We start from the raw sequence: 144,179 nt of genomic DNA on the forward strand, positions 1-144,179 counted from the left end.
TCCCAGTGTTTCACAGGCTTGTATAAATGTTGTGCAGCAAACTTAAAATGAGCTTCAACATGCTTTTTCTTCAGCAATCAAGTCTTGCTTGGTAAGCGTGCATACAGGCCATGGTGGTTCAGTGCATTGCTTATTGTTTTTTTTTTTAACAATTGTACCTGCTAATTCCAGGTCTTTCTAAAGCTCTCCTGAAGTGGTCCTTGGTACACTTCTGATAATTCTTTTCACTCCTCTGTCTTGCCATGATCACCTGGTCTTGGCCGGTTTATGGTGAAATGATGTTCTTTCTTTTCCTGGATTATGGCCCCAACAGGGCTCGCTGGAGCATTCAGAAGTTTAAAAAATCCTTCTGTAACCATGCAATCAATATGTTTTGCAACAATAAGGTTACAAAGGTTTTGAGAGAGCTCTTCATTTATACCCATCATGAGATTTTTCTTGTGTAATACCTTGGTAATGAGACACCTTTTTATAGGCCATCAGCTGAGACTGAACCAGCTGATATTAATTTGCACTGACAAGGGGCAGGATTGCTTTCTAATTACTGACAGATTTCAGCTGCCTTTTTGCACTTCCCTTTCTTTTTGTGTTCAATACTTTTTCCGTGTGTCATTCCATTTTATTACACATAACTTAATTTCTGAATGTATTTGTGTTGGTTTCTTTGCATGCATGGATTGCATGTGTTGTTATAGACATGTGGTGAACATGTCATATCAATAGCACCTTTAGAAACATATTTACCTAGAAAAATGGTGACATGTTCAATACTTATTTTACAAGCAGTATGTTTTTCTAAGATCTACTCTGACTAACTCTCTGTGATTAGAAATTATGTCTGAAAAGTCATTTAGGCCGACTGTACACAGTGATAATTTCTTTCTTGCAACCACAAGTTCCAGGAAAGAAATGTGCATGATTCCCCTAGCAATACAAACTGTGCTGACAAGGCAATCCCTATTGCCAAGTGATTGTCTGCTCTCAGAGGGGGAAACCGTCCCCAACAAAACAGTGAATATTGATAGTGGCTATAACAGCAATGATTTGAACCTTGTATGGCCGGCCTTAGGATTATTTGCTAGAGGAGCTGAGAATCTTTACTCTATGAATTGCATGAATATTCACTTAAATTATTCAATCATTTGAAAAGCAAATTCATGTTTATTATTTTATTGGCACTGGATATTCAGAATGGGCATGAATTTGTTTTATATTTGTTGGAATATTTGAAGTGAATATTGACATACATTTTTAAGTAAAAATTATCTAACTACTTTAGCAAATCACCCTAATTAATTCAGTTCAAACCTAATTTAATCTACAAATTAGTCAGTGAGTGGGTTTGCAGCAGCTTCTCTAACTTCCATTTCCTCAGCAGGCCATTGTAAAGGTAGGTGCACACAGATCGAAATATAGACCGTTCTGCAGGCAGTGAATAAATGTTGATGTGTGTGTAACCCTTCCTGTTCAACAGAAGTCAATTGGCAGATAGACTTTTGTTGAACGGCCAAGCTGTAAAACTTAAGGTGATCAGTGGCAATCATCTGCAGCTGCTGATCAGTGTATTCTCATAGTGCAGAGGCCCACAATGTTGCAGTGAAGTGGATTCCTCCATTCACCTCACTTATGTGGTAGGGTGAATCCATTCATTCTTTTTTCATTTAACCCACAAGGTGAAAAAAAAAAAACTAACAGTGTATACTCAGCTTCAGACATAACTGGATGTTTTCAGATCAGTCCCCCAGTTTTTTCTTGCTGTAGCGCTGTAAAATATCAAGGTAGCTGAAAACTGATTGACCCGGTGCATTAAGGTAGAATAATAGGCATAACTTTTTTCCATTTTGGATAGAGTAGGGGAGGATTTTAACCCCTGTCAGTTTTTTTTTTCGTCATTTATGTCCCATCTGGAAGATTTACCTTCATTTCCTGTCCCATAGCCAAAACACGAAGTTAGAGGAAATCCCTGCTAATTAAGAGAACTCACCAGAACTGGTGTCTCCATTGGAAAATGTCTCCTGTATTACTTTTCTGAGGACAACCCAAAATTTGTGGTTTATTTTACTTTCAATGATAATGGTAAATAAGGCAAATAGTGAGCATGAATTTCTCTAACAGGTGCATAGACTGCACTAAAAACTGTGTTCTAATGCACATTCTCTCTATCCAAAACTCAAAAAAACTGTTTTGCTTTTAGTTATACTTTAAATAAGAAATACATTTTTATGATTTAATGATAATTGGATCAGAAGTACTCATCATATTTAAAAATGGGGGGAACTAATGCGCAAACCAACCTAACCAGATAATAGAGAACTAAATAAATAAAATAGAATAAAATAACTAATAAATCTGCTAAGCAGCAGCCACAACTAATAGTGTTCACACACTGATAATGATTAAAAGTAAGGGGGTGTAGTGGCGCTTGCTGGTATTAAATTTTTTAAAATATAAATAGTACTGCTAAAAAAAAATTCAAAACAATAATGAGAACTATTAAGGACAATTCCTATTAGGCTAATCCACCAATTGCTGAGTATCAAAATATGTACCACTCCAAATAAAACCCACACAGCATCAATCAATTAATGTGGAGGGTGATGAGAGTGAAATAATAATAGAAGGTTACCTGTTAGGCCGCGTACAGACTGGCAAACATGTACGATGAAAACGGTCCGCCGGACCGTTTTCAGCGTACATGTCTGGCCGGGGATTTGTGTATGATGGCTGTACACACCATCATAAAGAAATCCGCGCGTACTCGATACGCAGCGACGAGGCCGCGCCGCGACGATGACGCGGCGACATGCGCGGCCCTGCCAGTTTAATGCTTCCACGCATGCGTCGAAGTCATTCGATGCATGCGAGGGATGGCGGCCGCTCGGACATGTACGGTAGGTCTGTACAGATGACCGAACATGTTCGATGGACAGGATTCCAGCGGGCATGTTTTAAAACATGTTCAGAAATATTTGCCCGCTGGAAAAAGGCCCGGCGGGCAAATGTACGCTGGAATCCTGTCCGCTCGGGCCTACACACGACCAAACATGTCTGCTGAAACTGGTCCGCGGACCAGTTTCAGCACACATGTTCGGTCGTGTGTACGGGGCCTTAAGGTAAAACAACGTTCCACCAAGAGCACAGCACTGATGAAATGATCAATGAACAGTATCTATATATAGTCATACACAGACATGACCATTGCAGCAAAAATATTCATAAGATAAATAATGTAAGTTGTGAATAAACAATAAATAATGTAAAGTGCTGCATCAATTAAAGTGCAATGTGCAAAATGATATTGTATATAAAGTCCAGTGAAAGCAGTCTTTGCAAGAAAATTCCAAAAAATGTTCAACAATCATGCATGAGTGCTACAAATCCAATCCAAAAATATTATTAAGCAGTGAAAAAATGTGTCTCATAAAATCCACCAAAGGATCAAACACAATGAAGTGACATAAATAATAAAAAAATGTGCCAAAGTGTCCAGTGCACAATCGTGCAAAATATAGCAAATCCAAAACTTCAGAAGAAACTGAAAAATAAAGTTTCAATCACTGATTTCCAGAGTGTATGAGTGATCAACCAATAGTCCACAATTGGTGCTTCAGTGTATGATGATAAGCACACGTGCTAGTAAATAAAAAACGCCAAAGGTCCCACAGTGCAGATATAGAGTGATTGTTTTTACAAGCCCCTTACCTTGAAGAGGCTTAGTATAAGCCTGTAGTTGTGCTTATTAGATTGGGAGTATGTCTCCCACAGGCAGTTTGCTGATCCAATCCTGCACTTGAACACTCACAGATCCCAGCGACACTCAGATAAAACACAGGGAAGCCTCCATAGCATAAAATCATTGACAATTTATTTTTTATAAAAAACGCAGATTCCACTCACAAACATAAGATGTGTCATCAGCATGTAACGTATCATACAGAGAATGTCTCCGCTCTGCAGCCGCGAGCGGATGACGTCACCACCAGCTCTCCTCAGTCCTCACGCGTATCGTGACACCACACGTCACTTAATCGTAGGATCAAGTTACATGCTGATAACACATCTTATGTTTGTGAGTGGAATCTGCGTTTTTTATAAAAATAAATTGTCAATGATTTTATGCTGTGGAGGCTTCCCTGTGTTTTATCTGAGTGCCATCGCTGGGATCTGTGAGCGTTCAAGTGCAGGATTGGATCAGCAGACTGCCTGTGGGAGACATACTCCCAATCTAATCAGCACAACTACCGGCTTATACTAAGCCTCTTCAAGGTAAGGGGCTTGTAAAAACAATCACTCTATATCTGCACTGTGGACTAATTGTGGACTATTGGTTGATCACTCATACACTCTGGAAATCAGTGATTGAAACTTTATTTTTCAGTTTCTTCTGAAGTTTTGGATTTGCTATATTTTGCACGATTGTGCACTGGACACTTTGGCACATTTTTTTTATTATTTATGTCACTTCATTGTGTTTGATCCTTTGGTGGTTTTTATGAGACATTTTTTCACTGCTTAATATTTTTTTTTGGATTGGATTTGTAGCACTCATGCATGATTGTTGAACATTTTTTGGAATTTTCTTGCAAAGACTGCTTTCACTGGACTTTATATACAATATCATTTTGCACATTGCACTTTAATTGATGCAGCACTTTACATTATTTATTGTTTATTCACAACTTACTTTATTTATCTTATGAATATTTTTGCTGCAATGGTCATGTCTGTGTATGACTATATATAGATACTGTTCATTGATCATTTCATCAGTATTGTGCTCTTGGTGGAACATTGTTTTACCTTAACAGGTAACCTTCTATTATTATTTCACTCTCATCACCCTCCACATTAATTGATTGATGCTGTGTGGGTTTTATTTGGAGTGGTACATATTTTGATACTCAGCAATTGGTGGATTCGCCTAATAGGAATTGTCCTTAATTGTTCTCATTATTGTTTTGAACATTTTTTTAGCAGTACTATTTATATTTAAACATTTTTAATACCAGAAAGTGCCACTACACCCCCTTACTTTTACTCATCATATTTAGCCATTACTATAAAAACAATCCACTATGTTTACTATAATGATAAACTATAGTGCAACCTAAAAATCTGTGAAGTTGTATTTCTATATTTCTCAGTCTGTTTGTAATATTAAAGTCAGTTTAAACATATTTTTTTTCATATAGGTAAATTACTAAGCTCTGTTGTAAACCTAACACCTATTGTTGAATAAATCACAGCTAAACCGATTGTAATTAACACAAGATGAGTCATGTAGACCTACAAGGTCAAAATGTTCTGGATTTGAGAGATATTGAATCTTAATCTCACTAAAGTCAATTGTAAAACTCTGCAGAATATTTTTAGCAGTCTGGAGGGAAGAAGGTTCAGGAGGGGGTGCAAACTTGTACCCCCATATCCTGTTCAGCCAGGATGCATGTGTGTATGAGGGTTTGGTATATATTTTGGGATGATCAACACATAATTTTTTTGTGTTGAAGGATCTGGAATGGATTTTGACTATAGTGTTCACTTTTAATTATTATTCTAAAAATCAGAAAAGTTGTATAGCTATACATCTCAGTCTGTTGGTAATAATAACATCTCTTTTTATTTTTCATATAGGTAAATTACTAGGCTCAGCTGTAAATCAAAGATCTATTGTTGAAAGAAAATCACAACTAAACTGATTGACATTAACACAAGATGAGTCAAAAGGGAGAAAATGTGTATCCGTGCTTTGAGTGCCAGAAGATATTTACTTCAAATTACAATCTCAATGTTCATCTGAGGATTCACACTGGAGAGAGGCCATATAAATGTTCAGAATGTGACAAGTCGTTCTTAAAAAGTGATCATCTTGCTAAACACCTGAGAATTCACACAGGAGAGAAACCGTTTAATTGTTCAGAATGTGGCAAGTGCTTCTCACATCGTTCTTATCTTACTCAACACAAGAAGATTCACACAGGAGAGAAACCATTTAAATGTTCAGAATGTGGCAAGTGCTTCTCACATAGTTCTGCTCTTACTAAACACCAGAAGATTCACACAGGTGAGAAACCGTTTAAATGTTCAGAATGTGGCAAGTGCTTCTCAGAAAATATTCATCTCACTGGACACCAGAGGATTCACACAGGAGAGAAACCGTTTAAATGTTCAGAATGTGGCAAGTGCTTCTCACAAAATATTCATCTCACTGGACACCAGAGGATTCACACAGGAGAGAAACTGTTTAAATGTTCAGAATGTGGCAAGTGCTTCTCACAACGTTCTTATCTTACTCAACACAAGAACATTCACACAGGAGAGAAACCATTTAAATGTTCAGAATGTGGCAAGTGCTTCTCGCAAAATAGTAATCTCACTGTACATCAGAGGATTCACACAGGAGAGAAACTGTTTAAATGTTCAGAATGTGGCAAGTGCTTCTCACAACGTTCTTTTCTTACTCAACACAAGAACATTCACACAGGAGAGAAACCATTTAAATGTTCAGAATGTGGCAAGTGCTTCTCGCAAAATAGTCATCTCACTGAACACCAGAAGATTCACACAGGAGAGAAACTGTTTAAATGTTCAGAATGTGGCAAGTGCTTCTCAAATCATTCTGATCTTACTAAACACCAGAGGATTCACACAGGAGAGAAACCATTTAAATGTTCAGAATGTGGCAAGTGCTTCTCAGAAAATGGTAATCTTACTCAACACCAGAAGACTCACACAGGAGAGAAACCATTTAAATGTTCAGAGTGTGGCAAGTGCTTCTCACAAAATAGTCATCTCACTGAACACCAGAAGATTCACACACGAGAGAAACCATTTAAATGTTTGGAATGTTACAAGTGCTTCTCACAAAGTTCAAGTCTTACCATACATCAGAGAATTCACACAGGTGAAAAAACATTTAAATGTTCAGAATGTGACATGTGCTTCTTTTTGAAACAAAACCTTGTTACACACCAGAGAATTCACACAGGAGAAAAAAACATTTAAATGCTCGGAATGTGGCAAGTGCTTCTAATGAGGTTCTATTCTTAATAAACATAAAAGCATTCACACACGACAGAAATCATTTAAATGGTCAGATTTGTAGAACGTGTTTCTTGCATAGTTCTAATGTTACTATATACCAGAGAAGCCAAATTAGTGATTGTGATATACACTATAATACCAAAAGTATTGGGATGCCTGACTATAAACACACATGAACTTTAATGGCATCCCAGTCTTAGTCTGTAGGGTTCAATATTAAATTGGCCCACCCTTTGCAGCTATAACAGCTTCAACTCTTCTGGGAAGGCTTTCCACAAGGCTTAGGAGTGTGTCTATGGGAATGTTTGACTATTCCTCCAGAAACGCATTTGTGAGGTCAGGCACTGATGTTGGAGAGAAGGCCTGGCTCACAGTCTCCGCTACAATTCATCCCAAAAGTGTTCTATCGGGTTGAGGTCAGGACTCTATGCATGCCAGTCAAGTTCCTCCACCCCAAACTCGCTCATCCAAGTCTTTATGGACCTTGCTTTGTGCAATGGTGTGCAGTCATGTTGGAACAGGAAGGGGCCATCCCTAAACTGTTTCCACAAAGTTGAGAGCATGAAATTGTCCAAAATGTCTTGGTATGCTGATGACTTGAGAGTTCTCTTCACTGGAAGTACGGTCAACCCCTGAAAAACAACCCCACACCATAATCCCCCTCCACCAAATGATTTGGAAAAGTACACAAAGCAAGGTCCCTAAAGACATGGGTGAGCGAGTTTAAGGTGGAGGAACTTTACTGGGCTGCACAGAGTCCTGGCCTCAACCCAACAGTTCTCGTCCACATATGTGCCTGAGCTCCCAAATGTGCTTATAGAAGAATGGTCAAACATTCCCATAAACACACTCCTAAACCTTGTGGACAGCCTTTTCAGAAGAGTTGAAATGGTTATAGTTGCAAAGGGTGGGCCAACTCAATATTGAACCCTATGGACTAAACCTGGGTTGCCATTAAAGTTCATGTGCTTGTAAAGGTAGGTGTCCCAATACTTTTGGTAATCTAGTGTATTTTAAATTAAAATAACCTTTGATCCAGCTTTAATATTTTACACAGAAAATAAGCCATATCCAAATCTGTAACAAGTGTGTTTTAAAAATGAACTACCTGCAATCACATCAAAAGGATTATGGGGGAGAGAGAGAGATATAGTGCAAATTAGAGAGATAAGAAACAAGTACCGATCAATACAGGACTCATGTTAGTTAAAGATATAACTGACGCCTAAGGCCGCGTACACACGGGCAAACATGTACGATGAAACCGGTCCGCCGGACCGTTTTCACCGTACATGTCTGCCCGGGGATTTCTGTACGATGGCTGTACTAACCAACATACAGAAATCCACGTGTAAACAATATGCGGGGTGTGGCCGCGCCGTCGCCGCGACGATGACGCGGCGACGTGGGCGGCCCTGCCAGTTCAATGCTTCCACGCATGCGTCAAAGTCATGTACGCATGCGCTCGGACATGTACGGTAGGTCTGTACTGACGACCGAACATGTCCGAGCGGACAGGATTCCAGTGGGCTGTTTTAAAACAAGTCTGCAAATATTTGCCCACTGGAAAAAGGCCCGGCGGGCAAATGTATGCTGGAATCCTGTCCGCTCGGGCCTACACACGACCGAACATGTCTGCTGAAACTGGTCCGCGGACCAGTTTCAGCAGACATGTTTGGTCGTGTGTACGGGGCCTTTATGTTGCATAATTTTTTTTAACCACTTGACCTCCAGATACTGCACTGCATTAACTTACCTGACAGTTGTGCGGTCATGCAACACTGTACCAAAATAAAATGTATGTAATTTTGTTTCCCACAAATAGAGCTTTCTTTTGGTGATATTTAATCACCACTGCATTTTCTATTTTTTGCACTATAAACAAAAAACAGACTGACTGTTAAAAAAAATATATATTTTTACTTTCTGGTATAAAACATATCCAAAAAACATAAAATCAAATCAAATATTTCATAAGTTTTGGCCAGTATGTACCTGCGCCAGCATATAACACGCACCCCAAGCTTAGAAGGGAAGTTTAAGGAAAAAAATGTTTACGACGGAAGTTTAAGGAAAAAAAAACGTACAATTTAAATGCCCATCAATGCAGCCTTATCAGTGTCCATCTGCTGTCTTGCCCAGCATCCATCTGTAGCCTTGTCCAGCATCCATCTGCAGCCTTGCACAGAGTCCATCTGCAGCCTTTTAAGTGTCCATTTGCAGCTTTATAAGTGTCCATCTGTCCCCAAAATTGCAGCATTATGTATTTTTAAATTTAGCGCTGCCGAGATACACAGAGCCGAATTTCCTGTGTATTCGGCTCCTCTCGGCTCCTCCCGCAGTCCTGCCCAGTCCCGCCCCTTGGCCCGGCCCCTATGACGGACACAACAGCAGTTCAATGGCGGGACATAAAGGCTAGGAGGCGGGACAGGGCATGACTGCGAGCGGATCTGAGCCTAGCCGAGTCTATGTATCCACAAAACAAGATACGACGGAATGAGGGATCGATCCGATAGGCGTACGTCTTAGTACGCCGTCGGATCGTAGGTGTATATTTACGCTGGCCGCTAGGTGGCGTTTCCGCCAAATTCCGCGTCGAGTATGCAAATTATCTACATACGGCGATCCACGAATGTACGTCTGGGCGGCGCATTTTTTTACATTTGTACGTTTGCGCTCGGCTTTTTCCGGCGTATAGTTAAAGCTGCTCTATGGTGGCGTACTCAATGTTAAGTATGGCCGTCGTTCCCACGTCGAAATTTGAATTTTTTACGTTGTTTGCGTATATAGGGATTTGCGTAGAATGACGTCACTGTCATAAGCATTGGCTTGTTCCGGTTTAATTTCAAACATGCACACTAGGATACCCCCACGGACGGCGAATGCGCCGTTAAAAAAACGTTGTTTACGTCGGGTCACGACATATTTACATAAAACACGCCCCCATCACATCGTTTTGAATTGCGCGCCCTTACGCCGCCAAAGATACACTACGCCGCCTTAACTTACGGCGCGCATTCTTTGAGGATTCGAAAAAAAAAAGTTACGGTGGCGTAGTGTATCTTAGATACACTACGCCAGGCAGAAATATGCGCCGATGTACGTGGATCTGCCCCATAATAGTTAACTGATTCCTTTTAAAAATGATTAAAAATAGATAAAAAATCTATCATATAATGTACCTGCAGTTTCTAGTTTCGTTTTTGCATGTTGTTTCCTGCTTCTGTGATGTACAGAGCCACAGAGCCAATACAGGGCAGTGATGGTTTGGAAAACGAAAATGATTGGTGCTGTGGGGTTTTAGACACACAATAATCACACCTCCTTGATTAGTGACCACAGAGAGAAAGCTCCCAGGACTGTGGTTATCAGGAAACAGACAACCAGGAAGTGTGGAGATCAGAGAAAAATTATAGCAACTTGAGAGCAAAAACAAACAATGAGGACATAAAAACAGCACTGCATTAAGGTAAAGGAAGCTATTAAGATAAAAAAAATCCTTTACATACCCTTTAATAAAGCTTTAAAGGGTGACTAAATTACAAATATATAAAAAAGATGTTTAAATTGTGTAGATGTACTCAAATGTGTCTGAAAAATAAATTGTGTATCTGTACAAGTCATTCATGCCTTGGTTTCATTCATTTAAATGAAAATAAGAATTTTAGTATTGGATTAGCATAAAAGTACTGAATTTTGATCCATGTAATTCATCTTGGACTGAAGATTTTAACTCTTCCCCACTATATTGCTTAGGTGCAGTTCTTGAACTGTATTTGGCGCTTAACAAATAATTAAATCAAATCAAATCAATATTCCAAACTAAAGGGGAAATGTTGGTAGGAGATACAGTAAATTGTTAATCAAGTCACAACAGTGATATTTAGTTACAAGTGGAGCCCTTATGTTATATTTCTTGGATGCTATGGCAATGTTAAAGCCTCCCTAACCTTTGTGGGTTCCGCCATTTTGTTGTTGTATTTTCCATAATACAAAATAAACAAAAACAACAGTACGGGGAGTAGAATCCCTACGTAATAAAAAAAAGACAGAAGTGCAGACTCTAAGCAATATACAGATAATCCCCAAATAAGGTCCAAGAAGAAGTATGGGATGGGTAAATCTTCAAAATGAAATATATATACGTTTATGAGGCGATCACCCCATTTTTTTATATAACGTCAATTTGTTCCTAGGTTTTAAATATCTGTTTTTATTGCATACATTATAATAATATATGTATATGGGTCATCCATAATAACACATTAGACAGGTAGACACTCCTTTATTAGTGCCACACAAAGGCTGTGCTTTGCTGATCCTTTTAGGTTTATAGACGTTTATCTGACAGGGTCTGTGAGATTATAACAGTGTGCTGTCTCTAATGATGTAAAACACAAACTGGGTACTTGCACTCTTACTTGAACCTTTGTACAAAAACTTTTGTTGGAAGACTGGCTGAAGTCCACTGTAGGCTTACGTCACAGAGCTGGTCGAGGCTCGTGGAAGAATGAGACAATCGAGTCTGGATCCGCCCACATGCATGGACCTGCACCCGGCTCAGCCCTCCACAGTCTAGCACTCCAGTGAGCGCAGGGAGGCAGAACAAAGAGCTGGAGACTGACAGTCAGCGATCGATGGTGTTCAATCACTCAGCTCTCAGTGTTAAAGGTGTCGGTGTTTGATCGCTCGGCTCTCAGTGTTAAAGGTGTAGGTGTTTGAGATGATTACAAAATGAGCAAACAGTGTGACCAGGCAGTGGGAAAAGCATATATAATTATAGATGTGCACGCTGAAATATTTTGTTTCAGGATTTAGGTTTAGTTCGAAAAATGAATTAATTTAGTTACTTCTGAAATTAGTTTTTATTTGTTTTGTTTCGTTAAAAAATGCATTTGTCTGAAAATCCTAATTAATTAAACGAGTTGTAAAGAATTTTTTTCAGCTTAATGCAATCTATGCATTAAGGTGAAAAAACATCTGGTGCTGCCGCCCCCCCGAGCCCCCGTTATACTTACCTGACCCCTCGAAAAGTCCCGCGTGGTCCCGAGATCCTCTTCGCCGCACAGCCTGGCCGCTGATCTGCTAGAGCTGGCGCTGCTGTCAATCACATCCAGTGACGCGGGACGCCAAGGGGGTGATACAGTGAGTGGCTATGGCCGCTGGGTGTATCACGGGAGCGTGCCCCAGGAGCGTGCCCCGCAATTACTCACCACTATACGAGCTCTCGCATGACTGTGGTCAGTACTTGAGGGGAGGACCAGAGACAGCCGCCGAGGGACCCCAGAAGACCTGGATCGGGGCCACTCTGTGCAAAACAAACTGCACAGTGGAGGTAAGTATAACATGTTTGTTATTTTAAATGACAAAAATGTTTTCCTTTACTAACGCTTTAAGGCAAAATCTGTAAATTGAAGGCTTATGGTGTCTGTTGGATGTTCTAAGAAGATTTGACAAAGCAGCTAAACTGTACGACTTTGTGATCATACATTTCCAGTCGAATAGCCACAAGCTATAGTAGATTTCTAATATTGTTTGACCAGTAATAATTATAACTATTAATTATTATTACTAGTCAAACAACATTAGAATTCTTCTATAGCTTATGGGCGGAGCATTTGACCACAAATGTCAGCTCGCGTGATCGTATGTTTTAGCTGCTTTATCGAATCTTCATGCCTCTATAATATCAAATCTTTTCTCTCTATGTCGAATAATCTTGGACTAATAGAGTTAGGTTAGGCACATTCAAACGCAGGTTCGATAGACACAGATTGCTATTGTCACCGTCATGTTGAACCTTCTATCTATCTATATTGAACTGTTGTCGCAATGCTATGAAAATATCATAGATACGAAAATAAAGCATTTTTTTATTTCGGATCTTTCGGATTTTGGATTCTGCACGTTCGTTATTGTTTGTTAACGAACACGAAAATCCCAGAAATTTGGACGAAAATGCATTCAAACGAAAACAAATGAACACGTCTATAAAATTCTAGGATGCATCACTGGAGGAATCACCAGTAGGAGAAAGGAGGTCCTGATTCCACTTTTTAGATTTTTGCTAAGACCTAATTTAGAATACAGTAATACCTCAGATTGCGAGTAACGTGGCATACGAGCGTCTTGCAATACAAGCTATATTTTTTTTTAATCCTGACATGATTTGTGGGCGTTGTCTTGCAAGACGAGTAGGATTTAGGCCACTCGTGTATGCTATAACCTTATGTGGCCAGAGGTTCAAGGGGGATGGTGGCTCCTAGCACTTTGTGGAGAACTCGAAAATGTTTGGAGACTCTCCCAGTTTCCGAGTGTCTCTGAGTGTCTCCGAGCATCACCAGCACCCCTGCACCTTTGGCCACATACAGTACTGCATACACCAGCAGTGGCTGTGGAACTAATCACAGGTTTTACTCTACTGTGTCCAGTACCGGAGACCTCACTTACAAAAAGATTGATAAGACAGAATGAGTCCAGAGTTGGGTAACAAAAATGGAGAAAGGTCTGGGGGATAAAACAGATCAAGAGAGACTTCAAGAACTTAAGTTGTACAGTCTGGAGAAAAGAAGGGAAAGGGGAGACATGATTGAAACCTTTAAATAGATCAAGGGTGTGACTAAATTCAGGAGGGCATTTTTTTCAATAATAAACCAAAATCAAGAACATGGGGACATGACCTAAAACTTACTGGAGGAAAGTTCAAAACTAATTCTAGAAATAACTATTTTACTGAAAGGGTAGTTGATGCTTGGAATAAACTTCCAGCAGATGTTGTGAGACAGCTAACAATAAATGGCTTCAAACATGCTTGGGACAAACATAGATCTTTACTTTATTAATGAAAATCAAAAATCAAAACCAAAAACAAAACAGAAAAACGAAATCCTAAATAATAAGAAATGGGAAGGACTACTCAGTCTTCTTTCTGTCGTCACTTTTTTATGTTTCTATGTTCATTTTTTTTGCTTTATAGCAATCAAATGTGAAGGTGGCTTTGAATTCATTGGCCTGGTCGATGATTGAAGAAAATTCAGCAGCAGTATATTCTTTATGGCATGGAAATGGTACTTGTTAACTCAAAATGTACTTGTTTAACCATCTTGTTACGATGATTTAGTTTAATGGTGTAAACCATTTTAATTTATGTAAGGTAATGTGCAAGAATCTTAGAAAGACCCTATTATAGTGATGCATTTTGTCTTCCCTCTCACATGGTGAAATGTAATCAGCCATTTTGGTCTTCTCGAACAAAGAGACAGACCTCAGATCAGAGGCAGAAGGTTCTTGAAGTTGATGACAATTAAACTAAAGTTAAAAAAATGTAATGTTTCAGTTGTTTTATGTATTTGTGTACAGTATCTCACAAAAGTGAGTACACCCATCACATTTTTGTAAATATTTTATTATATCTTTTCATGTGACAAAATAAATTACATAATGCTACAATGTAAAGTAGTGAGTGTACAGCTTGTATAAAAGTTTACATTTGCTGTCCCCTCAAAATAACTCAACACACAGCCATTAATGTCTAAACCACTGGCAACAAAAGTGAGTACACCCTAAGTCAAAATGTCCATATTGGACACACAGTGTCAATATTTTGTGTGGCCACCATTATTTTGCAGCACTGCCTTAACCCTCTTGGGCATGGAGTTCACCAGAGCTTCACAGGTTGTCACTGGAGGCCTCTTCTACTCCTCCATGATGACATCATGGAGCTGGTGGATGTTAGAGACCTTGCACTCCTCCACCTTCTTTTTGAGGATGTTCCACAAATGCTCAAAAGGGTTTAGATCTGGAGACATGCTTTGCCAGTCTATCACTTTCACCCTCAGCTTCTTTAGCAAGGCAGTGGTTGTCTTGGAGGTGTATTTGGGGTCGTTATCATGTTGGAATACTACCCTGCAGCCCAGTCTCCAAAGGCAGGGGATTATGCTTTGCTTCATTATGTCACAGTATGTGTTGGCATTCATGATTCCCTCAATGAACTGTAGCTCCCCAGTGCCGACACTCCCACCACCATGCTTGACTGTAGGCAAGAAACACTTGTCTTTGTACTAGGGATGGGCTATCTGTTTAAGTTGAACATGAGTTCGACTCGAACATTGGCTGTTCGCGGCAAATTCAAAAAGTCGCAGAACACCATTTAAAAGTCTATAGGAGAAATCTAAAGTGCTCATTTTAAAAGTTAATATGCAAGTTATTGTCATAAAAAGTGTTTGGGGACCTGGGTCCTGCCCCAGGGGATTTGTATCAGTGCAAAAAAAGTCATTTTAAACTACTCATGGCTGTAATGAATTGTCGGGTCCCGGCAATACAGATAAAAGTCATTGAAAGTCACTGAAAAAAAAATGCGTGGGGGTCCCCCAAAATTCCATTACCAGGCCCTTCAGGTCTGGTATGGATATTAAGGGGAGCTCCACGCCAAAATAAAAAAAAATGGCGTGGAGGTTCCCCCCAAAAATCCATACCAGACCCTTATCTGAGCATGCAACCTGGCAGGCCGCAGGAAAAGAGGGGGGATGAGAGAGTGCCCCCCCTCCTGAACTGTGCCATTCTACATGCCCTCAACATGGGGAGGATGTCCCCATGTTGATGGGGACAAGGGCTGGAGTCACTGGAGAACATCCATCGCTGGAGATCGACAATTGGATTACATCGCTGGAGATGGAGGATGGATTTATTGGATTACATCGCTGGAATCTCTTTTTTATTTCTTATTATTTTATTTTTAATAAAGGACCCAAGCTGTGATCTGTGGTTTTTAACATTTTGACACTTTTTTTGTGAAATGGTAGGAGTACAATGTACCCCTGACCAATTCACATGGGGGGGCGGGATCTGGATGCCCCTTTGTTAAAGAAGGGCTTCCAGATTCCGATAAGCCCCCTGCCCGCAGACCCCCACAACCACGGGCAAGGGTTGTGGGGATGAGACCCTTGTCCCCATCAACATGGGGACATCCTCCCCATGTTGAGGGCATGTGGCCTGGTAAGGTTCAGGGGGGCGCCCTCTCACTCCCCTCTTTTCCTGCGGCTTGCCAGGATGCTTGCTCAGATAAGGGTCTGGTGTGGAATTTTGGGGGGAACCCCATGCCATTTATTTTTATTTTGGTGCAGAGTTCCCCTGAAAATCAATACCAGACCTGAAGGGCCTGGTAATGGAATTTTGGGGGACCCCCACACATTTTTTTTCAATTACTTTTATCTGTATTGCCGGAACCCGACAATTTATTACAGCCGCGAGTAGTTTTAAATGACTTTTTTTCCTTTAGAAATCTATTTTGTGCAGAGACTGTTCTAAACACGGGAAACACACGCCACTTTACAGGCATACTATAGACACCCCCCAAGTACGAAATTTAAAGGAATACTTCACTTTTATTGTTTCACTAAGAATTATTAAAATCACTGCTCCTGAAAAAAACGACCATTTTTATAACTTTTTTTGCATTGATACCCGGGTCCCCAAACACTTTTTATGACAAAAACTTGCATAATAACCTTTAAAATTAACACTTTTGATTTTTTATGTTTGTGTTCCTTAGGCCTTGTACACACGGGCAAACATGTACGATGACCGGACCGTTTTCAGCGTACATGTCTGCCCGGAGATTTCTGTATGATGGCTGTACACACCATCATACAGAAATCCGCGCGTACTCGATACGCGGCGACGAGGCCGCGCAGTCGCCGCAATGATGACGCGGCGACATGCGCGGCCCTGCCAGTTCAATGCTTCCACGCATGCGTCGAAGTCATTAGACGCATGCGAGGGATGGCGGCCGCTCAGACATGTACGGTAGGTCTGTACAGACGACCGAACATGTCCGACGGACAGGATTCCAGCGGGCTGTTTCTAAACATGTTTAGAAATATTTGCCCGCTCAAAAAAGGCCCGGCGGGCAAATGTACGCTGGAATCCTGTCCGCTCGGCTGTACAGACGACCAAACATGTCTGCTGAAACTGGTCCGCGGACCTGTTTCAGCAGACATGTTCGGTCGTCTGTACGGGGCCTTAGACTGTAATGGTGTTCGCGTGTTCAAACACATTTTTTGCCTGTTCGCATGTTCTTTATGCAAACCAAACAGGGGGGGCTTTCGGCTCATCCTCACTCTTTACCTGGTTGCCTCCACACACACTTGACATGATCTGAACCAAATACTTTTATCTTGGTCTCATCAGACCACAGAACATGGTTCCAGTAATCCATGTCCTTAGTATACTTGTCTTAAGCAAACTGTTTGTGGGCTTTCTTGTGCATCATCTTTAGAAGAGGCTTCCTTCTGGGATGACAGCCATGCACACCAATTTGATGCAGTGTGCGGCATATGGTCTAAACACTGACAGGCTGACCCCCTCACCCCTTCATCCTCTGCAGAAATGCTGCCAGCACTCATATGTCTATTTCCCAAAGACAACCTCTGGATATGATGCTGAGTATGTGCACTCAACTTCTTTGGTCAACCATGGAGAAGCCTGTTCTGAGTAGAACTTGTTCTGTTAAACCGCTGTATAGTCTTGGCCTTCGTGCTGCAGCTCAGTTTCAGGGTGTTGGCAACCTTTTTATAGCCTAGGCCAGTGATGGCGAACCTTGGCACCCCAGATGTTTTGGAACTACATTTCCCATGATGCTCCACTACACTGCAGAGTGCATGAGCATCATGGGAAATGTAGTTCCAAAACATCTGGGGTGCCAAGGTTCGCCATCACTGCCCTAGGCCATCTTTATGTAGAGAAACAATTATTTTTTCAAATCCTCAGAGAGTTTTTTGCCACGAGGTGTCATGTTGAACTTCCAGTGACCAGTTTGAGAGAGTGAGAGCGATAACACCAAATTTAACACACCTGCTCCCCATTCACACCCAAGACCCTGTAACACTAATGAGTCACATGACACCGGGAAGGCAAAATGGCTATTTGGGCCCAATTTTGACATTTTCACTTAGGGGTGTACTCACTTTTGTTACCAGCGGTTTAGACATTAACCACTTAAGGACCGCCTAACGCCGATATACATTGGCAGAATGGCACCGCTGGGCACAATCACGTACCTGTACGAGATTGTATAAAGCCCAGCGGTGGGTCGCGACCCGGTCCGAAGCTCCATGACCACGGCCGCGGGACTTGCGGACCCCGATTTCCGCTGGAGTCCCACGATCGGTCCCCGGAGCTGAAGAACGGGGAGAGCTGTATGTAAACACAGCTTCCCCGTTCTTCACTGTGGTGCTGTCATCGATAATTAAGGGACACACAATCAATGACGTCAGACCTACAGCCACATCCCCCTACAGTTGTAAACACACATGAGGTCACACTTAACCCCTTCAGTTTGTGGTTAACTCCCAAACTGCAAATGTCATTTTCACAGTAAACAATGCATTTTAAATGCATTTTTTGCTGTGAAAATGACAATGGTTCCAAAAATGTGTCAAAATTGTCCGAAGTGTCCGCCATAATGTCGCAGTCACAAAAAAAAAATCGCTGATCGCTGCCATTAGTAGTAAAATTTATTTTTTTATAAAAATGCAATAAAACTATCCCCTATTTTGTAAACACTTTGGGTCAGATTCACGTACCTTGGCGCATATTTCCGCCGGGCGCAGCATATCTAAGATACACTACGCCACCGTAACTTTTTTTTTTCGAAACCTCAAAGAATTTGCGCCGTAAGTTACGGCGGCGTAGTGTATCTTTGGCGGCGTAAGGGCGCGGAATTCAAATGGATGTGATGGGGGCATGTTTTATGTAAATACGTCGTGACCCACTAGGCTTGAGGTCTTGCTGAGCCATCCCCTGTTGGCATAGGGACTTAGGTGACCCTATCCACTATCATCCTGCCCCGGAGCATGAGCTGGACCGCCGAATTAATGTTAATTTGTTGTGGTAGTCGCTAATTCTCTAACATGTCTTGGTTCTGTACTGCTACCTTGTGACCCCTGCGCGGGTCCTTGCTGTGTTTTAAGCCAGATGTTGGTTGTGCTATTGTACGTTTTGTATGTATGTCTTGTGTTGCAATTAAAATAAAAAAGATTTAAAAAATAAAATAAAAAATACGTTGTGACCCGACGTAAACAACGTTTTTTTGAACGGCGCATGCGCCGTCCGTGGGAGTATACCAGTGCGCATGCTCTTAATTAAACCGGAACAAGCCAATGCTTACAACGGTGAGGTCATTCTACGCAAATCCCTATTCGCGAACGACTTACGTAAAAAATTCAAAAGGCGACGCGGGAACGACGGCCATACTTAACATTGAGTACGCCTCATAATAGCAGGGGTAACTATACGCCGGAAAAAGCCAAACGCAAACGACGTAAAAAAAATGCACCGGCCGGACGTACGTTCGTGGATCGCCGTAACAAGCTAATTTGCATACTCAACGCGGAATTCGACGGAAACGCCACCTATCGGCTGCCGAAAAAATGCACCTAAGATCCGACGGCGTACTAAGACGTACGCCTGTCGGATCGATCTGAGATGCAGTCGTATCTTGTTTTGTAGATACAAAACAAAGATACAACGCGCAAAATTTGAAATTACACAGCGTATCAAGAGATACGCCGGCGTAATTCTTTTGTGGATCTGCCCCTATAAATTTTGCGCAAACCAATCGATAAACGCTTATTGCAATTTTTTTACCAAAAATAGGTAGAAGAATACGTATCGGCCTAAACTGAGGAAAACATTTTTTTTATATGTTTTTGGGATATTTATATATATTAGATATTTATTATAGCAAAAAGTAAAAAATATTGCATTTTTTTCAAAATTGTCGCTCTATTTTTGTTTATAGCGCAAAAAATAAAAACCGCAGAGGTGATCAAGTACCACCAAAGAAAGCTCTATTTGTGGGAAAAAAAGGACGCCAATTTTATTTGGGAGCCACGTCGCACGACCGCGCAATTGTCAGTTAAAGTGACGCAGTGCCGAATCGCAAAAAGGGGCCTGGTCTTTTGCCTGCATTTTGGTCTGAGTCTTAAGTGGTTAACCACTTGCTTACTGGCCACATAAACCCCCTTCGTTCCCAGGCGAAATTTTAGCTTCCGGCACTGCGTCGCTTTAACTGACAATTGCGTGGTCGTGCGACGTGGCTCCCGAACAAAATTGGCGTCCTTTTTTTCCCCACAAATAGAGCTTTCTGTTGGTGGTATTTGATCACCTCTGCATTTTTTATTTTTTGCGCTATAAACAAAAAAAGAGCGACAATTTAAAAAAAATATATATTTTTTTTACTTGTTGCTATAATAAATATCCCAATTTTTTTTAAAAAAAAATATTTTTTTTCTCAGTTAAGGCCGATACGTATTTTTCGACGTATTTTTGTAAAAAAAAAAAAAAAATTGCAATAAGCGACTGGTTTGCGCAAAAGTTATAGTGCCTACGAAATGGGGGATAGTTTTATGTTTTTTTTTTTTACTAGTAATGGCGACGATTTGCGATTTTTTTGTCAGGGCTGCGATATTGCGACGGACGTATCGGACACTTTTGACACAATTTTGGGACCATTCACATTTTAACAGCGATCAGTGCTATAAAAATGCACTAATTACTGTATAAATGTGACTGGCAGTGAAGGGGTTAACACTAGGGGGTGAGGAAGGGGTTAAATGTATTCCCTCATAGTGTTCTTACTGTGTGGGGGGAGGGGGGTGACTGGGGGAGGTGACCGATGCTGTGTCCCTATATAAAGAGACACAGATCGGTCTCCTCTCTCCCTCACAGCACGTGGAGCTCTGTGTTTACACACAGAGCTCCACGTCCTGCTGTGTTACCAGCTGTGTTCCCGACGATCGCGAGTGTCTGGCGGACATCGCGGCCGCCAGGCACTCGCATCGGCTCCCGAGCGATGCGCCGGGCACGTTGTTTCCCCCGCTGCGCGCCCCCAGCGGCGCGCACAGGGAACAACAACAGCAGGACGTCTGTGGACGTCCTCCCGGCACTTGAGAGCCATGCTATGGACATCTTTTGACCATAGCGTGGATCTCAAGTGGTTAATGTCTGTGTGTTAAGTTATTTTGAGGGGATAACAAATTTACACTGTTATACAAGCTGTAAACTCACTACTTCAAATTGTAGCAAAGTGTCATTTATTTAGTGTTGTCACATGAAAAGATATAATAAAATATTTACAAAAATGTGAGGGGTGTACTCACTTTTGTGAGATACTGTATTTGTGTATTTAGGTTTTTATTTACATAGTTATTTTTTTCATTGTTGGAACTCACCAGGTGTGTGTTTACCTAAGGCCAAGCCAGCCAACTGGGAATTTGCTGCTGTGGAGGCCTAGGGCATTAGGAAATATTCTGAGAACTTTTCCCATCAATATCACAATTGTTGTTACAACTGTTCTTGAATCAAATATGTGTAATTTGGAGAGAGTTTCAGAGTTATTGGAACACAAACAGCCATGCTAGTGATGAATAAAATAGGTGTGCAAATTTTATCATAAATGCCATCATAGTGTGGTATCCACTATGTCCAACATCTAGGAATCTAGGATGGAAACGGACCTGGGGGTCCTAGTAGTTGATAGGCTCAGCAATGGCATGCATGGTACAAAGCTACTGCTAACAAAGCAAACAGAATATTGTCATGCATTAAAAAGGGGAATAACTCCAGAGATAAAACGATAATTCTCCCGCTCTGCAAGTATTTGGTCTGGCCGCACCTGGAGTATGTTGTCCAGTTCTGGGCACCAGTCCTCTGGAAGGATGTACTGGAAATGGAGCGAGTACATAGAAGGGCAACAAAGCTAATAAAGGGTCTGGAGGATATTAGTTATGAGGAAAGGTTGCGAGCACTGAACTTATTCATCTGGAGAAGAGATGCTTGAGAGGGGATATGATTTCAATTCACAAATACCGTAGTGGTGACCCCACAATAGGGATAAAACATTTTGCAGAAGGGAGTTTGACAAGACACGTGGCCACTCATTAAAATTAGAAGAAAAGAGGTTTAACCTAAAACTACGTAGAGGGTTCTATACTGTAAGAGCGGCAAGGATGTGGAAATCCCTTCCACAGGAGGTGGCCAGGAGAAGAGGGCGCTTCTGACATATCTCTAGCTATACTACTCTATTCCAGGTATCTATACATTGTTTGATGGTGTAATTAATTTACTTGTTCACTTGTCTTGTTTACAGACTTTTTTTTTTTTCAAGCTAAATTTGCACTAATTCTGTACATTGACCACTTAAGACCTGGACTTTTTGCGATTTGGCACTGCATCGCTTTAACTGACACTAGCGCGGTCGTGCTCCCAAACAATATTGGCGTCCTTTTTTTCCCACAAATAGAGCTTTCTTTTGTTGGTATTTGATCACCTCTGCGTTTTTTTTGCGCTATAAACAAAAATAGAGCGCCAATTTTGAAAAAAAATTCAAAATGTTTTACTTTTTGCTATAATAAATATCCCCAAAAAATATATAACAAAACATATTTTTTCCTCAGTTTAGGCCGATACGTATTCTTCTACTTATTTTTGGTAAAAAAAAATTGCAATAAGCGTCTATTGATTGGTTTGAGCAAAATATATAGCGTTTACAAAATAGGGGATAGTTTTATGTAATTTTTATTAATATTTTTTTTTTTTTACTAGTAATGGCAGCGATCGGCGATTTTTTTTCCGTGACTGTGACATTATGGCAGACACATCGGAAACTTTTGACACATTTTTGGGACCATTGAAATTTTCCCAGTGAAAAGTGCTATAAAAATGCAATGATTACTGTGAAAATGACAATGGCACCGAAGGGGTTAACCACTAGGGGCGCTAAGGGATTAAGAGTGTCCTAAGGGAGTGATTCTTACTGTAGGGGGGCGTGGCTGTAGGTGTGAAGTCACTGATTGTCGTTCCCTTTAACAGGGTACAGACGATCAGTGTCACTGCCACAGAGAAGAACAAGGAAGGTGTGTTTGCACTCACCTCTCCCCGTTCTTCAGCTCCTGTGACCTGATCGCGGGACACAGGCGGCTATTGGGTCCGCGGTCCACGGCTGGACACTTAAAGGGCAACGTATATGTACGTGCCTGTGCCCAGCCATGCCATTCTGCTGACATATATCGGCGTTAGGCGGTCCTTAAGTGGTTAACGTTGTTCACCATTTGCTTTTGAATTTGGTTATTGTTTTGATATTTAATGTTCAAAATGTAACTCTGTAGAATTTAATTTTTAATAGGGGAGGTAGGATGAAAGTCTGTGTGACTTTTTATTGCTCTGTGACCCTGCTGGGGAGTTTTATTCTCATTTACTGTCCTGGTGAATAGGTGTCATTAGATTTATTTTTCCAGTTTTTTAGATTATTATAATATACAGTATTCTGTTCAGCAAATATGAAAATATTTGTTTCATTTTGTTTTTTCGTTTTTACTTTCCCTTGATCTTTTAATGCATATATTATAGAAAGAGATAAACAGATGGGAATGTGTGCAATATTCCAAATCAAAAGTATACAATCTAGGGGGACAACACTGCACATTTATAGATATGATACAGTGAGTGGGGTTTTTTCACCCTTGCAAAGTTTGCAAGTGGCAGAATCCAAAGTAGGAAAGGAAAACAAATGAGTATCTTTACTCTATAGATTGCATGAATATTCTATTTGATTTGAGAAATATTGAATCTTAATCTCACTAAAGTTAATTGTAAAAATTCCAGGGACTTTTTTCAGACCTCTGGAAGTAACTGTGTTCAGGAGGGGGCAACAGGATGCAAACTTGTACCCTCTTTCCTTGTCAGGTGGGATGCATGTGTATATGAGAGTTTGGTATAAATCTTGGCATAACCAACACTTAATTTTTTTGTGTTGAAGGGTCTGGAATGGGTTTTGGAGGGACGCAACAACATTTTTCTCTATTTTTTTCTTAAATGGAGTCCCCTATTGCAATCCATAACAAACCTTAACTAACAATTAGGATTCTGGTATTAATTTTCTGGGGGCAATTTGTTTTAGCTTTTTGTCATTCTTGCTGTAGTATATACTAAAAAAAACTAAAATAAAAAAGTTTGCTGTAATTTACCTGCCAACTTTCTTTTTGTTTTAAAACAAGCATGGAGACCCCTCAAAAGTGGCCTAAATATATACCATATATAGCAGACCCTTAAGGGTCTTTCACAAAGAAAATCAAGCTGGAAAGGAAATGTAATTTATTGGCAATTAAAATGGCATTTTTCTTTTGTAAATGTCAGTTTTATTGCAGTACTTTTTTTTATCAATTCGTTTTTATTGAAAAGTTTTCAAAACAAGTTATGGTACATAACCAAAGATCAGAAATAATGAACAAGAGAATACAAGAAGATATAGAGATACAACGGGCCATTTTCACGATGACATTCCATATGGGGTCTACAGGCGCGTAAGTCCACAGACAAATCAAAGAAAATAAGGAATATAATTAGACCCTTAACATAGGACCGTAAGTAAAACATTAGCCATTCATGGAAATAAACTAAAATGAAAGGAGAGAAAGGAAAGAGGGGGAGGGGAAGGGGAGAAAGGGTAAAGGTAAGGGAAGGTCTGCCTGACCTCAGTACAGTAATCATTTTAGAAACAAATCTTAGCAGTCATTTCAAAATTTCGCCTATACATCATTTGGAAAATGTGTGGTCCATACCTGCCAGATAGCATCAAACCTCTGCCTGTTACCTCTCTTATTAGCTATTAGGGACTCATAAACATAGTGCGACCGTGTGATTATTAGAGCCTCTGATGCATTGGGGGCCCTATCTGCCTTCCAGTGTCTCGCAATGAGAGTTCTAGCCGCCAACAGAATGTGAGAGATCACCACTCTAAGATCTGGTGGGAACCTCTCAATGCCTATATGCAGCACCGCAAGGGCAGGGTTCGGGCGAGTCAAAAATCCAGTAATCCTGGAAATGTCCGTGAATATAGAGTTCCAGAAGCTCCTCAGGTGTTTGCACGTCCAGAACATGTGGAGAAGGTTACCTGACTCCCCACAGTTCCTCCAGCACAATGGTGATCCAAGATGTACAAACTTGGAGAGCCTGTAGGGAGTGAGATACCACCTGAGGGCAATTTTTTGGGCCAGTTCCCAGTGGTTTACACAGCTAGAGGCTTTGTAGATTGAGCGGAACGCTTGCCTCCACTGTTGTTCTGAAATAATCACTCCCAAATCCTCCTCGCACTTCCTAAACGGCCGGGATTTCTTAAAATGCATTTTGTGTTGGAAAAAGTTGTAGAAAAATGCGATACCCTTGGGTGGCGCTGGGCCAGAAGTGTAGAAGTCCCAAGCCTCCCTGTGGAAGCATATTTGATGAGAAGTTAGGGATTTTAAAAAATGAGCAATCCTAAGATACGCATAGTGATCCCTATGGGGTAATGCAAATTGACTTTGAAGTGAGGTGAACGGGCGAAGGACATTATTGTGGTAAAGGTCCTCTATAGTCAGGATGCCTTTGTCCCGCCAGCCCGACATCGAAAGGTTCGGGATAGCCAGAGAAAGGATCTCTATAGGAACAGAGAGCTCTACGTACCCAGAGGGCAGGGGAGGCGCATCACGCAGCTTCCTCCAGGCCGCAAGAGAGGCCCGAAGTGTGAGCGGCAAAGTACGCAGCGGCAGCGGTTTCCACGCGTCGAGTAGGAGAAGGAGCTTGAGACTTTTAGTCGGGCTAAGGGACGTCTCAATGTCGGTCCAGATAGAGTCAGAGTTGCCCGGGGAGGTCAGCCATGGTCTGAGTTGTGTCAGAATCGACGCCCGAAAATAATCTTGAATGTCCACGAGCCCCATCCCTCCCGCCGTCCTATGTCTGACTAGCAAGGTTCTGGCACAAGGGGGTCTTTATGATTTCCAAATAAATTTGGACAAGATGCCATTAAGAGCTTTAAGGTGCACATTAGGAATGGGGATGGGAAGCGTTCTAAAGATATAAAGCATCTGAGGAAGGATCATCATTTTAAATGTGGCTAAACGTCCAGTCCATGATAGCTCTGTATTAGCGAATCTGTTTGTGTCTTTGGTCAGTTTGTCGATCAGGGGTAAGTAGTTGGCATCCACAAGTTTGGTTGGGTCTGCCATTATTTTAATTCCTAGATAGGAGATAGAGGATTTTCTCCAAGTGTAGGGGAAGGATTTTTGGAGATGAGCTTTTGTAGAAGGTGGAATGCCCAGGTCAAGAATGATTGACTTTGAGAAGTTCACCTTGTAGTATGAGATGTCACTGAAAGCTGCTAATGCATCATGGGCATGCGACAGTGAGGTTGAGGGAGAGGTGAGAAAGATGATTATGTCGTCGGCAAAGAGGTTAATAGTGTGGGATCTGCCCTGGACAGGGAAACCTTTGATATCCAGATGGGATCTAATCCTCTCCGCTAGGGGTTCTATCAAGAGATTCAAAATTGAGGGGGAGAGGGGGCACCCCTGCCTTGTGCCATTAGAAATGGTAAAGGCGTCCGACAACAGGTTTGATGTGTACACCTGAGCACAAGGGGAGGAGTACAGGGCAAGTATGGCTGAAAGGATGGGTCCTGCAAAGCCAAACCTCTGTAAAGTATATCTCATGTACCCCCAATGTATCCTGTCGAACGCCTTCTCCGCGTCCAAGGACAACAGCAGAGAAGGCGTCTGACAGGACCCAGCACACTGCACCACCCCAAGCACCCTCCTAGTTGCGTCCGACGCCTGTCTCCCCGGAGTAAAACCAGATTTATCAGAGCTGATAAGGGTCGGGAGGACAGGCAGAAGTCTATGGGCCAGGATCTTTGCATACAGCTTAACGTCAGTGTTGAGCAAAGATATGGGCCTGAAGTTGGCTGGGGTGGTGGGATCCTTGCCTGGTTTAGGAATTGTAACCACATAAGCCTTAAGCATCTCAGAGGGGAACGAGGCAGAGGACACAGCGTTGGTAAACACAGCTTGTAGGGTGGGTGTTAGACTGTCCTGAAGGGCTTTATAGTAATCACCCGGCAAACCGTCCGGCCCTGGGGATTTACCCAGCGGGAGCGAATTAATGGCGCTTCTTATCTCAGATTCTCCTATGGGCGCGTTCAGGGATGTGAGTTGGTCCTCCGATAGGGAGGGAAGATTAATCTTAGCAAAAAAGGCCTGGATGGCATCTTCTGAGGGTTGGGGCGTTTTGGGGTCTGTTTTGAGGTTGTATAAGGAGGAGTAGTACTCCGCAAAGGAATTCGCTATTTCCTTGGGATTCACAATTTTAGAGTTATTGGACGAGTGGAGAAGGAATGGGATTTTAGATTTAACCCTAGCGGCTTTAAGTCTCTGGGCCAGGAATTTACCAGCTCGGTTACCCGAGGAGTAATGGGTCAATTTCAGGGTTCACAGATGTTTGTCATACTGGTGGATTAACAGAAGTCTGAGATCAGAGCGGCTCTGTGAGAGTTTTTGTGCAAGTTGATCTGTAGCTTTGAGCTTATTTTGGGCTTCTAAGAGTTGAATGTCCCTAAGGAGCCTGTCCACTTTCTGTGTCCTCAGCCGTTTCTCCCTCGCACATATCTGCAAAATGATTCCTCTAACAAAAGCCTTATGGGCACACCATAGCATCGCAGGGTCCGAGACTGAACCTGCGTTCTCAGCAAAAAAGTGAGACAAACTCTTGGATAACATAGACACATGGGACGATGACTGGAAAATACGGGAGTTAGCCGCCACACATATGCAGGGCTTGGGGTGTGCCCCTCCACCACCATAATCGACACAGGTGCATGGTCCGACCAAGAGATGTCGTGGATGGTGGAGGAGGACACCGCCTGCAGGAGCATTTTGTCTACCAGAATCAGGTCAATCCTGGAGTAGGAGTTGTGTCTGGCAGAATGGAAAGTGTAATCACGCTCATCAGCGTGCTGACACCTCCAAACATCAAAAATGTCTTCAGCGTGAAACAGACTCTGAAGCTGGGGTGGGGGTCGTCTTGCTCCAGACGAAGCTCCAAAGCGTGGTCTGCTGTCAAATTGTGGTCCTGTCAGGGCACTGCCCTTTACGGTCACATTCCCCAGTTGGCTCTGGGTGGAATTGAACCTAGGACCTATCCATTATAAGTCCAGCTCTTTGCATCTGAGCCACTGCTCAAGTGTTAGTTTGCTTGCTGTCCGTTGGAACCTGGTCCTGAACCTGTACTTCTGTGGACCAATCAGTGGCCAGGGCGGCCTATTTAAGCCAGCCCCTTCCTCCTTGCAAATTGCTGGTTCGTTGTCAGTGTTTGGAGTATTTGCTACTGGAAACCTTATCTGTGGATATCCTGTTTTACCTGACCTTTGGCTTGCTCTCTGGATTGCTGCTCTCCTCAACCCTGTGACCCCGGCTTGAACTTTGGACTATCTGACTTCTCAACCCCTTGACCTCGGCTTGTTCTCTGGATTATTCTTCAGCCTTGTCCCTGTTTGAGCACCTTCTGTTTGGACTATTTCCTGTGTGCTTCTGAACAGCCTCCAGTGAGCTTTGGCTATCCAGTTCCCGGTCCACCTTGGATTCCCTCCTGCCACTGGACCCGGTGCCTCTTGGTGCGTCCTTCCTTCTGTCTCAAACACCAGTGGGTGGATCGCATTGAGTCGCAAAGGTGAGCCGCCCTTGGCATCTCGGCCTCGGTAAGTAACGTTCCTGACAATACGAACCAGCCAAAATGTCCGAGACCGACAGGGTGCGCTCACCTTTTGAAACCCTGTGCCAACAGGTGTCTGTTTTGTCTAGTGCCGTTCAAAACCTCCAAGAAGGTAAGCCCTTACATAATGGACTGACCGATAACATGGAGTCCGCAGACTTGTTCAAAATGCTCACTTCCTTGGCTCTGCAAGTCTCCAGCCTGAACCATACCATTCTGGAACTTAAACAAGAAGTTCAAATATTTAAAGGGACAGCACGCCCAGCCCCGGAACCAGCATGTTATGAACCATTTGTCGTCATGCCAGAAAAAATTGATGGTAGCCGTGCATCCTTCTTGTGCTTTAAAACCGACTGTGAGCTATTGTTCAACCTTAAACCTAGGACCTATGCTACGGACTATATTAAGGTTAGAGCCTCCGTCAACTTGCTAACAGGGCAGGTCAAATCGTGGGCTCACCTGCTGCTGCGGGAAAAAAGTCCAGTCTTGGACAGCTGGGAGACGTTCATGTCTGCTCTGGACTCATATATTCCTGCTTCCAAGAGGACCAGCACTCCCAGGTCTGCTCTTACTCTACGGGGCCTACGGGTACCCAGGGACAGGAAGCCCCAGTACAGTTATGACATCCAGCCAGCCCAGTGTGTGCCAAATTTTGAAACTCTGTATGTGCCCAGCCATGAAGCTCCCACACCACCAAGCCTTGACGCTCCTGTGGATGCACACACGCCTACCTTGGAGGATGAGGAACCCATGCAAATCGGGGCCATCCGGTCCAGCCTATCTAAGACAGAAAGAGAGCGGAGGAGAGGCTTTGGACTCTGTTTTTATTGTGGTGCTAGCGGGCACTTAATATCTCTCTGCCCAACTCGCCCACCTCGGCCAAAGGTTCTTCAGGTGGGTACTATTGGGAGTTTTTTCTATGCCTCAGAACCTGTACCTACCTTTCCAGTGTCCCCAGTTCCAGTGTCTTCGGTTCCTGTGTCCCCAGTTCCAGTGTCTTCGGTTCCTGTGTCCCCAGTTCCAGTGTCTTCGGTTCCTGTGTCCCCAGTTCCAGTGTCTTCGGTTCCTGTGTCCCCAGTTCCAGTGTCTTCGGTTCCTGTGTCCCCAGTTCCAGTGTCTTCGGTTCCTGTGTCCCCAGTTCCAGTGTCTTCGGTTCCTGTGTCCCCAGTTCCAGTGTCTTCGGTTCCTGTGTCCCCAGTTCCAGTTCTTATGTCTTCAGTTTCTGTGTCCCCAGTTCCAGTTCTTATGTCTTCAGTTTCTGTGTCCCCAGTTCCAGTTCCTGTGTCTTCAGTTCCTGTTTCCCCAGTTCCAGTTCCTGTGTCTTCAGTTCCTGTGTCCCCAGTTCCAGTTCCTGTGTCTTCAGTTCCTGTGTCCCCAGTTGAAGTTCCAGATCATATTCCCCCAAGTGAAGTTCTCCCTCCAGACTGTACATATGCCTTGAATGGTACTATGGTCCGTAAACAGGATCTGGCGACTTTTGAACAGGCCTTACAAGCAAGGAGGGCGCCCCCTACCAGAACTTCAGGATCAAAAAAGTCCAAAAACAAAAAGTAAAGATCCACATGCTCCCCGTTTGATCCATCAGGAGCATCCAGAACTAGTGGATAGTTTGGGCGTCCGGAGTCCGCCCCTAGGGGGGGGGGCACTGTCAGGGCACTGCCCTTTACGGTCACATTCCCCAGTTGGCTCTGGGTGGAATTGAACCTAGGACCTATCCATTATAAGTCCAGCTCTTTGCATCTGAGCCACTGCTCAAGTGTTAGTTTGCTTGCTGTCCGTTGGAACCTGGTCCTGAACCTGTACTTCTGTGGACCAATCAGTGGCCAGGGCGGCCTATTTAAGCCAGCCCCTTCCTCCTTGCAAATTGCTGGTTCGTTGTCAGTGTTTGGAGTATTTGCTACTGGAAACCTTATCTGTGGATATCCTGTTTTACCTGACCTTTGGCTTGCTCTCTGGATTGCTGCTCTCCTCAACCCTGTGACCCCGGCTTGAACTTTGGACTATCTGACTTCTCAACCCCTTGACCTCGGCTTGTTCTCTGGATTATTCTTCAGCCTTGTCCCTGTTTGAGCACCTTCTGTTTGGACTATTTCCTGTGTGCTTCTGAACAGCCTCCAGTGAGCTTCGGCTATCCAGTTCCCGGTCCACCTTGGATTCCCTCCTGCCACTGGACCCGGTGCCTCTTGGTGCGTCCTTCCTTCTGTCTCAAACACCAGTGGGTGGATCGCATTGAGTCGCAAAGGTGAGCCGCCCTTGGCATCTCGGCCTCGGTAAGTAACGTTCCTGACAGGTCCCCACATACCACCAGAGATCCCCGTTTGAGGGTGGCTATCTTACCATAAAGTCTCTTCAGAAAACGGATTTGGTGGGAGTTCGGAGCATACAAGTTGACCAGAGTGAAGGGTTTGTTGTTGAGTTCCAAAAGCAAAATAAGATACCTCCCTTCAGGGTCAGCGTGGGTTTCTAACAACGTAAGGGCAACCGTGTCCCTAAAAGCACCGAGAACCCCGTTTAGTGGGGGCCAAAGCCACGAGGATATGTGGAAAGTTCCTGTGTTGAAAGCGAGGAGGCTCAGAAGCCTGAAAGTGCGTCTCCTGTATGCAGAGAACGTCGGCCTGGAGTTTAAGCGCTTCCCTCCAGACCGAGGCTCGCTTGGCCGGGTGGTTAAGGCCGTTGACATTGAAGGACACTATTTTAAGCGCCATGGTCACAATGTGGGTGCGGGTGATAACAGTATCTTATTTTCATAAACATCAGAAGTTCCGGGCTTTTGGCACTGCAGACAGGCAGGGGGAAGATGGACGATCCAGTCCGGAGCGGTGCAGGGAGAGCAGCATCAACGCAGAGCAGACCATTCCAGAAGGAGGGAGGGAGGGCAGGGAACAAAAAAGGTCAAAAAAAGAAAGAAAAAAGTAGACAATGCAATAAAAATGAGACTTGTCCCTGCAAGAACCAGAGGGTAGAGTTTCTACCCATAACTGAGGGGGTAAACATAACGTGCGTACACGTACGCCAGGTCAGGGTGGGAACCTTGAGATTCAGAAAGAGCCATTCTTATAGGCATATCATGAGCTGTTTTTGTTTTTGCCACTTTTCTTCTTCACCACTGTTTGCCATTCAGATTGAGCCCCTATTTTCTCCAGAGATGAGGCACTTGGTTGCGATTGTTCCGGGAGGATGTCCATAGCTCTGAGCAGTGCAAGGCCCTCATCAATACTCGTCACCACAGAGTTTTTTCCGTCATGAGTAATAGTGAGTTTAACTGGGAAGCCCCAGCGGTAGGGGACATTGTGGTTCCCTAATGCTTTGGTTACTGGGATCAGAGATTTACACTTTTGCATCGTAAATTGAGACAAGTCCGCATAGAGTTGGATGCGCTCAAATTGCTCAGGGAGTTGCTGCGTTTTGCGGAAAGTCATCATGAGCTGGTCCTTCACATGATAAAAATGCACACGCATTAAAACATCCCGGGGGATATTATCAGGAAGGTGGGTCGGCTTGGGTAGTCTGTGTATGCGATCTATTTGCAGTTCGGACTCCGGAACAGAGGGGAGGATTTGATGGATTAAGTCTCGAGCGTAGTGGTGAAGTTGCGCTGGGAGGACTGACTCAGGGACCCCCCTAATTTTCACGTTGTTCCTCCTCGATCTGTCCTCGAGGTCAGCCACCTTTGCCCTAAGCCAGGCCAGTTCCTCTGAGTGGTCAGCATGAGCATCAATCAGGGTATTATGAGAGCTGGCAAATTCACCCATTTTTTCCTCTACATGCGTGACCCGCTCCCCCATTTCCCCCATCTCAGCCTTGAAGTTACGCATGCATTGCATCATATCAGCGTGCATGGAGCTACGCAGGGAGACTAACTTGTCCTTTAAAGTGGTATCTGAAACTGCCTTACCTGAGGTGGAAAGGCAGTGAACGGGTCAATCAGCTCCCTCGTGTCCTCCATGCAGTCCTGTCCAGGGCCCAGTGTCCTGGCGTCTCCAAAGCGGGGCTTTGATTTGGCAGGGCTTCTGGAGAGAGGAGTAGATGCTGGGAGTGGATGCTGCCGGAGAACGCTGTGGCAAGCCTGCTTGATCTCCTGGGCTGGACGCGGTCGAATGTGAGCCGCGCGAGGAGGCCGGGGAGACGGTCTCCGGAGCAGCGCCATCTTGGTGTAGGCCACGGCCCTTCGGAGGATAAAATTCCTCCAATTTCCGCGGCTCCCTCGACTCCTTTCGTTTGCGGGTCATACCGCTGCCGTCCGGGGTCTGATATGCGGAGGATCCGGGTTGATGCGAGCGGTGGATGCGCCTCTAGCGTCAGCGGTTCCCTTGCCTGGAGCGGAGCTGTTGGATTACACGTCCATGCAGCTTCGCGCGGTAGCCACGCCCCCCAGTTTTTTTGCAGTACTTTGTATATACTGTATAGATGCTTCACTTCAGGAACTACCCAGGTTTTTCTTAAATGGAATTTGGAATTTAGATTTTTTTAAAATTAGAAAATTGCTGCTCCCTGCAAAACTGTATTTAAAAATAAATAAATAACATCCATACATATTGTCCTGGAGGTTCACAGCCCACATGATATTTGTTCTATTAGCCTATAAAATTGTCAGAAATGATTTTAAAGATGTGGCTCCCACTGACTTCAGGGAGGTTCAGCTTAACATTCAAAAATGTGTGAGCCGTTCAACAAACCTCTTACAAACCAAGCCTATGTACAGTATGTTCAGCTCAGTACCATTCATTTAGAGATCATAATTATTGTATTACAGATATGCTGTGGTGAGAGGAATTCAGGAGAGGCAGAAACAGTAGCACTACCTAGCGGGAAGATTGTGCTCTTAATTTTGTAAACAAATAATCCATCACAGATAAAGGGACCTGGCTGCATGTATGCAGATACTAGTTTGTTCTTTGCAATTTCTGGTTACTGATCTGTCTTAGATGCCCAGTAGTCCTTAGGGTCTTTCTTCACATCTGAGATGTGGTGTCTGAATTGGAACCCAAATACTTGCTGACCATCCTGCATGAGCCATGCCTATGAGTGCTAGCTTGGGCCAAGTTGGCCCAATATTGTCTGAAGAAAGTTTGCAATGTCTCTGTTGATTGTTCCTGCTGGTGATGGGGCTACTGTTGCCGCTGACTTGTCCACAGTGGCTATTAGAGCTGCAATGGATAGCAGAGGCATTCCTGTTTCCACCAGGAAAGGTAATGTGCAAGAATCTTAGAAAAACCTTCACATAGTGATGTATTTTAAAGCATTTTCACATTGTGAAATGTAATCGTCCATTTTGGTCTTGTAGCATTAGCCCGAGATGGAGGCAGAAGTCCCTTGGAGGGGTAATCTCGAACAAAGTGACAGACCTCAGACCAGAGGCAGAAGGTTCTTAACCACTTCCTTACTGGGCACTTAAACCCCCCTCCTGCCCAGATACACTTTGAATGACAATTGCGTGGTCATACAACGCTGTACCCAAATCACATTTTTCAAAAAAAACTAGGGCTTTCTTTTGGTAATATTTAATCACAGCTGGGGTTTTTATAATTTGCTAAATAAACAAAAAAATATGAAAATTTTGAAAAAAACAAATCATGTTTCATAGTTTGTTATACAACTTTGCAAACAGGTAGTTTTTCTCCTTCATTGATATGCTCTGATGAGGCGGCACTGGTGGGTATTGATAGGCTGCACTGGCGGGCACTGATAGGCACAGATAAGGCGGCACTGATGGACACAGATAAGGAGGCACTGATGGCCACTGATGGGTAGCACTGATGGGTGGCAATGATGGGGGCACTGATGGGGGGCGCTTATGGGGCACTGATGGCACTGATGGGCACTGATAGGTGGCACTGATGGGCACTGGTAGGTGACACTGATGGGCACTGGTAGATGACACTGATGAGCACTGGTAGTGGACACTGATGGGCAAAGCTGTTAGGTGACACTGGTGACACTGATAGATGGCACTGTGGGCTCTGATATGTGGAACTGTGGGCACTGATGGGTGGCACTGTGGGCACTGATGGGTGGCACTGTGGGCGGAATGTGGGTACTGAGGGCACTGATAGGTGGGCACTGGTAGGCAGCACAGTTATGCACTGGCAGGTGGTACAGATGAGCAGGCGGCTGCTCTCCTTCATCGGGACCAATGTCCCTCTGACAGCCGCCGGTGATCGGCTATTTTTTTTTCTTGCGCCATCAGCGCTCTGTTTACATGACCTCACCAGCTGTCATTGGCTGTGAATTTAATTTGCTGTTGTGGAGGCCCAGGGCATTAGGGAATATCTTGAGAAATGTTAACAATAGCACAATTTTTGTTGCAACTGTTTTTGAATCAAATATGTGTAATTTGGAGAGTTTCAGATTTTCAGATTTATATGAACACAAACAGCAATGCTACTAATTTGCAAGTTTTCTCAGAAAGGTCATCTTAGTGTGGTATTACTAAAGTCCAACAATTTTTTTTGAGCTTGTGGTTGTTTTTAAAGTATATAGAGACCAATAAATATGTAATTTGTGGAGTCTGCTCCAGTTCAATGAAAATTATTTTGTATTACATATTGGCCCATCCTACTTGTGTGGTAATAATCAGTACGTTTTATGGTTAGAACTATTTACCAAAATAATTCCATCTTGTGACCTTTCACACATGACTGACTATTCACTGCTACTGCTAAGTACATGTCTCCTTGTGAACCTCTGGCTTCAATTCTTCATGTCAATATTCTAGAAAAGGTATACAGATTAGTAATTTTGACTTTCCTGATAGGGTATTTATGCTAAGTAAGTAATTTCAAATATATTGAAGCCAGAGGGTCAGGTCAGTAAAGTGGCCAGGCAAATGGATTTGAAAAAGGTTTGCAATAGTAAGCTCTGTGTTGTTATCAACACAGTTTTTTTTCATACTACATCTATTATTTCTCCAAATATCACATATCTCAAAATATCACATATGGTATAGGATGGGTTCTACATGTGAATGTTTTTTTAAGAAGCCATTCAAATTGTATGTAACAGTATTCAGATGAAACAATGTGCTATCTTTGGAAAACTCCCCAGAGTATCAGTTAGGCAATTCCATTGATAATTAAATCATTGTTTTATTTGTTGTTGGTACCTATTGATCCAATTATCATACTGTTTATTTTAAGGATCCTTCCTGATATATCCCCTCCCAGTATTAAATTGCTAATGACTAGTATGATCAATCAAAACAAAGAATAGTTACACTGTTCAGTATGAATGTATGAAACATGCCTTTTGTTAAGCAAATTAAAACTTTTAGCAAATCTAACATCACCTCGTGTTGGTGAGTGGTGGTAAATTGGATTTAACAGGGAGGCAGAGCTCAGTCAGTTACTAGAATCACAAACAGGTCAGGAGAAGGAGGATCTGCTGAGCTATCTCTATCTATGCTACTTCATTCCAGGTATGTATACATTGTATGATCGTGCAATTCAGTTTTTTGTTCAAATATTTTCTTACCTTGACAGATGTGTGTCAGCTTGAATGTATTAAATTCTCTTTTTATTTCCCTTTTAAGCAAACTCTTCACTAATTGTGTACAATACATTTACTGGGCCAGATTCTCAAAAGAATTACGCCGGTGTATCTACAGATACATCGGCGTAATTCGAAAATCCCGCCGGCGTATCATTGTTTTGTATTCTTAAAACAAGATACGCCAGAATTAGGCTAGGATCCGACTGGTGTAAGTTACTTACACCGTCGGATCCTAAATGCAATACTACGCTGGCGGCCAGGTGGCTTTTACGTAGATTTCAGTGTTGCATATGCAAATGAGCCGAATACGCCGATTCCCAAATGTTTTTGCGCCGCTTCGCCATAGTTTACGTCGTTTCCGTAAGCGTAAGGTTACCCCTGAGGGGTAACCTTACGTCGGTCCGCCGTATGGCATGTTAAGTATGGCTGTCGGGACATCATCGGGTTTTTCCGTAGTTTACGTAACTCGTCGCGAATAGGGCTGTGCGTTAATTACGTTCACGTTGAAACCAATATATTTGCGGTGTACTACGGAGCATGCGCACTGGGCTATGTTTAAGGCCGGCGCATGCGCAGTTCGTTTGGCATGGGGGCACGCTTAATTTAAATACAAGCCGCCCCCTTTGAATTATGCGGGGATACGCCGGGCCATTTACACCACCCTGCCGCAAATTACGGAGCAAGTGCTTTGAGAATACGGCACTTGCTCCACTAAGTTGCGGCTACGCTACGCCGGAATCTACGTGAATCTGGCCCACTGTGTTCACCTTTTTTGAATGTGCCTATTGTTTTGTTATTTAAAGTTCAAAATGTATCTCTGGAGAATTACATTTTCAAAAGGGGTGAAGTGTGAACGTTTCTGTGAATTCGTATTGCTCTATGTGGCCTTGTTGAGTAGTTATATTCTCATTTTCTGGCCTGGTGCATAGTTGTCATTATTTTTTTTTCTATTGTTTTAATAATATGATTATTATATATTCTGTGCAGCAACATTTTTTTTTGCTTTTTCTTTTTTGTTTACAAAAGTTTACTGAATGTAAAAAGAACAATTGCATACAGAGAATGACAAGGGCATCCATAGTAAGTCGACGGAATAGTACAAAACTCATCATATATCATAATGTGGTATAACAGCATAAAACTAACTGTAGCGGAGCATGGGGACATGTAAAGCGAAATAAGGCACACAATGACATAAGGGGAGAGGGTGAGAGGGAGTAGAAAGAGAGATGTGCTGTGGTAGACTAGCGTTGTTATTACGCAAGGTTCCAGTATGACCATTTAAGGTCAAATATATGGAGAGTATCGTTTAAGGTATGATAGACTCTCTCTGACAGATTAATCATCTCCATTCTGTCTAATACCTGAGACCAAAGAACAGTACTGGATCTCCAGTTGAGTGCTATCATCCATTGAATGGAGCTACATAGGGAGTGGAATAATCTGGCGCAGGGGATAGGAATATCTGGGATCTTAGCATATAGAAGACATCTCTCTCAAATCTATCTGACGCTGCACTCCATATCTGGTCCAGGACTGGGCAGCTCCAAAATGTGTGTAATAATGTTCTCTGCTCTAGGCAACCCCTAAAGCAATTAGGGGATATTGAGGGATAAAAGGAATGGATTTTGGAAGGGGTGAGGTACCATCTGGAGAAGAGCTTCACTGGGGTCTCTCTAAATGAGATCGCTCTATTACTTTTGCGGAGATTCTCAGGCCGCGAACACACGATCAGTCCATCCGATGAGAACGGTCCGATGGACTGTTTTCATCGGTTAACCGATGAAGCTGTCTGATGGTCTGATGTGCCTACACACCATCGGTTAAAAAAATTATCGTGTCAGAACGCGGTGACGTGAAACACACAACGTGCTGAAAAAACTAAGTTCAATGCTTCCAAGCATGTGTCGACTTGATTCTGAGCATGCGCGGCTTTTTGACCGATGATTTTGCATACTAACGACCGGTTTTGACCTATCGGTTAGGCGTCCATCGGTTCAATTTTAAAGCAAGTTCTCATTTTTTGACCGAAGGATAACTGACCGATGGGGCCTACACACGATCGGTTTGGACCGATGAAACGGTCCTTCATTCCGTTTTCATCGGTTTTGACCGATTGTGTGTACGCGGCCTCAGACATATAATTCCATGTATCAGTGGAGATAGAGCAGTCAAGATCAACTTCCCATTGAAGCATCGGGCCCGATTTTTCTTGTAGGGTAAAGTTATTGAGGTAATGATACAAATGGGAGATCATTCCCTTATCTCTAGATGATGTTAAGCAGATCCTTTCAAATACTGTGTTGGTAGAATGAGTGGATAGTGAGAAGTACTTTGCGTAATAGGCTTTAATTAACAAGTAGTGCTCGTATTCAGATGATGGGAGGGAGGTTAAATTCTTTCTGCAATACAGCAAAAGTCATGAATATCCACTTGGATTGTAGAGAGTTTAGCGTGGTGAGGTTGTTGTTTATTAAGAGAAAATGGGTCTGTTATTATAAGCTATGTTAAATCTAGGATCGTCCAAGAAGGATGTGAGTGGTGAGATGGTCGATGACAGCACAAAGGTGTCCTTAACTTTGAGCCAAAGTTGAAAAAGATGGGCCACTATAGTATTATGTTTAAGAAGATTGCGGTATAGGATATAGTTAGACCATGGAATACCCTGAAGGTAGAATGGAAGAACGGATGTGGACTCAAATTTCTTCCATGGTATATCATGGGAAGAGGAGAACCATTGGGATAGTTGGGTGAGTCTAGCAGCGAGAAAATAGTGCCACAGGTTTGGGAGACCCAGCCCACCCTTGGATTGTGGTCTATGTAAGAGAGCATAACTACACCTGGGTTTTCTATCTGCCCAAATAAATTTGTTGAGGATTCTTTGGAGATGGTCTAATTTGGATTTTGAGATATTGTTAGGGAGAGTACGGAAGTAGTAGAGAAGTTTGGGGATGATGTTCATTTTAATGGCACAGATTCTACCAAGAAAATATATGTGGTAGGAGGACCAAGTGTTAAGGAGGGAGCTGATGTGTGTAATGAGGGGACGGTAGTTGGCCTTATATAAAAATGTATGTGAGGAAGTAATGTTGACGCCTAAATATCTAAAGGATTGCGGACACCAAACAAATGGGAAGTTATTTTGTAGTAGATTTTGCATATTCTGGGGAAGGTTAATTGGTAGGGCCGAACACTTATTCATGTTGATTTTAAGACCAGAGATATTGTGGAATGTGTCAAGTTCTTTGAGGAGAACAGGTATATAGGTGAGAGGTTCTGTAAGGAAAATTAGGGCATCATCTGCATACATACTGATTTTAAAATCAAACCGATCCTTGGCATATCCCTTAATGTCTACGTTGTTTCTGATGGCATGAGCCAGGGGGTCAATGGCTAGTGCAAATAGGAGTGGGGATAATGGACATCGGTGTGTATTAGGGGGAGATAACCTTTGCCAGTCTGTCCGCAAGGATTCTACCAAAGATTTTTAAATCAGTATTTAAGACAGAAATAGGTTGAAAATTTGGGGGAAGGGGATGATCCTTATTGGACTTGGGAGAGGTTAGCTAAAAGCATCTCTTCAGGAAAGTGGTTGACTTCTAGTATGTGGTTGAATAATTTCAAGAGATTGGGGGCCAAGAGGAGGTACATTTTTTATAGTAAGAGGATGTGTAACCATCAGGGCCTGGGGCCGTGGATGTTTTAAGGGATTTAATGATTTGGGATATTTCCTCAACTGTGCAGGGAGAGTTGAGGGAGTCGATATGTTGTTGGTCCAGAAAAGGGAGTTGAAGACCATCTAACCAGGATTTAGAGGAGGTGTTTGGCTGGTCTTGGGGGCAAGATAACAGATCTCTATAGAAGGTTGTGAATAACTTCAATACTTCTTGTGGGTGAGTAATTAGGTTGCCATTTTTATCCCTGAGTTTGTAGACATGCGTGGGTTTGTTATCTTGATTAAGCTTTTTTGGCAAACATAGTCGAGGGGGAGTTGCTGTGCAAGAGGAACTTAGCCCTAGAGAATATAAGAGATCTCTCTGTATTGGAAGATAGGATAAGGTCCAGGGCCTGACGTTTAGATTGGATCTGTTGGGTAATGTCCTGGGATGGGGTGTGTTGCAACCTGTTATAAAGATGATTTAAATCATTGAGACATTTGATTTCGGCCAATCTCTCCCCATTTTTCATTGCTGCTAGCTTAATAAGGTGACCACGTAGGACTGCCTTGTGGGCAACCCAGAGAGAAGTGGGGGGGGGGGGTGTCATTATTTGTGTTCTCCAAAAAGTAATTTTCTATATGCGTGGAGATAGAGTGGTTGTTTGCGGGGTCAGTTAAAAGGGAATCATTGAGGCGCCAGTTGAATGGTGAAGGGGAGAGGCCAATGTAAGATGTGTCGAAAGAAATAATATAATGGTCAGACCATGGGCATGGGTGAATGTGAGAGGAGAGAAGTTAGCCAGAAGGATTGGGGTACAGAAAATGTAGTCCAGTCTGGCATAGCAATCATGCGGATGGGAGTAGTGGGTATAAGCCTTAATACCAGTATTGTGGGCTCTCCAGGAATCTATCAATAGAAATTTGTTAATAGAGCGTTTGATGGATTTAGAGAATACCACCACATGGGGGGAATTATAACGGTCCAGGGTCTCAAAGAATTAAGCAAAAAATGTAGATTGGGAATTATTTGGGGCGTATACAGAGGCGATAGTAATCGCACGATTATTTATGGTACCTTTAAGGATGATAAAACGACTTTCAGAATCCTTATATATGTTATGAACATCAAATATTATGGAGTTGCGGAAAAAAATCACAACTCCTTTGGTTTTATTGGTGAAAGACGTGTTATAGAATTGGTTATAGGATCTGTTGAAGTAATTCGGGTGATTAGAAGAAGCAAAATGGGTATCTTGGAGCAGGATAATGTCCGCTCCAAGCCTTTTGTAGTGGAATGCTGTTTTGCGTTTGTGTGGCAAGTTGAAACCCTGGACGTTATGAGAAATCATTTTAAGACCCATTAGAAAATGTTTTTTTTTGCTTTTTGCTCTTACATTGCATTCATTATGGAGTGCTGTCCAATATTCCAAATCAGATGCACACAATTTGGGGGGGGGGGGTGCAACATTGCTCATTTATAGATATAATAAGGTCATTAGGGAATATCCTGAGAAAGTTTCCCACCAATATCACAATTTTTGTTTTAACCGTTATTGAATCAAGTATGCACAATTTGGAGAACATAATTTGGCAAAGTTATCTAAAGACATACAGCAATGCTAATAATGAATAAAACAGATGTTCAAGCTTTATCAGAGATTGCATCTTAGTGTGGTGTGAGGAAAGTCCAACATGTTCCTCAACTTGTGGTTGTTTATATAAAGTATATAGATATCAATAAATATGCAATTTGTGACTGGTCAGTCTGCTCCAGTTCAATGAAAGATATTTAGTATTGCATACAGTATTGGACTATCTCACAGAGATTTTCCTACTTGTGTGGTAACTATCCGTATGTTTTATGGTCAGAACTATTTACTAAAAGATATCTATCTTGTGAGAGACGTAAAGGCTGCCTTTACTGAATTATCATAAAATAGTGTAAAAAAGGCCTATAATACACTGCTTAGCGCCACTTGGATGAATACCTATACACAACCTAGAGTAAAAGAAAAAATATCTAAATCTTAGGTTAACTGCTACATGAATAGCAGACAACCTAAACAAAAGCAGCTGTTTAGAAAGAAAAGCATATATAAACAAGTACTCTAACACTTATTGAAAAGGTAAGTCCATTCAACAAAAATAAAGCACAACAGCGCTACTCTATGGTGTTATCCCTCCCACCAAGCAGTCCAGAAATCAAAAATCAATGCTGAGAAGCAGATGAGAAATGTCCCAGAAGGAGTGTTGAAAAAGAAAGAAAAATAGCAGCGTGCACCATCCACCAAAAATCTTCTTAATTCACCAGTTGTGATCACTCGCCCCGTCGGGGTTCAAACTCACTGCAATGAAATATAAAATACGCCTTTCAGTGAACAACACTTCATTAACCATGGATCTCAGCGGACAGCTTCTATCATGGAACCAGATGCTTTAAGGACACTCAGGTAAAACAAGCAAGAACAAAAAAAGCCACCACAGCGTAATTCAGCTTTTAATATGTAAAACCCTCAAGTCCCAGTACATCAGGCTCCCCTTATATATTCAACATACATTCATTCAAACAGTAATAGGCATTCGACGCCCTCCGTAGAAGCCATTCACTGGCAAAACTAGTCAGGGTGCTTGCTACACCATACATTTGAAGGATCCCCGCACTCCACCGAAGCAGGACGAGGCAGCTGTAACTCTGCCTGGTATCCTGTCAGCGGTGCGAGGAGGAGACACTGATGCCGATCGCATGAGGATCTGGTGATATTTTCAAATGCCTATTACTGTTTGAATGAATGTACATTGAATATATAAGGGGAGCCTGATGTACTGGGACTTGAGGGTTTTACATATTGAAAGCTGAATTACGCTATGGTGGCTTTTTCTGTTTTTGCTTGTTTTACCTGAGTGTCCTTAAAGCATCTGGTTCCATGATAGAAGCTGTCCGCTGAGATCCATGGTTAATGAAGTGTTATTCACTGAAAGGCGTATTTTATATTTCATTGCGGTGAGTTTGAACCCCGACGGGGCGAGTGATCACAACTGGTGAATTAAGAAGATTTTTGGTGGATGGTGCACGCTGCTATTTTTCTTTCTTTTTCAACACTCCTTCTGGGACATTTCTCATCTGCTTCTCAGCATTGATTTTTGGACTGCTTGGTGGGAGGGATAACACCACCTATAGAGTAGCGCTGTTGTGCTTTATTTTTGTTGAATGAACTTACCTTTTCAATAAGTGTTAGAGTACTTGTTTATATTTACTGAATTATCACTGCTACAATTGCCCATCCTCTTGTGATCCTCTGGCTTCAATACTTCATGTCACTAACCTAGAATAAGTATACAGATTAGGAATTCTGACTTTCATGATAGGGTTTTTATACTAGGTAAGTGATTTAAAAAATATTGAAGTCAGAGGGTCAGCAAAATGGCCAGGAAAATCGTTTTTCTGAAGGTTTGCAATATTAGGCTCTGTGTTGTTTTCAACAATGTTTTTTTTCCATATTTTAGCATACTAAATTTAATTATTTCTCCAAATATCACATAGGGAAACTCAATTGGGTACATGATGGGTCCTACATGTAATTGGTAATTTAAGAAGCCATTCAAATTGTATGTTACAGTATTCAGATAAAACAATGAGCTATCTTTAGTTTCTTTACAGTCAGTTAGGCAAGTCCACTGATAATGAAATCATTGTTTTATTTGTTGTTGGTATCTATTGGTCCAATTATCATACTGCTTAATTTAAGGATTTGAGCGCATCGAGGCCTTCTGGTAATGACTGCGCTCCCAATAAGCATTTTAATAAATAAATAAATAAGGATCTTTCCTGATATATCCCCTCCCAGTATTAAAATGTTAATGACTAGGGTGATCAATGAAAACAAAGGATAGTTACACTGTTCAGTATGAATGTATGAAACATTTATGAATGTATGAAACATGCCTTTTGCTACATAAATTAAAACTATTTGAAAGTCTAACATGACCTTATGTTTGTGAGTGGTGGTAAATTGGATTTAACAGGGAGGTAGAGCTCAGTCAGCTACTAGAATTACGAATAGGTCAGTAGAAGAAAGAGCTGCTGAGATATATCTATCTGTGCTACTTCATTTCATACTACATTGTATGATGGTGCAATTGAGTTATTTGTTTAAATTCTCTTCAGAATTTCATTTTTAAAAAGAGTGAAGGGCGAAAGTCTCTGTGAATTATTATTGCTCTCTGTGGTCCTGCTGAAGAGTTGTATTCTCATTTATTGACCTGGCGAATAGGTGTCGCTAGTTTTCTTTTTCATTTTTTTTATATTATTATTATTTATCTGTCCAGTAAAATAATTGTTTTTAATTAATTTATGATTTCCATTGCTCTTATAGTGCATACATTATGGAGAGGTGTCCAGTATTCCAAATTAAAATCACACAATCCGGGGAGACAACATTGCTCATACCATAGATATGATAAAGTAAGTGGTCTTTTTCACCTTTGCACAGAAAGTTTGTAAGTTGCAGAATCACCAAATAGAAAAGGGAAACAAGCCTGGAGAAAATGAAAGCAAGAATGACATTAAAGCGGAGTTCCACCCTCTTTTTAAGTCCTGTGCATCGCCTGCTCCTGTGGCACCTGAAACACATTTGGCACATTATTTTTTTTTTGGTTTTGAAACTCACTGGGGTTTATTTACTAAAGGCAAATCCACTTTGCACTACAAGTGCACTTGAAAGTGCACAGAAAGTGCACTTGGAAGTGCAGTCACTGTAGATCTGAGGGGGACATGCAAGGAAAACGTGCAATAGCAAGTCACCTGTGCAATGTCATGTACCCCATACAAATAATTGTTCTGCCAGCAAACGCAGCCACTGTACCAAACACTGTGCCCATCAAATGCATCCACTGTGCCAAACACTGTGCCCATCAAATGCATCCACTGTGCCAAACACTGTGCCCGTCAAATGCATCCACTGTGCCAAACACTGTGCCCGTCAAATGCATCCACTGTGCCAAACACTGTGCCCGTCAAATGCATCCACTGGGCCAAACACTGTGCCCATCAAATGCATCCACTGTGCCAAACGCTGTGCCCGTAAAACTCATCCGCTGCGCCCATCAAGCGCATCCGCTGCGCCCATCAAGCGCATCCGCTGCGCCCATCAAGCGCATCCGCTGTGCCCATCAAGCGCATCTGCTGTGCCCGTCAAATGCATCCATGTAGCGGGGATCGATGCGGTGTGCTGCAGTGTGCAGGGACCGATGCGATGTGCCTGGGCCGATGCGGGGTGCTGTGCCGGGGGCCGATGCGGGGTGCTGTGCCAGGGCCGATGTGGGGTGCTGTGCCAGGGCCGATGTGGGGTGCTTTGCCAGGGCCGATGCGGGGTGCTTTGCCAGGGCCGATGCAGGGTGCCGGGGTCGATGCGGGGTGCCGGGGGCCGGAGGCTGATGCGGGGTTCCGGGGCCGATGCAGGGTGCTGGGGCCGATGCGGTGTGCCGGGGCCGATGCAGGGTGCCGGGGCCAATGCAGTGTGCTGTGCCGGGGCCGGTGGGGGGTGTGTCGGGCCGATGCGGGGTGCTGTGCCGGGGCCGATGCGGGGTACATGGGCTGATGCGGGGTGCCGATGCGGGTTGCTGTGCCGGGGGCCAATGGGGGTGCTGGAGCCGATGCGGCGTGCCGGGGCCGATGTGGGGTGCCGGAGCCAAAGCAGCACAGCACAGGGATGGTGGGAACCCCTCATAATGAGCACAGCAGGAGTACAGCCACAGGAAGTCAGTGCAGGGATGGTGGGAACCCCATATGAAGGGTTCCCACCATCCCTGTGCTGTGCTCATTATGAGGGGTTCCCACCATCCCTGTGCTGTGCTCATTATGAGGGGTTTCCACCATTCCTGTGCTGTGCTGACTTTCTGGGTTTGTACTTCTGCTGTGCTCATTATGAGGGGTTCTCACCATCCCTGTGCTGTGCTCATGAGGGGGTGGTTCCCATCATCCCTGTGCTGTGCTCATGAGGGGTTCCCATCATCCCTGTGCTGTGCTCATGAGGGGTTCCCATCATCCCTGTGCTGTGCTGAGTTCCTGGGTATGTACTTCTGCTGTGCTCATTATGAGGGGTTCCCACCATCCCTGTGCTGTGCTGAGTTCCTGGGTATGTACTTCTGTTGTGCTCATTATGAGGGGTTCCCACCATCCCTGTGCTGTGCTCATTATGAGGGGTTCCCATCATCAATGTGCTGTGCTGAGTTCCTGGGTCTGTACTTCTGCTGTGCTCATTATGAGGGGTTCCCACCATCCCTGTGCTGTGCTCATTATGAGGGGTTCCCACCATCCCTGTGCTGTGCTCATTATGAGGGGTTCCCACCATCCCTGTGGCTGTACTCCTGCTCTGCTCATTATGAGGGGTTTCCACCATCCCTACAGCCCCGGGAAGTCAGCACAGCACAGGGATGGTGAGAACCCCTCATAATGAGCAGAGCACAGGGATGGTGAGAACCCCTCATAATGAGCACAGCAGAAGTACAAACCCAGGAAGTCAGCACAGGGATGGTGGGAACCCCTCATAATGAGCACAGCACAGGGATGGTGGGAACCCCTCATAATGAGCACAGCACAAGGATGGTGGGAACCCCTCATAATGAGCACAGCACAGGGATGGTGGGAACCCCTCATAATGAGCACAGCAGAAGTACAGACCCGGGAACTCAGCACAGCACAGGGATGATGGGAACCACCCCCTCATGAGCACAGCACAGGGATGGTGAGAACCCCTCATAATGAGCACAGCAGAAGTACAAACCCAGAAAGTCAGCACAGGGATGGTGAGAACCCCTCATAATGAGCACAGCAGATACTATTAGTCCTCTTTAAGCGTCCAGATTTTTAAATTCATCATAACGAATGTTGGTAATTGTTATGAAAAGTGAACGAATCTAACGAAAATTTGTATTTCGTACGAATCCAAATTGAGTTTCGGGCACAAAATACGAAATAACGGCTAATGCGAAACGGAACTAAACAAAATGGATTTATTGACAGTGCACATGTCTGGTATATGTATACACACCACATATATAACAAGATATATATATCATCTTGTCATGTAGATATATCTGCACAGGAACAAATTATTTCGTATATTTACTGGTTCCTGGAAGGAGGGGGGGAAGAGAGGTTTGCATAGATAAGGGGCGGTAACTTCCTCTGACACTCCCGTTGCTATTGAAACCTGATCTGAAACCATTACATTGCTTGTGTAGCACTGAGCATGTGCGAGTTTTGCAAGACTGAAATCCAGGAAGTCATACAGTCTGGCTTCATGATGCCCACACTTAAGATGGCCCCAGTCAATTTCTGTTTTATAAAGTGTCTAAATGCTGTAACAACCTAACAAACCGGACCTTAGTTTACAGACTAACTGTAGTAGAATACATTAAGCTTGTGTATTACAGGGGTTTTCATATTTAAAAAGTTTTATATTTAAAATTGTGGCCGGAACTCCGCTTTAAAGACTTGTTAGCAGCAAAATACACAATTTGGGGTTTAGATACACTTCAACCTGAATGAAAGTAAAACTGAAATTAGAGACAAGGTTAAGTTTTATTATTAAGATTATATTACATTTTATTTATTGTCATTATATATATATATATATATATATATATATATATATATATATATATATATATATATATATATATATATTTTTATAAGATCTACTCTGACTAACTCCATGATAATATAGAAAGTGTGAAAAGACATTCAGACTTATTTGCTAAAAGAGCTGAGAATCTTTACTCTATAAATTGCATAAATATTCACTTCAAATATCCCATCATGTGAAAAGCAAATTCATGCTTAATTTTTTTTATCAGCACATGATTAGAGAAATTAAAATGAGCGTACATTTACCTGATTGGATTTTGAAATTAATATTCACATTCATTTTTAAGTGAATATTCTCAACTACTTTAGAAAATCATGCACTTCAAATCGAACCTAATTTACAATTAATCAGTGCGTAAGTTTACAGCAGTTTCTCTAACTTCTAGACTTGGGCGCCGTCAATACATTAGTTTCGCTTCATTCCCTTCCGTATTAGCCGCTAATTCGCATTTTGTAATTTGTGTCCAAAATTCGACGAACCTAACGAAAGTTTGTATTCAATCCAAATTGAATTTCGGACACAAATTATGAAATACGAACTAACAGGCTACAAGCAAACCTGTCAGGAACTCAGTACAGAACAGGGATGGTAGGAGCCCCTCATAATGAGCACAGCAGGAGTACAGCCCCAGAAGAAAGTCAGCACGGCACAGGGATGGTGGGAGCCCCTCATAATGAGCACAGCAAAAGGATGGTGGGAGCCCCTCATAATGAGCACAGCAGGGGCACAGCCCCAGGAGGAAGTCAGCACAGCACAGGGATGGTGGGAGTCCCTCATAATGAGCATAATGAGTCGACGACTGCCATTGGATTGAATACAAATTTTTGTTGAATGTCTGTTAACTTTATTATGAGGGGCTCTCACCATCCCTGTGCTGTGCTGACTTCCTGGGTTTTCTTATTCATCATAACAAATGTTTGTTAACTTTTTGTAACAATTACAAACATTCGTTATGATGAATTGGCAAACCCAGGAAGTCAGCACAGCACAGGATGGTGGGAGCCCCTCACAATAAAGTTAACAAATATTCAACAAAAATTTGCATTCAATCCAATGGCAGTCGTCGACTCATTATGCTCATTATGAGGGGCTCCCACCATCCCTGTGCTGTGCTGACTTCCTGTAAGAAATTCAGATCCGAAATTCTTCAACGAAATTTCATATTTCGTAAAATTCGGAAGCATAGCAATTCAGATTTCGGATGCTTCCGAATGTACAAATTTTCAGAAATTCATACGAATTTTTGGAAATTTGTACGAATTTATGATTCGTACTAAACTAACCGCGAAATGTCTACTAACTTCCAATTCCTCAGCATGCCATTGTAAAGATGGGTGAAAACACATTGAAATTACAAGGGTTCTGCAGGGACTGGTCAAAATTAAATGTGTGTGACCCTTCCTGTTTGACAAAAAGTTATCAGTAGATCGACTTTTGTTGAATGTGCACTCTGGAAAATGTTCATTGTCAGTGCCTGCAGCCACATGACTGCAGGTGCTGATCAGTTTATTTCCACAGTGTAGAGACCTGCTGTCAGAAAACTGTGTCACAGTGGAGAGGATTCTAAGTGTGTAAACCCAGCTTTAGACATAACTGGAGCAGCAGAAATAGCAGCACTACCGAGTAGGAAGTGTGTGCTCTTAATTTTGTAAACATATACTCCATCACAGATAAAGGGACCTTGTTGCATGCATGCAGAAACTAGTTTGTGCTCTGGAAGTTCTGATCACTGGTCTATCTTAGATGCCTAGTAGTCCTTAGGATCTTTCTGTACATCTGAGAATGTTGGTGTCTGGATTGGAGCTGAAATACTCACTGACCATTCTGCACAAGCCATGCCTATGAGTGCTACTTTGGTCAGGTTGGCCCAATATTGCCTCATGAAAGTTTGCAATGTCTCTATTGTCTCCTACTGGGGGTGGTGCTATTGTTGCTGCTGACTTGTTGACAATGAGCAGTGGAGCTGCAATGGATAGCAGAGGCATTTCTGTTTCCACCAGTAAAGTTAATGTGCAAAAATCCTTAGAAAAACCTTCCTATAGTGATGCATTTTAATGCATTTTCACATGGTGAAATGTAATCAGCCATTTTGGTCTTGTAGCATGGACCTGGTATGGAGGCAGGAGTGCTTCGGAGGGGGTCTTCTCGAACAAAGAGACATAACTCAGATCAGAGGCAGAAGGTTCTTGAAGTTGATGACAATTGTAAAATGTGTCAATTGTTTTATGTATCCATTTATTTTTGTAGTTAAGTTTTTATATACCTATTAATTTCTTACATTTTTGGAACTCACCAGGTGTGTGTTTATCTAAGGCCAATCCATCCAGCTCTGAATTTGCTGCTGTGGAGGCCCAGGACATTAGGGAATATCCTGAGAAATGTTCCCATCAATATCACAAATTTTAATTCAACCATTCTTGAATCAAATACTGTACTTTACTGTAATCTGGAAAGAGTGTCTGAACACAGACAGCCATGCTACTAATCAATAGAATATTTTCATACATTTTATCAGAAATTGCATCTTAGTTTGGTATCAAGAAAGTCCATCATATTTTTTAGCTTGAAGATGTTTATAGAATGTATTTAGATAGTAATACAGTATACATTTAGTTGTGACTGGTGGGCCTGCTCTAATAAATTTAGATATTATGTATGTATTGGCCCATCTCACAGAGATTTTATTTCCTATGTGGTAACAATCAGTATTTATTGTGGACATAACTGTTTCCTAGAGGAATTCTATTTTGTGAGAAACATGAAGGTTGCCATTACTGAATCTTCACTGCTGCAAATACCTGTCACCTGATTTTCATTGTGATCCTCTGGCTTCAATTTTGCATGCCACTAACCTAGAAAATGTATACAGATTATAAATTCTGACTTTCATGATAGGTTATATATTCTAGGTAAGTGACTTAAGCCAGAGGGTCAGCAAAATGGCCAGACAAGTGAATCCTCAGAAGGTTTGCAATAGTAAGCTCTATGTTGTTTTCAAAAAAGAGTTTTCTCCATAAGTCTAGAAACTAAATCTATTCTTTCTCCACGTTTTACATAGGGCAACTAAATTGGGTACACGATGGGTTCTACATGTGCATGGTTATTTAAGAAGCCATATAAATTGTATGTAACAGTATTCAGCTAGAACAATGAGCTATCTTTGGAAAAGACCTCAGTGTATCAGCTAAGCAATTCCATTGATAATGAAATCATTGTTTTATTTGTTGTTGGTATGTTGAGCAAATTATCATACTGTTAAGTTTAAGGATCCTTCCTGATACTGTATATCCCCTCCCAGTATTAAAATGCTAATGACTGGGATTATCAATGAAAGCAAAGGATAGTTGCACTGTTCAATAAGAAGTACGAAATGTACATCTTTGTTAGGTAAATTAGACCTATTAGCAACCTAATATCACTTCCTGTTGGTGAGTGGTGGTAAACTGTATTTAGGAGGTAGATCTCAGTGAGTTACTAGTATTACAGACTGGTCAGGAGAAGAGGGAGCTGCTGAGATATCTTAACTATACTACACTATTCCAGGTATCTATACATTGTTTGATGGTGCAATTAATTGACTTGTTCACATGTTTTACTTTGACAAATTAATTTCAGCTTAAATGTGTTACAGAGTTTTTTTTTCAAGCAAACTTTGCACTAATTTAGTACGCTAACTTTGTTCACCATTTGAGGTTGATTATTGTTTTGATATTTAATGTTCAAAATGTATCTCTGGAGAATTTAGTTTTTTAATAGGGGAGGTAGGGTGTATTTTCATTTACTGACCTGGTGAATAGGTGTCACTGGTTTTCCTTTTCATTTTGTTTGGATTATTATAATATATTCTGTCCAGCAAAGTATTTTTTTTTCTTTTTTTTCTTTGTGCTTTCCATTGCTCTTATAATGCATTTATTATGGATATGAGCAGAGGGGAATGTGTGCAATATTCCAAATAACAAATATACAATATATGGAGACAACACTGCTCTTCTGTAGATATGACACAGTGAGTAGTTTTTTGTACCCTTGCATACAAAATTTGCAAGTAGCAGAATCACAAAGGAAAAAAACAGCCTGGAAAAAATAATTGCAAGAATTACTTGAAGGACTTGTTAGCATAAACATATACAGTTGTGTTCAAAATTATTCAACCCCCCAATGCTGTAAAGGGTTTTAGGGAATTTAGTGTACATTTGTAATTGTATTCAGAATGAAATCCTACAAGGACTTCTTGAAGAACCATATGCAACTAAAATGACATCAATCGGTTTTGTAATACAGTAGTAAATGTTTCTTTTGTGAATTCTTCATTTACACAATTATTCAACCCCTTAAAGACTACTACTCTGAAGAACAGAGGTTCATTGAAGTGTATTCAATCAGGTATTGAAAACACCGGTGGATGTCAGGGAGCAGCAATAAAGCCTAATAAGCATTAATTAGGCAGCTTTAAAATGACTGTGATACTCAGCTCCTTCTAGACATTTACTGGTGTGGTTACAAACATGGTGAGGTCAAGAGAATGGTCCAGGAAGACAAGAGAAGAGGTGATTAATCTTCACAGGAAGGGCAATGGCTATAAGAAAATTGCAAAGATGTTAAACATACCAAAAGACACCATAGGAATCATCATTCGCAAATTCAAGGCAAAGGGCACTGTTGAAACGCTACCTGGTCGTGGCAGAAAGAAGATGCTGACTTCGACTGCTGTGCGCTACCTGAAGCGTAGAGTAGAGAAAAGTCCCCTTGTGACTGCTGAGGAACTGAGAAAAGATTTGTCAGATGTGGGTACTGAAGTTTCTGCTCAGACAATACGGCGCACACTGCGTAATGAAGGCCTCCATGCCAGAACTCCCAGGCGCACCCCCTTGCTGTCTCCAAAGAATAAGAAGAGTCGACTGCAGTATGCCAAAAGTCATGTGGGCAAACCACAGAAGTTTTGGGATTGTGTTCTGTGGACTGATGAAACTGTTTGGGCCCATGGATCAACGCTATGTTTGGAGGAGGAAGAACAAGGCCTATGATGAAAAGAACACCTTGCCCACTGTGAAGCATGGCGGGGGGTCAATCATGCTTTGGGGCTGTTTTGCTTCTGCAGGTACAGGGAAGCTTCAGCGTGTGCAAGGTACCATGAATTCTCTTCAGTACCAGGAGATATTGGATGACAATGTGATGCAGTCCGTCACAAACCTGAGGCTTGGGAGACGTTGGACCTTTCAACAGGACAATGATCCCAAGCATACCTCCAAGTCCACTAGAGCATGGTTGCAGATTAAAGGCTGGAACATTTTGGAGTGGCCATCGCAGTCACCAGACTTAAATCCGATTGAGAACCTCTGGTGGGACTTAAAGAAAGCAGTTGCAGTGCGCAAGCCTAAGAATGTGACTGAACTGGAGTCTTTTGCCCATGACGAATGGGCGAAGATACCCATAGATCGCTGCAAGACACTTGTGTCAAGCTATGCTTCACGTTTAAAAGCTGTTATAACTGTAAAAGGATGTTGTACTAAGTACTAAGATTGAATGTCAATTGGGGGTTGAATAAAACTGATAATGATGTGAGCACAGAAAAGACATTTGTGGTTATTTCATTATAAATGTTATGTTATATTTGTCTGACCTACACGTGCCTCTTTGATTTAATTGTAAGCAGGATGACTGAATGATCAAAATCAATGTCAAACTGGCCAAAACAATCAATTTCAGTGGGGGTTGAATAATTTTGAACACAACTGTACAATATGGGGTTTAGATACACTTTAGTCTGAATGAAAGTGAAACAGAAATTATAGACAAAGTTATGTTTTTTTTATTAAGAACATTTTAAATTTTACGTATTGTCATTAGATATATACAGCATGTAAAATAAGTATTGGACACATCACCTTTTTTTCTAGGTAAATATATTTCTAAAGGTACTATTGACCTGAATTTTTCACCACATGTCAATAACAACCTATGAAATTCACATATACAAAGAAACCAATACAAATACGTTCAGAAATAGTATGTTATGAAGTAACAGTAGTTAATGTAGTAATAGTATGTTAAGTTCTGTGTAAAAAAATGGACACAGGGAAAATGTATTGAACACACTAACTGAAGTTTAGTTCATACTTTGTACAAAATTTCGTGTTGGCAAAGCTTCAAGGTGCCTCCTGTATAGAAAAACTAGTCACATGCATTGCTTAGGTGTAATTTTGGCCCATTCTTCCTCACAAACAGTCTTCAAATCTTCAAGGTTACATGGACCTCTTGTATGACCTCTGATCTTTAGTTCTTTAGTTCTTGCACTGACAAGGGGCAGGATTGGTTTCTAATTTCTGACAGATTTCAGCTGGTGTCTTGGCTTTCCATGCTTTTTTGCACTTCCCTTTCGTTTTGTGTTCAATACTTTTTCCCTGTGTCATTCCATTTTATTACACATAACTTAATTTCTGAATGTATTTGTTTTGGTTTCTTTGCATGCATGGATTGCGTGTGTTATTATAGACATGTGGTGAAAATTTCATATCAATAGCACCTTTAGAAACATATTTACCTAGAAAAATGGTGACACGTTCAATACTTATTTTACCAGCTGTATGTATTTCTAAGGCCTACACTGACTAACTCTTTGTGATTATACATTATGTGGGAAAAGACATTTAGGCCGGCTGTACACAATGAAAATTTATTTCTTGCAACCACAAGTTGCAGGAAAGAAATGTGCATGATTCCCCTAGCAATACAAACTGTGCTGACAATGGAATCCCTATTACCAAGCAATTGTCTGCTCCCAGAGGGGGAAGCTGTCCCCGGCGAGACAGTGAATATTGATAGTGGCTATAGCAGCAGTGATTTGAACCTTGTATGGCCGACCTTATGATTATTTGCTAAAGGAGCTGAAAATCTTTACTCTATAAATTGCATGAATATTCACTTCAATTATCCAATCATTTGAAAAGCAAATTCATGTGTATTATTTTATTGACACTGGATATTCAGAATGGGCATGAATTTGTTTTATATTTATTGCAATATTTGAAGTGAATCTTGACATACATTTTTAAGAAAAAAATTCTCTAACTACTTTAGCAAATCACCCTAATTAATTCAGTTCAAACCTAATTTTATCTACAAAATAGTCAGTGAGTGGGTTTGCAGCAGCTTATCTAACTTCCAGTTCCTCAGCAGGCCATTGTAAAGGTGAGTGCACACGGATCAAAATATAGACAGTTCAGCAGGCAGTGGTTGAATCTTGATGTGTGTGTAGCCCTTCCTGTTCAATAGAAGTCAATTGGCAGATAGACTTTTGTTGAACGGCCAAGCTGTAAAACCTTTAGTGATAAGTGGCAATCATCTGCAGGTGTTGATCAGTGTATTCTCTTGTCAAATTTGTTTATTACATTTTCAAAATTACAAGCATATATTGTCAATAAACATAGTCGCTATAATAGTAGCAGTTAAAGAGAACACAAATTAGATATTTATATCAAGCTCCAGTGTTTTTTAGAAGGCAATAACAACAAAGGAGAAAAAAAAAACTGTAATTTGAGTTTAACATATGTTGACCATTATCTGGAGACTTGCTAAAATATATGCTTAGTGTTGAATTTAATAATTACAAATCAGATATAGTAATAATATATAAGGTGTAAGGTAATATAAGAATTCATAAAGAAAAAAAAATAAGGGTCATCATTTCTAGACCTTGTATAATGTTAGGGTAATATATAATGAAGATAAACAGGGATTTATTGTATAGACATTAGGTTTGTACTGTTTCAATGGATATCTAAAGCTAAATAAAAATAAAAATAAAAACATAAAAAAAAAGTAATGCTGCTACCATTTTTGCATATAATAACAATATATGCTAAGAAAAACAACAAAAAAAGAACTAAAGAGATAAGATAGAATAGAGGGAAGGGTAAGAAAAAGAAGAGAAAAAAAATAAAGATAGTAGGTAGAAAAGATAGAAAAGGTCGAAAAGGTCACCGGGTATCTTATTATGTTTGTCTTATGCTATTAGCATATTAAATAGCTATTAGTAGTTATATTACCAAGGTCTTAATAATGTGATGTCAAAGTTGGGAGGGAAAAATTAGTCACCCAAGGATTCCAGATTTTTTCAAATTTTGCAATATTATCATTGATAATGGCTTCTGTTTTTGAGTGGGTCATGGCTTGGTTTATTCTGGTTTTGGCTTCTGAAATCATTAATGTTGGGGTTTTCCATGCTTTGGCGATTGTCTGCTTTGCTGCAGTAGTGATTTGTAGAAGGAGTTTGAATTGAGTGTGGGAAATAGAAGTCAGTTTTAGATTTAGTAGTGCAATTGAAGGGTCAGGTTTGATTGTTTTTTTGAATAAGGTAGAGAGGATTAGAAAAACCTCTTTCCAAAAACATTTTGTAACCGGACATTCCCAAAATATGTGTATATGTGATCCTAGTTCACCACAGCCACGGAAGTGGGGAGTATTGCGGAATATATTTTGCAATTCTGACAGGAACCAAGTACCAGCACAAAAGTACTTTATAATTTGTCTCTAGAGCTATTATATTTTTAGAAGATGATTTTGTTGTGGTCCAAATTTTATCCCAATCGGATAATTTCAAATGAAGTCCAAGGTCTCTCTCCCATTTTTCCACATATGATGGTGGATCTGCAGTAGGCAAAGTAATAAGGTGTTTATATATTATTGATATGAGACCATAAGGCCGTGTACACACGGTCGATTCATCCGATGAGATTGAGTGAGTGAGGTTTGCGTTTACATATACGTTCAAATTGTGTGAGTTCATCGAGTTTACTCATGTTTTGTATATATGGCATGAATTTGTTTTGATCTGCAGATATCGAAAAAGTTCTGATTGGGGGAGTTGATGTCTATCACATAGTTCAGGAAATGTTATAAGTGAGGTAGATGTTGACATATCACAGAGTTGAGTTATGTCAGAGGAAATCTATTTTTATGATCTGAGGGTTTGGACCAAATTAAATTTGTTATAGAAAATGGATCACAGTCAATTGCTTCAATTGCAACCCAGAGTGGGGTTTCGTATTTTGCGTGATATTTGGGGATGCATGCTATTTGAGCTGCATTGTAATAAGAGGCAAAATTGGCGAATCCTAGTCCACCTTTAAGTTTGGGAAGGTAAAGTGTGTGTTTAGATAAACCATGTTTTAAAGAGCCCCAGATGAACACTAGTGTTTTGCGTTGAAGATTTCTAAGAAAATATGTTGGAACTGGAATGGGCAAAACCTGAAATAGATATAGTATCTTGGGTAAAATCATCTTTATTACGTTTATCTTACCAATCCATGAGATTGGTAAAGAGGACCATTGTGAGATTGGTAATTTGCTTTAGTAATGGCGGAAAGTTAGCCGAGAAGCATTCAGTTAAATTGGGAGTAAGAGTAATTTCTAGGTAGATCAGGTGCGATGTAGACCAGGAGAATGGGAGGGAAGTTTGTGCTTGTTGTAAAGTATGGGAAGGTAAGGAGATATTTAAGGCTGTAGATTTTTGAGAGTTGATAATTAGTCCAGATATCTGTGCAAAATGATCAAGCTTACTTATAAGGTTGGGAGCAGAAATATGAGGGGAAGACATAAATATTAGTATGTCGTCAGCAAACAAACATAATTTGTGCTGATGACCAGCTAAGTCTATCCATTTGATTGAAGGGTCAGATCGTATAGCCCGAGTTAGGGGTTTAATAAGTAGGGCAAATAAAAGTGGGGAGAGTGGACAACCCTAACATGTTCCTCTATTTATGTTAAAGCAACCCGATTCATATCCAGCATATTTAATACAGGCTTTGGGATTATTATATAGTGATGAAACCCAGTTAAGAAAGTGAGGACCGAACCCCCATTTTTGTAAGGCAAAATGTATATAGGGCCATGATACTGTGTCAAATGCTTTTTTAATATCTAACGACAAAAGACACATAGGTATTTGTCGTGTTTTAGCTGTTTGGATTAATAAAGTTGCCCTGCGTACGTTATCAGCTGCTTTGCGAAAAGGAATAAAACCAACTTGGTCTTTATTTATTAGTGAACCATACATATTGTTCAAACGAGTTGCTAGAATTTTTGCTAGTAGTTTGATATCAAGATTTTTATAATATAGGGCATAGAAGCCGTCAGGATCCGGGCGTTTATTTGGTTTAAGGGATTTAATGGCTAATTCAACCTCTGCAGATGTAATTGGACTTTCAAGATGTTTATGTTGAGTTAAAGGAATCATTGGAAGTTTTATTTGTGAGAAAAATAATTCTGCAGAGGATTGGTCAAAAGATCCCTGATTGTTGTAAAGAGATGTAAGGTGTTTGTGGAAGGTTTGTAGGATTTTTTTCTGGATTACTGGTGTAAGTATTTTGAGGTAATTTTAATCGAATCGGTTTGTATGGGTTGTTACATTTTTTAGGTGCTCGAGCGAGAAGCGTGCCAGGCTTGTTGGCTTTGATATAAAATTTATGATTGGATTTGTGTATGGTTTTATCTGCGGATTCAGATAGGAAAAGATCAAGATTTAGGCTAGCTTCATCTAGTTGATTTTTCGTCACAGGGGTAGGATTCGCTTGAAAATATGCATGGCAAGTGTTGAATTTTGTTTCTAATATTAGTTGTAGCTTGTTTTTTTATTTTTTAAGATATGATGCTTGGCGTAAGCAGATTCCTCAAAGGACGGGTTTGTGTGCCTCCCATAAGGTTAATGGAGACATATCAGGGGTTTTATTATTTTTCAGATAGTCTTTTATGGCTAATTCTAAGTCAGTAGAGTGTGATGAATGGGATAAGGTTGAATCATTTATGTGCCATGTGGGGTCTTGATTTTTAGGTATGAGGGAAGTGAAAGTAGAAAGTATTTCACAATTATCAGTCCATGTAAAGGGTATTACAGAAGATGTGAGCAATTCCGGGGACATACTAATAGAGATTAGTATATGATCGATACGGGAAAAAGACTTATGTGGATGGGAATAGAAGGAATATTGATGTTTCGTGGGATTGATTTCTCGCCAGGAATCTAGCAAGGAATGTTGTTGTAGAAGTCTTTGGACTATCCAAATAAGGGTATAGAACTTGGACAATTGAAAATCCATACTTACCCCGGGGAGGAGCAAAGAGAAAAGGGGGAATGGAGACAGTATGTTGAGAAAGAAAGAGAAAATGAGAGTCATTATTAAACAAATAATTAACAAAAAACGTTTAGTATACAAGAAGGTAAAACTTTGGCATTCTGAGCATGCAAAAGTGAAAGCTCGGAGGCACAGAGTCTGACCAGGGAGGCTCCTCATACAAAAAGGTGTGTGGGAGAGTCCAAGGACAGAAAAATGGAGGGAGCAGTGACAGTGAAAATATATGTAGAGAAGAAAATATATATTATGACACCCATACTGGGCGGAAGTAAGAAAAAATAAATCAAATCTAAGAAAATATTATAATATTTTCAACATTAGTACATGTAAAATTTTAATCTAACAATTGTGGTTTATGGTTTCACAGGGAGAGTGTTAGATTATAAATGTTGTTGAATTATACAAATTACCTCTGGGTTGCCAGTTGTAGAAAAGGCAGTAATGTCATTAATAATTAGGATGAGGAGAAATAAAATACCAATTATTAATAATATAGTAGTAATATTTACTTCTATTCAGTAAACAATTTTGTACAAAAATAATATAGAACCCTTGTTGTGGGTAAGAAAGGATTAGGGGAAAGGGGCGGGGAGGAGGGGGTAATATGATGGAAGTAGAGGGGGTGAGGTGAGTTAGGATAGGATGAGGAGGGAAGGGTGCAATGGGAATAGAAAAAAAAACCGTGGACAATTCAAAAATTCAATTATCCTAGACCAAAAAGGGGATAAAAATTGGAATAAAAAAAATATATAATAAGAAGAAGAAGAAAAAAAAAGACAATAGCCTGCTTAGGGGAAGTAAATTCAGAATGGTTAAAATTACATTAAGTGTTTAGCTTACAAAAAGTGGATGAAAGATCAAAAATATTGAGTGAATTTCAATTTGATATGCAAAATGTATTCAGTCCATTGAGTCCGGAGTATCTTGGGTTGGAGGGTTGAATCGACCCCTCTTCGATGAAATTTGTCTGGTTCTGTCATTTTCGACTTTCGAAATTTTGTGGAGAACTGAATGCTGTACATCGGCGAGGGCTGGCTGAAGGTCTTTCGCAAAAAATACATTTTTGTAGGGTGTTCTGTAGTTCATCAGGGGTTCTGCATGAGTGCTTGGTACCTTGATATGTGAAGCGAAGTGAAAAAGGGAATCCCCATTGGTATGGGATCTGATGTTGTTGTAGGTTTTGTAAAAAGGGTTTCATCAAGCGCCGTTTAGCGACTGTTATTGGGGAAAGGTCAGCAAAGATATGATATGGGTGGCCTTGGAAGATAAGGGATTCTTTGTTCCTTGCAGCGACCATAAGCTGTTCTTTGGTGCGAAAGAAATAGAATTTCGCAATTATGTCACGGGGGGACCTTCAGATTTGCGCGGTGCTAATGCTCTATGTATTCTGTCCATTTCCAGTTTCTCAATTGGAATTGACGGTGATTACTCTTAAAATAGGGCAGTAATTGTTGATTGTAGATCAATAATAGACTCCGGTATACCTCGTATGCGGAGGTTTGAATGACGTGCGCGATTTTCTAAATCTTCTAAACGAGTTTGCAGCGAGAAATTTTCATCTTTAAGTGTGTCCAATTCAGTTTCATGAGTCATTACATTAGTTTATATGTCATCCACTCTGTTTTCTAATTCAGCTGTGTGCTAAACCTAAATCACGGATTTCTTTTGTTAATTTCTCAGTAATATGGTCAGAGGTCTGCTTTAATGCTTTCTGTAGCCTTTTTTCTATTTGAGTTAAAACATTTGGGTGTAAAGAGCCTGTCTGTTGTGGCTGGCAGATGGCACTGTCATCACAGTCTATATCATATACAGTAGTTCATAAGGTAACTGCTGTTGCTGCCTGGCAGTGTGAGGTAAAACTGTCTGAGGAGATTTAGGCATTTTACTGGGGCCTCTAGATGAATTATCCCTGAGGGGTTTCATCTTATTTATCCCCGGACAGCTCCATAAACCATCTTAAAACATTTCTAGGGTACTGAGGAAGACCAGGGTAATTACCCTTCCATTTGGGTGTGTATGCTGGCCGTGAAGTCCTGAGAAAAGGGGAGACTCAGCAGGACATGTCTGTCTCTGTGAGCTCCATGCATGCCCCTCTGATCAGTGTATTCTCACAGTGCACAGGCCCACTGTCAGAATACAGTGTTGCAGTGAAGTGGATTCCTCCATTCACCTCACTTATGTGGAAGGGTGAATCCATGTATTCTTTTTTAATTTAACCCACAAGATGAAAAAAACTAACAGTGTATACTCAGCTTCAGACATAACTGGATGTTTTCAGATCCGTTCCCCAGTTTTTCTTGCTGTAGCACTGTAAAATATCAAGGTAGCTGAAAACTGACCGGGTGCATTCAAGTAGAACAATAGGCATAACTATTTTCCATTTTGGATAGAGTGAAGCCTCGTACACACGCTCGCATTTCTTGGCATGAAAGCTATGCCAGCAGGTTTCTTGCTGGTTCTTGCCGAGTAAACGGAGCGTGTGTACGAGGCTTTTAGGTTTCTCGTCAGGAAATCTGGCCAGAATCTCGACAAGAAAAATAGAGATCCTGCTCTCTATGTTCTTGTTGGGATTCTTATCGGCCTGTTTCCTGACGAGAAACCCGAACGTCTGTATACTTACCTGTCGGCATGGAAATCCCTGCATGCTCGAAATGACTTTGATGCATGCGTGGTAGCTTCCACGGCATAGGTAGGGTGAAGCAAGATGGCGGTGGCGGCATCAAATGTGATGAGCGCATGCTCATCGTACGTGATGATGTCACAGCGTTCTTGCCTTTCAAAAGAACCGCCATTCTATTGAAAGGAGTATGTGTACACTCGGGCGGCAAGAGATTCTTGCCAAGAATCTCATCAGGAAAAAACATTTTTTTTCCCTGACAAGATTATGACCCGTGTATACAAGGCTGGGGGGAGGATTATAACCCCTGTCAGTTTTTTGTCATTTATGTCCCATCGGGAAGATTTACCTTTATTTCCTGTCCCATAGCCAAAACAGGAAGTGAGAGGAAATCCCTGCTAATTAAGAGAACTCACCAGAACTAGTGTCTCCATTGGAAAATGTCTCCTGTATTACTTTTCTGGGGACAACCCAAAATTTTGGGTTTATTATACTTTTACTTTCTATGATAATGGTAAATAGGCCAAATAGAGAGCCTGAATTTCTCTAACAGGTGCATAGACTGCACTAAAAACAGTGTTCTAATCCACATTCTCTCTATCCAAAATTAAAAAAACGGTTTTGCTTTTGGTATACTTTAAATAAGAAATACATTTTTATGATTTAATGATAATTGGATCAGAAGTACTCATCATGTTTAGCCATTAGTATAAAAACAATCCACTATGTTTACTATAATGAAAAACTATAGTGCCACCTTTTAATTATTAATCTAAAAATCTGTGAAGTTGTATTTCTATACTTCTCAGTCTGTTGGTAATATTAAAGTTGGTTTAAACATCTATTTTAATCATATAGGTAAATTACTAAGCTCTGTTTTAAACCAAACACCTATTGTTGAATAAATCACAGTTAAACTGATTGTAATTAACACAAGATGAGTCATGTAGGCCTAAAAGGCCAAAATGTTCTGGATTTGAGGGATATTGAATCTTAACCTCAATTGTAAAAATTCTGCAGATTTTTTTCAGCCATCTGGAGTAAAGAAGGTTCAGGAGGGGTGCAAACTTGTACCCCCCTGTCCTGTTCACCTGAAATGCATGTATATATGATGGTTTGGTATATATTTTGGGATGATCAACACATCATTTTTTAGTGTTGAAGGATCTGGAATAGATTTGGGACTATAGTGTGCACACTTAATTATAATTCTAAAAATCAGTAAAGTTGTATAGCTATACTTTTTAGTCTGTTGGTAATAATAACATCTGTGTAAACATCTCTTTTTATTTTTCATATAGGTAAATTACTAAGCTCAGCTGTAAATCGAAGATCTATTGTTGAAAAAAAATCACAACTAAACTGATTGACGTTAACACACGATGAGTCAAAGAGGAGAAAATTTGTATCCGTGCTCTGAGTGCCAGAAGATATTTACTTTGAAGTCCAAACTCAATGGTCATCTGAGGATTCACACTGGAGAGAGGCCATATAAATGTTCAGAATGTGACAAGTCCTTCTTACAAAGTCATCATCTTGCTAAACACCTGAGAATTCACACAGGAGAGAAACCGTTTTATTGTTCAGAATGTGGCAAGTGCTTCTCAGATCGTTCTGATCTTACTAAACACCAGAAGATTCACACAGGAGAGAAACCATTTAAGTGTTCAGAATGTGGCAAGTGCTTCTCATATCATTCTGAGCTTACTAAACACCAGAAGATTCACACAGGGGAGAAACCATTTAAATGTTCAGAATGTGGAAAGTGCTTCTCACAAAATAGTAATCTCACTGAACACCAGAGGATTCACACAGGAGAGAAACCATTTAAATGTTCAGAATGTGGAAAGTGCTTCTCACAAAGTTCTAGTCTTGCTCAACACCAGAGAATTCACACAGGAGAAAAACCATTTCAATGTTCAGAATGTGAAATGTGCTTCTCTAAAGGTTCTAAACTTAGTATACATCAGAGAATTCACACAGGAGAAAGACCCTTTAAATGTTCAGAATGTGACATGTGCTTCTCTAAAGGTTCTACGCTTAATATACATAAGAGAATTCACACAGGAGAAAGACCATTTCAATGTTCAGAATGTGACATGTGCTTCTCTTATAGGACAAGTCTTGTTACACACCAGAGATTTCACACAGGAGAAAAAACATTTAAATGCTCAGAATGTGACAAGTGCTTCTCACGAGGTTCTATTTTTAATAAACATAAAAGGATTCACACAAGAGAGAAATCATTTAAATGATCAGATTTGTAGAAAGTGCTTCTTACATAGTTCTAATGTTACTATATACCAGAGAAGCCAAATTAGTGAATGTGATATACACTATAATACCAAAAGTATTGGGATGCCTGACTATACACACACTTGAACTTTAATGACATCCCAGTCTTAGTCTGTAGGGTTCAATACTGAGTTGGCCCGCCCTTTGCAGCTATAACAGCTTCAACTCTTCTGGGAAGGCTGTCCACAAGGTTTAAGAGTGTGTCTATGGGAATGTTTGACCATTCTTCCAGAAACACATTTGTGAGGTCAGGCACTGATGTTGGAGAGAAGGCCTGGCTCGCAGTCCCTGCTATAATTCATCCCAAAGGTGTTCTATCGGGTTGAGGTCAGGACTCTTTGCAGGCCAGTCAAGTTCCTTCACCCCAAACTCACTCATCCATGTCTTTATGGACCTTGCTTTGTGCACTGGTGTGCAGTCATGTTGGAACAGGAAGGGGCCATCCCTAAACTGTTCCCGCAAAGTTGAGAGCATGAAATTGTCCAAAATGTCTTGGTATGCTGATGACTTGAGAGTTCTCTTCACTGGAACTAAGGGGCCAGGCCCAACCCCTGAAAAACAACCTCACACCATAATCCCCCCTCCACCAAATGATTTGGAAAAGTACACAAATAAGGTCCCTAAAGACATGGGTGAGCGAGTTTAAAGTGGAGGAACTTGACTGGGCTGCTCAGAGTCCTGACCTTAACCCAACAGTTCTCGTCCACATATGTGCCTGACCTCCCAAATGCGCTTATAGAAGAATGGTCAAATATTCCCATAGACACACTCCTAAACCTTGTGGACAGCCTTTCCAGAAGAGTTGAAATGTTTATAGCTGCAAAGGGTGGGCCAACTCAATATTGAACCCTACGGACTAAAACTGGGATGCTATTAAATTTCATGTGCTTGTAAAGGCAGGCGTCCCAATATTTTGGTAATCTGGTGTATTTTAAATGAAAATAACCTTTGATATAGCTTTAATGTTTTACACAGAAGATAAGCCATATCAAAATATGTAAAAAGTGTGTTTTAAAAATTAACTACCTGCAATCACATCAAAAGGATTATGGGGGAGGGAGAGAGAGAGATATAGTGCAAATTAGAGAGATAAGAAACAAGTACCGATCAATACAGGACTCATGTTAGTCAAAGATATAACTGACACCTTAATGTTGTATTACTTAAAAGCACATCATTTTAATGCCCACATACAAGCATAAAACATTTTTAACCACTTGACCTCAAAAAGTTTACCCCCCTTCATGACCAGGAATTTGTTTTTGTGATACGACACTACATTTTTCTACCTGACAATTGTGCGGTCATGCAACACTGTACCAAAATAAAATGTATGTAATTTTGTTTCCCGCAAATAGAGCTTTCTTTTTGTGGTATTTGATCACCATTGCATTTTTTTGCACTATAAACAAAAAAATACTGACTGTTTTTTTTTTAAAAACAATATTTTTACTTTCTGCTATTAAACATATCAAAAAAAAATCCCAAATCTCTTCATAAGTTCTGGCCAATATGTATTTTACTACGTATTTTTGATAAAAAAAAATCCCAATAAGTGTACATTGATTGGTTCGCACAAAAGCTTTAGCGTCTACAAACTATGAGATATATATAACGGAATTTTAATTTTAATTTTTTTTTACTAGTAATGGTGATCAGCGACCTATAGTGGGACTATGATATTCTGACTGATATTCTGCCACTTTTGACACTTTTGAGAACCAGTGACACTAATACAATGATCAGGGCTAAAAATATGTCACTGTACTAATAACACTGGCGGAAAGGGATAAAACGGCTAAGGCGATCAAAGGGTTAAATGTGTGTCTAGCCACAACTGTGTGCTGCTTTTACTAAGGGAAATGGTGGATTTTCTTTCCCTGCTTAGCAGAGAAAGAAAGTCCATTTTCCCCCACTGCCAGGATAAAACTCTGCCTTGTTTACATTGGCAGAGTAATGTCCTGTGTGTCTTTCAGACAATCGGCGGGTGAAGTGGTCATCCATTGACCAGCACCCGCTGATCGGCTTCTGCTGTGTCTAATCACAGCAGAGTCGGGTCACTGGCGTGCGCACCCCCTACCCGGAAGTGCTGGATCAAGTGCCTAGTATGTGATCCAGCCTCCTTGCCGCCGTATATCTGTGTTATACAGTCAGTAAGTGGTTAATATACAATTTTTTTCACTTCACTTCATACACAGAATGTCAAAGATTCCATGAAAATTATTTGATTTGCTTAATAAAGCTTTAGAGGGGGACTAAATTACAAATAAATATCTAACAAAAAGAGGTTTAAATTGTGTAGATGTACTCAAATGTGTCTGAAAAATAAATTGTGTATTTGTACAAGTCATTCATGCCTTGGTTTCATTAATTTAAATGAAAATAAGAATTTTGGTATTAGATTAGCATAAAATGACTGAATTTTGATCCATGTAATTCATCTTGGACTGAAGATTTTAAGTCTTCACCACTATATTCCAAACTATAGGGGAAATGTTGGTAGGAGATACAGTAAATTGTTAATCAAGTCACAACAGTGATATTTAGTTACAAGTGGAGCCCTTATGTTATATTTCTTGGATGCTCTGGCAATGTTAGAGCCTCCCTAACCTTTGTGTGTTCCGCCATTTTGTTGTTGTATTCTCCATAATACAAAATAGACAAAAACAACCGTACGGAGAGTAGAATCCCTACGTAATAAAAAAAGACAGATGTGCAGACTCTAAGCAATATACAGATAATCCCAAAATAAGGTCCAAGAAGAAGTATGGGATGGGTACATCTTCAAAATGAAATATATACATTTATGAGGCGATCACCCCATTTTTTTAGATAACATTAATAAGTTCTTAAGTTTTAAATATCTGTTTTTATTGCATACATTGTAATAATATATGTATATAGGTCATCCATAATAACACATTAGACAGGTAGACACTCCTTCTTTATTAGTGCCACACAAAGGCTGTGCTTTGCTGATACTTTTAGGTTTATAGAAGTTTATCTGACAGTGTCTGTGAGATTATGTGTGCTGTCTCTAATGATGTAAAACACAAACTGGGTACTTGCACTCTTACTTGAACCTTTGTACTAAAACCTTTGTTGGAAGACTGGCTCAAGTCCGCTGTAGGCTTACATCACAGAGCTGGTCGAGGCTCGGGGAAGATCAAGACAATCGACTCTGGATCCGCCCACATGGGTGGACCATCACCCGGCTCAGCCCTCTACAGTCTAGCACTCCAGTGAGTGCAGGGAGGCAGAACAAAGAGCTGGTGACTGACAGTCAGGGAGTTGTGAAAACCGAGCGATCGGTGGTGTTCGTTTGATCGGCTCTCAGTGTTAAAGGTGTCAGTGTTTGAGATGATTACAAAATGAGCAAACAGTGTGACCAGGCAGTGGGAAAAGCAAATATAATTATATATATATATGTGCACACTGAAATATTTTATTTCAGGATTTAGGTTTCGTCCAAAAAATTAATTTATGTATTTACTTCCTAATTAATTACGGCCTAATCTGTAAATTGAAGGCTTATGGTGTCTGTCGGATGTTCTAAGAAGATTTGACAAAGCAGCTAAACTGTACGACTTTGTGATCATACATTTCCAGTCGAATAGCCAAAAGCTATAGTAGAATTCTAATATTGTTTGACCAGTAATAATTATAACTATTCATTATTATTACTCGTCAAACAACATTAGAATTCTTCTATAGCTTATGGGCGGAGCATTTGACCACAAATGTCCGCTCGCGGTGATCGTATGTTTTTAGCTGCTTCATCGAATCTTCATGCCTCTATGTTAAATCTTTTCTCTCTATGTCAGGGATATGCAATTAGCGGACCTCCAGCTGTTGCTGAACTACAAGTCCCATGAGGCATAGCAAGACTCTGACAGCCACAAGCATGACACCCAGAGGCAGAGGCATGATGGAACTTGCAGTTTTGCAACAGCTGGAGGTCCGCTAATTGCATATCCCTGCTCTGTCAAATAATCTTGGACTAATAGAGTTAGGTTAGGCACATTCAACCGCACGTTCGATAGACACAGATTGCTATTGTCACCGTCATGTTGAACCTTCTATCTATCTATATTGAACTGTTGTCGCAACGATATGAAAATATCATAGATATGAAAATAAAGCATTTTTTGAATTTCGGATCTTTCGGATTTTGGACTGCAAATCCCAGAAATTTGGACGAAAATGCATTCGGAAGAAAATAAATGAACATGTCTATAAAATTCTAGGATGCACTGGAGGAATCACCAGTAGGAGGAAGGAGGTCCTGATCCACCTACTTAGATTTTTACTAAGACCTCATTTAGAATACAGTAATACCTCAGATTGAGAGTAACGTGGCATACGAGCGTCTTGCAATACAAGCTATATTTTTTTAATCCTGACTCGATTTGTGGGCGTTGTCTTGCAAGATGAGTCTGATTTAAGCCACTGGTGTATGCTATTACCTTATATGGCCAGAGGTCCAGGGGGGCTGGTGGCTCCTAGCACTTTGTGAAGTACTCGGAAATGCTCGGAGACACTCCCAGCTGGGAGCAGTTTCCGAGTGTCTCTGACCGTCTCTGAGTGTCTCCGAGCGTCACCAGCACTCCTGCACCTTTGGCCACATACAGTACTGCATACACCAGCAGTGGCTGTGGAACTAATCACAGGTTTTACTGTACTGTGTCCAGTACCGGAGACCTCACTTACAAAAAGATTGATAAGATAGAACGAGTCCAGAGATGGGTAACAAAAATGGAGAAAAGTCTGGGGGATAAAACAGATCAAGAGAGACTTCAAGAACTTAACTTGTACAGTCTGGAGAAAACAAGGGAAAGGGGAGACATGATTGAAATCTTTCAATAATAAACCAAAATCAAGAACATGAGGACATGACCTAAAACTAACGGGAGGAAAGTTCAAAACGAATTCTAGAAATAACTATTTTACTGAAAGGCTAGTTGATGCTTGGAATAAACTTCCAGCAGATGTGAGACAGCTAACAGTAAATGGCTTCAAACATGCTTGGGACAAACATAGATCTTTACTTTATTAATGAAAATAAAAAATAAAAACCAAAACCAAAAACAAAACAGAAAAACAAAATCCTAAAAAATAAGAAATGGGAAGACTTGATGGACTACTCAGTCTTCTTTCTGTCGTCACTTTTCTATGTTTCTATGTTCATTTTCTTGCTTTAGAACAATCAAATGTGAAGGTGGCTTTGAATTCATTGGCCTGGTGGATGATTGAAGACAATCATTGTTTTGATGGAATGAATAATAATTGGATCAGGATTACTCATTGGGGTTGAATTACCAAAGGCTAATAAGCTGTTCTAATAAACTGTTTTGCAAAGAAAGTTGGACTCGGCCAGGAAATTTCCTCAGAGTTTAGGGAATGCAGTGAAGTTTTGTTTTGCAAAGAATATCTAATCATGTACAGGAGCTTAACCTCTTTTACTAAGCTTTCCTGTTTCTAATGATGTAAAACACAATCCGGGTAACTCCGATTTAAGCTTTACATCACTCGATGGGTTTAGAAGCAGCAGTATCTTCTTTATGGCATGGAAAAGGTACTTGTTAACTCAAATGTACTTGTTTAACCATCTTGTTACAATGATTTAGTTTAATGGTGTAAACAATGTTCCCTGACCTGAAGGGCCTGGTAACTGAATTTTGGGAGACCCCCACACATTATTTTTTTAATGACTTTTATCTGTATTGCTTGGACCCGACAATTCATTACAGCCGCAAGTACAGTAGTTTTAAAATGACTTTTTTTCCTTTAGAAATTTCATTTTGTGCAGAGACTGTTCTAAACACGGGAACACGCGCCACTTTACAAGCATACTACAGACACCCCCCAGGTACAAAATTTAAAGGAATACATTTTTATTGTTTCACTAAGGCCACGTACAGACAACCGAACCTGTCCGCTTGAAACTGTCCGACGGGCAGTTTCCGGCGTACAAGGCAGATTTTTCTTTTGGTCCGCTGGCTTGTACACACCAGCGGATCAAATTCCCGTCGTACCAGAACGCGTGCACGTAAACCACGTACGACGTCACTATAAAGGGAAAGCCCAAAGTCAATGGTGCCGCCCTCTGTTCCGCTTTTGCTAGTTACGGGTTTGCTCGTGTTAGTGAAGGTTTGGTTAGAGCCGATTCGCGCTTTTCGGTCTCCGCGCTTTACCAGGTTGTATTCTCGGGTTCAGTGCGTGTGCTTGCGGGATCGTAGTTGGCAATCGGGTACAGGCTTTCAGGTCGTTCTGCTTTGCAGTTGCATCCTGTCCGCTCGTATCTGTTTGCCGCGCGTTCTTTGCAGGTAGTGCTGGATTTGGGAGTGCTTTCTGTTGGAGTGTGTTCTTGACTGACCAGCCGGCCGATTTGAAGCCATGATGGAGCAGCAGCGTCAATTTTCGCGAGTTGGTGCTGGTTATGGGATGGCTTCTGCATATGCTCATCATTCCAGTAGTTTGGCCAGGAACAGGGGGAGGAGGCGTTCCTGGGCCAAGAATTGGTTGTGCCAGCGTGACCAGTTCTCTCATATGCCTCTGCTTAGGGAAATCCAGGAGAATAATCCTAATGACTATAGGAACTTTCTCCGTATGACGGACCCCGTATTCAACTGTCTGCTGGATCTTCTGTCCCCCTATATCACAAGGCAGGACACTGTGATGCGCCAAGCCATCACGGCCGAGCAGAGGCTTATTGCCATGTTGCAGTACCTGGCGACTGGGAGGAGCCTGCAGGACCTCAAGTTCTCGTCAGGCATCTCTCCGCAGGCGCTTGGGGTCATCATACCGGACACGTGTTCTGCCATTATGCAGGAGGAGTATATTAAGGTAAGTTTCCTCATTTTAACCTCACAATCTGTCTTTAATAATGTGGGCAAATAACTTTTTCTTTTATTTCCCAGATATGCTGTGTGTTTAACTAACGTTCCCTTTTCTCCCTATGCATGTTGATGTAAGCTTTCCATGTTCTTTTTCTTGGCCTACCTGCATATTTGTTCCTTACCCAATATTAACCTGTCCAGCATGCTATCCTAGGGACAACCCCACCTTGCCTATTTTTATCTTGACTTTTTTTTTTACAGTTCAAACCCCCCCCCCCATAAAACAGTTTTTGTCCCCATCAGAGGGCTGTGGAGTCTCTTAATTAAGTGGGCCTATATATTTGTGCCCCAAAATTCTCCCTGCACAATTTTTAAATGCAATTTGAATACTGTGAAGTTGCACAAGGATGCTTGTAGGATTATGTTTGCAATGTTTATGTGCCAAAGTACTAATTATCTTTATTTGATTGTCCCCACAGCTTCCCTCCACACCACAGGAATGGCAGACTGTGGTTTCCCAATTTGCCCAGCGTTGGGATTTTCCAAACTGCGGTGGAGCAATAGATGGGAAACACGTCCGCATAGTGCCGCCACCCCAGTCGGGGTCCTACTATTTTAACTACAAAGGTTATCATGGTATTGTGTTGATGGCGGTGGTGTCGGCACAGTGTGAGTTTCTATATGTGGACGTGGGGAAGAACGGCCGGATGTCTGATGGGGGAGTTTTCGCGCGGACAGAATTCTACAGTCGTCTCCAAGCTGGTGGTCTGGCACTGCCACCGGATGAAGACAATGTTGAAGAACTTCCGTTTGTGTTTGTAGCGGATGAAGCTTTCGGGCTTGGACCTCACCTCATGCGGCCTTTTCCCCAGAGGACCCTCACCTCAGCGAGGAGGGTGTTCAATTTTCGGTTGGCCAGGGCTCAGAGGGTAGTTGAGAATGCCTTTGGGATACTCTCCAACCGGTTCCGCCTGTTCCTGACAGCGATACACTTGGCGGAATATAAATTGAACACCATTGTTTCTGCCTGCTGCATTTTGCACAACTTTCTACGCAGGCACTCCCAGGCATACCTACCCAACATCGGTGCTGAGGCACGACTACCCTCAGATACCCTTCCTGGGCTGGACACTGGTCGCGCTGGCTTGGCCCCCCCAATCTGCTCTTGAGGTAAGCGACAAATATGTTGAGTACTTCATGGGTCGGGGGGCCATTGCTATGCCAGATCATATTTTTTTCTAATTCGGCCCCCAAAAGAAAGAAATATTCACAGAACTAATAAATAATTTGACCATTGGACTTTATACAGTTGTTTTTCATTATTGCGTTTTCTCTTTTTATCTGTCTTCCTGGTTATCCAACTAACTAGTGCACTTCTAGTGACAAATTTATTTCTCCAGTTTTAGTAAATAACCACAATTGCACATTATTCACTCATCTACAAACAGGGTATTGAGTCTAGAAATAAGAAGCCACTCATTTTTCTTATTTTGATGTCAAGCTTTTTATTTTCAGCTTGTTCATTACCCCCCAAAAAAGTATGCATTTTATTATGAAAACATGTCTTTACAATTTGGAGTCAACAATATATATATTATTTTTTATATTTTTGCCCTTTTTTTTATATTTTTATAGTGATTATCAAGAATATAGATTTTTTAACAATTTCACATTTTTGGGTATCAAATCTAGATTTTTCTATTTTTTAGTTTTTGGTTTTATATACATATATATATATATATAATGAATATATATTTATATATATATATATATATATATATATATATATATATATATATATATATATATATATATATATATATATATATATATACTTAAAATTTTTTCGATTTTTGTTGTTTTCCGAAAAATAATATTTTTTTATTTTTTTGTTGTTTTCATAAAACTTTTTTTTTTTTGGTTGTTTTCAGAAGACTTTTATTTTTTTTTAAAAATTTGGGTTGATTTCATAAAACCTTTTTTTTTTTTTTTTCTGAAAAATAAAGCTTTCTGTTTATATTTTTTTTAGATATATATAATAAAATATATATATTTTTGGGTTTTTTTTGTATATATATAATTATATATATATATATATATATATATATATATATATTTTTTTTTTCGTTTTTGGGTTGTTGATTTTCACAACTTTTTTTTAATTAAAAATGTAAAAATGTACAACCAATAGAACTTCAACAGTAAAAAAATTCTATATTCACAACAGCAGTCAGTCATGGTGTGCTTTCACACTGGAACACACCAAAATTTGAAGATGCACACATTCAGTGTCAATTCGCCAAATCTCATTGGTTCAACAGACAAATGGCCACATGTGCTATCTGACATCATGGGTGATCAATGTCTGTGTTTTGTGGGAGCAAACCCTTCCTCTCAAATACTTGAGGATCGAGGAGGGGGTTGTACCCACAAAGCACAGACAATAGATATTCTGTGATGGCAGATAACACATGTTGGCACACTGTGTGTGCATCTTCAAATTTTGGCGTATTGATGATTCAAAAATTAAAAAGGGTTGGGGGGGGGCGGGGGTGTTTCAGTCTTTGACACGGCCCATCATGTCAATTATATTTTTATAATTCTGTTCTATGACCATCATCCTTTGCCGCATATTGTCCATCTCTATGCTGCACTCCAAAATGACATTTCTAACATTCTGTTCCATGACCATCATACTTTGCCGCATATTGTCCATCTCTGTGCTGCACTCCATAACCTGCTGTATAATTATTGCAGCACTTGCACGCGAAAAATGTGCAACACCATCTTCATCTCCTAAAAAAAAAATATTTCCAATCAAAATTTTTTACTTTTTTCAGGCCTATCTACATATGTTTTTCCCTATAAAGCTGGGGTGACACTGACCTGATGGTGTGCTCATTTCCACCTCCACAATTTCGCCATCTTCAATCACACCACCTTCTTCCACCACTTCACCCTCATCTTCCACGACTCCTCCTTCTTCAACCACTTCTCCCTCATCTTCCACGACTCCTCCTTCATCTTCCAAAAATTCTAAATCCAAAATTACTTCTTCCTCCTCTCTTCCTTCCTCCTCTCTTCCTTCCTCCTCTCCTTCCACATCCTCCTCCTCCTCCACATGCCGAGATGGGCGATTTTCGGTGTGTCTGGCCCTCTCTGCATCCTCCAAATGCTGGCGTCTTCTTTCCCCTAAATAACACAAAACAAAAGGTAGACTCATCAGCACACAGATATTGGAGAGCAGAAATCGCATACATTGGTTAGAAGAGGCTTTCATTTTTTTTTTTTTGTCTTCTTCCACCAAACCTACATTTTTAGCAGACTTCTAGGCCAAGCTCTGATCCTGCCCCTTTTTAGCTAAAAGTGACACACATGGATGTCCCCCCTAAACTTTCTTTCTGGGAGACCCTACAAAAAAAGGAACATTTTTATTGTGGAGACACAGGTGCTCTGCATTCCAGATGGGAAAACAGCTGCTCTATGATCACTGTTGAGAATGAATCCTGTTTGCCTTTCACATTCTCTCAATTTTATTTGTCAGAACTAGCTTTTACACAATGTTTGCAAACAAAGTTTTTGGCCAGTGAGCCATGTCCAGGTGTGTTGTTCCTGGACTAACCTCGCATTTCTGAGAAACAATGTGATGTTACGCGGTTTACTATTAACGATATTTGCAAAAGGTAGGTATTTTCGTTAAACACATACAATTTAAACATGTGTTCAAAAGTACAAGAAGGCCAAGGAGGCAGATGTCGAAATATACATGTCAACACATTCTTGAAGACAATTGCCCCCCCCACTTTTCCTCAGAATTTCCAGGATCTTCTTCATCTGATGTGGCTCCCGCAATTTCAAGTCTGACCAACGTTTCCTGAGCTGTTCTTTGGACCTGGTGACACCAAACATGTCCTTCATTCTCCTCGCCACCTTGTCCATAATGTGGGCCTTTCTGCAGTTAGGGGTCTTGTATGGCCCATATTCCCCGTCATAGCCCTTCCTCCACATGATGTAAACTAACTCCACCATTTTGTCGAACGCCATATTAGTGGCTTTGTATCGTTTTGGCCTGGATCGGGACGTTCCTGCCTCTGTCCCTTCACTTGCGGCCTGAGAGCTTCGTGCACGCTCGTGTGACATCGGCATTTTCCCTTCCCACAGAGATTATGGGCGTGGAAAAGAGGAAATGTTCCGTCATGGGTGGAGACGAGGGCGGCGTTTCATACATACGCGGAGTGTAGAGAATGCAAACAACGGGTTTACGTAGGTTACGCGGAGACTTTTCGAGCGATTTCAGAACCTACACAGTTAACGCCATATTTCCGTTTCACATTGATTAGGGGCATGGCAAAGGTGACGAGGGCGGCGTTTCATACATACGCGGAGTGTATAAAAGGCAAACAACGTGATTACGTAGGTTACGCGGTAATTATTCGAGCGTGATAATCGAGGAGCAAGAGAGAGGAAGGTAAGAAATTTCAACATGGGATCAGCAGAGGCCTAGAAAATGGAGAGCCATGGGATGGGGATTTGGTCTGTTGGTTGCACCCTTTTAAGCTATTATGTCTCTTGGGTACCACAATGGTATTTTGGTATCCAAATGCTTTTGGACACATCACAAAATATAGATGGGAACAATGCTCTACCTCATTTAAATTTTTGTATGGTGTATTCAGATCAGGCCAAGTATTGTTCTATGTTGGTTGGACAGAGGTCATTAGGAAGTGTCTTTTATGTCATCAATGCTGAGGGGCAGGATATCTACATATGAAATAGTGCCTTGATGAATGCTCTCATTTATAATAATTGTGTATGGTTCTAGATTCCACTTATTTACTGCAATGTAACCAAAGGGTCTGCATGTATAAAATCAATGTTTGGTACAACCAATGGGGCAGAGCTGGCCAGCATTTTTGCAACAGGAGACACTGTGTTTGTATTTATATATAGGTCCTACATTTTGGGCCACATATTCGATCAATGTCAACGCTGAGCCTTTTTTAAATCGTGTTTTTTGTTTATTTTTCTTTTGTTAATCTAGAGTATAAACTAATATTACTTCAATTGGCCAAGTAATGGACCTACTCCAGTCACAGGACAATATCCAGCGCTTGTTGGATAAATTTCGCGAAATGCCCATCCTGTGGGATTCAAAGGAGGCTAATTACCATAACAAAGACGTACGAGCGGCAGCACTTGAACAACTAGCAAGCTACATGAAAACATGGGTGCCAGAATGCACTGCCATGAAGGATAAACTTGCCAACCTCAGGGGCACATATAGAAGAGCTTACAAAGCTCATCAAAAAAAAAATCTGGAGCAGCAGCAAGACAACCAAAGGAGCCCAAGCTGTGGAATTTCAAACAGATGTCTTTTTTGCGGGATCAAATGGACAGCAGGCAATCGATGTCAAGTCTTCCTTCCAGCCTTCCCTCCACACTACCTTACAGCGGAACTTCCCCAGATCCCCACAGCCCTGCAGAGTCTGAAGAAGAGGGCCTGACTGACAGAGACGCAGATCTGCGACTCTTCGATGATGAGGTATAGTAGTTTCCCAAATATTTCTGGGCTACTAATTATTGTTGGATTATTGACGTGATATTGTAAAATAAAAGCCAAGCTGGGAAAAAAAACACAAGTCATGGGCAGACAAATAGGTGTCAGGGATGACCACTGCAGGGGTCAGAAAAAGAGTCTTTTCATGCTAAAATGAACCAAAAAATATATTTATCAAGCATGAAAATGTGTGTGATTTTATTGGGGTAAATATTAAAACATGTCCCTTTTTTTGACACAGGAAGAAGAGACCAGCCAGGAGGTGGCAGCTCCTCCGGTCAATGTCAGCCAGGCGGAAGGGGTCAGTGGCAGCCAGGAGGAGGCCGGGCCCAGTGGCAGCCAGGAGGAGGCCCGGGCCCAGTGGCGTACAGCAGGTCCCCAGGCCCAGGACAACCACCACCAGCCAGGTTCCTCCCCTCCAGATGAGGCCACCAGGCCGAAGGAGGCAGTTGAGGCTAGTGGAGGACGTGAGCCTCCGCATGATACAGGAGGCCAGTGCTATCATGAGGGCCCCCCTAAACCCCACAGAAGCCTACAGTGCCTCCGTGGCTCATGATCTTAACCAAAGGGGGAGGAGCAAAGGAGACTGGGAAAGGGCCTGATCAATCAGGTCCTTTGGTGGATGGAGAGGGACCTGCTGACCAGAGACACTGGGCTATGTGACCCGGCCCGGCTTGCTGAACACCATCCTCCTGCTGCCACATCATCCCCACCTGCAAGAGGCCGTGTACGGGTCCGTGGAAGATCCGCTGTAAGGCAGCCTGGAGGGAAGGTTGGAAAGAAGAGGAGACAGTGATTCCCTGCCTTCCATTTGATTCCCCACAAAAGTCATCTTGTTTGGACTACCACAGCTTGGGTTCCTTTGGTTATGTGCTGCTGCTTCAGATTTTTTTTGGGTGCCTCCTGAGGTTTGCTAGTTTATCCTTCATCATGTTGTAAATGCAAGTCTGCATGTATTTTGCTATCTGTTCAAGTGCTGCCGTTCTGTTTATTTTGATTTTTTGCATTTGCCAAAATAAATGGCTTTTTGCTTTAAATTCCAACCTTGTCTATTGTTTGTTATACTGTGGGGATTATTAGGCATCAAACATTAAAAACAAATACAATGGGTCAGTTTCAAAGGACAGAAACTCCTTGGGGGAGGGGGAAATTTTGTGTGCCAACATAGTAAACAATTTAAATAACCAAAAATAATAAATAAATAAAATAACTTGCCCAAAACCAAAAAAAGAACAAGTACCAAAATGAAGAAAATGGTGACATAACTAGAAACACCCAAAATTTTTTGAGAAGATGAACATTAACTAAAAATAATATTAAAAGATATACATGTGGAGGACCAACCAAAAAATGCCACGTCTGGGCTAGAAAACATTTTCAAAATATTACATCACAAGCAACAAATGTCACATTTCAGTATGGGACAACTCAGTTGAAATAGCATCAGCAAGAGAACGTGGTTTATTCTAGCAAGAGAACAATGAAGAAAACGACGCAATAAACTGTTGTTTATTGCGTCGTTTTATTCATTGTTCTCTTGCTAGAATAAATCTTTCAAATGACGAATGTGCCATATTCCAAAGAAACGCGAGTTTTACCTGAACGAGCGCTCCCGTCCCCTCATTTTGTCTGAGCATGCGCAGGTTTTTTGTACGATGCTTTTGTGTACTAACCAGCGAACATGTCCGAGCGGACAGGATTCCAGCGGGCTGTTTTAAAACAAGTTTGGAAATATTTGCCCGCTGGAAAAAGGCCCGGCGGGCAAATGTACGCTGGAATCCTGTCCGCTCGGACCTACACACGACCGAACATGTCTGCTGAAACTGGTCCGCGGACCAGTTTCAGCAGACATGTTCGGTCGTGTGTACGGGGCCTCAGCGTTATTAAAATCACTGCTCCCGAAAGAACGGTAAATTTTAAAACTTTTTTTGCATTGATACCCAATTCCCCAAACACTTTTTAAGACAATAACTTGCATATTAACATTTAAAATGAGCACTTTTGATTTTTTTAGGTTCGTGTTCCATAGACTTTAATGGTGTTCGTGTGTTCGAACACATTTTTTGCCTGTTCGCACGTTCTGGATGCAAACCGAACAGGGGGGCGTTCGGCTCATCCCCACTCTTTACCTGGTTGCCTCCACACACACTTGACATGATCTGAACCAAATACGTTTATCTTGGTCTCATCAGACCACAGAACATGGTTCCAGTAATCTATGTCGTTAGTCTGCTTGTCTTAAGCAAACTGTTTGTGGGCTTTCTTACGCATCATGTTTAGAAGAAGCTTCCTTCTGGGATGACAGCCATGCACACCAATTTGATGCAGTGTGCGGCATATGGTCTGAGCACTGACAGGCGGACCTCCCACCTCTTCATCCTCTGCAGCAATGCTGGCAGCACTCATATGTCTATTTCCTAAAGACAATCTCTGGATATGACGCTGAGCATTTGCACTCAACTTCTTTGGTCGACCATGGAGAAGCCTGTTCTGAGTAGAAACTGTCCTGTTCTGCTGCATGGTCTAGGCCACCGTGCTGCAGCTCAGTTTCAGGGTGTTGGCAATCTTCTTATAACCTAGGCCAGCTTTATGTAAGGCAACAATTATTTTTTTCAGATCCTCAGAGAGTTTTTTCCCATGAGGTGTCATGTTGAACTTTCAGTGACCAATTTGAGAGAGTGAGAGCGATAACACCAAATTTAACACACTAGCTCCCCATTCACACCTGAGACCATGTAACACTAACGAGTCATATGATACCGGGGAGGGAAAATGGCTAATTGGCCCCAATTTGGACATTTTCACTTAGGGGTGCACTAACTTTTGTTGCCAGCAGTTTAGACATTAATGGCTGTGTGTTTAATTATTTTGAGGGAACAACAAATTTACACTGGTATACAAGCTGTACACTCACTACTTTACATTGTAGCAAAGTGTCATTTCTTCAGTGTTGTCACATGAAAAGATATATTAAAATATTTACAAAAATGCGAGGGGTGTACTCACTTTTGTGAGATACTGTATTTGTGTATTTAGGTTTTCATTTACATAGTTATTTTTTTCATTGTTGGAACTCACAAGGTGTGTGGTAACCTAAGGCCAAGCCAGCCAACTGGGAATTTGCTGCTGGGGAGGCCTAGGGCATTAGGGATTATCCTGAGAACTTTTCCCATCAATATCACAATTGTTGTTACAACTGTTCTTGAATCAAATACGTGTAATTTGGAGAGAGTTTAAGATTTATTGGAACACAAACATCTATGCTAGTGATGAATAAAATAGGTGTGCACATTTTATCATAAATGGCATCATAGTGTGCTATGTCAAACATATCTAGGAATCTAGGATGGAAAAGGACCTGGGGTCCTAGTAGATGATAGGCTTAGCAATGGCATGCATGGTACAAAGCTGCTGCTAACAAAGCAAACAGAATATTGGCATGCATTAAAAAGGGGATTAACTCCAGAGATAAAATGATAATTCTCCCGCTCTACAAGTATTTGGTCTGGCCGCACCTGGAGTATATTGTCCAGTTCTGGGCACCAGTCCTCAGGAAGGATGTACTGGAAATGTACATAGAAGGGCAATAAAGCTAATAAAGGGTCTGGAAGATATTAGTTATAAGGAAATGTTGGGAGCACTGAACTTATTCTTTCTGGATAAGAGATGCTTGAGAGGGGATATGATTTCAATTTACAAATACCGTACTGGTGACTCCACAATAGAGATAAAACTTTTTTTGCAGAAGGGAGTTTAACAAGACATGTGGCCACTCATTAAAATTTGAAAAAAAGAGGTTTAACCTTAAACTATATAGAGGGTTCTTTACTGTAAGAGCGGCAAGGATGTGGAATTCCTTTCCACGGTCGGTGGGCTCAGCGGGGAGCATCGATAGGTTCAAAAAATTATAAGATAAGCACCTGAATACTGACATATAATCACACACATAGGTTGGACTTGTGTCTTTTTTTAACCTCACCTATTATGTAACTATGTAACTATGTAATGTGTCACCTGATTTGTTATGTGACCCTTTGGCTTCAATTATTTGTGCCACTAATCTAGAAAATGTATACAGATTAGGAATTCTGACTTTTATGATAGGTTACAGTATTTATCCACTTGACCTAAGCCAGATAATCAGCAAGAAGGCCAGGCAAGTGGATCTTCATAAGGTTTGCAATAGTAAGCTCTGAGTTGTTTTCAACAAAGGTTTTTCTCCTTGTGTCACCATACTAAATCTATTCTTTCTCCAAATTTCACATAGGGCAACTAAATTGGGTACAGGATGGGTCCTATATCTGAATGTTGTTTTAAGAAGCCATACATAGTTTATGTAAAAGTGATCAGAAAAATAAATAAGCTATCTTAGGAAAAGGCCAAAAAGTATGTGTTAAGCATTTCCATTAATAATGAAATCATTGTTTTATTTTTTGTTGATATCTATTGAGCCAAACATCATACTGTTTTGTTTATATCCCATCCCAGTATTGAAATGCTAATGACTGGGATGATCAATGAAAACAAAGGATAGTTGCACTGTTCAATAAGAAGTAATAAACATACCTTTAGTTAGGTAAATTAAACCTATTAGCAAATCTAAAATCACTTCATGTTGGTGAGTGGTGGTAAACTGCATATAAGATGAGGTAGAGCTCAGTGAGTTACTATTATTACAAACTGGCCAGGAGAAGAGGGCACTTCTGGGATATCTATAACTATACTACACTGTTCCAGGTATCTATACATTGTTTGATGGTGCAATTAATTGACTTATTCACATGTCTTGTTTACTTTGACAAATGTATTTCAGCTTGAATGTGTTACAGACTTATTTTCTTTTTTTCATGCAGAACTTGCAATAATTGTGTACATTAACTCTGTTCACCATTTGAATTTGGTTATGGTTATTATGTTTTGATTTTTAATGTTAAAAATTGAACCACAAAGAATTACATTGTTAACAGGGGAGGTAGGATGAAAGTCTGTGTGACTTTTTATTGCTCTCTGTGGCCCTGCTGACCTGGTGAAAAGGTGTCAGATTTATTTTTCCATTTTTTTGGATTATTATAATTAACAGTATTCTGTTCAGCAAATATGAAAATATTTTTAATTTTGTTTTTTAATTTTTACTTTCCCTTGATCTTTTAATGCATATATTATAGAAAGAGATAAACAGAGGGGAATGTGTGCAATATTCCAAAGTATACAATCTAGGGGGACAACACTGCACATTTATGGATATGATACAGTGAGTGGGGTTTTTTTCACCCTTGCACAGTTTGCAAGTGGCAGAATCCAAAGTAGGAAAGGAAAACAATTGAGAATCTTTACTCTATACATTGTATGAATATTCTATTTGATTTGAGAAATATTGAATCTTAATCTCACTAAAGTTAATTGTAAAAATTCCGGGGACTTTTTTCAGACCTCTGGAAGTAACTGTGTTCAGGAGGGGGCAACGGGATGCTAACTTGTACCCTCTTCCCTTGTCAGGTGGGATGCATGTGTATATGAGAGTTTGGTATATATTTTGGCATAACCAACACAATTTTTTGTGTTGAAGGGTCTGGAATGGGTTTTGGAGGGATGCCACAACATTTTTATCAATTGTTTTACTTAAACGGAGTCCCCTCTTGTAATGCATAACAAACCTTATTTAACAATTAGGATTCTGGTATTAATTTTCTGGGGGCAATTTATTTTAGCTTTTTGTCATTCTTGCTGTAGTATATACAAAAAAGAAACTAAAAAAAAAAAGATTGCTGTAATTTACCTGCCAACTTTCATTTTGTTTTAAAACTAGCATACAGACCCTTCAAAAGTGGCCTCAATATATATATAGCAGACCCTTAAGGGTCTTTCACAAAGAAAATCAAGCTGGAAAGGAAATGTAATTTATTGGCAATTTAAATTGCATTTTTCTTTAGTAAATGTCAGTTTTGTTTCTGTACTTTTTATATACTGTATAGATGCTTCACTTCAGTGAAATTGCTGCTCCCTGCAAAACTGTATTTAAAAAAAAAAAAAAAAAAACATCCATACAGATTATGCTGGAGGTGAACAGCCCACATGATATTTGTTCTATTAGCCTATAGAATTGTCAGAATTTATTTTAACCACTTTCCGCCCACCAATGACAAATTGATGCCGGCAAAGTGGTTGTAGAATCCTGACTGTACATCATATGACGTCCTCAGGATTTTGAGACGCTGCACACCCCCGGTGGCGCGCATCGCGGCAATCGTTGTTGCAGGGTGTCAGTCTGACACCCCGCAACACCGATCAAGGTAAAGAGTCTCTCACAGAGACTCTTTACCACGTGATCAGCCATGTCCAATCACGGCTGATCACGATGTAAACAGGTAAAGCCGGTAATCGTCTTTTCCTCACTCGCGTCTGTCAGACGCGAGTAGAGGAGAGCCGATCAGCTGCTCCTGTGACAGGGGGGGTTTGTGCTGATCGATTATCAGCACAGCCCCCCTGAGGATGCCCACTAGACCACCAGGGATTAAAAAAAAGGTATGCCACCCTAGACCACCAGGGATGAGAAGGACACAAAAAATGGATGCCAATCAGCGCCACAATGGATGCCAATCAGTGCCCACAATGGGCATCACTGATTGGCAGGCATTGTTTGGCACTGATTGGCATCCATTAGTACAACACATACGATAGTGCCCATCTATGCCCATCTGTGCCACCTATCAGTGCCCATCCATGCCGCCTATCAGTGCCCATCCGTGCCGCCTATCCGTGCCCAGCCGTGCTGCCTATCTGTGCCCATCTGTGCCACCTATCCATGCCCATCCGTGCCGCCTATCCAAGCCCATCCATGCCGCCTATCCTTTCCGCCTATCAGTGCCCATCCGTGCCGCCCATCAGTGCCGCATATTAGTGCCCATCAACGCCACCACATCAGTGCAACCTCATCGGTGCCCAACAGTGCCGCCTTTTCAGTGCCTGTCAGTGAAGTACCATCAGTGCCCATCAGTGAAGGAGAAAACATACTTATTTACAATGTTATATAACAGAAACAAAAAAAATGTTTTTTTGTCAAAATTTTGGGTAATTTTTTTATTTTTTTTGCAGAAAATAAATATCCCAGAGGTGATCAAATACCACCAAAAGAAAGCTCTATTTGTGGGTACAAAATGATAAAAAATATGTTTGGGTACAGTGTAGCATGACCGCGCAATTGTCATTCAAAATGCAACAGCGCTGAAAGCTAAAAATTGGTCTGGGCGGGAAGGTGTATAAGTGCCCTGTATGGAAGTGGTTAAAGATGTGGCTCCCACTGACTTCAGGGAGGTTCAGCTTAACATTCAAAATGTGTGAGCTGTTCAACAAACCTCCTACAAACCAAGCCTATGTACAGTATGTTCAGCTCCGTTCCATATATTTAGAGATCATAATTATTATATGATATGCTGTGGTGAGAGGAATTCAGGGGAGGCAGAAACAGTAGCACTACCTAGCGGGAAGTTTGTGCTCTTAATTTTGTAAACAAATAATCCATCACAGATAAAGGGACCTGGCTGCATGTATGCAGATACTAGTTTGTGCTTTTCAATTTCTGGTTACTGGTCTGTCTTAGATGCCCAGTAGTCCTTAGGGTCCTTCTTCACATCTGAGATGTGGTGTCTGAATTGGAACCCAAATACTTGCTGACCATCCTGCATGAGCCATGCCTATGAGTGCTAGCTTGGGCCAAGTTGGCCCAATACTGTTTGAAGAAAGTTTGCAATGTCTCTGTTGATTGTTCCTGCTGGTGATGGTGCTACTGTTGCTGCTGACTTGTCCACAGTGGCCCAGATTCAAGAAGCACTTGCGCGGGAGCAAGAGTGATTTGCGCCGCGCAAGTACTGATTTGCTCCCATGCAAATTTGCGGCTGATTCAATAAACCAGTTAAGCCTGAAATGCGTCCATTTTCCCGCGCCACGCAGCCTAGCTGCTCCTGCGCAATTTTCGCGCAATTTTGCGCGGGGTGTAAGTTGCGCCTTCATGGAATTCCCTCAGCGAATATGCAAATTAGGTACTGCCGATGATTCAGAAACATGCGCGTGTGATGTGCATCTTGCGCTGGAAGCGCGCAAGCTTTTTCCCCGGGCAAACTTGCTCCTGCTAAAAGCAGGGGCAAGTTAGCAAAAGATGGCCAAATGTCATCTGAAGGAGCGCGCAACTTCAGCAGCACCTAGACAGACGAGCTGAACAAGCAGAGCACCCACATTTTCGGGACCTCACATCTGTGCACCAACATGCCAGGGGCAGCTATGGTTCTTGATATTATATTGACTGAGCCGACTCGTAGGAGGGCACGGGAGAGGATTTACAGAGGGCGCTACAACCTTTTTGAGATGAGTGATAATGAGGTGTATCGCATGTTTCGCTTTAGCCCTGAAGTCATCCTTGAGTTGGTAACAATCCTGCAGGATGACATCAGCAGCCCGACCCATCGGGGACAGGCAGTGCAGCCACTGGTGAAGGTAGTGGCAACCCTTCATTTTTTGGCAAGTGGCTCATTTCAGCGCACAGGTGGAATGGTGGCGGGGATGTCCCAATCCAGCATGAGCAGGTGTGTGCACCAAGTGATCCCTGCAATACTCAGACGAATGGGCACACAATTTATCAAACCATCCACGGCTGACCTGCGGCAGAAGGCAATCAATGATTTTTATTTATTAGCCAGATTTCCACGCACTGTGGGTGCAATAGATTGTACCCATGTGGCACTACGCCCCCCCCCGGCTCCTCGAGCATATCTACTGCAACAGGAAACATTGGCATTCGATAAATGTGCAGATGATTGTGGATGCACATGGCCTCATATGGCATGTCCGTGCCAAACACCCAGGGTCAAGCCATGAAAGTTTTATTTACCGACACAGCCCCATCCCAACCGAGTTTGACCAGAACATGTATGGAGACAGCTGGCTGATTGGTGAGTGACATGGGTGTCAGGTATGACTGCCCCACCCCCCCATGATGCACACATCACAAGGGGCACATGCACGACTAACATCCTCCTGTCTTTTTCCTTCCAGGTGACTCTGCATATGCCCTGGGTCCTCACATGATGACCCCATTTCGTAACCCTCAAACACCAGGAGAGGAAAGATATAACGAAGCCCATGCACGTACCCGTGCGGTGGTGGAGCGCACATTTGGCATCCTTAAATCTCGATTCCGATGTCTGGATAAATCAGGGGGGACCCTGTTGTATTCACCCAACTTTGTGTGCCAAATCGTCGGGGCATGTAGTATTCTCCACAATTTAGCTCAAAGAAGGGGCATGCACATTGAGCTACGCAATGACCTTACCCCCGAACCACGCAACCCCCCCCCCCCAAGAAACACTACCGGATCTTCTGAGGGAAGAGCAATCCGGAATGGTCTTGTGGAACGACTCTTTGCACATTAAACACACCCTGATCTTGTCACAAGTATAATGCATGTATGCACACCACTGTAGTCCCTAGCACACACCCGACACATGCACCCCAAATTGGATTAGACCCAACAATACCCCATGGTATTAGGGAGCAGCAACGCGTCAAGGCTCCAATTATGTTTCTGTCCATTCATACACCTTTCACATGGCAGAGGGTGACACCCCTTTTCCAGCAGGAGTGCCCCCCCCCCCCATTCACACACCAGTCACACTGTAGTATACACTCCTCACCGTGTGTAGGGACTACAAATAAATATAAAAACTCATATCCTGAGCATATAAAAAAAAAACTCATATCCTGAGCATATATAAAAATAATAAAAAACTCATATTCTGTTGAATAAAAAAATGTAGACATTAAATTATTTTTTTGTTTTTTTCTTTGGGCCAAGGGTGCCCCGGCTCTGGCTCCTCAATCTCCGTGGTGCGGAGGAGGCATGGGGTGGGGATTGAGGGGGGGGAGGATCATCAACCCCTACTTCCACACTCCTCGCCGGTGGTGGCTGCATGCCCTCCATGGCGTTGGCCAGGCGGGCGAGGATGGTGTTGGTCTGGGCCAACATCCTCATTTGGCGGGTGGTGGTATCCCGCTGATGACGGCGGGTCATTCTCCCCTCCTCCCGCACTGCAGCGGTGTTGGCCTGCACAGCAGCGGTATTGGCCTCCACCGCAGCTGTCATCCTGCTTAATAATGCGGGTGTGGTCTCCTGAGCCACCAAGCAGGTGACTATGGCCTTGGTGTTGCCACTAATTTCCCCCAGGCTCTGTGAGACATGTTTGTCCCGGTCCGCATGCAGGGTGAGGGCATGCTGCACAGAGGTGGAGGTGGATGCCATGCTGTCCGCCAGACGACGCACCTCTCCCACCATGGCCCCTATATGGCGGGTCTGCAGGGCCTGCTCCTCCAGCAGACCGTCACGGAGGCTGGAGGATATATGCCTCGTTTTCGACTGAGCCTTCCTGGGAGGAGAGGCTTGGGCACGGACAGAGAGAGAAGGGGAGGGGTCCACAATGGAGGGGCTTGCCCTGGAGGGGCTTGCCCTGGAGGGGGATGACGTGCTGGGCGGGGGGGTGGTGGGTTGCTCAGGGATGGTGGTATCCTCCTGGAGGGAGCCAGAGTCCTCCTGGATGAGGAAAAAGGAATCCTCCTCCAATACCACTTCCTCCTCCATACTTGGCCCCGGTAGGATCTCCTCCTGGACCAACATAGACAGAATGTCCATGGGGCCTGACTGTACCCCTGGCTCTGGTATGGATGGGCTGGGTCGACCCGCAGCCGAAGACGGCCCAGCTTCATCATCATCACCACCTGTGGATGACACCCAAACGAAATAGTTTGCTGGTGCAACACACTGCTCACATGTTCACTTCTACTCACAAATATGTTCACTTCTACCCCCTCCCATGATGCACAGCAGATATGAAACAAAATTAATACTTCCATCTTCACTTCTACCCACAAATATGTTCACTTCTACCCCCTCCCATGATGCACAGCAGATATGAAACAAAATTAATACTTCCATCTTCACTTCTACCCACAAATATGTTCACTTCTACCCCCTCCCATGATGCACAGCAGATATGAAACAAAATTAATACTTCCATCTTCACTTCTACCCACAAATATGTTCACTTCTACCCCCTCCCATGATGCACAGCAGATATGAAACAAAATTAATACTTCCATCTTCACTTCTACCCACAAATATGTTCACTTCTACCCCCTCCCATGATGCACAGCAGATATGAAACAAAAATAACTTACCAGTCCCCAAGTTCCCAACAGTGGAGTCGTACCCTTCAAGTCCCTCCACCTGCTCCTGCACAAACGTTTGGGCAATAAGCTGCTCCTCCTGATTGAGCCGGATATTACATCGCGGCCCACCTCCCGTGCCACCGGTATATTTTCTTATAAGAGCCAGTTTATCACGGACCCTGCGCCTCATATCGTTGAGCTTTTTCTGGATGTCATCCCAGGTACGCTCTTCATTACCCAGGGCATTGATGTCCAGGGCTATGGCTTCATATATAGCCCTCCTTTGGGCAACGGTGGTGTTTGCCCGCTGGGCACCAATTAGAAGCTCTTTATGTTGCTGGAGTGCAGCAATTAAAATGTCCATCTCCGCAGCCACAAAGTTTGCCTTCCTTTTTTTGGTTCCTTTAGGAGGTGCCATCTCTTGAAAATGGGCTGAATTTCCTTGCTCAGGGGGGTAGGAAAAAGCAGGATGAAATTCAGCAAAGAACCTGCGCAAGTCTGCTCCTTATTATTTGCTCAATGCAAGCAGCTGAGCATGATTTGCCCTGAAATTATGCTAGGCGCAGTTTGACGCATGCGCAGACGGCAGCGCTCTAACTGCGCATGCGCGCGCCCGGCGCAAACCTCTGCTGAGCCGAAAATTCCTCATTTACATAGGGGCACACCCACTTTGACTTGCACGGCCTTGCGCCCTCAGCTTTGCCTTAAACAGGAGCAAATTAACAGAACAAACGATTCCTGAATCAGGTGGCAATTTAGCAAAATTGCTCCAGCGCAGAGAAATTCAGCTGAGCAGCTCATGTGTAAGTAATGGGCAAATCTACCTGAATCTGGGCCAGTGGCTATTGGAGCTGCAATGGATAGCAGAGGCATTCATGTTTCCACCAGGAAAGGTAATGTGCAAGAATCTTAGAAAAACCTTCCCATAGTGATGTATTTTAAAGCATTTTCACATGGTGAAATGTAATCGTCCATTTTGGTCTTGTAGCATTAACCCGAGATGGAGGCAGAAGTCCCTTGGAGGGGTAATCTCAAACAAAGAGACAGACCTCAGACCAGAGGCAGAATGTTTATTAACCTCTTCCTTACTGGGCACTTAAACCCCCCTCCTGCCCAGATGCACTTTGAATGACAATTGTGCGGTCATACAACGCTGTACCAAAATTACATTTTTATCATTTTTTTTCACCCAGATAGAGCTTTCTTTTGGTAATATTTAATCACCACTGGGGTTTTTATAATTTGCTAAATAAACAAAAAAATATGAACATTTTGAAAAAACAAATCATGTTTCATTATTTGTTATAAAACTTTGCAAACAGGTAATTTTTCTCCTTCATTGATATGCTCTGATGGGGCGGCACTAGTGGGTATTGATAGGCTGCCACTGGTGGACACTGATAGGCACAGATAATGCGGCACTGATGGGAACAGATAAGGCGGCACTAATAGACACAGATAAGGAGGCACTGATGGCCACTGATGGGTGGCACCGATGGGGGGGCACCGATGGGGGGCACTGACGGGCACTGATAGGTGGCACTGATAGGTTGCACTGATGGGCACTGGTAGGTGACACTCATGGGCACTGGTAGGTGACACTGATGAGCACTGGTAGTGGACACTGATGGGCGGCACTGGTAGGTGACACTGATTGGTGACACTGATAGGTGGCACTGTGGGCTCTGATGGGTGGAACTGTGGGCACCGATGGGTGACACTGTGGGCACTCATGAGTGGCACTGTGGTCACTGATGGGTGGCACTGTGGGTGGAATGTGGGTACTGAGGGCACTGATAGGTGGTGCTAGTGGGCACTGGTAGGCAGCACTGTTATGCACTGGCAGGTGGTACAGATGAGCAGGCGGTTGCTCTCCTTCATTGGGATGATGTCCCTCTGACAGCCGCCGGTGATCGGCTATTTTTTTTTCTCATGACATGATCAGCTGTCATTGGCTGACAGATGATCACGTGGTAAGGGGTCGCGATCTACCCTTTTTTCCGACCTGTGATCAGTGGAGTTTCATTAACAGGGGGCGCACAGGCCGCTCGATAATGGGAGGACATCCAGGGACACACTCCTGGCAAATTAGGTCTGCGCTGTAGCTGTCTTTCGGCTATAGCGCGGATCTGAAGTAATTAACCACTTCCTTACTGTGCAACGTGGCTCCCAAACAAAATTGACGTCCTTTTTTTCCCACAAATAGAGCTTTCTTTTGGTGGTATGTGATCACCTCTGCGGTTTTTATTTTTTGCGCTATAAACAAAAATAGAGCGACAATTTCGAAAAAAAAATATTTTTTTTTACTTGTTGCTATAATAAATAGCTCAATTTTTTTTTAAATTTTTTTTTTATCCTCAGTCTAGGCCGATACGTATTCTACATATTTTTAGTAAAAAAAAAAATCGCAATAAGCGACTGGTTTGCGCAAAAGTTATAGCGCCTACAAAATAAGGGACAGAATTATTTTTTGTTTTTATAATTTTTTTTTTTACTAGTAATGGCGGCGATATGCGATTTTTATTGTGACTGCGACATTATGGCGGACACATCGGACACTTATGACACATTTTTGGCACCATTCACATTTATACTGCACAGTGCTATAAATATGCACTAATTACTGTATACATGTGGCTGGCAGGGAAGGGGTTAACACTAGAGGGTGAGGAAGGGGTTAAATGTGTACCCTAATATTAGTGTTCTAACTGTGGGGGGTGACTGGGGGGGTGACCGATCTGTGTCTCTATGTACAAGAGACACAGATCCGTCTCCTCCTCTCCCTGACAGCACCGCTGTCTGCGAGAGCCGGCAATGAGAAATGATCTCATATGTAAACATATGAGATCATCTCTCATTGGCTGCACAGATTGCCTAGGAAACAGCCACTCCGATTGGCCGTTCATGGCGATCTGTGATTGGCTGTGTCCAAGGGACACGGCCATCACAGCAGTTCCCCGCTGCGCGCTCGGGAGCGCGCGGGGGAACGAGCAAAGGGGCGGACGTCAATTGACGGCGCCCAGGAGAAGTAGAACCACCCTGCGGCCGTCAATAGTCGTACGTCCGTCGGGAAGTGGTTAAAGTTGATGACAATTATAAAAAACAATAACAAATCTAAAATGGGTCAATTGTTTGGTGTATCTTTTTATTTTTCTATTTTATTTATTTATCTTTTTATTTGTGTAGTTATGTTTTTATTTACCTGTTTATTTTTTGAATTGCTGAAACTCACCATGTGTGCGTTTACCTAAGTCCAAACCAGCCAAATGTGAATTTGCTGCTGTGGAGGCCCAGGGCATTAGGGAATATCTTGAGAAATGTTAACAACAATATCACAATTTTTTTGCAGCTGTTTTTGAATCAAAAATGTGTAATTTGGAGAGAGTTTCAGATTTATATGAACGCAAACAGCAATACTACTAATGAATAAAATAGGTGTGCAAGTTTTATCAGAAAGGGCATCTTAGTGTGGTATTACTAAAAACCAACTACTTTTTTTTTGAGCTTGTGGGTAGTTTTTATAAAGTATATAGAGACACATAATATATGTAATTTGTGGAGTCTGCTTCAATTCAGTGAAAAGTATTTCATATTACATATTGGCCCATCTCACAGAGATTTTCCTACTTGTGTGGTAATAATCAGTACGTTTTATGGTTAGAACTATTTACCAAAATAATTCTATCTTGTGACCTTTCACACATGACTGACTATTCACTGCTACTGCTACATGTCTCATTGGCTTTAATTCTTCATGCAAATATTCTAGAAAAGATATACAGATTAGTAATTTTGACTTTCATGATAGGGTATTTATGCTAAGTAAGTAATTTCAAATATATTGAAGCCATAGGGTCAGGTCAGCAAAGTGGCCAGGCAAATGGATTTGAAAAAGGTTTGCAATAGTAAGCTCTGTATTGTTTTCAACACAGTTTTTTCATACTACATCTATTATTTCTCCAAATATCACATATCTCGAAATATCACAAAGGGTACAGGATGGGTCCTACATGTGAATGGTTATTTAAGAAGCCATTCAAATTGTATGTAACAGTATTCAGATACAACAATGTGCTATCTTTGGAAAACTCCACAGAGTATCAGTTAGGCAATTCCATTGATAATGAAATCATTGTTTTATTTGTTGTTGGTACCTATTGATCCAATTATCATACTGTTTAATTCAAGGATCCTTCCCGATATATCCCCTCCCAGTATTACATTGCAAATTACTAGTATGATCAATGAAAACAAAGGATAGTTACACTGTTCAGTATGAATGTATATAAACATGCCTTTTATTAAGCAAATTAAAACTTTTAGCAAATCTAACATCACATCACATCTAACATTGGTGAGTGGTGGTAAATTTGTTTTAACAGGGAGGTAGAGCTCAGTCAGTTACTAGAATCACAAAGAGGTCAGGAGAAGAAGGAGCTGCTGAGATATCTCTATCTATGCTACTTCATTCCAGGTATGTATACATTGTATGATGGTGCAATTGAGTTATTTGTTCAAATATTTTCTTACCTTGACAAATGTGTCAACTTGAATGTATTAAATTCTCTTTTTATTTCTCTTTTAAGCAAACTCTTCACTAATTGTGTACAATATATTTACTGTGTTCACCTTTTTTTTATGTGCCTATTGTTTTGATATTTAAAGTTAAAATGTTTCTCTGGATAATTTCATTTTTAAAAGGGGTGAAGTGTGAAAGTTTCTGTGAATTCCTATTGCTCTCTGTGTCCTTGTTGAGTAGTTATATTCTCATTTACTGGCCTGGTCCATAGTTGTCACTAGCTTTCTTTTTCTATTGTTTTAATAATATGATTATTTTTTATTTTTGCTTTTCATTGCTCTTACATTGCATTCATTATGGAGAGGTGTCCAATATTCCAAATCAAATGCACACATTTGGGGGGGGGGGGGTGCAACATTGCTCATTCATAGATATTATAAGGTCATTAGGTAATATCCTGTGAAAGTTTCCCACCAATATCACAATTTTTGTTTTAACCGTTATTAAATCAAGTATTTATTCTAGTTAAGTGAGTTAAAAAATATTGAAGTCAGAGGGTCAGCAAAATGGTCAGTTGAATAATTTTTCTGAAGGTTTGCAATATTAAAGGGGTTGTAAATGTAAAAAGAAATCACCTTAATGCATTCTATGCATTAAGGTGAAAAAACCTCAGATGATGCCGGCCCCCTCCTAGCCCCCGTTTTACTTACCTGACCCTTCGAAAGTCCCGCGCTCGCACCCGTCACCCTCTTTGAGTCAAAGCCTGACTGTTGATTGGCTGCAGTAGATGGATTGAAAGTAGCGCAGCCATTGACTGGCACCGCTGTTAATCACATCCAATGACGCAGCGCACCGGGGGCAGGGCCAAGTGATACAGCAACAGCTATGGCCATCGCTGTATCACGGGAGCGCGCCTGCAACAGCTCCACACTATGCAAGCTCGCTCGCATATCTGTGTGGAGTTGTTGCTGGGAAGAGTAGAGACAGCTGCCGAGAAACCCCAGAAGACTAGGATTGGGGCCACTGTGTGCAAAACTAACTGCAGAGTGGAGGTAAGTATAACATGTTTGTTATTTCAAAAAAAAAATTCTACATATTTTACCATACTAAATTTAATTATTTCTCCAAACATCACATAGGGCAACTCAATTGGGTACAGGATGGGTCCTACATGTGAATGGTTATTTAAGAAGCCATACAAATTGTATGTTACAGTATTCAGATAAAACAATTACCTATCTTTAGTTTCTTTACAGTCAGATAGGCAAGTCCATTGATAATGAAATCATTGTTTAATTTGTCTATTGGTCCAATTATCATACTGCTTAATTTAAGGATCTTTCCTGATATATCCCCACCCAGTATTAAAATGCTAGTGACTAGGATGATCAATGAAAACAAAGGATAGTTACACTGTTCAGTATGAATGTATGAAACATGCCTTTTGCTACGTAGATTAAAACTATTAGCAAGTCTAACATCACCTCATGTTGGTGAGTGTTGGTAAATTGGATTAAACAGGGAGGTAGAGCTCAGTCAGCTACTAGAAATACAAATAGGTCGGGAGAATAAGGAGCTTCTGAGATATCTCTATCTATGCTTCTTCATTCCAAGTATATGAACATAGTATGATGGTGCAATTGAGTTGTTTAAATTCTCTTGAGAATTTTGGGCCAAATTCTCAAAAGAGATACGCAGACTTAACTCCATTTTTCTAATTTTACACGGCGCGTATATTTGCGCGCGATCGTCAAAATGACTTAAGCAAAGATTTCCGTATTTTCAGCCGTACTTAAAGTAGTTACACCTGCGCATTCCCGGGCGCAAATTACGCTAGGCTCGCCGCTGTTTTTGATAGGCAAAGATGCAAATGAGGGAGTTAGGGCGATTCTCAGAATTAAGTGTGTGTGCCGTATTTTCCGCCCTGTGCGCACCTGTTAGTTTTTCTGACTAAATTTCCACATTATAAAACCAGCCCTAATTTTACACATGCTGTGGAAGGGATTGCAGAAGGGAGTTACAGCTCTAGTTGTGAAGTTTGTTGTTGAAAAATGCCAGGACCAGCAATGATTTTGACGGCACTTGCTGCCTTACAGGCACAAAGGAGGAGGAGGGCACAGAGGAGGAGGATGAGGGCACAGGCGCGTGTTTATCGGCCACGCCGTGATATTTGGCAAATGCCAGTTTATGAGGTCATTGGCAACTACCGATTTGATAGGGAGGCCATCCTGGAGATTACCCAACTCCTTCATGAGGATCTAATCGCCCCAACCCTACGTTCCCATGCCCTGACACCTCTGGAAAAAGTTATGGCAACACTGCATTTTCTAGCGAGTGGCTCCTTCCAGCGAGCATCTGGAGGTGTGGCTGGCATGGTGCAGTCAACCATGAGTAAATGCCTACATCAGGTGGTCCCTGCCATACTGCGGCGCATGAGCCATCAGTTTGTCATGCCCACCCAGGAGGACCAGCGTGTGCAAGCAATGACAGACTTTTATAATATTGCTGGCTTTCCTAAGATCATCGGGGCGATTGACTGCACCCATGTGGCACTCCAGCCCCCCCATGATACTGAACACCTGTTCAGAAACAGGAAAGGCTGGCATTCAATCAATGTCCAGATGATTGTCGATGCACATGGCCTCATCTGGCACGTTTGTGCCAAGTTTCCCGGCTCGTGCCATGATAGTTTCATACTAAGGCAGACCAAGATCTACAGAGACTTGGAGATGAACGTGTATGGAGACAGCTGGCTGATTGGTGAGTGACATTGGTGTCAGGTATGCCCCCCCCATGATGGAGACATCACAAGGGGCACATGCATGACTAATATTCTCCTGTCTTTTCCCTTACAGGTGACTCAGGATATGCATTGGGACCCCACCTGATGACCCCCTTTCGGAACCCCCAAACACCCGGAGAACGAAAATACAATGAGGTGCACGTCCAGACCCGGGCTATAGTTGAGCGGACTTTTGGCATGCTAAAGTCACGATTCAGATGCCTGGACAAGACTGGGGGTACACTATTGTATTCCCCAGACTTTGTGTGCAAAATTATTGGTGCATGTTGCATACTGCACAATTTTGCATTAAGAAGGGGCATGCATGTGGAGATATCTCCTGACCTAACCCCCCACCCAGGCAACCCCCCCCCCCCAAACCCCTCTACCCCGGTCTGCTGAGGGCCAGGCTATCAGGAGACAACTGTCTGAAGGCATCTTTGCCCAGTAAATGCATCCTAATACAATTTTTGTTTTTGATTTGCCAAGACCAAATCACAGAGATTATGTGACCTTTAAATCTTTATTTTGCTAAATAAATGCACATTACTTATATGCCAAACAGAATGTTTATTTTGATTTACAAAACGCACATTAATTATCTCACAATGAGAATGCATGAATGCACGTCACTGTGGTCCCTAGCCCAGACACATCACATGCACATAGAATTGGATTAGATCCAAGTACCCCCCCCCCCCTTTGGTACTTGGGAGCAGTAACGCCCCGCCACGGCTCCAATTATGTCACTGTGCATTCATACACCATTCAGGAACCTAGGATGACTTCTCCCTGGTCCTGGGGATCCCTACTCCACCAAAACTGAGGGTGACACCCTTATGTTTTCAGGAATGCCATCCCCCCACATTCACACATCATTCACACACATATACCAAATCATAAGTACAGTGTAAAAAAAAAAAAAAAAAAAGTACCCCTGCAACTTAAGGATGTTGCCGAGTGCTCCTTCTGGGCTGCCCACGGGCACGGGCACGGTCACGGGGACGGGCACGGGGACGGCCACGGGGACGGGCACGGCCAACTGGGGGATCTTCACGGGGGGGGTCTGTGCAGGGGAGGGAGTATTTTCAGGGGGGGGGGACTGTGCAGGGGAGGGAGTATTTTCAGGGGGGGGGACTGTGCAGGGGAGGGAGTATTTTGAGGGCGGGGGGACTGTACAGGGGAGGAAGCAGCCTCCCCTGGTGTCTGTCCTCCTGCTGGCCTTCCCTCCAAGGCAACGGCTATCCTTGTCAGACAGAAAGTTATGGCAGCCGTATTGGCCTGCACAGCCCGGGTATTGGCCTGCACAGCCTGGGTGAGGGCAGTCACCTCCTGGGCCACACCTGTTGTGGCGTTCCTCAGGTCCCACAAACAGGTGATGACCCCCACGGAGTTGGTGGCCACGTCACCCAGTGACTCCCTCATTGCACCCAGGCTGCGCTCCACCTTGCTGATAGTTTTTTGTATTGCAGACAGACTGCGGGTCTGCCGGACATTGTCCCTCAACAGACTGACCGGCAGACGCACCAACCCCCCCCTGTTTTCAGGGGTCGGCATCCTACTTGCCCCTGAGGCTTGTGGCCTTGGAGGAGGAGTTGGAGTGAGCCATGGGTGCTGCTGCATGTTGGAGGAGGGTTGGAAGGGGCGACCCATGATGGTGGCCTGACTTCTGGGCGCCTGTGGGGTTCCCTCAGGGGATGATTCAAAAGTCATATCTTGGCCCATCATTATTTCCTGCCCAATCAGAATATTGTCATCTTCCTCCCCCTCATCCTCCTCCCACTCAACATCCAAATTAGGGGAGTTGTGGGCACTCCCCTCCCATGGCGAATCCTGCCCTTCTTGGGACTCTGCATGAGCCTGTCTTGGGGGTGGTGCAGCAGCCTGCCCTGATGGGCCTGCAACCTCCTGACCTGATGGGCCAGCAACCTCCTGACCTGATGGGCCAGCAACCTCCTGACCTGATGGGGCTGCCACCTCCTGGGCTGATGGGGCTGCAACCTCCTGACCTGATGGGGCTGCCACCTCCTGGGCTGATGGGGCTGGCACCTCCTGGGCTGATGGGGCTGCCACCTCCTGGCCATCTGGGGAGGACACAAAACAATCACAGGTTGTTGGATCCATACACTTGGCACATCTTCCCTTCCCCCACCCACACATGCTAATCACCAGATAGAAATTCCAAAAAATTACCTGTCCTCATAAGAGGATCATTGTCAAAGCCAGGCAGGCCCACCACCTGCTGTGGGTGGAAACACTGGGCCACTGCCCATTCCTCCTCACTCATCCTGACTGGGCAGGGTCCCCCTCCTCCAGTGCCCCTGGTATGGGCATGCAGCGTTGCCAGCTTGTTCCGGGACACGCTCCTCAAGTCATTTATTTTTTTTTGAACTCCAGCGATGGTCCTGGTCTCCCCCCCCCCCCGCCGCATTGATCCGATCGGTGATCTTTTGAAGGATCTCCTTCCTCCTGGCCGGGGTGGTGGTGTGGCTCTCAGGGCCATGGAGAAATCGCCCAAATTTAATGACGCCCTGAGCAAGTATATGCTTCTCTGCCGGTGAAAAATTTAGCTTCCTGCGCTTGGGAGCCATGACAGACAACACCCAGCAACAGGGAACTCAGCCAACAAACAAACAACAATACACACACACACCAAAGAAAATACAAACAAGCCAAAATAAAAAATAGACAGACAGCTACTATTAATTCGAAAACAAACAGGCAAAAAAGGAAAACAAAAAATATAAACAAAACCAAAAAAATACTATTAGGAAAAACAAACAGGCAAACAATCAAAACAAAAAACAAATTATCAAAAACAAACACCAACTATACCCTCCAACTCCACAAACACTTTTCTCACAAAACAATCTTACCAACAAACACTGACAAACGTTCAAAGCAGAAGCAACTTGCTTTAGGAAGGGAACACAGGGAAATACTTTTGCAATTGAAGTGTGTTTGACTGGGGCTATTTAGACACAGGGCGATCTTCAAACTAAGTACGCTTGGCCTTTTACCTATCTCACTGATTGCGCTGACCAAAGTTCTGCACATGCGCATTGAGGTCCAGATTCGCGCGCGCATGCGCAGTACGGCCGGCACTTCATTTGCATGGGGTCACGGCTCATTACAATGAAGCACGCCCACTTCATTCCCACTTGCCATAACCACGCCTTAGGCATTGAAACTTAAGTTAAGGATGGCGCAGTTTTGTGCGCAAATGCACTGAGAATACGGTAGTTACGACACCAACTTAGGGCGCCGTAACTTAAATGACATAAGTTAGATAATCCTAAATTTAGACATGGTTTTGAGAATTTGGCCCTTTATTTTTAAAAAGGGTGAAGGGTGAAAGTCTCTGTGAATTCTTATTGCTCTCGGTGGTCCTGCTGAGGAGTTGTATTCTCATTTATTGACCTGGCGAATAGGTGTCACTAGTTTTCTTTTTCTATTTTTTTAAATATTATTATATATTCTTTCCAGCAAAATAATTGTTTTTATTTCATTTTTGCTCTTATAGCGCATACATTATGGGGAGGTGTCCAGTATTCCAAATTAAAAGCATACAATCTGGGAGACAACATTGCTCATACCATAGATATGATAAAGCAAGCGGTCTTTTTTTACCCTTGCATAGAAAGTTTGTTAGCTGCAGAATCACTAAATGGAAAAGGGCAACAAGCTGGGAGAAAATGAAAGCAAGAATGACATCAAAGACTTGTTAGCAGCAAAACACACAATTTGGTGTTTAGATACACTTCAACCTGAATGAAAGTAAAACTGAAATTAGAGACAAGGTTAAGTTTGTTTATTAAAGGGACACTAAAGGCAAGATTTTTTGTGTTTAAAAATAACAATCATGTTATACTTACCTCCGCTGTGCAGTTCGATTTGCACAGAGTGGCCCCGATCCGTGTCTTCTGGGGTCCCTCGGCGGCTGTCTCTGCTCCTCCTCGCAAAAGCTTTCCACGTTCATGCGAGCTCCCTCGCATGGTGGAAAGCTTTTGCGAGCGCGCTCCCGTGATACAGCCGCGGCCAATCTGCCCAGCCTAGCCAATCAATGGCCAGGCTGGGAACCGAATAGGAAGACGAGAACGTGCACGGGACTTTCGAGTGGAGAGGTAAGTAAAACGGGGGCTCGGGGGGGGGGGGGGGCGGTGCTATCAGATGTTTTACCTTTACAACCCCTTTAAGATTATATTAAATGTTATTTATTGTCATTAGATATAGATGTTTTTCTAAGATCTACTCTGACTAACTCCATGATTACAAATAAAGTGTGAAAAGACATTCAGACTTATTTGCTAAAAGAGCAGAGAATCTTTACTCTATAAATTGCATAAATATTCACCTCAAATATCCCATCATGTGAAAAGCAAATTCACCTTTAATTTTTTTATCAGCACATGATTAGAACATTTAAAATTAGTGTAAATTTGCTTTTTACCAGATTGGATTTTGAAATGAATATTCATATACATTTTTAAGTGAAGATGCTCAACTACTTTAGAAAATCAGCCTTATTAATGCACTTCAAACCAAACCTAATTTACAATTATTCAGTGCATAAGCTTACAGCAGCTTCTCTAACTTCCATTTCCTCAACAAGCCATTGTAAAGGTGGGTGCAAACACATTGAAATTCCAAGGGTTCTGCAAGGACTGGTCGAAATTAAATGTGTGTGCCCCTTCCTGTTTGACAAAAAGTGATCAGTAGATTGACTTTTGTTGAATGTGCACTCTGAAAAAATGTCATTGTCAGTGCCTGCAGCCAGATGACTGCAGGTGCTGATCAGTTTATTTCCACAGTATAGAGACCTGCTGTCAGAATACTGTGTCACAGTGGAGAGGATTCTAATGCCGCGTACACACGATAGTTTTTCGGGTTGTAAAAACCAAGTATTTCAGCCTCTAAAAAAACTAAGTTTTTTCAACTTCATCATTAAAACGACGTTGCCTACAACACGTACGACGGCAATATAAAGGGGAAGTTCCATTCGGATGATGCCACCCTTTGGGCTGCTTTAGCTGATTTTGTGTTAGTAAAAGACGATTCGCGCTTTTCTGTCTGTTATGAACGTGATGAATGTGCTTACTCCATTACGAACGGTAGTTTTACCAGAACGCGCGCTCCAGTCTCATAACCTGCTTCTGAGAATGCACAGGTTTTTCACGTCGTTAAAGCCCACACACAATCATTTTTTACAACCCGAAAAACAACATTTAACATTTAACAACGTTTAAAACGTCGTGAAAAAATAGAGCATGTTCAAAAAAAATTGTCTTTTCCAGAACCCTAAAAATGCTCTGAAGCCCACACACGATCGTTTTAAATTACATTTTTAAAAAACTTTGTCTGGTATGGATATTAAGGGGAAAACTTCACCATTTAAAAAAAATGGTGTTGTTCTCCCCCCAAAAATCCATACCAAACCCTTCAGGTATAGATTCCAAGGGGAACCCTGCACCGAAATAAAAAAAATGACGTGGGGTTCCCTCCAAAAAATACATACTAGATTCTTATCCAAACATGCAACCTGGCAGGCCACAGGAAAAGAGGGGGTGAGAGATTGCCCCCCTCTGGAACTGTACCAGGCCACATGCCCTCAACATGGTGAGGATGTCCCCATGTTGATGGGGACAAGGGCCTCATCCCCACAACCCTTGCCTGGTGGTTGTGGCGGTCTGCATGCAGGGGGCTTACGCCCGCAGACCCCCACAACCATCGGGCAAGGGTTGTGGGTGTGAGGCCCTTATCCCCATGTTGAGGGCATGTGGCCTGGTACGGTTCAGGAGGGGGGGTGCTCTCTCTCCCCTCTTTTCCTGCAGCCTGCCAGGTTGCATGCTCAGATAAGGGTCTGGTATGGATTTTTGGGGGACCCCCACGCTTTTATTTTCAATGACTTTGATCTGTATTGTCGGGACCCGACAATTCATGAATAGCCGCAAGTAGTTTTAAGCAGCCCCCTGGTACGAAATTTAAAGGAATATTTCACTTTTATTGTTTCACTTTAAGCATTATTAGAATCACTGCTCCAGAAAAAATTACGCTTTTAAAACTTTTTTTGCATTGATACTTGTCCCCTGGGGCAGGACCCAGGTCCCCAAACACTTTTTATGACAATAACTTTCATATTAACCTTTAAAATTAACACTTTTGATTTTTCATGTTCGTATCCCATAGATTTTAACGATGTTTGTGTGTTCGAACAAATTTTTTGCCTGTTCGCATGTTCTGGTGCGAACTGAACCGGGGGGTGTTCGGCTCATCCCTAGTAATCAGCCATTTTAGTCTTGTAGCATGGAGCTGGTATGGAGGCAGGAGTCCCTCAGAGGGGGTCTTCTCGAACAAAGAGACATAACTCAGATCAGAGACAGAAGGTTCTTGAAGTTGATGAAAATGTAAAATTAAAAATGTGTCAATAGTTTTATGTATCCATTTATTTGTGTAGTTATGTTTTTATATACCTATTAATTTCTTCTAATTGTTGGAACTCTCCATGTGCCTTTTACCTAAGGCCAAGCCATCAAGCTCTGAATTTGCTGCTGTGGAGGCCAACGACATTAGGGCATATCCTGGGAAATTTTCCCATCAATATCACAATTGTTATTTCAACTGTTCTTGAATCAAATACTGTACTTTACTGTAATCTGGAAAGAGTGACTGAACACAGACAGCCATGCTACTAATTAATATAATAGTTGCATAAGTTTGATCAGAAATTGCATCTTAGTTTGGTATCAAGAACGTCCATTGTGTTTTTTTAGCTTAAAGATGTTTATAGAATGTATTTAGATAGTAATATACATGCAGTTGTGACTGGTGGGTCTGCTCTAATTCAATGAGATATTTACTATTTGTATGTATTGGCCCATCTCATAGATATTTTCTTTCCTGTGTGATAACAGTCAGTATTTATTATGTACATAACTGTTTCCTAGAGGAATTCTATTTTGTGAGAAACATGAAGGTTGCCATTACTGAATCTTCACTGCTGCAAATACCTGTCACCTGATTTTCATTGTGACCCTCTGGCTTTAATTCTGCATGCCACTAACCTAGAAAATGTATACAGATTATAAATTCTGACTTTCGTGATAGGTTATATATTCTAGGTAAGTGACTTAAGCCAGAGGTTCAGCAAAATGACCAGACAAGTTAATCTTCAGAAGGTTTGCAATAGTAAGCTCTAGTAAGCTCTAATAGTAAGCTCTGTGTTGTTTTCAAAAAAGAGTTTTCTCCATATGTCACCATACTAAATCTATTCTTTATTTCTCTAAATTGGATACAGGATGGTCCTACATGTGAATTGTTATTTAAGAAACCATACAAATTGTATGTAACAGTATTCAGATAGAACAATGAGAATGAATCTTTGGAAAAGAGTATAAATTGGGCAATTGCATTGATAATGAAATCATTGTTTTATTTGTTGTTGGTATGTTGGGCCAATTATCATACTGTTAAGTTTAAGGATCCTTCCTGATACTGTATATCCCCTCCCAGTATTAAAATGCTAATGACTGGGATTATTAATGAAAACAAAGGATAGTTGCACTGTTCAATAAGAAGTAAGAAGCATACCCTTTTGTTAGGTAAATTAGACCTATTAGCAACCTAATATCACTTCATGTTGGTGAGTGGTGGTAAACTGTATATAAGATGAGGTAGAGCTCAGTGTGTTACTAGTATTACAGACTGGTCAGGAGAAGAGGGAGCTGCTGAGATATCTTAACTATACTACACTATTCCAGGTATCTATATATTGTTTGATGGTGCAATTAATTTACTTGTTGACATGTTTTGTTTACTTTGACAATTATATTTCAGCTTAAATGTGTTACGCTGGCCATACACCATACAATATTCTCATTCAATTTTCTTTAGATTTACCTTCAACTATGTAGTGCAAGGGCCTGCCTGATCTCACAAAAATAGATTTTTTTTATTTTTGACCTCATATTATATGGTTTTGGAAAATCTAAAGGAAAGTTGTACAAGAAAATTGTATAATGTATGGCCAGCCTTACAGACTTTGTTTTTCAATCTAACTTTGCACTAATTGTGTACGCTAACTTTGTTCACCATTTGAGTTTGCCTATTGTTTTGATATTTAATGTTCAAAATTTATCTCTGGAGAATTTTGTTTTTTAATGGGGGAGGTAGGGTGTAAGTCTCTGACTTTTTTGCTCTCTGTGGCCCTGCTGAGGAGTTATATTTTCATTTACTGACCCGGTGAATAGGTGTCACTGGTTTTCTTTTTCATTTTGTTTGGATTATTATAATATAGTCTGTCCAGCAAAGTATTTGTTTTGTTTTCTTTTTTTAATTTGAGCTTTCCATTGGTTTTATAATGCATTTATTATGGATATGAGCAGAGCAGAATGTGTGCAATATTCCAAATAACAAATATACAATATATGGGGACAACACTGCTCTTCTGTAGATATGACACAGTGGAAGTTCCATTTGGATGGCGCCACCCTTGGGGCTGCTTTTGCTGATTAAGTTTTAGTAAAAGACGATTCACGCTTTTCAGTCTGTTACAGCGTGATGAATGTGCTTACTCCATTACGAACGCTAGTTTTACCAGAACGAGTGCTCCCATCTCATAACATGCTTCTGAGCATGCACGTTTTTTTCACGTCGTTAAAGCCCACACAAGACCATTTTTTACAACCTTAAAAACGTCAACATTAAAAACATTGTAAAAAAATAGAGCATGTTCGAAATATTTAATATTTTTTTAGATCGTGAAAAATGCTCTGGAGCCCACACACGATCATTTTTAATGACATAAAAAAAAAAGATTTTTAGAACCCAAAAAACGGTCGTGTGTACGCGGCATAATACCTTGGTAATGAGACACCTTTTTATAGGCCATCAGCTGAGACTGGACCAGCTGATATTAATTTGCACTGACAAGGGGCAGGATTGGTTTCTAATTACTGACAGATTTCAGCTGGTGTCTTGGCTTTGCCTGCCTTTTGCACTTCTCTTTCTTTTTGTGTTCAATACTTTTTCCCTGTGTCATTCCATTTTATTACACATAACTTAATTTCTGAATGTATTTGTTTGGGTTTCTTTGCATGCATGGATTGCATGTGTTGTTATAGACATGTGGTGAACATTTCATATCAATAGCACCTTTAGAAACATATTTACCTAGAAAAATGGTGACATGTTCAATACTTATTTTACCAGCTGTATGTTTTTCTAAGATCTACTCTGACTAACGCTCTGTAAATACAAATTATGTGTGAAAAGACATTTAGGCCGGCTGTACACAGTGGAAATTTCTTTCTTGCAACCACAAGTTGCAGGAAAGAAATTTGCATGATTCCCCTAGCAATACAAACTGTGCTGAATCCCTATTGCCAAGCAATTGTCTGCTCCCAAAGGGGGAAGCTGTCCCCGATGAGACAGTGAATATTTCTTGTGGCTATAGCAGCAATGATTTGAACCTTGTATGGCCGGTCTTAGGATTATTTGCTAAAGAAGCTGAGAATCTTTACTCAATAAATTGCATGAATATTCACTTCAATTATCCAATCATTTGAAAAGAAAATTCATGTTTACTTATTTTATTGGCACTGGATATTCAGAATGGGCTAGAATTTGTTTTATATTTGTTGAAATATTTGAAGTAAATATTGACATACATTTTTAAGTAAAAATTCTAACTACTAATAATTCAGTTCAAACCTAACTTAATCTACAAATTAGTAAGTGAGTGGGTTTACAGCTGCTTCTCTAATGCCATGTACACACAATAATTGTTTCCAATGAAAAAAGTCTGATGATTTTTTTCATAAAAAAAAAAAAAAACGATCGTGTGTGGGCCCCATCAGACTTTTTTCCATCGGAGTAAAAAAATAGAACATGTTTTAAATTTTTCTGATGGAAAAAAAACAATAGGAAATTCCGATTGTCTGTTTGGAATTCCATTAGAGAAAAATCAATGCACGCATGCTCAGAATCAAGTCGACACATGCTCGGAAGCTTGGAATTAATTTTTCTTAGCTTGTTTTGGACGATAGGAATTTAGTCTGACAGTGTGTATGCAAGACTGATGAAAGTCAGCTTCATTGGAATTCAGATGGAAAATTCCATCGGAATTCCGATCGTGTGTATGCGGTATTACTTCCATTTCCTCAGCAGGCCATTGTAAAGGTGAGTGCACACAGATCGAAATATAGACAGTTCAGCAGGCAGTGGTTGAATTTTGATGTGTGTGTAGCCCTTCCTGTTCAACAGAAGTCAATTGGCGGATAGACTTTTGTTGAACTGCCAAGCTGTAAAACTTTTAGTGATCAGTGGCAAACAGCTGCAGGTGCTGATCAGTGTATTCTCACAGTGCAGAGCCCCACTGTCAGAATACAATGTTGCAGTGAAATGGATTCCTCTATTCACCTTGCTTATGTGGAAGGGTGAATCCATTCATTCTATTTTCATTTAACCCACAAGATGAAAAAACTAACTAACAGTGTATACTCAGCTTCAGACATAACTGGATGGATGTTTTCAGATCAGTCCCCCATTTTTTATAGCTGTAACACCGTAAAATATCAAGATAACTGAAAACTGATTGACCGGTGCATTAAGTTAGAACAATAGACATAACTTATTAGGGGAGGATTATAACCCCAGTCAGTTTTTATTGTCATCTGTGTCCCAACAGAAAGATTTACATTAATTTCCTGTCCCATAGCCAAAACGGGAATTGAGAGGAAATCCCTGCTAATTAGGTCACCAGAACTAGTGTCTCCATTGGAAAATGTCCCCTGTATTACTTTTCTGGGGTTTATTTTAGTTTTACTTTCAATGATAATGGTAAATAGGCCAATAGGCATGAATTTCCCTAATAGGTAAAAACAGTGTTCTTATCCACATTCCCTCTATCCAAAACTCAAAAAAAGTTTTGTGTTTAGTTATACTTTAAATAAGAAATACATTTTTATGATTTAATGATAATTGGATCAGAACTACTCATCATGTCTAGTCATTACAATAAAAAATAATCCACTATGAGTAAACCATAATGATAAACTATAGTGTAACCTTTTAATTATTAATCTAAAAATCAGTGAAGTTGTATTTCTATACTTCTCAGTCTGTGGTAATATTAAAGTCGGTTTAAACATCTATTTTCATTTTTCATATAGGTAAATTACTAAGCTCTGTTGTAAACCGAACATCTATTGTTGAATAAATCACAGCTAAACAGATTGTAATTAACACAAGATGAGTCACGTTGGCCTAAAAGGCCAAAATGTTCTGGATTTGAGAGATATTGAATCTTAATCTCACTAAAGTCAATTGTAAATATTCTGCAGATTTTTTTCAGCCCTCTGGAGGGAAGAAGGTTCAGGAGGGGGTGCAAACTTGTACCCCCTGTCCTGTTCATCCGGGATGCATGTGTATATGATGGTTTGGTATATATTTTGGGATGATCAACGCATCATTTGTTTGTGTTGAAGGATCTGAAATGGATTTTCGACTATAGTGTACACTTTTATTTATTATTCTAAAAATCAGTAAAGTTGTATAGCTATACTTCTCAATCTGTTGGTAATAATAACATTTGTGTAAACGTCTCTTTTTATTTTTCATATAGGTAAATTACTAAGCTCAGCTGTAAATCGAAGATCTATTGTTGAAAAAAAAAATCACAACTAAACTGATTGACATTAACACAAGATGAGTCAAAGAGGAGAACATTTGTATCCGTGCTCTGAGTGCCAGAAGATATTTGCTTCTAAATCCAATCTCAATATTCATCTGAGGATTCACACTGGAGAGAGGCCATATAAATGTTCAGAATGTGACAAGTCCTTTTTACAAAGTCATCATCTTGTTAGACACCTGAGAATTCACACAGGAGAGAAACCGTTTAATTGTTCAGAATGTGGCAAGTGCTTCTCAATTAATAGTAATCTCACTGAACACCAGAAGATTCACACAGGAGAGAAACCATTTAAATGTTCAGAATGTGGCGAGTGCTTCTTACATCGTTCTGCTCTTACTAAACATCAGAAGACTCACACAGGGGTGAAACCATTTAAATGTTCAGAATGTGGCAAGTGCTTTGCACAAAATAGTAATCTCACTGAACACCAGAGGATTCACACAGGAGAGAAACCATTTAAATGTTCAGAATGTGGCAAGTGCTTCTCACAAAGTTCTAGTCTTACCATACATCAGAGAATTCATACAGGAGAAAAAACATTTCAATGTTCAGAATGTGAAATGTGCTTCTCTAAAGGTTCTAAACTTAGAATACATCGGAGAATTCACACAGGAGAAAGACCATTCAAATGTTTAGAATGTGAAATGTGCTTCTCTTGTAAGACAAGTCTTGTTACACACCAGAGAATTCACACAGGAGAAAAACCATTTCATTGTTCAGAATGTGACATGTGCTTCTCCTATAAGAAAAGTCTTGTTACACACCAGAGAAATCACACTGGAGTAAAAAACATTTAAATGTTCAGAATGTGGCAAGTGCTTTTCACAAAATTCTCATCTTTCTATTCATAAAAGGAGTCATAAAGGAGATAATTAATTTAAATGTTTAGAATGTGGAAAGCGCTTCTCAGAAGGTTCTAAACTTAATATGAATAAGAAGATCCAAACAGGAGAAAACATTTAAATGTTAAGAATGTGACACGTGCTTCGCTTTAAAACAAAACCTTGTTACACACCAGAGAATTTACACAGGAGAAAAAACATTTAAATGCTCAGAATGTGGCAAGTGCTTCTCACAAGGTTCTATTCTTAATACACATAAAAGGATTCACACAAGAGAGACATAATTTAAATGATCAGATTTGTAGAAAGTGCTTCTTGCATAGTTCTAATGTTACTATATACCAGAGAAGCCAAATTAGTGAATGTGATATACACTATAATACCAAAAGTATTGGGATGCCTGACTATACACACACATGAACTTTAATGGCATCCCAGTCTTAGTCTGTAGGGTTCAATATTGAGTTGGCCCACCATTTGCAGCTATAACAGCTTCAACTCTTCTGGGAAGGCTGTCCACAAGGTTTAGGAGTGTGTCTATGGGAATGTATAATAATTCTATAATTCATCCCAAAGGTGTTTTATCGGGTTGAGGTCAGGACAGTCAAGTTCATCCACCCCAAACTCGCTCATCCATGTCTTTATGGACCTTGCTTTGTGCAATGGTGTGCAGTCATGTTGGAACAGGAAGGGGCCATCCCTAATCTGTTCCCACAAAGTTGAGAGCATGAAATTGTCCAAAATGTCTTGGTATGCTGATGACTTGAGAGTTCGCTTCACTGGAACTAAGGGCCCAAGCCTAACCCCTGAAAAACAATCCCACACCATAATCCCCCTCCACCAAATTTGGAAAAAGTACACAAAGCAAGGTCCCTAAAGACATGGGTGAGCGAGTTTAAGGTGGAGGAACTTGACTGAGCTGCACAGAGTCCTGACCTCAACCCGACAGTTCTCGTCCACATATGTGCCTGACCTCCCAAATGTGCTTATAGAAGAATGGTCAAACATTCCCATAGACACACTCCTAAACTTTGTGGACAGCCTTTCCAGAAGAGTTGAAATGGTTATAGATGCAAAGGGTGGGACAACTCAATATTGAACCCTACGGACTAAAACTGGGATGCCATTAAAGTTCATGTGCTTGTAAAGGCAGGCGTCCCAATACTTTTGGTAATCTAGGGCCAGATCCACAAAAGAGATACTCCGACTTAACTGCTGTTCAGTCTGTGTGTAACTTTGGAAACGATCCTCAAAAGGCTTTTTCCAAAGTTAGGCAGAAGATCCGGCATGTGTAATTGAATTACACTGCCGAATCTTAGGATGCAGTACCGCATCCGCCGCTGGGGGCATTTCGAGTCGAAATGCCGTTTCTAGTATGCAAATTAGCACTTAAGGCGATCCACAAAGCTTTCCAGCTTCCTTTTTGCGCCGTAAGTGTTATTTTGCAAGTGTAAAATTAGGGCTGGTTCTACAAAGTGTAAACTAGTCACACCTTGTAAAAGCCCATTCCAGCGACGGCATTTGGTATGCTTTCCCGAGGGAGAACTCCACGGCAATTTGTAAAAACAAAACCGGCATGGGTTCCCCCCCAGGAGCATACCAGGCCCTTAGGTCTGGTATGGGTTGTAAGGGGACCCCCCCTACGCCGAAAAATCGACGTAGGGGGTCCCCCTACAATCCATACCACCCCCCTCCTGAGCCGTGCCAGGCCGCATGCCCTCAACATGGGGGGGTTGGGTGCTCTGGGGCAGGGGGGCGCACTACGGGCCCCCCCACCCCAGAGCACCCTGTCCCCATGTTGATGAGGACAGGACCTCTTCCCGACAACCCTTGCCATTGGTTGTCGGGGTCTGCGGGCGGAGGCTTATCGGAATCTGGGAGTCCCCTTTAATAAGGGGGCCCCCAGATACCGGCCCCCCACCCTAAGTGAATGGATATGGGGTACATCGTACCCCTATCCATTCACCTGTAGGCAAAAAGTAAAAGTTAATAAACACACAACACAAGGCTTTTTAAAATATTTTATTATTCTGCTCCGGATGCCCCCCCTGTCTTCGTTATTAGCTCAATTACCAGGGGGGGCTTCTTCTTCCGCTCTCCGGGGGTCTTCCACTCTCCGGGGGTCTTCCACTCTCCGGGGGTCTTCTCCGCTCTCCGGGGGGGCTTCTCCGGACTCCGGGGGGCTTCTTCCATCTTCTCCCCTCTTCCGCTGTTGACTCGGCGAACCCCGGTTCTTCTGCAGATGTCCGGTGCCTTCTTCTTCAGCGCTGGCTGCCTGCTATGTTTGTGTGTTAGCTCAATTAGTAACAGGCAGCCAGCGCGGTCTTCTGTGGCGTCAGGGTCTTCTCTTCCTTTCTTCCGATGTTGCCTCATCGCCTCTTGTCGCTGCAATGATGGAAGCGCGCCTTGCATCCCATTTATATAGGCATCACCGTCCCATCATGCTCCGGCAGGTACCCACGTGGTGGGTGCCTACCCACGTGCACCCACCACGTGGGTACCTACCGGAGCATGATGGGACGGTGATGCCTATATAAATGGGATGCAAGGCGCGCTTCCATCATTACAGCGACAACAGGCAACGAGGCAACATCGGAAGAAAGGAAGAGAAGACCCTGACGCCACAGAAGACCGCGCTGGCTGCCTGTTACTAATTGAGCTAACACACAAACATAGCAGGCAGCCAGCGCTGAAGAAGAAGGCACCGGACATCTGCAGAAGAACCGGTGTTCGCCGAGTCAACAGCGGAAGAGGGGAGAAGATGGAAGAAGCCCTCCGGAGTCCGGAGAAGCCCCCCCGGAGAGCGGAGAAGCCCCCCGGAGAGTGGAAGACCCCCGGAGAGTGGAAGACCCCCGGAGAGCGGAAGAAGAAGCCCCCCTGGTAATTGAGCTAATAACGAAGACAGGGGGGGCATCCGGAGCAGAATAATAAAATATTTTAAAAAGCCTTGTGTTGTGTGTTTATTAACTTTTTCTTTTTGCCTACAGGTGAATGGATAGGGGTACGATGTACCCCATATCCATTCACTTAGGGTGGGGGGCCGGTATCTGGGGGCCCCCTTATTAAAGGGGACTCCCAGATTCCGATAAGCCTCCGCCCGCAGACCCCGACAACCAATGGCAAGGGTTGTCGGGAAGAGGTCCTGTCCTCATCAACATGGGGACAGGGTGCTCTGGGGTGGGGGGGCCCGTAGTGCGCCCCCCTGCCCCAGAGCACCCAACCCCCCCATGTTGAGGGCATGCGGCCTGGCACGGCTCAGGAGGGGGGGGACGCTCGCTCGTCCCCACTCCCATTCCTGACCGGCCGGGTAGCGTGCTTTGGATACGGGTCTGGTATGGATTGTAGGGGGACCCCCTACGTCGATTTTTCGGCGTAGGGGGGTCTCCTTACAACCCATACCAGACCTAAGGGCCTGGTATGCTCCTGGGGGGTGAACCCATGCCGGTTTTTTCTTTGAAAATTGGCATGGAGTTCTCCCTCTCAGGAATGCATGCTGAGCGACGCTGTAATTATTTTTTTTTTTTTTCCCCGACGCAACTTTTTTAAGCCGTCGCGATCCTCAAAACTCGGCGTAACGTAACTTTGCGCATGCGCAGTACGGCCGGCGCGGGAGCGTGCCTCATTTAAATGGGACTCGCCCCATTTGAATAGGAACGCCTTGCGCCGGCGGAATTTTAGTTACACAGCCTGAAATTTCTAGATAAGTGCTTTGTGGATCAGGCACTTAGGTAGAAACTTTAAGGCAGTGTTACTTAAATGGGATTTTTTAAGTTACGCCAGGTTTTTGTGGATCTGACCCCTAGTGTATTTTAAATGAAAATAACCTTTGATATAGCCTTAATGTTTTACACAGAAGATAAGCCATATCCAAATCTGTAACAAGTGTGTTTTAAAACTGAACTACTTGCAATCACATCAAAAGGATTATGGGGGAGAGAGAGAGATATAGTGCAAATTAGAGAGATAAGAAACAAGTACCAATCAATAGAGGACTCATGTTAGTCAAAGATATAACTGACACCTTAATGGTGTATTACTTAAAAGCACATCATTCTAATGTACACATACAAGCATAAAACATTTTTAACCACTTGACCTCCTGAAGACCAGGCCATTCATGACCAGAGCTTCTTTTGGTGGTATTTGATCATCACTGCATTTTTTTATTTTTGCACTATAAACAAAAAAAGACTGACTGTTTTTTTTTAAAAACACAATACAATAAAATCTCTTCATAAGTTTTGGCCAGTATGTATTTTACTACATATTTTTGATAAAAAATCCCAATAAGTGTACATTTGTTGGTTTGCACAAAAGATTTAGCATCTACAAACTATGACATATATAACTGAATTTAAATAAAAACATTTTTTTTACTAGTAATGTCGGTGATCAGCGACCTATAGTGGGACTGTGATATTGCGACGGATATTCTGACACTGACACTTTTGCACTTTTGAGAACCAGTGACACTAATACAATGATCAGGGCTAAAAATATGCACTGTCACTGTACTAATAACACTGGCTGGAAACGGGTTAAACAGCTAGGGCGATCAAAGGGTTAAATGTGTGCCTAGCCAGTGTTTTGGTGTAAACTGTGTGCTGCTTTTACTAAGAGAAATTATGGATTTCTTTCCCTGCTTAGCAGTGAAAGAAAGTCCAATGTTTCCCATCTGCCAAGATAGAACTCTGCCTTGTTTATATTGGCAGAGTAATGTCATGTGTGTCTTTCAAACAATCGGCAGGTGACAGTGGTCATCCATTGACCGGCACCCGCTGATCGGCTTCTACTGTGTCTAAGTAATCACAGCAGAGCCGGGACACTGGGGTGCACACCCCCTACCCGGAAGTGCTGGATCAAGTGCCCAGTGCAGAAGAGCCTCCTTGCTGCCATATATCTGTGTTATACGGTCAGCAAGTGGTTAATATACCATTTTTTTTACTTTATACACAGAATGTCGAGGATGCCATGAAAATAACTTGATTTGCTTAATAAAGCTTTAGAGGGTGACTAAATTATATATATATATATATATATATATATATATATATATATATATATATATATATATATATATATATATATATATATATATATATATATATATAAATAAAGATGTTTGAATTGTGTAGATGTACTCAAATGTGTCTGAAAAATAAATTGTGTATTTGTACAAGTCATTCATGCCTTGGTTTCATTCATTTAAATGAAAATAAGAATTTTAGTGTTAGATTAGCATAAAAGGAATGAATTTTGATCCATGTAATACATCTTGGACTGAAGATTTTACTCTTCCCCACTATATTCCAAACTAAAGGGGAAATGTTGGAAGGAGATACAGTAAATTGTTAGTCAAGTCACATGTCTAATATGTCATCATATTACAGAGTCACACCTTAACAACCTATACCTCACTGTGTAACCAAAGTTGCTCTCCATCCCATGCTCTGCATAATCTGTTTTTAAACTTGGTCGCTGTGTGTCCTCTGTGACCACGCAGGACCCCCTCCTGGGACTTTGTCTGTTTCGAATTTTGGCAGTGGTTAATATTGGTGGACCCTACGGCGGGTCTCATGAATTGTCCGAATAATTTGTATTCCCCCTGATGAAGCTATCAAGCGAAACATGTCTGGATAATATACGAATCTGCTATTTTCAATATACACCTGTTTGTATGACCACTTTTTTCTGTGAATCGCTGCTTATTTATGGACAATATTGCCTCTGCCTATGTTTTTTAACTTTATACTTATTAAAACATTTTCTATGTTACATTTTTTTCTCATCATTACTTGTAATATGCAGTGTCAAATTCCCTTCTACTTTCCCATTTGATTCAAATATATCAGATACTTTATTGCTTAGCGATTGTTTTTTTTATACAGCTTTTTTTATCCACACTAAGCTATTTACACCACCTTTCCACTGTTGAAGGTTCGGGAGAGGCTGGATTACATAGTTTGGCTTTGGATTACTAGAAGGAAGATTTTGTTTTTAAAAGTTTGTTTTTTGTGAGCACCACTTCATCACAAAGGGTAATTGAAGCTTCTACCAGGCTGTAATTTATAAATCTTTTCAATAAATTTTACCTGTAAATATAATTACCTAAATTTATATAGTGCCGATAAATGCAGCACTGTATATATTGTACATTTACATCAATCCCTGCCCTTTATGTAATTTGCAATCCAAGGCCCCTATCCCACATGTATATATACACATACAAGCATACACAGTACTGCCGTTCATGCCTTACCAGCCAGGCTACGTGTTTGGACAAGTATCTGGTATGATTTCCTTTTGTTGGGTGCAGGTTCACTTTTTTTAGTCTTGGTTACTGACAACTTTGACCATATGCATTCAATGACATCCCCTGGGATCCCCTGGCCACTTTGGGCCAGATCCACGTAGATCGCCGCATCTTTGAGCGGGCGTAACGTATCATATTTATGTTACTCCTCCGCAACTTAGATGGGCAAGTGCAGTATTCTCAAAGCACTTGCTCCGTAAGTTGCGACGGCGTAACGTAAATAGGCCGGCCTAATTCAAATGTCGAACGGGAGGGCGTGTTTTATGTAAATGTTGTGTGACCCGACGTGATTGACGTTTTTTTTAACGGCGCAATGCGCCGTCCGTGGTTTACGACGTGAACGTCATTCTACGCAAAGCCCTTACGCAAATGACGTAAAAAATTAAAATTTAGACGCGGGAATGATGACCATACTTAACATAGGATACGCCTAATATAGCAGGGGTAACTATACACCGAAAAAAGCCTTACGGAAACTATGTAAAACAATGCACCGGCCGGGCGTACGTTTGTGGATTCGCGTATCTAGCTAATTTGCATAATCAATGGGGAAATCGACGGAAACGCCACCTAGCGGCCAGCGTAAAAATGCACCTTAGATCCGACGGCGTACTAATATGTACGCCAGTCGGATCTAGCACAGCTTCAGGCGTATCTTGTTTTGTGGATACAAAACAAAGATACGCCGGAGCAAAATAGAAGTTACGCAGCGTATCAATAGATACGCCAGCGTAACTTCTTTGAGGATCTGGCCCTTTGTTTATAGAGAAAATCAGGCTAAGAATCAGAACTGTAACTGGCATTTTTTTTTTTTACATTGGTGCATGTTTCCCTTTGTCCAGTTCTCTATACCTATTGTTGTCAATCCCTTCCCTATTAGCCTTGAAAATTACCAACATTGATTTGCAAAATTCATCCGACAGACATCAATAGGGTTCAGATTAAAGGAGTTGTGAATTAAAAAAAAAAATTCACCTTAATGCAATCTATGCATTAAGGTGAAAAAACATCTGGGGCCAGATCCTCAAAGAAGTTACGCTGGCGTATCTATTGATTCGCCGCGTAACTTCTATTTTGCTCCGGCGTATCTTTGTTTTGTTCCCGCGAAAGTTTTTTTTACATTGGCTTGTTGCGGGTTAATTTCGAGCATGCGCACTGGGATACCCCCATGGATGGCACATGCGCCGTTCAAAAAAAACGTCAATCACGTCGGGTCACATAACATTTACATAAAACACGCCCCCTGCTCCACATTTGAATTAGGCGGGCTTACACCGGCCTATTTACGTTACGCCTTAAGAGGTGGTAAGTTAGACATGTTTGTTATTTTAAAGGAAAAAAAATTATTTTACGAATGCTTTAAGGTTCATAATTTCAGTTTTTTTTAATCAATTACATTTTTGGGGGGCACAAACAAACTGAAAAACTCTGACAAAAAAACATTCTAATTGCAGCCTCACTGTGCCCCTGAAATGCAGCCACTGTGCCACCAAGCGCAGCCACTGTGCCATCAAACGCAGCCACTGTGCTATCAAACGCAGCCACTGTGCCCATCAAATGCAGCCATTGTGCCATCAAATGCTGCCACTGTGCTCCATCAAATGCTGCCAATGTGCCCATCAAATGCTGCCACAATGCTCATCAAATGCTGCCACTGTGCCCATCAAATGCTGCTCACTTTCCTTACGCCCACCACTTACCCTATCTCGGTGATGGGCCAGGCAACAGGTGACAGCGGCGAGCTGTGGAACCTTGTAACAGCGAGCTGTGTCCTCTATGTGTCTCCTTCCCTCCTCCTGATAGGCTTTCGATTGCATCACCTGTCCTTTAAGCCAATCAAGTGACAGGTATCAGACCCACGCTACCTGATTAGTGAGAAGGGGGTTCAGTGTTAGAAAAGCGAATATACATTTGCTTTTCTAACACACCTGGGTGGACTGCGAGCGCAATGCTTTGCGCTCCGAGTTCACCTTTTTTTTAAACCCTCTAAAAACCTATGGCTCTAATCAGGTGTTTCAAAAATACACCCCCGCCACTGTAATTTAGGTGCCTGGCTTCCGAAAAGGGGCCAGATGCCTTAATAGGTGGTGGCCATAGATAGATTCATGCAATGCATGAATCTATCCATTAGTCATAGAGGGGGTGGCTGGAGAGAGGGGGCAGTGCCTGTGCACCCTTAATGGACAGTTGTCTCTGCAGGAAACGCTGAAAACGCTTGGTAAATATCCTATGAAAAGGTGTTAATAATCCATTCACAGAAGGAAATAGATAATTAAATGCATGTGAAAATTAAGTAGTGGTCCAGTTATGGGGTATTAGTGGAATGTGTACTGGTTGTTAAAGTGGATGTAAACCCCCAATTTTTTTTTATGTCACAATGTAGAGTATAAGATTCCCTATCATCTGTGCCCAGTCTTGCCACACAGAGTTAATCCAGCGCTGAGCAATCCTCTTTTAATGTTCAGTGAAAATTAACAGAATTCCAGATGAAAACTTGCCAAATTATAAAGTCTGTTTCTCTGTTCTTGCTTTGTGTTACAGGTTATTTACATATCCTGGTAATATACAATGACCTTTGGATCACCTCATATTATGATAAACATAACATAACATATGATAAACATGTCCAAGCTAGATATGTAAATAACCTGCAACACAAAGCAAGAACAGAGAAACATACTTTATAATTTGGCAAGTTTTTATCTGGAATTCTGTTAATTTTCACTGAACATTAAAAGAGGATTGCTCAGCACTGGATTAACTCTGTGTGGCAAGACTGGACACAGATGATAGGAAATCTTATACTCTACATTGTGACATCAACCACTCTTTAACCACTAGTAAACCACATGGTTGTTGAAGCAGAGTTCCAGTCACCTGTGGAAAAAAAAAAATCAGCAGCTACAAAAACTGTAGCTGCTGACTTTTAAATAGCCACTCACCTGTCCCACGGTCCAGCAGTGTGCTCACCCCAGTCGGTCCCACCTGCTGTCTTCAGTCCCCGGTGTCGGCATCTTCACTATGGGCACCCGGCTGTGACAGCTTGTGGATTCAAAGCTAGGTGCCCACTCTGCATGCCTGAGTCATGCTGTGCTTTGTGAATGGTGGATGCAGTCTTATCGGATCTATCAGTGTCCCAGAAGTGGAAGAAAGGAGAACTTCCATTTCCGGAAGTGGGAGGCGGGTACCTGCACTCCCCACTGCTAAAAATAACTAATTGTTCAAAAGGATCAGGGAACAAGTTCTTAACCACTTACGGGACGCCTGCCGTAGGGTTATGTTGCTACTTTAAAGAGGAATACCATTGTTATGGCTGCAGCTAGCTGCCATAACCCCAGTATCCTCTTCTTCAGCAGGCGGTCAGCTTTCAGATAAAAGTGGTCTCTGCGGAAGATTCACTACAAGATCACTTTTATCGGCGGCGGAGGGGGACCCCCCTCCTGTCACTTACTGGAGCCGTCGGTAGCAGCAGAGGCGATCGGGTCCTCTCTACTGCTTGGTATGGAGATGAATGAGGGTAAATTGCCTCCACCCGTCTCCATATTATTGCAGGGCGGAAGCGACGTCAAATCATGACTTTTGTAAGTTTTACAAAAATGTTTTGGTTAACATTCACTGTAATTGTTGTGATGGTATTAACAAGGCCATCTATGCATTTTATTCTACATGTTTCACCTGCTTCTTCAGGAGGTATGCATATGGGGTACTAACAAAAAACACAAAGGTATACATATAATATACAAAACATTATTAATTGGAATAGATGCATCAGATGGAGAGATAGAAAACCCACTCACAAATAGACCTTCCACAACCAGATTCACATTAGAGAAGGGCTACTAGAACGGAATAGGCTTCACCATGAGCCAGCCACGACTATGGGATAGCTTGTGGGCCACCACAGAGAAAGTACTGTATGTCAGCCTGAGTAAAACCCTATAAACATAATTTAGATTGATTATTAGTGTTATTCTTATCTATTCTAGAGATGAAATTGAAGCTGCATATTTCCTCAATCATATATTACGTGCAAAGATCATACATTAAGCGGTCCAGTAGGGGGAGCCAGAGCAGTGGCGTAGCTAGCACATCTGGCACCCAGTGCTGGACATTGTTTTTTTCACCTCCCACCAAGAAAAATGGTACGTGGTAATATAGTGGTGCCACACCAAAACTGTGGGTGTGGTAAGATTGCATCAATAGTGGGAAGGGTTTAAAGGGCTGTATGCTTTAATGACTGTGCCATAAGCGAGTATGTAGCAGACAGTACAAACCTCATTATACAAATTTTAATAAAATAAAACTGTTCTATTGCTTATCCTTTACTACATACAGCTAATCATAAAGTGATATTGAAGCAATGTTTTTTTATTTATTTTTCTAAATAATAAACATGTTATACTTACCTGCTCTGTGTAATGGTTTTACACAGAGAAACTTGGATACTCCTCTTCTTGGGTCCCTCGCCGCCCCCGGCCCCTGCTTCTTTCTGGGTGCCCCCACAGCAAGCAGCTTGTGTCCATACACACACGGAGCCATGGCTCGACTCTGCTTCATCCGTTTTCTGATTGGCTCACTGGCTGTGATTGACAGCAGTGTGAGCCAATGGCTCCCGCTGCTACCAAAAGCCAATGAGGAGTGCGAGTCCCCAGTCAAGGCTCTCATGGACATCGCTGGATCGAAAAGGGGTAAGAATTAGGTGGGACTGGGGGAGCTGCTGCACACAGAAGGTTTTTTACTTTTATGCATAGAATGTTGTGCCTTTACAACCACTTTAACCACTAGTGGACCGCCCACTGTATATATACGTCGACAGAATGGCACGGACAGGCATAATCATGTACCTGTATGTGGCCCTTTAAATGCCGCTCACGACCCTGCCGCCTTCCCCGTGAGTCGGACCGCGGGTCCCGCAGACTCAATCGCTGTGGGGATCCCCGTGATTGTTTTACAGAGGTATAGAGTGGGGAGATGCTTGTGTAAATAAGCATCTCCCTAGTGTACTCGGAGCGGAGATCAGTGTCATGTGACACAGAGCCCACCCCCCTACAGTAAGCCACATCCCTGGCAGCAACTCCCTAGATGCGTCATCCGGGGTAGATGCACCCCTGTCCCTTCTAGTTTTGGCCCTGAGCCTGAGTTTCACATAACGGAGAAAGTCAATATATATGAACAAATGCTATTATGGATGTTTATAGCTATAAACGTTATTTATATAGGTTGTAAGGATACTATAGACTTGAGGATTCTATGTTAATTTTCTTGCTTTAGAGCAGTCAAATGGTAAGTTGGCTTTGAATTCATTGTCCTGGTGGGTGATTTAACAACTTCAGCCCTGGAAGGATTTGCCCCCTTACTGAACAGGCCATTTTTTGTGATACGGCACTGCTACCCAAACAAAAATAATAATTTATTCATCATTTTAGGCCGATATATATTCTTCTACATGGTTAAAAAAATAGCAAAATGCGTATATAGATTGGTTTGCGCAAAAGTTTGGCGTCTACAAACTAGGGGATTGATTTATAACATTTTTATTATTATTATTTATTTTACTAGTAGAGGTGGCGATATGCAATTTTTATCGTGACTGCAACATTGTGACGGATGCATCGGACACTTTTCACACTTTTTTGGGACCAGTGACATTTATACTGTGATCAGAGCTAAAAATGTACTGATTACTATATAAATGTCACTGGCAGGGAAGGGGTTAACACTAGGGGGCGATCAAGGGGTTAACTGTGTTCCCTATGTGTGTTTCTAACTGTGGGTGGAATGTGGCTGACTAGAGGAGTAGAGAGATTGTTGTTCCTACTTAGTAGGAACACACAATCTCTCTCCTCTCCCCTGACAGAACTGGGATTTGTTCCAGGGCTCCTTGTAACATCCTTTCGAAGGGCAGCAGTTGGTCGAACAGGCCGTGGTAGACTGGGCCCTATGCGCTTGTTAGGTCCGAGCAGGTCCTCCACCACTGTATATCGTTCCACCAACTCGACAAATAGGTTTGCTTTTTTTGGGGTCTCCATGGCTAACCCACCGTTGAAGGTCATCTGGCAGGGACCTCAGGTATCGGTCCAGCACGACCCGCTCCACGATTTGGGGGCCAGACAACACCTCCGGCTGCAGCCATTTTTTCACTAGTTGCACCAGGTCATGCATTTGAGACCAGGGTGGCCGATCTGGACGATATTTCCATTGGTGTACTCATTGGGCCCAAACGGTCGTGGTCACCCCCAGACGAGCCAGAATTTCTGCCTTTAGCTTTTGATAGTCTTTAGCATCATCTGGTGGCAGGTCGAAGTAGGCTTTTTGAGGATCTCCGGTGAGAAAAGGAGCAATGAGGCCAGCCCACTGGTCTTGAGGCTACCCTTCTCTCTCCGCCGTCCTCTCAAACGTAGCAAGAAATGTATTTTCTTGCTGCAGAGCCAGCGCCTCTTTGTGGTGCTGATTAGCTTTCTCATGGCGAGTCTGCGCTTGCATGTTAGCCAGGGTCAGCTGTTTAATTAGCTTCTCCATTGCTTCAGCTTTCAATGTTTGTGCAGCTTTAACCCAGGACATAAATCCAATGCAAAAGAAAAAAAAAGTTTTTTCTCTTCTTATGCCTGTTATTCTGTCCTGCCCGCATTCGAGCACCAGTGTAAAGTTCGGGGAACCAGCTTGATCGCAAGACACAGGCTTTTAAATCAAAACTGAGGTTTATTAAACTTAAATGGCTTCACAGCAGCAAAAACAAAATAAATAATCACCGACTTGTAGAGCTCAGAACTGCTATTGCAGTTAAACAGTCCTTGCAGATAAGTTTCCCAGTAGCAGGCTTCCAGGCAGGACACTGCCAAGTGCGTTTACAGCTTTTCACAGCCTCCCACAGCTTTTCACAGCTTCCCACAGCTTTTCACAGCTTTTCCTTGTCCACCATTCACCATGAACAGCCTCTACTACAGTCCTCCACTCTCACCTACAACTTCCTGTCTTACTTTAAGCCACATCCTTGGACAGGTGCGTTAACCCTTTCCATTCCCTTAAAGGGACCACAGTCCAAACAGAGGAGAAATATAACGTCCCTCCAGGACCCAGCCACGGCGTCCTGTACAAAAAACAATAAAAAATCTAAAATGCGTCAATTGTTTTGTGTATCTTTTTATTCTTCTTATTTATTTATCTTTTTATTTGTGTAGTTATGTTTTTATTTACCTGTATATTTTTGGAATTGCTGAAACTCACCATGTGTATGTTTACCTAAATCCAAGACAGCCAACTGTGAATTTGCTATTGTGGAGGCCCAGGGCATTAGGGAATATCTTGAAAAATGTTAACAACAATATCACAAAAAAATAGGTGTGCAAGTTTTATCAGAAAGGGCATCTTAGTGTGGTATTACTAAAGTCCAACAATGTTTTTGAGCTTGTGGTTGTTTTTATAAAGTATATAGAGACAAACAATATATGTAATATGTAATTTGTGGAGTCTGCTCCAGTTCAGTTTTACATATTGGCCCATCTCACAGAGATCTTCCTACATGTGTGGTAATAATCAGTACGTTTTATGGTTAGAACTATTTACCAAAATAATTCTATCTTGTGACCTTTCACACATGGGTGACTATTCACTGCTACTGCTAATGTCTCATTGTGAACCTCTGGCTTTAATTCTTTATACCAATATTCTAGAGAAGATATATAGATTAGTAATTTTGACTTTCATGATAGGGTATTTATGCTAAGTAAGTAATTTCAAATATATTGAAGCCAGGGGGTCAGGTCAGCAAAGTGGCCAGGCAAATGGATTTGAAAAAGGTTTGCAATAGTAAGCTCTGTATTGTTTTCAACACAGTTTTTTTCATACTACATCTATTATTTCTCCAAAGGTCACATATCTCCAAATATCACATATCTCCAAATATCACATAGAGTACAGGATGGGTCCTACATGTGAATGGTTATTTAAGAAGCCATTGAAATTGTATGTAACAGTATTCAGAAAACACAATGTGCTACATTTGGAAAACTCCCCAGGGTATCAGTTAGGCAATTCCGTTGATAATGAAATCATTGTTTTATTTGTTGTTGGTACCTATTGATCAAATTATCATACTGTTTAATTTAAGGATCCTTCCTGATATATCCCCTCCCAGCATTAAATTGCTAATGACTAGTATGACCAATGAAAACAAAGGATAGTTACACTGTTCAGTGTGAATGTATGAAACATGCCTTTTGTTAAGCAAATTAAAACTTTTAGCAAACCTAACATCACCTCATGTTGATGAGTGGTGGTAAATTGGTTTTAACAGGGAGGTAGATCTCAGTCAGCTACTAGAATCACAAACAGGCCAGGAGAAGAAGGAGCTGCTGAGATATCTCTATATATGCTACTTCATTCCAGGTATGTATACATTGTATGATGGTGCAATTGAGTTATTTGTTCAAATATATTTTTAACTTGACAAATGTGTGTCAGCTTGAATGTATTAAATTCTCTATTTACTTACTTTTTAAGCAAACTCTTCACTAAGTGTGTACAATACATTTACTGTGTTCACTTTCTTTTTTTGAATGTGCCTATTGTTTTGTTATTCATAGTTCAAAATGTATCTCTGGAGAATTTCATTTTTAAAAGGGGTGAAGTGTGAAAGTTTCTGTGAATTCTTATTGCTCTCTGTGGCCTTGTTGAGTAGTTTTTTTTTTTTGGCTTTTCATTGCTCTTACATTGCATTCATTATGGAGAGGTGTCCAATATTCCAAATCAAATGCACACAATTTGGGGGGAGGGGGTGCAACTTTGCTCATTCATAGATATGATAAGGTCATTAAGGAATATCCTGAGAAAGTTTCCCACCAATATCACATTTTTTGTTTTAACCGTTATTGAATCAAGTATGCACAATTTGGAGAACATAATTTGGCAAAGTTATCTAAAGACAAACAGCAATGCTAATAATGAATAAAACAGATGTTCAAGCTTTATCAGAGATGGCATCTTAGTGTGGTATCAGGAAAGTTCAACATGTTTCTCAACTTGTGGTTGTTTATATCAAGTATATAGATATCAATAAATATGCAATTTGTGTCTGGTCAGTCTGCTCCAGTTCAATGAAAGTTTTTTAGTATTACATATTGGACTATCTCACAGAGATTTTCCTACTTGTGTGGTAACTATCCGTATGTTTTATGGTCAGAACTATTTACTAAAAGATATCTATCTTGTGAGAGACATAAAGGCTGCCATTGCTGAATTATCACTGCTGCAATTACCCATCCTCTTGTGATCCTCTGGCTTCAATACTTCATGTCACTAACCTAGAATAAGTATACCGATTAGAAATTCTGACTTTCATGATAGGGTAGTGATTTAAAAAATATTGAAGTCAGAGGGTCAGCAAAATGGCCAGGAAAATCGTTTTTCTGAAGGTTTGCAATATTAGGCTCTGTGTTGTTTTCAACAATGTTTTTTTCCATATTTTAAAATACTACATTTTTTTTTCTCCAAATATCACATAGGGCAACTCAATTGGGTACAGTATGGGCCCTACATGTGATTGGTTATTTAAGAAGCCATTCAAATTGTATGTTACAGTATTCAGATAAAACAATGAGCTATCTTTAGTTTCTTTACAGTCAGTTAGGCAAGTCCATTGATAATGAAATCATTGTTTTATTTGTTGTTGGTATCTATTGGTCCAATTATCATACTGCTTAATTTAAGGAGCTTTCCTGATATATCCCCTCCCAGTAAGAATGGGTACTCTCACCTCCGCACATGGACCACTGTATTACCAGATGGTCAGATAAGCAGGTATATCAACAAAGGAGACCAGGAAGCAGGGTGGTAATTCAAATCCTCATATGTCAGCCATACACATGGACCCGAACATGAAAGAAGGAATCACAGATCTAAGAGCTCTCCGCTGGAGTCAGACATTTATTAAAATATATAAAAACGCAGGCTACTCACATTTAGCCAGTATACAAAAGGCATTAAGGACACAACAGGGCATGTAATCTTTAGTTCTCAGGACGCCAGCGAGTGACGTACACTTTAGGCTCCTTTCCCCCGGACACGTTTTACAACTTCCTCAGCAGGGCGGAGCCTGAAACGTCACAAGCCTGCCTTCAAATACACTGCTGTTGTCAAGGAGACCTTCCTGCAACAGAACGTAGACATGCAGAGCGGCACGTCCAGCGTCACGTTCTGTTTGTGGACAACTTTATTGTTCTTACACAGAGGTCTGCAGACAACATTAAAAAATTAAAACGACTTTCGCCATCTTGTGGTCAGAAAGTATATCCATTGAATAAGTAAATTCAAATATTACTAAATCCATTAACAATAGAATCGCTCGATGCCATCCTCAGAACCCACAATAATTAAACAAAATTGACCAGAGACATAAAAATATCTCATAATCACATAATACATATCTTACCTATAAATACAATTATATATAAAATGTATATATAAATTATATATATAAAAATATAAAAATACATACAAAATTTATTTAAAATACCTTCTATGTCTCCACAAAAAAATATATAAATTAAACCTATTTAATTGATATAAAACAATTTAAATCAAAGTCAACATTGAGTCCTTCAGGGGTGAGAACTTTAGCCTCAAAAATCCAAAAAGATTCTCTTTGGCTAATGTGTCGGATATAATTCCCTCCCCTCCAATGTCTGTCAACCCTTTCTAAACCCCAACATTTTAAGCATCTCGGATTCCTATCGTGACATTGTGAGGGATCTTGAGGTGCGGCCTATATACTGAAGTCCACAATCGCACTCCAGCATATGGACCACACCCACTGTGTTACAAGTGATCAAATTCTTGATGATATGATATAAGATTTTTTCGTTGAGAATGAGGTAAATTCTTTGCGTTTTTTTATGTTAAATTTACATTGTTTGCAGGCCTGGCATCGCCCACAGGCATAAAAACCTGACAAAAAAGAAAAAATCCTGTTTTCTTTAAATATAGGTGGGTCTATAACCCCAGAGGCCACAACATCTCTTAAGGTGGGTGCCTTCTTATAAATAAAAAGAGGCCGTGGGGGAAGGACCGTTCCTAGGATCTTATCCTTTTTCAGGACCTCCCAATGTTTAGTTATTATTTTTTCAAATTGTCGATGCTGAATATTATAGTCAAGAACTATTTTAAATTCATATTTTCCTTCCTCATTCCCCCGTTTATTAGAATCAGAAACGTGGTCAGCTCTGTTTAGAGAGCCTACTCTGGACAATTAATTTCCAATGCTGTCCTTATTGTACCCCTTTTGTTGGAACCTACTGGCCAGAATCTTAGACTGTGCAAAGAAATCATAATCAGAAGTGCAATTTCGTCTGAGGCATATGACGACAGCTGACGACAGCATATGCGACAGCTATCTAGGGGAATGAAGCCATTCCTGTCAGAGGGTTTAAAATGATTACGAGTGTTAAAACAATATTTCCAAATCAAGGAACACAATCTTTTCAGCATCTATGTTCCACGTAAGGGAAATATTTTGAGTGTTATTATTCAACCTCAGCATAAAACCCTCTAGGCTGGACAAATCTCCCTCCCATACCATGACAAGATCGTCAATGTATCGTTTATAGCACTTAAGCTGCTCTGGGGGGTCTTTAAAAATGCTCTCTTCTTCCCATAACGCCATGAACAAATTGGCGACGCTGGGGGCAAACTTTGCCCCCATAGCGACGCCCATTGTTTGTAAATAAAAATTTCTATTGTACAAGAAATAGTTTTTTGTCAAACAAAATTCTAGACACTGAAGAAGAAATTTTCTGTGTTTGGCAGTTAAATCATATTGTGCCAAACCACACTTCACTGCCAAAATTGCATCAGCATGACCAATGATAGTATATAAGGAGCTGACATCAGCTGTAATAAGTAAACTGTCAGGGGTACAAGTTAAGGATTCTAAGATTTGAATTAAAATGCAAATGACTAGAATGATCAATGAAAACAAAGGATAGTTACACTGTTCATTATGAATGTATGAAACATGCCTTTTGCTACATAAATGAAAACTATTAGCAAGTCTAACATCACCTCATGTTGGTGAGTGGTGGTAAATTGGATTTAACAGGGAGGTAGAGCTCAGTCAGCTACTAGAATTACGAATAGGTCAGGAGAAGAAAGAGCTGCTGAGATATCTCTATCTGTGCTACTTCATTCCAGGTATGTACAGGCATATGATGTGCAATTGAGTTATTTGTTTAAATTCTCTTGAGAATTTCATTTTTAAAAAGGGTGAAGTGTGAAAGTCTCTGTGAATTCTTATTGCTCTCTGTGGTCCTGCTAAAGTGTTTTATTTTATTTTATTGACCTATCGATTAGGTGTCACTAGTTTTCTTTTTCAATTTTTGTTTCTATTATTATTATTTATCTGTCCAGCAAAATAATTGTTTGTATTTAATTTATGATTTCCATTGCTCTTATAGTGCATACATTATGAAGAGGTGTCCTGTATTCTAAATTAAAAGCACACAATCTGGGAGACAACATTTCTCATACCATAGATCGGATAAAGCGAGTGGTCTTTTTCACCCTTGCATAGAAAGTTTGTAAGTTGCAGAATCACCAAAAAAAAGGAAACAAGCCTGGAGAAAATGAAAGCAAGAATGACATCAAAGACTTGTTAGCAGCAAAATACACAATTTGGGGTTTAGATACACTTCAACCTGAATGAAAGTAAAACTAAAATTAGAGACAAGGTTAAGTTTTATTATTAAGATTATATTACATTTTATTTATTGTCATTAGATATATATGTTTTTCTAAGATCTTCTCTGAATGACTCCATGATTATAAAGAAAGTGTGAAAAGACATTCAGACTTATTTGCTAAAAGAGCTGAGAATCTTTACTCTATAAATTGCATAAATATTCACTTCAAATATCCCATCATGTGAAAAGTGAATTCATGCTTAATTTTTTTTTATCAGCACATGATTAGAGAAATTAAAATGAGCGTAAATTAGCTTTTTACCTGATTGGATTTTGAAATTAATATTCACATTAATTTTTAAGTGAAGATTCTCAACTATTTTAGAAAATCAGCCTTATTAATGCACTTCAAATCGAAACTAATTTACAATTATTCAGTGCGTAAGTTTACAGCAGCTTCTCTAACTTCTAGACATGGGCGCGGTCAATTAATTTGTTTTGTTCTGTTCCGTTTCGTAATAGCCGCTAATTCGTATTTCGTAATTCATGTCCAAAATTAGACGAACCTAACGAAAATTCATATTCAAACCAAATTGAATTTCGGACATTAATTACGAAATACAAACTAACAGGCTACAAACAAACCCAGCAGCAACTCAGCACAAAACATGGATGGTGGGAGTCCCTCATAATGAGCACATCAGGGGTACAGCCCCAGGAGGAAGTCAGTACAGCACAGGGATGGTGGGAGCACCTCATAATGAGCACAGAACAGGGATGGTGGGAGCCCCTCATAATGAGCACAGCAAGGGGTAAAGCCCCAGGAGGAAGACAGCACAACACAGGGATGGTGGGAGCCCCTCATAATGAGCACAGCAAGGGGTACAGCCCCAGGAGGAAGTCAATACAGCACATGGATGGTGGGAGCCCCTCATAATGAGCACAGCAAAGGGTACAGCCCAAGGAGGAAGTCAGCACAGGAATGGTGGAAGCCCCTCATAATGAGCACAGCACAGGGATGGTGGGAGCCTCTCATAATGAGCACAGCACAGGGATGGTGGGAGCCCCTCATAATGAGCACAGCACAGGGATGGTGGGAGCCTCTCATAATGAGCACAGCACAGGGATGGTGGGAGCCCCTCATAATGAGCACAGCACAGGGATGCTGGGAGCCCCTCATAATGAGCATAATGAATCGACGACTGCCTTTGGATTGAATACTAATTTTTGTTGAACGTTCGTTAACTATATTATGAGAGGCTCCCACCATCCCTGTGCTGTGCTGAATTTCTGGGTTTGCTTATTCATCATAACAAATGTTTGTTAACTTTTTGTAACAATTATGAACATTCGTTATGATGAATAAGCAAACCCAGGAAGTCAGCATAGCACAGGGATGGTGGGAGCACCTCACAATAAAGTTAACGAACATTCAATGGAAATTCATATTTAATCCAATGGCGTTGACTCATTATGCTTATTATGAGGGTCTCCCACCATTCCTGTAATGTGCTGACTTCCTCCTGGGGCTGTTCCCCTCATGTGCTCATTATGAGGGGCTCCAACCATCCCTGTGCTGTGCTGATTTCCTGTAAGAAATTTGGATCCAAAATTCATCAACGAAGTTTCATATTTCGTAAAATTCAGAAGCATAGCAATTCGGATTTCGGATGCTTCCGAATGTACGATTTATCAGAAATTCGTACAAATTTACGATTCGTACTAAACTAACCGCACATGTCTAGTAACTTCCAATTCCTCAGCATGCCATTGTAAAGATGGGTGCAAACACATTGAAATTACAAGTGTTCTGCAGGGACTGGTTCGAAATTAAATGTGTGTGCCCCTTTCTGTTTGACAAAAAGTGATCAGTAGATCGACTTTTGTTGAATGTGCACTCTGGAAAACTTTCATTGTCAGTGTCTGCAACCAGATGACTGCAGGTGCTGATCAGTTTATTTCCACAGTATAGAGACCCGCTGTCAGAATACTGTGTCACAGTGGAGAGGATTCTTGTAGGTAGATTCACGTACGGCAGGTTAACTTTGTGCGAGCGTAACGTATGTTATTTACGTTACACCGCCGCAAGTTAGAGAGGCAAGTGCAGTATTCACAAAGCACTTGCTCCTTAAGTTGCAGCGGCGTATCGTAAATTGGTCAGCGTAAGCCCGCCTAATTCAAATGTGGAAGAGGTGGGCTTGTTTTATGGAAATTATTCGTGACCTCACGCAAATGACGCTTCGAACGAACGGCGCATGCGCAGTCCGTGGACGTATCCCAGTGCGCATTCTCCAAATCACATCGCAAAAAGTCAATGCTTTCGACGTGAACATAACTTACGCCCAACCCCATTCACGGACGAGTTACGCAAACAACGTAAAACGTGAAAAATTTTACGCAGTTCGGACGTCCATACTTTTTGGTGGTTTATCTTTACGCCTGAAAACGTACGTAAACGGTGTATCTTTACTGCGACGGCCGGGCGTACGTTCGCGAATAGGCGTATCTAGCTGATTTACATATTCTAGGCATAAATCAGCGTACACGCCCCTAGCGGCCAGCGTAAATAGACAGCTAAGATACGACGGCGTAGGAGACTTACGCCGGTCATATCTTAGCAACATTTAAGCGTATCTCAGTTTGAGCATACGCTTAAATATACGACGGCGCGAATTCGGAGTTACGACGGCGTATCTACTGATACGCCGTCGTAACTGTACCTGAATCCAGCTATAAGTGTGTAGACCCAGCTTTAGACATAAATGGAGCAGCAGAAAGAGCAGCACTACCTAGTAGGAAGTATGTGCTCTTAATTTTGTAAACATATACTCTATCACAGATAAAGGGACCTGTTGCATGCATGCAGAAACTAGTTTGCGCTCTGGAAGTTCTGATCACTGGTCTATCTTAGATGCCCAGTAGTCCTTAGGATCTTTTGGTACATCTGAGAATGTTTGTGTCTGAATTGGAGCTGAAATCCTCACTGACCATTCTGCACAAGCCATGCCTATGAGTGCTACTTTGGGCAGGTTGGCCCAATATTACCTGAAGAAAGTTTGCAATGTCTCTATTGTCTCCTACTGGGGATGGTGCTACTGTTGTTGCTGACTTGTTGACAATGAGTAGTGGAGCTGCAATGGATAGCAGAGGCATTTGTGTTTCCACCAGGAAAGGTAATGTGCAAAAATTCTTAGAAAAACCTTCCTTTAGTGATTCATTTTAATGCATTTTTCATGGTGAGGCTGCATGGGTTGCAGCTAAAGCATGTATATCTGCAGGAGGCAGATGTCAGCTGGTGTTTCTGTATGAGAAAAGAAGCTGTGTGCTTCAAGAAGATTGATGCTGTGTGCGTCCAAGAAGCTCAAACGCTGTGTGTGGATAAGTCGCTGTGTGCGAATCAAACGCTGTGTGCGGCTGTTGATTTTGCAAGATACAGGAATGGTGGAACCCCCCTGCGAGGACTGCTATTGTATTTTGTGAACTTTGAACTTTTTTTTAAATAAAAGTGGGCTACCAGGCCCTTAAAAACTCAGTTCTGGATTGACGTACTCACTGGAATACGCACCTGCCACTGGAGTCAGATCCCCCAATCCTACAATACCTATTAATTTCTTTAATTTTTGGAACTCACCAGGTGCGTGTTTATCTAAGGCCAAGCCATCCAGCTCTGAATTTGCTGCTGTGTAGGCCCAGGACATTAGGGAATATCCTGGAAAATTTTCCCATCAATATCACAAATTTTGATTCAACCATTCTTAAATCAAATACTGTACTTTACTGTATTCTGGAGAGAGTGTCTGAACACAGCCAGCCATGCTACTAATCAATAGAATATTTTCATAAGTTTTATCATAAATTGCATCTTAGTTTGGTATCAAGAACCTCCATCATGTTTTTTAGCTTGAAGATGTTTATAGAATGTATTTAGATAGTAATATACATTTAGTTGTGACTGGTGGGCATGCTCTAATAAATGTATTTATTATGTATGTATTGGTCCATCTCACAGAGATTTTCTTTCCTATGTGGTAACAATCAGTATTTATTATGGACGTAACTGTTTCCTAGAGGAATTCTATTTTGTGAGAAACATGAAGGTTGCCATTACTGAATCTTCACGGCTGCAAATACCTGTCACCTGATTTTCATTGTGACCCTGTGGCTTCAATTTTGCATGCCACTAAACTAGAAAATGTATACAGATTATAAATTCAGACTTTCATGATAGGTTATATATTCTAGGTAAGTGACTTAAGCCAGAGGGTCAGCAAAATGACCAGGCACGTGAATCCTCAGAAGATTTGCAATAGTAAGCTCTGTGTTGTTTTCAAAAAAGAGTTTTCTCCATAAGTCAAGAAACTAAAAATCTATTCTTTCTCCACATTTTACTAAATTGGGTACAAGATGGGTCCTGCATGTGAATGGTTACTTAAGAAGCCATACAAATTGTATGTAACAGTATTCAGTTAGAACAATGAGCTATCTTTGGAAAAGACCTCAGAGTATCAGCTAAGCAATTCCATTGATAATGAAATCATTGTTTTATTTGTTGTTGGTATGTTGAGCCAATTATCATACTGTTAAGTTTAAACCACTTCCAGACCTTAGGTGTTTTTCAGATTTGGTGTTTGCAAGACTAAAATAGTTTTTTCTGCTAGAAAATTACTTAAAACCCCCAAACATTATATATATTTTTTTCTAACACCCTAGAGAATAAAATAGTGGTCATTGCAATACTTTTTGTCACACCGTATTTGCGCAGCGGTCTTACAAGCGCACTTTTTTTGGAAAAAATTCACTTTTTTGAATTGAAAAAAAAGACAACAATAAATTTGGCCCAATTTTTTATATATTGTGAAAGATAATGTTACGCCGAGTAAAATGATACCCAACATGCCACGCTTAAAAATTGCGCCCGCTCGTGGCATGGCGTCAAACTTTTACCCTTAAAAATCTCGATAGGCGATGTTTAAAAATTCTAGAGGTTGCATTTTTTGAGCTACAGAGTAGCTCTAGGGCTAGAATTATTGCTCTCGCTCTAACGATCGCGGCGATACCTCACTTGTGTGATCTGAACACCGTTTTCATATGCGGGCGCTACTCGCGTATTTGTTCGCTTCTGCGCGTGAGCTCGTCGGGACGGGGCGCTTTAAAATTTTTTTTTTGTTTTCTTATTTATTTTTATTTATTTTATTACTTTTTGCACTGAAAAAAAAAATTGATCACTTTTATTCCTATTACAAGGAATGTAAACATCCCTTGTAATAGAAAAAAGCATGACAGGTCCTCTTAAATATGAGATCTGGGGTCAAAAAGACCTCAGATCTCATATTTGGGCTTAAATGCAAAAAAAAAAAAAATTTGGAAATGTAATTTTTTCAAATGACAAAAAAAAAATGTCTCTTTAAGAGGCTGGGCGGGACTGACGTTTTGACGTCACTTCCGCCCAGCAGAGCTATGGGGACGGGCGAAGGAGATTTTTCCTTCAGTCTCGTCCCCGCTCAGCTGCCGAACGGTCCCGATCGCCTCCGCCGCTACCGACGGCTCCGGTAAGCGGCGGAGGGCGCGGGAGAGCGGCGGGAGGGGGGGGGCCCTCTCCCGCCACCGATAACGGCGATCTCGCAGCGAATCCGCCGCGGAGACCGCCGTTATCGTTTACCAGACCGCGCACACTAAAGATTGATACCTCGGTTGTGGCAGCAGCTGCTGCCGTTACCGAGATATCAATCTTTAAAAAATTGACATACATCATCGTGCGCAGGTCTGGAAGTGGTTAAGGATCCTTCCTAATACTGTATATCCCCTCCCAGTATTAAAATGCTAATGACTGGGATTATCAATGAAAACAAAGGATAGTTGCACTGTTCAATAAGAAGTAAGAAATTTACCTTTTTGTTAGGTAAATTAGACCTATTAGCAACCTAATATCACTTCCTGTTGGTGAGTGGTGGTAAACTGTATTTAGGAGGTAGATCTCAGTGAGTTACTAGTATTACAGACTGTTCAGGAGAAGAGGGAGCTGCTGAGATATCTCTAACTATACTACACTATTCCAGGTATCTATACATTGTTTGATGGTGAAATTAATTTACTCGTTCACATGTTTTGTTTACTTTGACAAATGAATTTCAGCTTAAATGTGTTACAGACCTTCTTTTCAAGCAAACTTTGCACTAATTGTGTACGCTAACTTTGTTCACCATTTGAGTTTGGTTATTGCCTTGATATTTAATGTTCAAAATGCATCTCTGGAGAATTTAGTTTTTTTAATAGGGGAGGTAGGGTGAAAGTCTCTGTGGCCCTGCTCAGGAGTTATATTTTAATTTACTGACCTGGTGAATAGGTGTCACCAGAGCTTTTTTCTCAGAAAATAGGTGCAGGAACTCAACCACGACCCCGTTCATATTTCACAAACAGTAGAAGGGTCTTAAAGGGGCATTAAATACCAGGATTGCATTCCATACAGTGCAGAATTCAGGGTGTTACATACAGAGTGCAGAGCCGTCACTTGTAAACACAGAAACCAGACTTCTGTGTTTACAAGTGATTGTGGTGAGCAGGCACCAAAGGGTCTGAGCCAGAGGTGGTGGAACCGAGTTCCCCCAAGTTCCCCCTGAAAAAAAGCCCTGGGTGTCACTGGTTTTCTTTTTCATTTTGTTTGGATTAATATACAGTTTACCACCACTCACTTTCATTCAGACTAAAGTGTATCTAAACCCCATATTGCATATGTTGCTGCTAACAAGTCTTTCAAGTAATTCTTGCAATAGCTTTTTTTCCAGGCTGTTTTTTTCCCCCTTTTTTTACTTTGTGATTCTACCACTTGCAAACTTTGTATGCAAGGGTAAAAAATAACTACTCACTGTGTCATATCTACAAAAGAGCAGTGTTGTCCCCATATATTGTATATTTAGAATATTGCACACATTATCCTCCGCTCATATCCATAATAAATGCATTATGAATGCTTTGCTGGACAGAATATATTATAATATATTCCGTCCAGCAAAGCATTCATAATGCATTTATTATGGATATGAGCGGAGGATAATGTGTGCAATATTCCAAATATACAATATATGGGGACAACACTGCTCTTTTGTAGATATGACACAGTGAGTAGTTATTTTTTACCCTTGCATACAAAGTTTGCAAGTGGTAGAATCACAAAGTAAAAAAGGGGGAAAAAAACAGCCTGGAAAAAAAGCTATTGCAAGAATTACTTGAAAGACTTGTTAGCAGCAACATATGCAATATGGGGTTTAGATACACTTGAGTCTGAATGAAAGTGAAACAGAAATTATAGACAAAGTTATGTTTTTTATTAAGAGCATTTTACATTTTACGTATTGTCATTAGATATATATAGCATGTAAAATAAGTATTGAACAAATCACAATTTTTCTAGGTAAATGTATTTCTAAAGGTGCTATTGACCTGAAAGTGTCACCACATGTTGGTAACAACCCATGCAATCCACATATACAAAGAAACCAAAACGAATACGTTCAGAAATAGTATGTTATGTAGTAACAGTAGTTAATGTAGTAATGGTATGTTAAGTTATATGTAATAAAATGTAATAACACAGGGAAAAAGTATTGAACACACTAGATGAAATGTATTTAAGACAGCTTCAAGATGTCTCCTGTATGGAGAAACTAGTCGCATGCATTGCTCCATTGTAATTTTGGCCCATTCTTCCACACAAACAGTCTTCAAATCTTGAAGGTTACGTGGGCCTCTTTTATGAACTCTAATCTTTGTTCTTTCCATAGAATTTCTATTGGATTCAAGTCAGGTGACTGACTGGGCCATTCTGGAAGCCTTATTTTCTTTCTTTGAAACCAATTGAGTGTTTCCTTGGCTTTGTGTTTGGGATCATTGTCTTGTGGAAATGTCCACCCTTATTTCATCCTCTTCATCCTGGTAGATGGCAGCAAATTTTATAGAAAATGTATTGGTACATTTTTCCATTCATCCTTCCTTCATCAATATGAAGTTTGCCAGTACCATATGCTGAAAAACAGCCTCACACCATGAAGTTCCCACCTCCAAACTTCACTGTTGGTATGGGGGCGTTTTTGGGGTGATGTGCAGTGTCATTTGACCTCCAAACATGGGGCCTGATTCTCAAAAGAGATACGCAGACTTAACTGCTGTTCAGCCTGCGTATCCCTGTGCCTAACTTTGGAAACGATTCTCAAAAGGCTTTTTCCAAAGTTAGGCAGAAAATCTGACATGTGTAAGACACTTACACGGTCAGATTTTAGGATGCAGTACCGCATCCGCCACTGGGGGCATTTCTCATTGAAATGCAGCTTTGCGTATGCAAATGAGGACTTAAGCAGATTTTCAAAGCATTTCATCACTGTGATTTCTGCGTAAGTTCCGAATTTGCCTGCGCAAAACTAGGGCTGGTTTTATAATGTGGAAAGTTAGTCACACATTGTAAAGGCCCATTCCAGCGACGGCATTTGGTATGCATTCCCGAGGGAGAACTCCACGGCAATTTTAAAATTCAAAACCGGCATGGGTTCCCCCCCAGGAGCATACCAGGCCCTTAGGTCTAGTATGGGTTGTAAGGAGACCCCCCCACGCCGAAAAATCGACGTAGGGGGTCCCCCTACAATCCATACCAGACCCGTATCCAAAGCACGCTACCCGGCCGGTCAGGAAGGGAGTGGGGACGAGCGAGCGCCCCCCCCCTCCTGAGCCGTGCCAGGCCGCATGCCCTCAACATGGGGGGGTTGGGTGCTCTGGGGCAGGGGGGCGCACTGCGGGCCCCCCCACCCTAGAGCACCCTGTCCCCATGTTGATGAGGACAGGACCTCTTCCCGACAACCCTTGCCGTTGGTTGTCGGGGTCTGCGGGCGGGGGCTTATCGGAATCTGGGAGTCCCCTTTAATAAGGGGGCCCCCAGATACCGGCCCCCCACCCTAAGTGAATGGATATGGGGTACATCGTACCCCTACCCATTCACCTGGAGGCAAAAAGTAAAAGTTAGTAAACACACAACACAAGGCTTTTTAAAATAATTTATTATTCTGCTCCGGATGCCCCCCCTGTCTTCGTTATTAGCTCAATTACCAGGGGGGGCTTCTTCTTCCACTCTCCGGGGGTCTTCTCCGCTCTCCGGGGGGGGTTTCTTCTTCCGCTCTCCGGGGGGGGGCTTCTCCGCTCTCCGGGGGGCTTCTTCCATCTTCTCCCCTCTTCCGCTGTTGACTCGGCGAACCCCGGTTCTTCTCCAGCTGTCCGGTGCCTTCTTCTTCAGCGCTGGCTGCCTGCTATGTTTGTGTGTTAGCTCAATTAGTAACAGGCAGCCGGCGCGGTCTTCTGTGACGTCAGGGTCTTCTCTTATGTTCTTCTCCCCTCTTCCGATGTTGACTCGTCGCCTGTTGTCGCTGTAATGATGGAAGCGCGCCTTGCATCCCATTTATATAGGCATCACCGTCCCATCATGCTCCAGCAGGTACCCACGTGGTGGCTGCACGTGGGTAGGCACCCACCACGTGGGTACCTACCGGAGCATGATGGGACGGTGATGCCTAAATAAATGGGATGCAAGGCGCGCTTCCATCATTACAGCGACAACAGGCGACGAGTCAACATCGGAAGAGGGGAGAAGAACAGAAGACCCTGACGTCACAGAAGACCGCGCTGGCTGTCTGTTACTAATTGAGCTAACACACAAACATAGCAGGCAGCCAGCGCTGAAGAAGAAGGCACCGGACAGCTGGAGAAGAACCGGGGTTCGCCGAGTCAACAACGGAAGAGGTGAGAAGATGGAAGAAGCCCCCCGGAGAGCGGAGAAGCCCCCCCCGGAGAGCGGAAGAAGAAACCCCCCCCCCGGAGAGCGGAGAAGACCCCCGGAGAGTGGAAGAAGAAGCCCCCCCTGGTAATTGAGCTAATAACGAAGACAGGGGGGGCATCCGGAGCAGAATAATAAATTATTTTAAAAAGCCTTGTGTTGTGTGTTTACTAACTTTTACTTTTTGCCTCCAGGTGAATGGGTAGGGGTACGATGTACCCCATATCCATTCACTTAGGGTGGGGGGCCGGTATCTGGGGGCCCCCTTATTAAAGGGGACTCCCAGATTCCGATAAGCCCCCTCCCGAGTTCTCCCTCATTTTTTTTATAATTATTTGTTTTCCCGGCGCAACTTTAGTGTCCCGTCGAAATTCTCAAAGCCGCCCGGCGTTAATTACGTTTGCGCGCTGCACGTCGGGAAAATGACGTCACACGCATGCGCAGTACGGCCGGCGCGGGAGCGCGCCTCATTTAAATTTTAAACGCCCCCAGGAGAGGACGACCGCCTTACGACGGCGGCACTTAAGTTACACGGCCTGAAATTTCTACGTAAGTGCTTTGACGATCGGGCACTTAGGTAGAAATTTTAAGTCAGTGTAACTTAACTGCTGAAATTTAAGTTAGGCAGACTTTTTGAGAATTTGGCCCATGGTGTGTATTATAGCATCCAAATAATTGGTCTCATCTGAACAGACTATATTTTCCCAGTATTTCACAGGCTTGTCTAAATGTAGTGCAGCAACTTTTAAATGAGCTTCAACATGCTTTATCTCCATACAGGAGGCGTCCTGAAGCTGTCATTACTAACAAAAAAAATTGTACAAAGTATTAAATATATTTCAGTTAGTGCGTTCAACACTTTTTCCATACTATTACTACATTAACTACTGTTACTACATGACATACTATTTCTGAACTTTCTTTGTATGCATGGGATTGCATGTGTTGTTGAAAAATGGTGATGTTGCCAATACTTATTTTACCAGCTGTATGTTTTTCTAAGATCTACTCTGACTAACTCTCTGTGATTACAAATTATGTGTCAAAAGACATTTAGGCCGGCTGTACACAGTGAAAATATATTTCTTGCAACCACAAGTTGCAGGAAAGAAATGTGCATGATTCCCCTAGCAATACAAACTGTGCTGACAAGGGAATCCCTCCTGCAATGCAATTGTCTGCTCCCAGAGGGGGAACCGTCCCTGCTGAGACAGTGAATATCGCTAGAAGCTATAACAGCAGTGATGTGAACCATGTATAGCCGGCCTTGGGATTATTTGCTAAAGGATCTGAGAATCTTTACTCTATAAATTGCATGAAGATTCACTTCAATTATCCAATCATTTGATAAGAAAATTCATGTTTACTTATTTTATTGGCACTGGATATTCAGAATGGGCATGAATTTGTTTTATATTTGTTGGAATATTTGAAGTGAATATTGATATACATTTTTAAGTAAAAATTTGCTAACTACTTTAGCAAATCAGCCTAATTAATTCAGTTCAAACCTAACTTAATCTACAAATTAGTCAGTGAGTGGGATTACAGCAGCTTCTCTAACTTCCATTTCCTCAGCAGGCCATTGTAAAGGTGAGTGCACACAGATTGAAATATAGACAGTTCAGCAGGCAGTGATTGAATCTTGATCTGTGTGTAGCCCTTTCTTTTCAACAGAAGTAAATTGGTAGATCGACTTTTGTTGAACAGCAAAGCTGTAAAACTTTTAGTGATCAGTGGCAATCAGCTGCAGGTGCTGATCAGTGTATTCTCACAGTGCACAGGCCCACTGTCAGAATACAAAGTTGTAGTGAAGTGGATTCCTCCATTCATCTTGCTTATGTGGAAGGGTGAATCCATCCATTCTTTTTTCATTTTCTTTTTTTTTTCATTCTTTTTTCATTAAACCCACAAGATGAAGAAAAAAAACTAACAGTGTATACTCAGATTCAGACATAACTGGATGTTTCAGATCAGTCCTGTTTTACAGTGCTGTAGCACTGTAAAATATCAAGGTAACTGAAAACTAGGAACACTAGGCATAACTTTTTTCCATTTTGGATAGAGTAGGGGAGAATTATAACCCCTGTCAGGTTTTTTTGTCATCTGTGTCCCATCGGGAAGATTTACCTTAATTTCCTGTTCCATAGCCAAAACAGGAAGGGAGAGGAAATCCCTGCTAATTAAGAAACTTCACTAGAACTAATGTCTCCATTAGAAAATGTCCCCTCTATTACTTTTTTGGGGACAACACAAAATTTGGGGTTTATTTTACTTTTACTTTCAATGATAATGGTAAATAGGACAAATAGAGAGCATAAATTTCTCTAAAAGGTGCAATGACTGCACTAAAAACAGTGGGGCAGATTCAGGTAGATCTGCAGTGGCGTAACGTATCACATTTAAGTTACGCCGCCGCAAGTTTTACGGGCAAGTGCTTGATTGACAAAGCACTTGCCTGTAAAGTTGCCGCGGCGTAGCGTAAATTCCCCGGCTCAAGCCCGCCTAATTCAAATGATCTGGGTAGGGGGCGTGGATTATTTAAATTAGGTGCGTTCCAGCGCCGATCGTACTGCGCATGCGCCATCCCTAAAATTTCCCGATGTGCATTGCGGTAAATGACGCCGCAAGGACGTCATTGGTTTTGACTTTAACGTAAATGGCGTCCAGCGCCATTCACGGACGACTTACGCAAATGACGTAAAATTTTCAAATTGCGAACGACGGCCATACTTAACATTGGATACACCACCTAGGGGGCATGTTTATCTTTACGCCGCATATCTTTTACGGAAACAGCGTAAATTTACTGCGACGGGCAAGCGTACGTTCGTGAATCGGCGTAACGACTCATTTGCATATTCTACGCCAACCGCAATGGAAGCGCCACCTAGCGGGCCAGCGTAAATATTGCACCCTAAGATACGACGGCACAGGCCGTCATATCTTAGGCATGTTTAAGTGTATCTCAGTTTGAGCATACACTTAAACATACGACGGGCTTAGATTCAGAGTTACGTCGGCGTATCTACTGATACGTTTGGCGTAACTCTTTGTGAATCTGGCCCAGTGTTCTAATCCACATTCCCTCTATCCAAAAATCAAAAAAGTTTTGCTTCTAAATAAGAAATACATTTTTATGATTTAATGATAAATGGATCAGAAGTACTCATAATGTCTAGTCAATACTATAAAAAAAACAATCCACTATGTTTACCATAATGATAAAATGTAGTGTTACCTTTTAATTATTGATCTAAAAATTGGTGAAGTTGTATTTCTATAATTCTCAGCCTTTTGGTAATATTAAAGTCGGTGTAAACATCTATTTTTATTTTTCATATAGGTAAATTACTAAGCTCTGTTGTAAACAAAACACCTATTGTTGAATAAATCACAGCTAAACTGATTATCATTAAGACAAGATGAGTCACGTAGGCCTAAAAGGCCAAAATGTTCTGCATTTGAGAGATATTGAATCTTAATCTCACTAAAGTCATTTGTAAAAATTCTGCAGAATTTTTTCAGACCTTTGGAGGGAAGAAGGCTAAGGAGGGGGTGCAAACTTGTATCCCCCTTTCCCGTTTAGCCAGGATGCATGTATATATGAGGGTTTGGTATATATTTTGAGATGATCAACACATACATTTTTTGTGTTGAAGGATCTGGAATGGATTTTGAACTATAGTGTACACTTTTAACCAGGGCTGTGGAGTCGGTAGATAAATGTTCCGACTCCGACTCCGACTCCTCAGTTTTATGTACTTCCGACTCCGACTCCCCGACTTCGACTCCTCTGTATTAATATGCGAATGTATTTTATACATTCCTTGAGGGAAAGAAACGCAACCTACCACAGGACTACTGGCTGGGAAGCCAACAGTCTACTGTATTGCACAGTTTAAGCAAAAGACAAACACAATGAAAACAATCAAGTGGCTGGATAGTAGCAGCAGGCATAAACATCAGGAACAGGATCTTTACCAGTTCAAAAATACAAACCACATTATTTGGTTGTTTTAGAACAAAAACAAAGCTTATCTATAATGAACCAAAAACAAAATCTGTAAAACCTAGAAATGGTTTATATTAATCTTGAAATGTAGTTATAGGCTTAGCAAATGCAAATCAATTCAATGTAGAGTTCTAAGGAAGAGAATTGCCTCTGCCAGATCCTCTTTTATAGAGGCTTTTAAAGCGGAGGTTCACCCTATAAAAAAAAAAAAAAAAAAAAAAATTCTTCTAGCATAAAATTAGGCATAGTAGCGCGAGCTACAGTATGCCTGTCTTAATTTTTTTATCCCCGTACTCACTGTGCAATCGTACATAGAAGATTCCGACTGCCCACGGGGAATGGGCGTTCCAATCCAGACGGAAGGTGATTGACGGCCGGCTCTGGCGCGTCACGCTTCTCCGGAAATAGCCGAAATAGGCTTGGCTCTTCACTGCGCCTGCGCATAGTCTGTGCGCAGGCGCCGGGAAGAGCCGAGACCTACTCCGGCTGTCTTCGGGGAGCGTGACGTGCCAGAGCCGGCCGTCAATCACCCTCCCTCTTGAAAGGAACGCCCATTCCCCGCGGGCAGTCGGAATCTTCTATGTACGATTACACAGTGAGTACGGGGATAAAAAAAATTAAGACAGGCATACTGTAGCTCGCGCTACTATGCCAAATTTTATGCTAAAAAGTTGTTCTGCAGGGTGAACCACCGCTTTAAGTCAGACTATTATTTTTAGGGCTGAAAATAATCTTTCGACACTGACTTGGGTGGGTGGCATTGCAGTAACTATTCTGGCCACATCACTAACGATCTTTGAATAAACAAGGATGGCTTCTTCAACAGTAAGTTTTGATGAGCGATCATACTTTTCAACTTCTTTTAGTGCTTTATAAAACTCCTGTTGGAATTTTTTAATTTGGACACTTACTGGTTCTCTAACATGCGTTCCCTGTAAAAGCAGAACACAACACTATGGAAAGTATAAGTATTGCAGCTCCTAATTGTGCGTTGCGTGCCATATAGTGAAGCACATGAAAAGCATGCTTCTTCACGGTCACTTAACGTGTTCGTTTTGCGGTTACGTGAGGCACTGCATGCATTGGTCTTTATTCTTACAGTAGAGAAGTCATTAATTATAACTTTTTGTGAATTGGGACATTTAAACTTGCTTTTTTTTATTTTTTATTCCAATCTAAATTTAGTAGGAGTCGGAGTCGGTGCATTGTTTGCCGACTCCGACTCCAGGTACCCAAAATTTCCCCCGACTCCGACTCCTCGACTCCGACTCCACAGCCCTGCTTTTAACTTCTAATAAATCAGTAAAGTTGTATAGCTACACTTCTCAGTCTGTTGGTAATAATAACATCTGTGTAAACGTCTCTTTTTATTTTTCATATAGGTAAATTACTAAGCTCAGCTGTAAATCGAAGATCTATTGTTGGAAAAAAAATCACCGCTAAACTGATTGACATTAACACAAGATGAGTCAAAGAGGAGAAAATTTGTATCCGTGCTCTGAGTGCCAGAAGATATTTACTTCTAAGTTCATACTCAATGATCATCTGAGGATTCACACTGGAGAGAGGCCATATAAATGTTCAGAATGTGACAAGTCCTTTTTACAAAGTCATCATCTTGCTAAACACCTGAGAATTCACACATGAGAGAAACCATTTAATTGTTCAGAATGTGGCAAGTGCTTCTCAACTCGTTCTAGACTTACTGAACACCAGAGGATCCACACAGGAGTGAAACTATTTAAATGTTCAGAATGTGGAAAGTGCTTCTCACAAAATACTATTCTTACTCAACACAAGAAGACTCACACAGGAGAGAAACCATTTAAATGCTCAGAACGTGGCAAATGCTTCTCACGTAGTTCTTCTCTTACTAAACACCAGAGAATTCACACAGGGGAGAACCTGTTTAAATGCTCAGAATGTGGCAAGTGCTTCTCACATCATTTTGGGGGTTATCCTCAAAAGAGATACTCCGACTTAACTGCTGTTCAGTCTGTGTGTAACTTTGGAAACGATCCTCAAAAGGCTTTTTCCAAAGTTACACAGAAGATCCGGCATGTGTAATTGAATTACACTGCCTAATTTTAGGATGCAGTACCGCATCCGCCGCTGGGGGCATTTCGAGTCGAAATGCCGTTGCTAGTATGCAAATTAGCACTTAAGGCGATCCACAAAGCTTTCTAGCTTCCTTTTTGCGCCGTAAGTGTTATTTTGCAAGTGTAAAATTAGGGCTCGTTCTACAAAGTGTAAAGTTAGTCACACCTTGTAAAGGCCCATTCCAGCGACGGCATTTGGTATGCTTTCCCGAGGGAGAACTCCACGGCAATTTGTAAAAAACAAAACCGGCATGGGTTCCCCCCCAGGAGCATACCAGGCCCTTAGGTCTGGTATGGGTTGTAAGGGGACCCCCCCTACGCCGAAAAATTGACGTAGGGGGTCCCCCTACAATCCATACCAGACCCGTATCCAAAGCACGCTACCCGGCCGGCCAGGAAGGGAGTGGGGACGAGCGAGCGCCCCCCCCCCTCCTGAGCCGTGCCAGGCCGCATGCCCTCAACATGGGGGGGTTGGGTGCTCTGGGGCAGGGGGGCGCACTGTGGGCCCCCCCACCCCAGAGCACCCTGTCCCCATGTTGATGAGGACAGGACCTCTTCCCGACAACCCTTGCCATTGGTTGTCGGGGTCTGCGGGCGGAGGCTTATCGGAATCTGGGAGTCCCCTTTAATAAGGGGGCCCCCAGATACCGGCCCCCCACCCTAAGTGAATGGATATGGGGTACATCGTACCCCTATCCATTCACCTGGAGGCAAAAAGTAAAATTTAGTAAACACACAACACAAGGCTTTTTAAAATATTTTATTATTCTGCTCCGGACGCCCCCCCTGTCTTCGTTATTAGCTCAATTACCAGGGGGGGCTTCTTCTTCCGCTCTCCGGGGGTCTTCTCCGCTCTCCGGGGGGGGGTTTCTTCTCCGCTCTCCGGGGGGGGGCTTCTCCGGACTCCGGGGGGCTTCTTCCATCTTCTCCCCTCTTCCGCTCTTGACTCGGCGAACCCCGGTTCTTCTGCAGCTCTCCGGTGCCTTCTTCTTCAGCGCTGGCTGCCTGCTATGTTTGTGTGTTAGCTCGATTTCAAACAGGCAGCCGGCGCGGTCTTCTGTGGCGTCAGGGTCTTCTCTTCCTTTCTTCCGATGTTGCCTCGTCACCTCTTGTCGCTGCAATGATGGAAGCGCGCCTTGCATCCCATTTATATAGGCATCACCGTCCCATCATGCTCCGGCAGGTACCCACGTGGTGGGTGCCTACCCACGTGCACCCACCACGTGGGTACCTACCGGAGCATGATGGGACGGTGATGCCTATATAAATGGGATGCAAGGCGCGCTTCCATCATTGCAGCGACAAGAGGCGACGAGGCAACATCGGAAGAAAGGAAGAGAAGACCCTGACGCCACAGAAGACCGCGCCGGCTGCCTGTTTGAAATCGAGCTAACACACAAACATAGCAGGCAGCCAGCGCTGAAGAAGAAGGCACCGGAGAGCTGCAGAAGAACCGGGGTTCGCCGAGTCAAGAGCGGAAGAGGGGAGAAGATGGAAGAAGCCCCCCCCCGGAGAGCGGAGAAGAAACCCCCCGGAGAGCGGAGAAGACCCCCGGAGAGCGGAAGAAGAAGCCCCCCCTGGTAATTGAGCTAATAACGAAGACAGGGGGGGCGTCCGGAGCAGAATAATAAAATATTTTAAAAAGCCTTGTGTTGTGTGTTTACTAACTTTTACTTTTTGCCTCCAGGTGAATGGATAGGGGTACGATGTACCCCATATCCATTCACTTAGGGTGGGGGGCCGGTATCTGGGGGCCCCCTTATTAAAGGGGACTCCCAGATTCCGATAAGCCTCCGCCCGCAGACCCCGACAACCAATGGCAAGGGTTGTCGGGAAGAGGTCCTGTCCTCATCAACATGGGGACAGGGTGCTCTGGGGTGGGGGGGCCCGCAGTGCGCCCCCCTGCCCCAGAGCACCCAACCCCCCCATGTTGAGGGCACGCGGCCTGGCACGGCTCAGGAGGGGGGGGGCGCTCGCTCGTCCCCACTCCCTTCCTGGCCGGCCGGGTAGCGTGCTTTGGATACGGGTCTGGTATGGATTGTAGGGGGACCCCCTACGTCAATTTTTCGGCGTGGGGGGGTCTCCTTACAACCCATGCCAGACCTAAGGGCCTGGTATGCTCCTGGGGGGGAACCCATGCCGTTTTTTTCTTTGAAAATGGGCATGGAGTTCTCCCTCAGGAATGCATGCCGCTGTCATTTTTTTTATCCCCGACGCAACTTTAAGCCGTCGCGATCCTCAAAACTCGGCGTAACGTAACTTCGCGCATGCGCAGTACGGCCGGCGCGCATGCGCAGTACGGCCGGCGCGGGAGCGCGCCTCATTTAAATGGGACTCGCCCCATTTGAATAGGAACGCCTTGCGCCGGCGGAATT

At 41.8% G+C, this 144,179-nt stretch overlaps 1 protein-coding gene across 1 annotated transcript; it reads left to right on the forward strand.

Annotated features, from left to right (window-relative positions):
- The first annotated feature begins 5,674 nt into the window (after positions 1-5,674).
- Positions 5,675-106,887, forward strand: LOC120933402 (zinc finger protein 91-like). The gene is made up of 4 exons (XM_040346609.1): positions 5,675-6,995; positions 62,564-63,279; positions 63,644-63,653; positions 106,226-106,887. The coding sequence occupies exons 1-4, from the start codon at positions 5,713-5,715 to the stop codon at positions 106,848-106,850; spliced, it is 2,634 nt and encodes an 877-aa protein (XP_040202543.1). The 5' UTR covers positions 5,675-5,712; the 3' UTR covers positions 106,851-106,887.
- Positions 106,888-144,179: the final 37,292 nt, after the last annotated feature.

The sequence above is a fragment of the Rana temporaria genome, chromosome 3 (assembly GCF_905171775.1).
Source record: "Rana temporaria chromosome 3, aRanTem1.1, whole genome shotgun sequence".
Classification (NCBI taxonomy): domain Eukaryota; kingdom Metazoa; phylum Chordata; class Amphibia; order Anura; family Ranidae; genus Rana; species Rana temporaria.

Bases quoted from the DNA above. Each gene is read 5' to 3' on its own strand.
- LOC120933402 (XM_040346609.1), top strand. From the start codon at position 5,713: ATGAGTCAAAAGGGAGAAAATGTGTATCCGTGCTTTGAGTGCCAGAAG. The intron at 6,996-62,563 runs CATTTAAATGCT...AGGAGAAAATTT, and splicing joins ATTCACACAGGAGAAAAAAA to GTATCCGTGCTCTGAGTGCC.